Genomic DNA, 142,043 nt, shown 5'->3' on the forward strand with positions numbered 1-142,043 from the left:
CACCCAAACAGCAGAAAGGGCAAAGGGAGGTGATAATAGCTGATAATTTCCCGCAACCACATTCACAACAGCACATCTGATCATGGCAAAGAGTGATCCAAAGCCCAGCTTCAAACAGGATGGCACTTGAAACCCAGATCTGCAGTTCAAGGGAAGTTAAGTGTCTCTAAACAGAGCATCAATCTCAGCTGCCATTGCTGCTGGTGCTGAGCTCCATGAGCACTTAGCAAATTATAGCTCTCCATCCCAGTCTGGCAGGGCAGCAGCATCACTGCATCCCACTGATGGGACACATGCATCAAGACATGGGGTGCTTTCACCAGGGAATAGCATTTACCAGAGAGGCCATTAGTTTCAGCATCAAGTTTGTCATCCCTGAGACCTTCTGCAGCTCTGGCTGTGGGACCCCCTGAGAAGAGGAAGACACAGGGGTTGTCCTTATCCAGGTAAACCAGGAGGAGAAGGTGTTTCAGGCCTCACAACCTCAGCCTTAGATGCTGCAACAGAAGCCTGTCATTGAGGTTTTACAAGAACAAATTCAGGTTGGTGTCACTTTATCACAGACATAGTATGGTGGAGAGCTGCAGGACTTGTGCCCTAATGATTCATGCAGGAAACACTACATTTTCAGAGCAAGTTTCCACACTCTTCCCCTCTAGCTGAACCCCATGGCAGTGTAAAACATGACTGGAAATTCCCCCAGAGCGAGTTTTCTGCAAGCTGTCTGGGCCTGAACTTTCACGAGAGCATCTGCCCCAGCCAACAACAGCACATCAAGCATTTACATACCTACAGATGGTGCTTCTATCACCAAGCAGTATGTTTGTCTACACATCAGCCCTGGCCAAAAGCCCATTAGAGTCGTCGGATGCTTTCCATTAACTTCCTCAGGCTCTGGACCAGGTAGGTTTGGTCAGTGTCCATGGGCACAGATGGAGGCACTCGAGTGCATCCTGCAGGATGCTCAAGCACACGTGTGTTCAGATCAGCCACGGCAACACAAAACTGCCACCAGTGCACGTGGCCTGTTACTAATACACCTCTGGCTCTGACTTAGCTGATGATGTGAAACGCAGACACAATAACGAGCCATTCCCATCAAATGCCAATTCAACTGGATAATGGGCCATATTGATTGCTTCAAGGGCCAGACCAATTCCACTTGTCCTTTTAATGATTATTATGACATTATCTATATTATTTCTGCTCAGGAAAATTAATTCCTCTTTCCCCACCCCTGTCCCTCTGGGTGCAAGTTCATTCAAGTCTCCATTCCTGCTAAGACAGAAGCTAAGGAGACCTCTGCAAGGCCTGGACTTAATTCATTTCTAAAGTGTTGTCAGGCAATTGGATTTTTTTTTTCTCTCTCTAATACTTCTACTGGCATTAATGGAAAGAAAACAATAAATGTATCTGGTCACCTAAGTAGTCAGCCTCCCCTTTCATAGCTGTGCTGACATTTCTGTCTCCAGCATGGACAGTAATGCATTCCATTTTAATTTTAGCAAATGCTTTCTTTATGATCAGAGACATTTTTCATTTGTACTTGTTTGCATCTCCCTTAAAATTCAATATTTCATTTGGGGATGCAGGGTTATTGCCAGCTCCTCAAAATAAAGTGTATGTGGCACAAGGATATTTCAAATTATTGTCTTCGGTTTCCTCCACTCAAGAGCAGCAATTGCCTTTCCAGCCACTCCTGGGAGCAGTCCCCATACACAGCCATGGTGCATCCAGCCAGCAGGACCATGGGTGAGAAAGGGGATTTCTGGGGGCTGCCTTACATGGGATAACCATGGGGTGGGGGGGACAAGGAAAGAAAAAGAAAAAAGAAGGTTTTGAAGAAGCTTTGGTTACCCTGGGCCAAGTGCACCCATGGCTCCATCTATTCCTGTGAGCAGAAGTTGTATGTCCCTGCAGCTTCATCTGGACAAAACTCCCACAGAAGTCAGCGTGCAGACAAAGGCAGCTGCTGTTTGAGGGACAGCTCTGTCCCGACACACTGACCTCCTCCATCTGCCCAACTGCCAGAAGACCACGGACATCAAAGCCTGGGTGAGCTCAGGATCCCTGCTGCCTTTAGGCATCTGCAGTCCTCAGGTGCTCTGAATATAAAACAACAAAGAGATCCCCTTGCAGCAACCTGCTCCTCCCTTCCCTGCCAGCTTACCCCACAAGAGCTTTGGGCAGGAGCAGGAGGAACACCCATAGCACATGCATGAAGAAGGTGCTGTTGGGAGACTTCAGCCCCTCATTTTGGGTTCCAGGTCTGTGGCAGACCCCAAAAAGGCACTGGACAACACCTAAGCCTTTTGCCCCAGAGCCACTATCAGAAGTGGTTGTCTCAGAAATAAATGGTACCTTGATGCTCACACACTCTTAAAACAAGCACTCACCAGTTTTACAGCCTACCTGGAGAAAACAGACAGGCAGTTTGCAATGTGCAGCATCTCCTCTGGCTTGGGCAGCTGACACACATGAAGGTGGCACTGGCTCCTCTCTGTGCTTTGCCTTTCCTGAGTGCCAGCCCTGGCACTTGTGCAACAGCATTTGCACTCCTCGGTGCTCGTGCAAAAAGCAGCTCCTCCTCCTTTGGGCCCCAGATGTCTCAGAGGATAATTACCAGGTTCTCTTACCTGAATACCCCTCTGATCTCTGGCACTAAGTAAGAATTGACAAGAGAAGTGGGTTAGATATACACATAGCAATTTTCTAATTTTCTGAGCAAATTTGGTTAAAGCTGCTGAACAAGAAAGCCTGAAACCTCACTACAGAGCAACCAGACAGGGAGAGGAATGACAAGAGCTCTGAACTCAAACACAGTTCTGCCCTGACCTAGAAGGGCCATCTGAAAGGCTGAAGGAGATGTTTGTCCTCCCTTGGCTGGTACACCAAGGCTGCTGAGAAAGGCTTCCCTGCAAACAGCTCTTTACACTATATTTATATATCCAGTGGGGCCCAGCACAGGACTCTTCAAGTGATCCGAATCCATCCTTCAACTGCCTTGAGTCAACCAAACAGAGGGAAAGGTTTTGCATTCAGGCTGCTAAAGGTTTTGTGTGCTGGAGACTGTGCATATACACCTTGAATAATGATAAAACATCTGCGGGTAGGAGGAGCACCTTTGGCAACCTGTGTGCTTGCACAGGAGGATGGAAAGAGAATGTAGCTGGAAGTGTTTCTGCAAGATGAAAGCGGCCAGCACTGGAGTTATTCTGAGAGCAGGAAGCAGCGCAAGAGCTTGTCACCCAGCTTCTCTGATCTCCCCTAACAACGGCGCAGAACAAAAGGGTTTGTCTCTGCTCAAGAAAGGGAGGGGTGTCCTGGTTCCTTGGCAGCTGCTGTGCTGGGATATGGCCCCCCTACCCCCCCGCCCGGTCTCATCTCTCTGTCACGTCCTTTGCCTGCAATGGGTCTTTGGGAGCAGTAAGTGGATCTGCTCAAGGGAAGGTACTGGAAGGTCCTGACTGGGTGTTGTAGTTTTGTGTGGCTGGGTTCTGGTGAGGAGGGGGGCTGCAGGGGTGGATGCTGCAAGAAGCAGCCAAACACACTCTGCAGGCCCCAGAGACCAAACACCAGCCTGCTCAAGGCTGGAGTCGGTGCTGACCAAGGCCGAGTGACACTCTGGTGTCACTGGGGGTACAGGGCAGGGCCATAAATTAGAGAGTTTTCTTCCTTTTATTCCATGTTGAGTCTGTTCTGCCCATGTCACTAATTGGGGAATGATCTCTCCCTGTCCTTATCTTGACTCCTGAGCCTCTCAGTATCTATTTTCTCCCCTGTCCAGCTGAAAAGGGGAGCAATAGAGCGGCTTTGGTGGGTGTGTGGCCTCCAGCCAGAGCCAAACCACCACACTGGGGTATCAGATTCCCTGGTGCAGGCATTAGGAGCAGCCCGTGGAGCTGCAGGAGGCGTAAGGCACAGCTCTATGGCAGAACCTGCCCAGAAGCAACGTTGCCCTTATTATCCACATCCACAGATTCCTGCTTATGTGCAAGGCAGCAGCTCATCTCTTTCCCAGTAAGACTGGCTGCTGCTGAAGCAGCCACCAGAGCCCCCAGCCTGTGCAGCAGATGTCGGTGGGCCAGATCCACCCACGCCCCATGCAAATGGCTATAGTGCTGGCGGCTCTGCTGGATCCTGCTCTCAGCAGAGGAAAGATCTGGCGAATGTCCCTTGAAGCCATGTCTTCTTTCTGCTGTTCTTTTGCTTAACACAGAGCTGGTAGCTTTCCAGGACATCTTACCACCTTACTCGTGTGTTTAGAGTTCATCTAATACACTAGGATGTTACCTCCTCTCTCCTACTGTCATGCTTCCTCCCCAGCCTGATCCTCTCACACCCACAAATGTCTCTGTTTTGGTTTCCAAAACGAGGAATTTCATTTTAATCACTCACTATCTTCAGGCACAACAGAAGATGCAATGGAACTGTTTAGCAGTCGTAGATCCACTACCTCTGCTCCTTCACATGGTTATTAGGCAGTGCCAGAAAACTCTCCCCATTGTGAGCATCCCAGTTTCAGCACAGTGCAGTGCCCGCTGTGTCAGTCCCTCTGGAGCACACGTTGAAGGACATCCCATCAATGAGAAGAGCCCAGCAATAACAATCTATAAAACTAAACTGCATTAAGAAACCCCCTAGACTCATCTTCCCATATCTAATTAATTTAATGCTACTAACTAGCCCCATCGTCCATCCTTTTCAGGTTTTATTACAAGATTTTTAATAGAGTTGGAAGGAAAATTGACTCTCCCTTCGTGGGGGTAAGTGACATATTAAATATCAGACCCAAGGAAAAGTTAGACACTCAGTATTAAGAAATGAAAAGAAATTGGGGGGAAAAAAAGGAGAGGAGGAAAGGCTAAAAGACCAAATGAAGTCTCAAGATGATGGAGAACGCTTTCTGTGCCCACACTGCCAGATAAACCTGATTTGAGCTCCTGATTTGTTCAGAGCCTGCCAAGAGGCGGCTGAGGGATGAGATGCCTCTTAATCAAACCAGCTCCGTCTCTCCTACAAGCCTGATGACACCAACGCATGAAAACCATGGAGATAACAGAGGGTTCCCAAGGGCACAGAGCTGACAACAGAATTTCCTTGCTGTCTTGAAACCGCACTAATCAACAACCATTTCTTCAGAGAGGTTTGTGCCTCCTGGCTTTTGTCTCCACGTTTTTTTTCTTTCATCTGCATCATTTCCTACACACTGAGGTCCTTCAGTCTGAGGAGCAGGAGTCTGGCTGCAGTGATGTGGCTCCAGAACACCCTAAAAACCTAGAGATGAAGCTTTCTGCCTTGGGGATGCAGGTTGTGTCAGAACTGAGATGTTCTTGCTGAACAGACACCAGCAAACGTCCCAGCACCCACTTGCTCCATAACCTCACTCAAGCCAGACAAAGCCTTATTACTCACCCTGGTATAAGACACCACCTTTAAATGGCTAAAAATTTCAACTGTTCCTCCTAGCTCAAGTGCTCACAGCTTTCCCCTAAGAATATTGATGGGGTTTTTCCAATCCTAAGGCTAGGTATCTCTCTGGAAAGTTTGCTGACCTCATTTTTTTAACTGGGAAGCTCTCTCTCTCCTACCCAAATTGGCCTTGTGCTGGTTCTTTTGTTAATGCAACTTCCACCGTCACCTCTCTGAAGAGCACACTTACCTGCTTTATTAAACTCTGGATGTTGCATTCACCTTCCCTGGGCAGCTTGTTAAAAATGGATCTGTTGGTGCTTCTATCGATTTCAGGTGCTATTAACACTAATCGCCCTTCCTGTAAGTGGATTTCACACTGCTTCTGCTGAATCCGTGTGCCCACCCCCTGCGCTGGGCTTGGCGTGGGCTGGCAGGGGGTCTCTCCCATCAACGTGTGTGTGCCTGTAAGTTGAAGCAGGTTTGCATTCAGGATCAGTGCTGGAGGTGCAGTAGGACTGAGCAGGGGCTCAGCACTGGTGTAAACTGGGAGCAACGCCCTAACGTTTGCACAGATGGAGGTGCAGAAGAGGAGAGCGAGACCAGCACCCCAGTAAACACCCAGTGTTGGCTTCACTCTGAATTTTCTTGGATCTGGAAAGAGAGCAATCTTGCAAGGAGGGATGTGTGTGCAGTTTTGGACACCAAACTATTGGAGAGCGTCCAGAGGAGGGAAATGAGGATGGGGAAGGGTCTGTAGAGGAAGGGTTACAATGAGAGGCTGAAGTCCCTGGGGTTGTTAGGCTGGAGAATAGGAGGTTGAGGGGAGACCTCATGGGGTCTGTGGCTTCCTGATGAGGGGGAGTGAAGGGACAGGTGCCAATCTCCTCTCTTTGGGGACCAGGGATAGAACCTGAGGGAACAGCGTGAAGCTGCCCCAGGGGAGGTTTAGGCTGGGTGGCAGGAAGAGGTTCTGTACTGAGAGGGGGGTCAGGCACTGGCACAGGCTCCCCAGGGAAGGGGTCACAGCCCCGAGCTGGGCTGAGGGCAAGAAGCTTCTGGACGATGCACTCAGTGTCAGCTCTGACTTAGCTGGTCCTGTGTGGAGCCAGGAGCTGGACTGATTATCTTTATGGGTCCCTTCCGACTCAGGAGATTCTGTGATCTCTTCCTGCTTTCTCATCTTGAAGCATCCCAGCTCGATGGGTGCTGAATTCTGAGTTTCTTTGCTCTTCAACCATGCTACAGCAACAGCAGCACCAAGGAGACGTGTCTGGAGGAGAGAGGGAGAGCAATGAGATCAAAGGGCAGCTTCTTCCATGGCCTGGGCTATGGGCACTCCAAGGGCAGCTGTGGAGGGGCTCAGAGTGGCAGGATGAGCCTAGAGACCCTCATATCCATCCCTAGCCTGAGGATCAGAGCCAGGATTAAACTCTGCAGCTCTGCACAGATCCCTGTGTCTGGCTGCTTGGATGTCTTGGGAACCACCGTGGTATTTTTAGGTCCTGGAATCAAAATAACAGCAAGTCCCAGGTCATCCCCACTCCAGAGAGCAAACTCCTGAAATGGCAACACATGCTGATGTTTAAATATTAACGAGTCAATAGCCATTAAATCCTGACAAACACCCAGATGCAAAACACTAAATCTGGGAAACTAATAGGATTGTTAGTGTAGTAGGGGGCTTAACTGCAGCAAAACTTGCTGGCCTGCAGCTGTGTTTGGCTGGATCTGAACCAGACTCAACCCAGATAGAAAGAGGGGATGCAACCAGGGAGCATGCCAGTGGCACAAGCCCTTTTCTGCTGTGTGTGTGCACGTGTGTGTGAGCATCCTCGTCCTGATCTCCACCCTGCATCTGTAGCCCAAAGGAGAGGACTTCACCTTTCTGAAAAAAACACAGACACCTCTGTCCCTTGGAGGGTCCCTGCTGTCCACCTGCACTGTGCACCCAGACCCTCTCCCTGCACAGCACCCGCCTTCTCACTGGTGGCTGTCTCACAGCAGAGACAAGCAAGATGCTCCTTTACACACAAAATCATCCTCTGAGAAAATACCTGACCCTGCAAGTGGCCTGTTCATGGCCCTTTAGACATGAAAAACCTACAAGGTGTCGTGCCAGATGTCGACCTCCACCTTCAGCTCACAGGCACGGTCCATGGAGTCAAGTCTCCAGCCCAGAAATGGTTAGTCCAAAGCAGAGTCTGCCTGGCAGAAGCCACTTCTCTCTTGCATGTAATGGGCACAGAGCCACCCAACTGACATGAATAAGAGAAAAAAACACAGCAGAGCAACAGCACCAGGGTTAAGAGTAGCACATTGTGTCCACATACACACAGATATGAGTGTAGGTCTTTCTGACTGTATCTACAGAGTGCAGAGCAGTGTCCTAAGGAGATGTAGCTCCCTAGGCTCTGCAGAACATCTCACTAGCCTGCCTGCAACGCTCCTGACACTTCTGAAGACCTGGCTCCAAGATTCCTGCCATGAGGCACTGGGAGATGGGGGCATGCCAACGTGTTTCAGAGGAACACCCCAAGGAGAGGGACATCCGAGGAGATGCGGAGAACCAGCAGCCTCAGCTGGACAAGAGTCATTCAGCCACATACCACCATGTGCCTTCAAAAAGAAGGCAGCCTGCTGAGAAAGGAGAGTGAGGGCAGCAATGTTCAACACACTGGAGCGGCCCTAGCTCAGTTTCTGGGGGTCACACCATGCACCCCAGGCTAACACCCAACACTCAGCCTTCCCCACAGAGGGTCTGCATCCAGGTCAGCATCTCTGGTCACATCATGGGCACAGAATCCAGGAAAAGGACTCCAGGGGAAAAGCATGAGGGGGTGGGATGCACCCTGTGCCAGGATAATGCTCCTCCAGCCTCAGCTAAATCCACCTCTGCCATCCAAAGGACAGGCTCTGTCGGGAGCGATGCCAAAGCAGCCTTCGCGTGGCTCGAAGAGAGGAGAGGCTGTACATTATATCAGCAATAAATGTCAGCAACTAAAAACAGGCTTCAATTTCTAACTGTTGATTTTCAATAAAAATAAAGGCTGAATCCTACCCAGCCTGGTTAACTTGCAGGCGAGATGACAGCCCCAATCAGCTTGTTTTTCAATAAACACTGTGGCACATGAGCATCTAAGAACTCTGACCTCCTCGTTACAGAACACATCCTACTTAGAAGTGGATTTCCCTTACACCTCTGGGTAAACAAGAAGTCAAGGTCAGACATCTTCCAGGGCAAAAGCCCCCTTATCCCCCAGGTGCTCTCCTATTTCCAGCATTTCTCCCAGTATTTCTCTTTCCTATCATTTCTGTCCAGCCCAGATGTAAATGACTGAAGTAATAAAGCTCTCCTTATTTCCCCTGGAAGATTATTCCATGGTCTAAGAGACTTTGCCAATTTTTATTTTTTTCTTTTCCTTCCTGACAGCTGAAACTTGCTGCAGTTTAATTTCATCCTGTTATGTCAAGGTGTGGAATGAAATGAGAAAAACCACAAGAGTAGAGTGCCTGAGAGGGCAGAAAGACCTAGACCAAGGACCTGGAGGGGTCTGGGCAGGATGGGGCTGAGGAATAACAAATCCTGTTATAGCCCCAGTGCTGTCCCCAGCCTGGGGTAGCATGTCAGATAGTCCATCTCTATTTTCTCACCAGTCTCTGTTTTACCCATAAACTGGAATAACAACCACCAACCTGCTGAGGCTGTGACTGCACTGGAGAGATGCTCCCAGGAACCCCTGGCTGGGTAGGACAGGCAGAAACCCACATAATTTTGCATCAAAAGTGAATCTCTTCTGAACTCAGGGGAGAAAAGTTCAGGGTGTTGTGGCTGTAATGGAATACGCTCCTCCCTCCCTAATCAGGATGTGCTATTGGGGAACAATTAAAAATAAGTCAGGGGTAATTAAAGGTAATTAAATGCTCTCAGTGGGGAGTGAGATGCTTGTGGGATGCTGCGTAGCTGACAGGCAAAGAGCTGTCTGCCTGCGTAACACGTCTGCCCTCTGGGAAGGTTAGGGAGATGGGGTGCAGGAAATGCCCCCCCAGCTCTGCACTAGGGATCAGGGGTCCTACAAACCACATGGGAGCCAGCCCTCAAGATTAGACAGGGTCAGGCTCTGGGCTTTTCCCATACGGGATGTCTTTCCCACTGCAATGGGCAGGGAGTGCTTTGTGGGGGAGCTTGGCAAGAGCTGGGCTTGGAGAGAGCTAGTTCCAAGGGAGGAGCTCGTAGTGGGACTAAGAGCACTATCCCCTACCTGATGTGAGCAGCAGACAGACAGGATGCAGGAGAGGAATAAAATGACTGGTGGGACTGGAAAACAACTGGGTGCAAATCACACTTCAGCCCAATGAGCTAAAGCTTTCACAGGAAGTCAGCAGTCACCCTCTGGCAGCGTTCATCTTCCCTGGGTTAGCAGGAAAGGCCCATAACCACAGATTTATACAGCATTCCCAGTTAGACATGTGAGAAGCTTCATAAATATCTGCTTACAGTTTTATCTGAATTTCAGTGGCATCCAACTGTGTAACAATAGGTGGAGCTAGAAGTACTGTCAGCTCATGGGAGGGAAGCGAAGTGCTGAAGCTGGATCCTTAGCAGAGTTATGCCTGAGTAGGACGTGTCCTGCAGACAATGGTGACATCAAAACCTAACCTGTCATTAAATACATCTTACTACTTCCTGGGTTCAAATGTTTATAAGCCCTTGGAGGTAGCCTGAAACAGCATGAGAGCTGTGGATCACCCCACACAACTCTAAAACCTAAAGGCATCCTATGGAGGGATGGCTCAGAGCAAAGCAGAGGAGAGCAATGTCCTTAGGACCCACACTCATCCAGGCTCAGTGGGCACTGCAGCTGAGGTTGCCTATGGCTTCTGGTCCTTGGAGGCTTTCCCCTTTGGGTCATGCAATGAAATCAGTCTCTCTCCAACACTTCATTATAAAGTGGTCAGAATTGCAGCCAAAACTGGATCCTGCAGCTTGTTGACTGGTCACAGGGCAAGGCTCCAACATCCCAGCTTGTACACAGACAGGCCTGAGCAGTTGCTGTGAGGATGGTTCTCAATTGCACTGGGCCATGCAGAAGAAAAAGAGAAAGAAAAGAAAAAAAAAACCCAGATGGGGAAAAAAAGGGAGTTGCAAACTAACTGCTTTGATTAAAGGGACTGATGTTGGAGCTGTTTTGTTAAGGCACAAAACAACCCAATTTATGGCTAGAGGTCTTTGCAGGAGCCAGTGTTTGTTAAATTGTCTCCTCATCCTCTCTGAAAGCAGAGCAGCAGGGTGATAACTTGATCAGGACAGGAACAAGCCTGCCTGAACCCCCCATTCCAGGTCCCCCAGTCTCAGTAGGGACATTAGCCAAGGCCCCAGCTGGGACCAGGAATGGAGGTGCCCAGCAAGCCCAAAGGCACAAGCAGGATGGAGGCACCTGCACCCCCTACTGAGGATTTGGGTCTCATGGGAAGATTCTGCAAGGAAATAGATGAAATTTGAAATTACACAAAGGTTTGAGCTCCTTAACCAGGGCTGTGGCACCAACAAGACACTTCATCTACAGACAAGGCAACCTCTCCATCTGACTGGGCCTTCAAGCATCTCCTCTCATTCAAGGGGTTTGAAGGCAGCACTCTAAGTGAGAGCCTCTTGCCCACTACCTTAACAAAGGGCGCAAAACTCATTGACAAAGAACATTACAACTCCTTTAAAAGCATCAGAGGCAGAAGCCTTGTCCAGGCTGCAGAGCTGCTATTGAAGCTGGGCACCAATTGCCCTGGTTGGCCGGGCTGCTCCCAGGGACGGCTGCGGGCAGCAGCAGGGAGCTGGGGTCGTGCTGGTTTTAATGGAAACCCGTTCACCTCGGCCGTATTCAGCGCACGGTGTGTGAAGTGCCTCTCTTTGTGAGACTCACTAAGTAATCCCAGCTTCCCAGGAAGATAATTAAGTTCCACTCGACAGTGCGACTGCTCCGATTTAAAGCACACGGGCAGAATGAATAAAGGGTTGTGGGTTGTAGTGGGGGGGGGGGTTCCCCCTAATGAAAATAATTGGCTTTTACCAATTGAAGGTGTTTCTCCTCCCTTTTTCAACAGCATCTCCGCAGCGAGCTGAGCTTGCTCAATACTAGGGTCAGCCTTTCTGTGGCAGGACCCAACGCTCACACTAGGGTGATCCTTTCTATGGCAGGACCCCAGGGATGGGGTGCACCCTTTGCAGCACTGGCTGGATGCACACAGAGGAATTCTGCCAAGTTCACAGTCTAAATAGACAAGAAAACAACCACAGCAGAGAAACCTGCCTTCAGGAGCATTATTTGATGCGAAAATGGAGAATTGCTGGGATGACATCCTTATGTTGCCTCTATTTCTGGGAATAAACACCCCCGTGAGCTGGCCCTGCTGTCGCCCACATTGTATGGTAGTGACAGAGACACAACGGCAATGATGACACTGCCCCAGGGTTCCCTGGGCTGGGTAAAATGAATGTATCCTCAGGCCAGACTCCATGCATCCGTATAGCTCTGGGAAGGCCCATATGGCAGGGGCTGCTGGCACCCATGAGGTAGAAGGGCTGTCTTCAAATCCCATCTGCTGAGACCCTCCATGGCACAAGGAGGGCCTAATTCCACCCAGATGAATCCTGGAAAGCCTGAGCATCCCAAAGAGTGTGGGATCCAAACCCAGGAAGCCATGAAATATCTAAGCTTTTTGACAAGACGAATGTTAACTTAAATACCAACATTTTCACCTGCAGATCCCAAAGCACCTTGTAAAATACTGCTCCACCACAGCAGCAGCACATCCCTGACAGTCAGAGAAGCATCAGAGGATCTACCCAACAGCCACATTTGGGTTATTCCTGCCCAGTTGCTGAATCAGGCCCATCTCTACAGATCTGCTGCCACTTCTGTGGAAACCAAGCTAGCATCAAGAAAGGGTTAAATTCCTGAGTGCGCCGGTAATTACATTTTTACTGTAGTTTAAAAAGGCCGTTGGAGGCCCTATGGAGCAAACATTTTCCCTTTTAATGACACCATAATAGATTAAGAGGGACCTGTCTCCCAGCAAACATTAAACAAAGGAGATGGATTACCCCAGCGACCCGAGCGAGCTGATCTCCTGTGCACAACTCCTGAGCTGAGACACCGGGAAAACAGCTGCAACAGCTTCAGCACAGATGTGGCACAGGCAGGTCAGGATGGGTTTCCTTCACTGGTCCTTCTTGCCTCCAAACAGCCACGGTGGAAGGGGAGCTGTGCCAGAAATAAAGAAAACAGAAAGTGCTTTTGGGATGGGAGGAGGTGTTATTGCAGATGTTGTAGTTATTGCAAGATATTGCCCGGGAGGAGGAGTGAAAGGGAGAGACAGTGGGGGAAAGGAAATATTTATCAAGCTTCAAAAGAAGCAGATGGTTGCACTGGAAGGGAAAGTGCATGAAGGATGGCTCTGGAGGGAGCGGCATTGCTCTGAGCCCAGCACCCCACCATCAAAACCCTGGGGTGCTCCATACTGACCTGTGCCCTGTCCTGGGAGTTTGGGCCAATGCCCCATCAGCACCACCAGTGCTTTGCTCTGAGATGGGCATCCAGCCAGGACACACATCCCCGAGCTGGCCTTGGGCCACGTCACCATTGCAGGAGGCTCATCTGACACCTACGCTACCCCAGGACATGAGCCATCTCCAGCTGGGGCTGGGGGCTGGCAGGGGGGTTAATATCCCCTTCCACCCCCTGCAGTGGGACGCCAGCCTGGCCAGGGCTCACTGGTGCAGCCACGTCCAGGAGATGTGCCTGTGACTGGCAGGATGGAAATCTGCCTAATTAGCACCAGTAAAAGCAGCAGCAGCAGCAGGGTCCCGGGCAGCCCCTGCCAAGCAAACATGTTCAAATCAAACTGCAGCTTCTTTGCTCCAAAGTTTACAAGATGTTCCTTTCAAACCCTCATTAAGCCCTTCTGTCACCCCCCCTGCACTGCCTGGCCCCCTTGCTGAGGGTGAGATGCCATCGTGTGCAGCCGCTGCTCCAGCCCTGCTCCTGCTGCTGGTGGGAATGTCAATGCTGGTGCATTTGGCATGGGTGAAGGAGCCCAGGAAAACCAGAGGATTGGACTTTTGCTCTTTCTTGGTCATCCTCCAGACACAGCTGCCTCTGTGAAGGGACATAGGACAGCAGTTCTGAAGTGCTTTGGGAGCCCTGGGCAGCAGGGCAGCTTCTCTTGAAGCCATAGATGTGTGAATACATGTTTCAACCCAAGCTGGGCAGCCAAGACCCCAGAATGCATGCAGAGAAGCGGGTACCATCTCCAAGGTGCAATGCATCTCGGACTGGGGCAGGAGGCACTTCTGCCTGAGGGTCTGATGAAGGACTCAGCTTGCAGCAAAAGGCTGTGAAACTCCTTGACCTTAAATAGGGGCTGGCAAGGAGAGGAACAGGGACAGAAATTAAGACAAGTGATGGATGTGTCAGGTGCATCACCACAACACATCAGAGACAGGCAATAGAAAGGAAGGGTCTCTACAGGGAGAAGGACAGACCCTGAGGATGGATGCAGGTGGGTCTGTGGGAGTGGGATGGGAAGACAGCTAACTGGGACACAGTGGGGTCAGCAAGTCCCTCACCAGAGAGAACATTTTGGGCTTACCTTGCTTTTATTCTCTCCTCTTCACTTGATTTTCTGCTGTTGTTGGAGACCTACAATGATGAACTCAAAGCTCCTACACACCACAGGCATTTCCCAGGCAGTGCAGCATGGAGAAGCAGCAGGACGGAGCCTGAACCAGAGCTGAGCTCCCCACACACATGTCTGCAGGCAAAGCAGGCAGGGCACGCAGAGACATCCCTACCAAGCTGTTGCTTGGCAGAAGACTCTTAAATCAGAATGGCCCATGCCTTGAACACGATATTTTAAAAGAAGTTAATTTCCTCAGACTCTAATTAAATGCTCAACAGCAAGACCTAGCTCTGGGTGAGTGCCCAGGCACCTCCCAGCCTGCACACCCTGAAACTGCCCGTGTTCCCCAGGCAGAGCCCCAGGCATTGGGACACAGCACTGAGGACAGTGCCAAGCTGCAAAGCCACACACCCTGCAGACAGCTTATCCTCCCATGTTGCAAACCCATCCCTCAGCACAAGGACCTGGGTGCACCCAAAAAGGGCTGGAAGATCCCAAACTTAGCACCAGGGAACAACATCCCCCTTGGCATGACCACGCTGCGAGCTGGGTGCTGCCTCGTGGCTCTTTCAGTGCAGAGGGAGCACAGAGCAGCCCAGCCAGCACCGCTCAGGGGAATGGGATAGCAGGAGCCCTCTGTCTCAATATTTATTCAGCATTTTGAACAATTAGTCCTTTTCCTTTTGCTGTGCTCATGATTGCACTAATTGCAGTTTATAGGCAGCAGAGCCTGAGGAGGAAGGAGGCAAACATCAAGAGGGGAAACGAGGTGGAGCGACTCACCCCAAGCCACCAGCCACAAAGAAAAGCAGCCCTCCTGCTGCCCCACACACAAGCACTCAAGTCCTCCTCCTCTGGGACCACTGCCTGATTTTCACTCCATTGGCTGGATCAGAAAAGCACTTTCCTGCCCAGTGGGGCACCCCTGAAAGTACCACCTTGTGCCTGGACTTTGCAGAGGCTCCATGGCCAACCACCTCTACCAGCCTCACAAAATCTATTGAGGTTTTTGAGGAGCTTTTTGGGGCTGGGGGACAGCCAGGGGAGAAGCACAAGAAAATACCTGGTTTCACCACTCATAGTGTTGGGTTAGTGCCCCTTTGATGCTACTATTTATTTTGGTTGAAAAATATTCTGTGGTCAGACACAAACCTCACTCTTGCCTGAAGAGCCAATGTCAACATGAAGCTCTGTGAGCTCCTCAAAGGGAAACATTCACAATTAAAAACAGCAGCTTTCTCTTTCCCTAGCTTTTCCTCTTCCTTCCTGGGGATTTCCAGCACTTTTTGCCTCTCTTTTCCCAATGAAACAATCAACTTTTGGGGTCTCACAGAAAAAGGCAAGCCCAGCTCCCACATGGTACTACAGAGCCCAGACCTGCTCTGCTCTCCTGCTCCAGGGTGTCATTCCAAAGGAGAGCACCCTGGCAGGCTGTTCCATACAAAAATCATTCCTCCTGGAGCCAAGCCAAACACCTTCCCCCCTTGGCACAGCATGCAGAGGCCAGCCAGGCTGTCAATAGTTATTTAGTTAATGCTGGAAAAACCTTGGAGCAGGAGAAAAACATTTTCCCACAGAAAAATGCAGCCCCCAAGCCCTCCCTCTGGTCAGTTAAGGCAACGCTACTAATGAGGTTTCCATCTACCCATCTCACACCCCTTCCTTTGCCAGCTGTTTTTTGCTCACCCCTGTGTGGTCATTAGCCAGCCTTTCACTAAATGAAAAAGCCCACAAAAGCCATGAAATTGGGCAAGGGCTGGCTTGCAAATGACTCCAGCTTCTGGGTCTTGATAGTATATTTCATTTCAATCAGAGAAAGAAACTCAAACCAAGAGAGACCTCTGCCAGATGGTCCATAGGGCAGCTCATGCATCGGTTTAAAGAAGAAGGGGAATCAGCTTGTTAAAGGGCAGAGACTGGCAGGACAAGGGGGATGGAGTGAAGCTGAAGGAGGGAAGGGTTAGAGGAGATATTAGGGGGAAGTTCTTTCCAGAGAGAGTGGTGAGGGCTGGAAAAGGCTGCCCAGAGAGGGGGTGGATGCCCCATCCCTGGGGGTGTTCAAGGCCAGGTTGGATGGGGCCCTGGGCAACCTTGTGTAGCTCCAGGCCTGGAGGTTGGTGTCCCTGCCTGTGGCAGGGGGTTGGAGCTCTGTGATCCTTGGTGTCCCTTCCAACTCACAACATTCTATGATTCTATGATTTATGCCCCATCTTTGTGGTTTCTCTTGCTACAGCAACATGGAAGGGGAAAAACCTATAGGTGCACGTGTGTCTCTGTGCAACTGTGTCCATACAGGTTTGCTAGAGCATCTGGATGTGGTTCAGGCTTACTGGAGGGTGTGAGCGTGTTTATTTGTGTCTGTTTATGTCTCTGCATTCTGGCTGTTTGTTGGTATGGGCTGCATTTCCCTCTGCATATGTTTCTGTGGCTACATGCCTGATTGCGTAGGAGAGTTTCCCGTGGCTTTTTGGTGCCATTCCCAGGCAGCTCCGACAGCAAAAGGCACACTCTGCAGTGGGGAATTATTAGATAACAAGGGAAGATGAGGGGAGGTGCTGAAAAATGGTTAGTTTGCAAGGAAAACCAAGTGGGAGAAACTGGAGGGTGACTCTGATGGCTCCTCCCAGACACCTTAGCAGAGGTGATGTTTGGGAGGGGATGCTGAGGTTAGACAAGAGGCACCCAGGGCCAAGCAGGGTGAAAGGGAGAACTATGGGGAGGGAAGCCTGTTGCAGGTGCCCTGATGGATAGCTTTCAGCCTACGCCTCTTTCCATCAGGCTTTTAAGGGATGCTTCCCAACCACAATTTCCTGGGGTCTAAACCAAGAAACACCTGGAGCAGCAAACCTATCTGCCAGCATCCACGTGGCTCATGGGGACACCATGTCCATGACACTGGCATCCCACACCCCTGCACAGGTCTCATCCCAACAGATCGGTCTGCCAGTTCCTCCCACAGTGACTCCAAACCCAGCAGCCTCCAAGAAAACCCACTTGAGCAGCCAGCTCTGCAGTTCAGATGCTGAAACAAGACAAGGACACATCCTACACTGAGCTGTGATGGCCCCAGGAGGTAAGTCCTTGCTGTACCTGTACTTCAGGAGCCACTTTTCCCCAACAACAGACACAGCACTACCATCCTGCAGGCACCTCACACCATCTGGCAAGACCATTGCTCAGGCTCCTTGGGGTGACAGCCAGCGGGTTCCAACAGCCCAAAAGCTCCCTGCTTCCCAGGGGCTGTACATGAACCCTCCCCTGCTTCACCACTATCACCTGTGAAACATCTGAGATGTGCCTGCCCTTGCTAAGAAAGGTTAATCACTTAATGATTCATTCATTCTTCCGCCACCTAACGAGCTTCCCTCTCCCTGCACCAAACCTCTGGGCAGCTCTTCTCTCCTCTGAAGGACTTACAAGAGGATTTCTGGTTGCATTGGGCTCCTAATTCCAGTTTCATGTGGTCATTCCACTCTGTATTCTGAGCTTGTCCACCACTCTTGACCAAATTTCCCTTTCCTGCATGCCCTCCTACCTGTCTGTTCACCTCCAGAAAAGGCAGTAGGGGCCACCGGCACCCTGTGTGGGGCTCAGTCCAGAGCAGAGAGCAGACTCCCCTTTCACAAAGGGCTTTGACCCTTCTGATCCAAGAAGAACCTCAGTGGGCAGCCTTTTTCTTTCCAAATTCCTTATAATGCCAGTGAGGTAAGAGAGAACAGCCTGTGATGAAGCTGCCCATGGAGGACCAAGGGGTGCAGGTGGAAATAAGGTCCCTCTAGCAGTCTGCTCCCAGGTTCTTCCCCCAGCCAGACCCATGTTGTCAGCCCCATGGTGGGCCACCCCAGCTCTGCCCCATCCATCTGCACCTCTTGCATGGAGACCAGCCCATGGCACCGTGGGGATGCTGGGAAGGGGTTGCTCCATCCGCACAGACCCCTGCCAACACCAAGTCTTCATCCTCTCTATCTATAAGCAGATGTTTAAGTTCAAGCTTTCCTCACACCCCACAAGGTTTCACTCCCATCCACAGCACAGAGCAACCCATGCAGGGGGTGTAGAGGCATCGCTTGGGTTATCTCCATGCCAAAGGTCTCTGAGGGTCCCATCTATTATACTCCTATCAGCACCCCTCTTTGGCTCATCTCCTTAACAAATCTTCCCTGTGCATCCTGGTGGAAACAGCCCAGAGATAATAACAGCAGATATGCATTGACCTATGGGATTCCTGGAGTGATCAAACTGTCAGATAACGGAATAAATCTTTCTCGTGGGATGGGGATTAAATCAGAGAGTGTTAGCTGCTGCGGCTCCTTATTTATTTCTCTTCTCTTAAATTGCATTTCCCTTCCCCCCATGAAGAGCACTTGCTGCCTACAGCTGTAAATAACTGCAAACCTTTATGGTAAGTTTAGACACTGAGTCTCTTAACCTTGCAAACACCTCTTCTTTCTCTTAATGGTCTCTGAAAGCTCTTGGGAAAAAGAAAACAAAAAGGGGAATATGATTTGATAGCAAGCACATACCTCAGCGCTGCACACCAGCCTGACCCAGGCTGAAGATCACCTAAAACACACGAGCTCAACGTGTAACTCTTGGCTGCTTCACTCACCAGTTTCATGACCTTGGATGTGGCATTTTCATCCAGCTTTGCCCAACCTGCTGTCCACCTCTGTTCTCTGCAGCTTCTTGGGGCTGATGGTCTCATGTGAGGAGCCAAGGTTGCCACTCTCATACATAAATACACATCCTTCCCCCCAGAATGGAGCATTTCCCTGTTTCTTTTGGCAGGGGCTAAACCTGGATATCTGGGAAATGATTACTCTCCTGGAAAAGTTTCTGCATTCCAGTGCTTAAGCCCCCACTACAGAGGCGGCTCCTGCTCAACCCGCTGCTGTTCCTCCACCTCCTCCCCAGGCTGAGCTGCTCCGAGTCCCCATCGCCTGGCAAAGCAGCTGCCTCCAGCATGGTGGATGCCACTAAAGACACCAGTGGGATGTATGGCTGTTAAGATGCTGCTGTCCAGCACGATCTGGCCCCTCCTGCCCGCCTCCCTGCAGCCCATGCTGGTGTTACCCCCCCTCAATGCAGATCCCCAACCGAGGATGGGGCCAGGATCCCAGGATCACTGTTTGAGTCACACCAGACACCATAAACCCAACAAAACGAGTTTGATAGCTGGTGCTGTCCAGGTACAAAAAGATCAGCAGTAATATGTGCCATGTAAGGAAAAAAAAAACCCATTGGAGCTGCCATCACCCCAGCTTCACACCACACACCGTGCTGCAGCCGTACGCCTGGCCTGCGGCGGGGGGAATGACACCAGCACCAGGCTCCACAGGCCAAATCAGGCCGGTGGATGGGATGTCGGTGTTGAGGTTGGCAGACTGATATCAAGTCCAAATGTGGCACATTAGCTCACAAACACCTTTGCCTTAGGCTGGGGGAAAGCAATCAGAGAGGAGAGCAGCTTGCTGTGCCCTGCTGCCTGCTCCTGCCACGCCAGCTCTCCTCTCCCTCCCCTCAGCAATTTTCACCCAAGGAAAATCTGTGTGCATATAATGTGACATTTCTCCAGTCACCTCCAATCCTATTTGCACCGTCCAGCAGCATTGGGGGTCAGCTCTCCTTCCACCTTGTGCCAGACAAGCTCACAGCTGGACACGACTGCAGAAGGAAGAGGCAAGGAAGGGGATGGAGAGAGGCAGGGGCTGAGGCACGGAGAGATGATGGTACAGGTTTATGTCAACAAAAATCTCCTGTGACTTCCTAATCCTTCCTTGGAGCAACAGCTTTCTGAATCTCACCCCAAGAGCCCCCCATCCACGCTTTCAGGGGGACTTCCTGCAGAGTAACAAGCCGAGCTCAGGGAGAGCCATCCCCTTCCCACACTCCTGTCGCAACCACTTCCAGCCTCCCCACCATGATCTAACCATCTCTTGCTGCAAAACTAGTCCCAGCAAGAAAAAGAAAAAGAGAAAAAAAAAAAGGCAGGTGAGGAAACCAAGTTCCCAGCAGGACATTTCTAATGAAACAAAAATCCTGGTGATGTCGAGTCAGCCGATCCCTCTTCAAACCACATCAAGCGTCCCACAGAGCAGGGAGAGGAGAGCTCCTCCATATTCCCTTTTTTAATTTTATATTTTACTTAAACTCCATCCATTTAAGAATGGTGAAAGCTCAATCTATCATCGGTGACAGCGTGGGCTGCCCAAGATCCTCAGGTCCTGTTTCATTAGAGGATGATCGCCCCGTGACTGGTGGGGGACGAGCTCAAAGCCCTCTGAACCCACCTGCTGCTGCATCAGCACAGCTCCAGCCATGGCAGGAGACTGGTTCAAGGTCTGAGGAGCAAAGTACCCAGCCCATCAGGTCCTGGGGAGATGGTGCTTCTTTTCACATCCCAAATTAGAAAGCAAAACAGCTCAGGCAAGCTGGGGGAGCAGCAGGAAGCTTCCACTTGAACAGCACCGGAAAAGTTTCAGGGCTCAGCCAGAGGAAGAGAAAGACCCGTGGGAATGGCACGGTGGGGGGGCAGCAGTGGGGTGCTGGTGTGAAGATGGGGGATATGGGCTCAGCTGGCTGATGGACACAGTGGTTTTCCACACCTCCCACCCCACCACAGGGAAGAAACTTGCCTGAGCCACCCCGACACTCAGCCAAAAATCCCAGAGCTGCTGGAAGGACCTCCCGAAGGTCACCCAAATGTGCAATTGCCGTGGGCACTGCTTCTCCAGGCAGCACTGATTCTGCCTCTGTGATCCCAGCAGGCTGCTTTCCTGAGTCCCACACATGGTTCCACCCTGCTGCTGACCCGGCTGCAGCCCCTGTGCACGCCTGTGGGGATGCTCCAGGCTCTCATTTTCCAAAGTCCTTAGCAATTTTGGGTGCATTCACCTCTGACTGCCCTCCCAAGAGAGGCCCAAAGTTCAGACACAGCTGAGTGCTTCCTCTTCAGAAATCTGGCAACTTTACCAACCAGCTGAGCCCTTTTTAATGAGCAGCAGCAGCATCCTAGGCGCCCTGAGCAAGTCCTGCTTCACTAAATGCTGTGATGCCCTTGGCCAAGAGCTCTGTTGGAGCAGGGGAGGGCAGGGAGACAGCAGGATCCCGGCCCCCAGGGTGACAGTGAGTGATGGGAGATGATCTGCCTGGTACAGGGGGATGCCCTCAGCCCTTCCCAGGGATGCTGCCCACAGGGGAGCAGCCCACCAACTCCAGCTCAGGTGTCATCCCATTTTAGGAAGGGAGAAGTGAAATGCTGAGAGAACTTGTCCTGAAAGTCCCCCAAAGGGCCACTGATGAGCAGCTGACCCCCCCACCCCTGCTTTGCCCAAGGGATCACCCTTTGACATGCCGGCAAATGGGCAGATTTTCAATCAACTGGCGTCACCAACGTGGTCTCTTTGGGACTGAAAGTCCTCCCATGAACTTCTTCACCTCCTGGGACTGGATGAAAAAACGTCATTTGGCTGTTGGCCCCAAAGTGCAGAGGGTCTGACACATGGAGACGTGTAGCCAACACATGGAGATGTGGGTCCAGCACCACTAATGTGGAAGGGCAAATGAGCACCCATCGTTGGCCATCAGAGATTTCCCACTGACTCAAAGGTCTTCAGGCTGCTCAGGGAGGGGAGGATCAATTATCCACTGCTGTTAATCTACAGGGACATCCAAGACCACAGATAAATCAGAGACAAAAGCTGTTCTACCTCTTCCAGCGGGAACACCTTCCCTGTCCTGCAAACCTCAAAGACAGACACAGAGGAAAGTTAAATGATTAATTTGTTTTTCAAAACCACATCCTGAGAAAAAGAACAATTTTTCCAGCAGGAGGAAAAATTCTTTTGGCAAATCGATCCCCCATAAGCTGTTTGTGAGCTGATACCAGTTGCCTGCCTGTGCTAACACAACTGTGATTACACACTTACTGAACAAATTCTTTTTGTTACATGAAATTCACCCCAAACTTCCCAGGCAGGATTTTCTTGCCCAACCATTTGTATTTTATATCCACGCTGAAGTACCGCTTTATAAATAGCAAGGAGCTTTATCTTGACTCTAACCAGCAACCTCAACTTAAAGCTAAATGCATAATTTACTGCAAATTAAACTTAATGGGACTGGAATAATTATGTTGACTTTTGGAAGTACTTAAGGATAAATACATGATTAGATATTTTGCACACCGTGAGGAAATATTTATTTCGAAATACAAATTCTTCCCATTGAGCCTTTTGATGGAACATTTAGAGGTGACACTATCAGCATATAGATTACAGTACCATTAAGGCTACTTAAATAAATTACCCTGCTGCATTTGCAGCACTGGAGAGATGGAAAGTCTCTGGCAAAGCGTGGTGTCTATGCCACCGGTTTGCTGTGCAGGCGTGAGGAACTCGGCACAGCTCTGGATGGGGCTCTTCAGCCTCTGCTCCCTGTGCCCATCGCAGAGTTAAGTGCCATGGGCATCCCTGCAGAGCCTGATTGCACATGGGTACCAGATCATCCCACCCAGGGACCCTCATGCACTGCTTCCCAAAAGATGAAGCCAGTAACATCGGTTCTAACTCACATTTTTCTCCCCAAGGGATTTGTTTTATATAGAAATTGCTCCATTTCAGAGCTGGTTTTCTTTTCTCCTGCAAGGTGAAAATTTAGGGAAACTTCAAGCAGGAGGGGAATTTGCAAAACCCTTATCAGCTCCTGCTATAAAACCAATCGTGACTGCAAATCACTCCTGCTCATTACTTGTGTTTTAAGCTCTGGCAGCTCTGAGCTGCCCGAGCCGTGAGGGAAGCGTTCCTAGCAAAGCATTTTGCCAATGGGAAATGCCAGCTCGCTGCTGAGCGGGTGGAGACAGCCCCATGTTACCAACCAGAACATCAAGTGGGGGAAACATCAAGGCAAAGTGTGATCTCCTCCTCTTCCTTCTTCTCCTCCAGGCTCTGGCTCCCACAGCCGCTGTTGGTACAGACATAAATCCCAGCCTGGACCAGGCTGCTGCTGGCACTGCACCCTGATCCCCTGGGACATCAGGCACCACCCCAGGGCTTAAAACAGAAATCACAGCATCACTGGGTTGGAAAAGACCTTTAAGATCACTGAGTCCAACCGTCCCTGTCCTCTACTAACCCAAATACCTGAGCACCTCATCTACATGTCTGTTAAACACACCCGGGGCAGTGACTCACCCCCACTGGGCAGCCTGTTCTACATCCCCACAACTCTTCCAGTGAAAAGTAGGGACTGAGGGCTCTTTTTTCTTTCTTCTTCAGCAGGAGGAAGTTTTTATATTCCTTCTGGCTGGTTTGGGGCTCCCCTGGGTTTCTGGGTCTCTGGATGGATCCAGGAGCCCCCTGTTTCCCCACACACCCAAGGGCTGAAACATAAGGAAAAGCTGCTTGTACCTGCGTGGGATGGACTGAGTGATAGAGCTGAAACACAGTGCATGTTGGATGTGGGGTGGTGCAGCACCATGGCTCATCCATCCAGACCACTCCAGCTTCCCATTTCAGAGTTGAGCTCTGGTCCTGTTGCTGCTGGGTGCACAGAAGTAAGAAATAAACTGGGCTTAAAACATTTTATACTTGGGGCCAATGTCAGGACAAGGCAGGACAAGGTAGTGTGCAGCTTGAGGAGCATCCCAGTATGCAGGGGGCATCTCCCATCCGCTCACTTATCCCCAGGGCCACACTTTGGTGCCACTGAGAGGAACCACTCATGACCAATCCAGGCCACTGAGCCCATTTGCAAAGCAAGGACAGACAGCTGTCCCAGGGACAAGACTGTGACAAGATTGTCCCCATCCCAGTCCCCTGGATGAGCTTGGGAAGTGTAATTGCTTAGCAGCATCTCTGGGGATTGGAAGGGGGATGGAGACAATCTGCCCAGCCTGAGCCATGGACAGCACACTTGGCCTTGCAGATACACCACAGGCAATAAATGGGATGTTGTAACTAATTGAATTTGGGGTTTGCTTCAATGAATGAATTTACCAAGGTTAATCTGGAAGATTTTAACACATCTCCCCCAGCCCTGCTTTTGCCTTCACCTTTGACAGCTTCTCAAATGGCACAAAATCCCAACAAGCCAAAACCAGAGAGGGTGAATTGCTATGAGCTGCTGAGAGGACAGAGGGGGGAGCCCCAACCAGAAAGGGACCCGCTTCACCTGAAGCACTGGAAGAGAAGAGGGAAAAGGAAGCCCTTAATCTGTCCACAATGCCTTTGTTTAGCTTGGTCATGTCCCTTGATAACTCACACACTGAAATGGGTGGGTGAGATCCAGGCACCATCCTGACAACACTCCCCACATCCTAAGAACACACTTGGGTTGCAGAGTCTCCAGGGGCTCTGCCTGCAGACCCCTCATGATCCAAAGTCTCTTAAGTTCATTTCTCCTGCAGACCCCACCACCACCTTGAGCAGCCCCGAGGACAGGAGTGCAGATGCGAGGAACAACCTCCCTGCACATCACCTGCTGCCCCAGAGAGGAAGGAGGAGGGGAACGTGGGTTACTCCTGCCCTAGGAAGGATCAGCACCTTTCTCCATCCCACAACTTCATCAGATGTCATGCAGGGCAGGCAGGTCTTTGCACAGAAGTGGCTGCTGTGGGAACAGCTGTATCCAGGGATACAGCATGAGGAACACCAGTGGGGATTTCCACAGGGCAGGATGGCTGTGATGGGCATCCAGGGATACAGCATGAGGACCAGCGGGGGTTTCTACAGGGCTGGATCGGCTTGCTGAAGCCAGAGCAGAGCATCCATGGGGAAAACCAACCCCTCTGGGCAGGATGAGGGTGGATGGGGACAGAGGTCCCACCTGTCACGTCTGCAGCTACTGCTGGGTACTGGTCAGAGCTGGGCTCCCCTAGCATCTCCAGCTCTGTCTGTCAGCCCAGAATGAAACGAGGGCATCCAGACCACCTCCAACAATACCATGACATTGGCTCTACTGGGGCACGTGCACTGCAGAACCAGCACAGAGGAAGCGTCGAGTTGGCAAATGGTTCCCAAGGCCCAAACCTGGGCATGGGATGGCACATTTGGATGAGCTACTGAAATGTTGAGTGCTCCTTTTGAGCACCACTGATCTGTCCATGCCTGGCAGAGAGCGACAGCAGCCTGCAGCCCTGCCAGGGCACTCCGGGCTCTGCAGAGTGGGGAAAGACGAGCTTCACTCTGTCCTGTCCCCATCCTCGGGCTACCCCCCAGCATGTCACTCACCAGGGCACGGTGATGAACCAGAGCTGGCAAAGGAGGGACCTCTCTCCATGGGACACCGACCCAGCCTCCTGGTCCTGCCCCATCCCTGCAGAACACTGCCATTACCTGATGGTGCTCCTGGGCTCCCTGTGCCTCTTTGATATCTTGCAGGAGTGAAGCAAGGAAGGAAAGTGATGCCACCCACTTCACCAAGCTGCCAGGGCCTCAGAGAGCTACCAGACCTAGCCACCACCAGCTTGTCCCCATAGAAACAGCTCCTCTACTTACCTTTACAGGAGGACTGCAGAGAAGGGGTAATTCATCCTTCCCGGTGGCAGCAGGGCCCCAGGGAGCAGCTGCTGTTTCTCTCTTCATCCCGGGCCAGCTGATGGAATGATGGCTTTCATAAAGCCAGGAGGAAAGGTTTTTTCATCATTAGAGGCTGGTGACAGCGAGTGCCCAATGAGCTGTGGCTGAAATACAGCTTGGGAAGAGCCAGGCTCCAGCTCTGGCAAGGAGGGAAACCACAGGGAGGAGGGTGACTGGAGACATCAAAAGTGGCTCTGGATGGACAAGTCACCAAGCTGGTGGCCAGGCCAGCTGTCTGTCCTGCTGCTGGGAGCCAGGGAAGCTGGTTCCTTGGAGTCACACAGCAATAACCTTGCAGAAGGCTTTTTCTCTTCTTCTTTGGAGATGCAAGTTATGCAGATGCTTTCCAGTTTAGTTTGGTCTCTGGGTTGGCCTTTTGCAGTCACCACCAAGGACAGTGAGCAGGAAGGGAAAGGAACAGGCAGCAGTGGGACATTGCTGATGGCCTGGGGGCTGCTGAGAAGCTGCTCTGGGGTGGAGCCCCTTCCCAGGCAGGGACCTATGTCCCCAAACAGTGCCAACCCCCCCACACACCAGGAACCAGGAGGTTGGGGGCTGCAGGGGCCAGCCCAGCTCAGAGCCCATCACCCTGGCCGCTGTCACTGCTCAAGGCCACCTTGTCCCTCAGGGACAAGCAGCTCAGCCTCAGGGACACCCTTGCTGAGGGCTGACCCCGCAGCCCAGGGGGGATGTGCACACCCAGAGCCCTTCCCAAGTGCAGTTCTTGATTTTAATTTGCATTATCCCCCTTTTTATTATTTATTGGCAAGATGTAATTACTGCATCCTTCACAAACCTTAATTAAAGATGAAAAACAGTTCTGACAAGTCAATTAGATTTTTTTTTTCCCTTCCTTGGTCTCCATTAAATTAAGACTCAAGTGTTACTGGAAGTGTTTAATATCACAACACATTTAACTGAAGGCTGCTTTGTAATAAATAAATCACCAAAGACAATGCAGGAGCTTTCTTCTCCTGAAGGCTTTTCTTACAATAGGATTTCACTTTCCAGCTGGGAAATGAGCTTGAAAGAGCTTCTTCTTCCCCTCCAATACCTTTTCCAGCAATGGAAAACTTCCATTAGAAGTGTCTAGAGAACCTGTGGATAACCCAGCCTCCCAAGGTGGGTTGACAGGGCTCACCTGGTCTGAGATCTCACCGGACCGTTATCAGGAGGAGAAGCAGAGCAAAGCTCTGCAGCCCCATCCCCTCTGTGTGGTGAAGGGGGCACGTGGCTCCTCTGGGCCCATGAAGGTTTTGCCATCCCTGGCATTTTGCCCTGGAAATGTTATTTCCTCCCCCCCCACCCCAAAATACCTTTGAAAAGCAAGACCCAGCAGATAGAGCATCTTCTCACAAGCTGCCTGGTGGGTGGGTACCTACATCACAGCTCCCTGCCCAGCGAAAGAATTCCAGAGGCCATCACAAATTTGGAACATTTATTTATGCAACTGATTTTCTTAAAAGGAAAGAAAGCCAAAAAAAAAAAAGAAAAAGAATCATAATAAAAAGAAAACAAACAAAAAAAACCCAGTTAACAACAGCTGGATGTGCGTGGTACAATCCACATCAGACATGGCCCTCCTTTGGCATCCCTCCCTCCATCCCACCACACCATCCCCCTCTGTGGTGGAGCCACTTTGGGGTACCAGTCCCTTTGGCAGCAGCTCTCAGGTGCTGTCAGCTTTTGGGGGTCACTTTTTCTGCATCTAGACAAAAAATTGTTCCAATTTGGTGGTTTTTTCCTCAGGGGTTATTTTTCCTTTTTTTTTTTCCCTGTTTTGTTTTTATTAAAAAGCAAAAAAAAAAGCACCACTCCAATCTGTAATACCAATAAACATTCTCCATCTTAAGAACAGTATTTATATTTTTATATATATATTTCTATATATATATTTCTATGTACAGGATGTCCTTGCCTCATGTCATATGGGCATCTCAGTAGGAGTTGGAGATGGGGTGGTTTCTATAGCACTTTGATTTCAAAGTCTGCCCTTCACAGGAGATGCCCTAAAAACCCAGAGACATCCAGCAAGGAGATATCAAAAAAAGGAAAGGGGAAAAGAAAAAGGAAAGATCTTGCTATTAAATCATATATACAACTCCTCCAGTCTCTGTTCTCTCGTTAGGACTAAGTGGGGCTTCAATTTTTGGGGTTTTCTCTTTTTTTCTAGCAATGCTTTACCTGTAATTCACTGCAGGATACTCCATCCCTCTGGACCAGAGGGAGGATGCGGATGGTCCAGGTTCCTGGTGCAGGATGAAGGAGCAGCAGCATCCCTCCAGCCTCTGGGGCTGAAGGGTGTCACCCACATTTCAATCCCAGGAAGGGCAAAGGTTCAGCTCAACTGTTTTCATACAAAACCAAAAAAAACAACCCCTGTCTGCACCATGGAGACCTCTCTGCATCCACTGCCCTGGGGCAGACCAGGAGAGGGTACAGACAGCGGGGTGGGGATTAGGAGAAGGACACTGATTTATTCCAAGTCAAACCTTGTGATGTGAGTACTGGTATTACCAGGTACTGGTGTAACTGGACCATTTTCCAGGCTCCAGTGGGGTAAAAACATGATTTGGTGATGAGACAGCATGGGCACCTGGCAGGGACACAGACAAAGGGGAGTGGCATTCGTTAGCCCTTGGAATAATTACTGTCAGGCCATGTGAATTGTTTGGCAAGCACATGGGAAAGCCAAGAGTCTGGGCAAAACCCCCTGATGCTGCTGAAACCTCCACCACCACCTCCAGGTGCAAGACCACAGTGGGACATCCTCCAAGGCGGAGGAAGGACACTCTTCTTGCTCTCCTCCAGCTGTGGAAGGTGAATGGAATTATCTCCTGGGTTTGCTTACCCTGGGGTGCAGTTGTTTTGGCTCTGCAGTCTTTGTGCTGCAGATCGGTCCAACCAAAGCTCTGAGCTGTGGGATGGATCTGACTTCTGATGGAAGCTGCCCCTGCCCTGGGGAGATGGGGCTGAGGGATGGGAAAGCACCATGGAGGGAGCTGCCCACCTCTAACCTCCAGTGCACAGAGGACAGCTGCTCATCTGCTCTGCTTTGTTCCCCCCAAAACTGACTGCAAAGGGTTCTGCTGGGCTCTCAAGACAGAAGCAACCTCCCCTCAGTTCCTCAAGTCTCCAAGACTTGCAGACACCAGACCTGCATCCCTCCACTTGCAACTTCTTGAGGGCATCCACAGGGAGAGAAAACCTTGACCACAGCTTGATTGCAACCAGGCTCTCCCCTGTGAGCAGGCACTCCTGTCATTACTAGAGTATCAGACAGAAAAAGTGACATCTCACACCCAACCAGAGCAGGATGAAGCCAATAAAGTATCAGGTACCTTCAATCATCAACCCTCTATGCTTGTCCTGGGTGGCATCAGGGGCACAAGGACTTCCCTGTGCCCAGCCCCAGAGCACTGTCATGGCTCAGAGCATCAGCAGAGCTCACCCACACCAACACTGTCACCAAAACCAACCATCCCACTTCACCAACCCCCAGCAGAAGCCAAGTGATTCACAAGGGAAGGGTTAGAAATGGCCCCATGGGCTGGTGCCTTCGGGTCATCCAGGAGGAATTACTGGCTATGGATGGAGATGATGGTGCAGAGGCACAGGGGAACTGTCACTTGAAAAGCTTTGCCAAGATGCTAGGAGGGGTCTGGGTCAGTCCCTGCAGAGGGACATGGTGCACCCTCCACATCCCAGCACAGTCCCAGCTCTGTCCCACCTCCCCGCTCTGACCAGGGCCGGACACACCAGGGTCACAACTCACAAAACTGAAAAAAGTGAAGATCAAACTCATGGCACGAACGGGCAGGAACTCAAGAGCTCCTCTCAGGGTCTTTGCTCCAGCTCAGATCACGTCCCCACCACGGGCAAAACCTGCCAGCAGTCGGCTGGGCTCCTCAGCAGAGCAGCTTCAACTCCACACACAATTAGAAAAGCCACATCTCTTCTCCACACATCCATCCTTCCCTGCTGGGAAATGGCCTCAGCTCCTTCTGTCATCCTCCTCCCCTCCCTGGCCTCCGTTGCAGCTGCTTTAGAGATGCCCAGGCAGCAGCACAGGGCCGCATCCTGCACACACCAGCCCCACAACCATGACTCAAAGTGATGCAGGGACAGGACAGGGCGAGTCATGGCATCCAACCCATGGCCGCTCATATGTGCTCAGGGTGGGAAGATGGAGAGCAGAGGATGAAGATAGGGAGGAGCCAACACGTCCCCACGTCCTTCTGTTTTTCTTGATCTGATGGGTGTCCTGCTGGGGTCCTTTGCTGTCTCCCTCCTCACCTTCAGCACTAACACAACGTCCCAGCGCGAGACGCACGGTTGGCACGACCCCTGCGCAAGCCCTTGCCACCGCTCTCCTGGCAAGGTGCTATCTGGTCTCCAGGGACTCCAGATATTCCAGTGCTATGTCATAGCAGAAATGATACTGCTCCTGTTTGGAGAGAGAGAGAAAAAAAATAAAAAAGTGGTTTATGCTCCCCAAGAAACGGTTTCCCAAAGAAAGTTTCCCCCACCCACTGCTGGGGAAGGGGATGACCCGTCCCTCACATCCACACACGTTCACAGAATCACATTACAAGGTCAGAAAAGACCTTTAAGATCGAGTCCAACCATCCCTGTCCTCTACTAACCCACATCCCTGAGCTCCTCATCTACCTGTCTGTTAAACACACCCAGGGTCAGTGACTCAGCCCCTCCCTGGGCAGCCTGTGCCACAGCCCCACAACTCTGACAGGGAAGAGCTTTTCCCTCCCATCTGCCCTGGCACAGCATGAGCCCATTGTCCCTTGTCCCATCTCCTGTCCCCTGGCTGAAGAGACCAACCCCCACCTCTCTGCACCCTCCTGGCAGATCAGTGGAGGTGAGGAGAAGGTCTCCCCTCAGCCTCCTCTTCTCCAGGCTGAACACCCCCAGCTCCCTCAGCTGCTCCTCAGAGGGTTTGCCCTCCAGCCCCTTCCCCAGCCTGGTTGCCCTTCTCTGGACTCACTCCAGGACCTCAATGTTCTTCTTATGGTGGGAAGCCCAGAACTGGACCCAGCACTCAAGGTGCAGCCTCACCAGTGCCCAGTCCAGGGGCACAATCCCCTCCCCAGACCTACTGGCCACACTATTTCTGACACAAGCCAGGATGCCATTGGCTTTCCTGGCCCCCTGGGCACACTGCTGGCTCATATTCAGCCTGCAGTCACCCAACACCCCCAGGTCCTTCTCTGCCTGACAGCTCCCCAGCCAGTCTCCCCCAGGCCTGTATCACCACAAGGGTTGCTATTCCCTGCGCTCTGGGGCCATGCAGCACCTCTACCTCCCCTGAAGGATGGACAAGGACTGTGACATCCCCTTACCAAGGAAACAGAGTTTATTCACTACACCAGGTTTGTAGGGAGCAGCCCCAGTGCCAGGCTCAAGCCTCAGCCATGCCTGACTCCCACCACAGTGACTGACACATGTCAATCAGGTGGCAGCAGAGACATGGGAATGATGGGGTCTGGGGTCAGAGGTGCCTGAAATAAACCCCCAGGCATGAAACAGGGGAGAGGTTTTATTTTCAAGTTCAGCAGAGGCTGCAAATGGGGAGTGTGCCCAGGCAAGCATCCCAGTCTGGCTGTGGGATTACTGGAGACGCCCTGCTCCACTTGCCAGCCCGTTCTCCTCACAAATTCTCCTGCTTCAAATAAAAAAATACCATTTTCCATCCCTGGCAAAGATCTGGTCTGGATGTCTGTGTTTCACATAGTGAGGGAGAGGCGTAAAGGGAAGTTCTGGGAGCTTTCCCTTCCAAAAATCCACATTTTCCAAGGGAAATGCCAAACAAATGAGCATTTCAGTACTCAGGACAAATTCTGATCTGCCTGGGACAGCAGGGCCAGAGCCACGGGGTGCGGGTGGGAAAGGTCTCAGAGCCTAGAGCAGGACCAGGCTCACTCTCCCATCCTTTCCTGTCTGGCTATGGACAGCATCAGCATCCTCCACCTTTTGCTGCCCACCCCAACTGGTTCCCCAAGTGCAAAAGGGAAAGCCCAGCATGATGGCTCCTGGGTTTAGAGAAAAAAAATCATCAAAATTGGGCTTGAAGGCAGTCAGATCCCTCCTCCTGTCCTCATACAACTCACAGCCCAGAACACTGCAGGGGAGCCCTTGGAAGTGCCCATCTCCACAAGATGTTGCTCCTTCAAGCATCCAACAAGTAAAACCAGCTGGGGCAGAGGGTAAGGAAACCCCAAAAATCAGGTTTCTGATGCTGCCATGAGGAGCATCCTGGGTGTAACAGCAGGGAGGGAAAGGGGAGAGCTCATCTCCCAAAATCCTGCTCAGCAGCCTGAGCACCAGCAGGACAATCCTGTTATCCCCATGTGGGTGGGGGGCTGCTCGGGGACCCCAGGTGGGAGCGGGCAGCAGGGGCAGAGGGCTTCAAAGGGAGGAGGCTGCCACAGCTTAGATTAAACCCACATAATGCTTTTTGGATTAAGTGAAAGGATTGTTTCCATTTCTCATCACATAAAAATAAACCCCACAGGCAAACAGAGGGGGAAGAGGCAGGAGCAGCAGGAAACTGCTACACGCTGGGCTGAGGCTCTTTACACCAGGCAAGGATCCGGCCTCCCAGTGACTCCAATAGATTGGGATTCCCAGAATAGATGGTTCAGGTTCATTTGAGGCTGGAGGATGCTTGTGTCCTGATGTGAAATGTTGCCTCTTTTTTTTTTTTTAATACCTCTGCAATTTAGCCCAATGGGTCTGGTGGCTTCATGCTTGTCACATCATCTCTCCATTATCTGCATCCCCTCCCTCTGCTTCCTATCCCCACCCTCACCTCCTCCTCCACTTTAATTCCTCATGCAAATCACATCCCCTCCCTCAAAACCATTTCATTTTTCAACTCAGGGATTTTATAATCCAAACAGGGGAAACATTTCTGGCTGACTTGCTATTAAAACATCACTAGGCACCTGGATGCCTCCACCGTGGGGATGGACACACGTCTGCTCCCTCCCCTGTCCTGTTACTCAGGGCCTGAAATAGGGCACAGGCTTTTCACCTTGACCCACTGCCACCTCCAGCCTCCCCATCAGGAAACGTGGCTCCATCGCTGCCCCCAGCAGCTTGGCCACCAATTTCATTTCACTCAAAACACAGTTCCCTTTTATCTTTCCAACAGGAATTTGTCTGACTTCACCTCAGAGAAGCTCCTGGTACCACAAACCCTCCGAAGAGCTTCAATTACATCCTGTGAATTAATGTGAACCAGCTTTATTGCTCCTGGGAAGGATGTCAGACAAGTCCAATGCCAACGCCAAGGACATGTCAGCACAGCAAGATGAAGACAAGCCCAAGGCTCCTTTCAAGAGTCACCTCACCTCCCTGTCCATCCCCAGCTCATGCTGGCACACTCACCAAGACATGCACTGTGTGAGGATGCCCATAAAGCTAATCAGGATTTGGGGTTTGGGAGGTGAGCATCCCCCAGCACCTCCCCTCCCTGTCAGAGGGATGAGCAGGAATGAGCAGCCAGGGTGGAGGTTGGCAGTGTCTGGTGCTTACCAAGGTCTCCACCATATTTGGCTTGTAGTTGCGGAGGGTCTTTGCAGCATAGAAAACATCTGCCATGTTGTGACACTTGATCATCTCCAGGATCATGGTGGAGGCACAGAAGGTGCCGCTCCGGCCACCTCCGTTCCTGGTGGGAGAAACAGCCACGTCAGTGGTGAGAAGATGGCATTAGAGCATCTTCCTGCATCCTTTAGTTCCCCTACCCATCCATCCCTGCATCCCAGGAGATGTCCCAGAGCAGGGTCCCAAACTGGAGGACCAGACCTCCATGGCAGCAGGAGCTGTGGTCCTGCCCTTCAGTCCTCACAAGATCCACGATACAAGATGAAAACACCCTTTTGGACCAACAAGGTTGGATCTTGGACTGGGTTGAGTTTCCAGCCCTGCCACAGACAGATTCCTCATGTGACTTCAGGAAGCCCCTGTATTCCTCTACCACCCTCTTCCCCTCTGCAGCATGACCCTGTGCTGATCAACTTCTGGGCAGTGCTGGCTGGAGGAACCATCCCACATTTCACCCAGCAGCTCCCTGGGTTCCTCACTCCATCTCAGGCTGATCCCATCCCACCCCCCCCACAGGAAAGGGGACCAGGGAGAGGAAGAGAGAACATGATGCCAGTGTTTCATAAAGCATGTTCTCAAGTTATCCTTCAGCTAATGAAGATGGACAAGGCTGTAATTAATTTCTGATTACAGGTTTGTCTGCTGTCTCTACCAATCTACAGACGTGCGAGGTCCCATCCAAGGAGACACACACGGGTGTTTGTGTGAGCCAGACCCAGCTGGGGATGGAAAGCATGTCCACCTCAATGAGGAGCAGGCAGTGGGAGATGCACAGCTCCTGGTGCATCCCTGCACAGCCCCTTCCATGCACAGGGCTGAGACCTCTGCTGAGTGCTGCTGCAAGGCAGGGCACAGGCGTGAGCGCAGGGGTGCTGCTCGTGGGTGTCACTCCCACTGAGCAGCCATCTTATGGAGGAGCTTTGACACGGTGACCTGGCTCAAAAATCACACTGTGGGACAGAGAGCACCATCTTGGGGACAAAGTCACCCTGGTGATGGCTTTTTAGAGGATTTCCAGGCAGAACTGTGGGCAGGTGAGCTGGTAACATCTCCCCCCAGCAGCAGAGCCCGCTGCTCTCCAGCTGACACTCACAGGCAGTGCACCACAGTCCTGCCATCGCCGCTCTCCTTCTGCCACCTCTCCACCTGGGCCAGGAGGTGCAGGAAGGACTTCTTGGAGTCTGGGGTGTCTCTGTACGCCGACCACCGCAGGTACTGGAAGTGCCGGACCATCAGGTGTCCCTCCTGCAACTAGAAGAGCAAAACCTCATCAGCTTGAGCCCACAGGCTGAGAGGCCTTTTGCCTCTGCTGGAGGCTGGATGGAGAGCAGGAGGGGTTCACCACACATGAACAGTAGCAGGAAAGAGGAAAACCCTTTCCTGGTGCTTTAATGTGGATGGTTCAGCCCTCTCCTCTGCAGCTCATACCAGCTCCATCCCATCCAACCCAGGGGAAGCTCTGCTGACACGGATCATCCTCAATCAGAGTGTCCCAGACTGATGGTGTATCACAAGAACAGACCTCCAGCCTCCCCAAGACTTGTCCATCGCATCTTTGCCTTGCACACACAGATGGTCCCAGGGGAGGTGTTTTGCTGTGTCCTTTAAGCCAGGAGGCTGATGAGAAGCTGCCAGCCAGGGAGGCAGGGGGTGGTGGAAGCCCATCCTAGCACCCTGGCCATCTTATTGGGTTTACACCCATGAAGCTAGACAAGGCCAGGCTCTATCCAGGCAGATGTGGGGCTCCTGCTCAGAAGCACTTGGGGTATCAGGAGCACCTGATGGGATGAAACCAGGGTGCTCACACTCCAACTGCATCCTGACTGGGGAGCACACACTGGAGGAGAGAGGGGAACCAGATGCAGATGGAGGATTCCCAGCTGTGGAGGGCTTTGTCCACCCAATTTCAGATGCCTGATGTGGAGGGAGGGTGAGCACCAAACCCCTCCCCCCAACTGGGACCCCATTCCTGTGGCTCTGTAGGAACCCCCAGCCTGGGAGTGGATGCTGAGGGCAATCAGTGCCCACTGCAACCAGCACACTCCAAACATACCGGGGTGTTTCTGAACCTTGTTGGGAGCTCTGGTGTGGGTCAGTGGCATGGCTGGGATGGGCTGACCCTCCTGTGCTGCAGCTTTGGAAGGCAGACAGGGAAGATAAAACAAGTAAGTGGAGTTAAAACCAGGGGAAAAATCCTCTGGTAGCCTGGGGAGAAAAGCTCTGGGATCTGTTTTGGAGCTCAGGTGAAAGCTCTGGCTGGCTCTGGAGGATGTGTGACAGCCTCCAACACCCAGCAAGGCCTGGCAAGTAGCAGCACTCCTCCAGCTATCTGCTCCCTGGGGAAATCTCTTCTTATAGCCAGGTTTCCAATCTCACTGCATTTTAATTTTGCAGGGACGTGCTGCACCACCTGAGAGCGAAGCACTACTGCTGAAGGATTTTGTGCTGGCACCCAGGAAATGCCAGATGTTCCCACAGGGAACAGGAACCAAAACCCTCTTAGTGTTCAGAGTCCAGACAATCAGGTTTTATCTCCTCCAACCCTAGATCCCAGGCTGAAGCACCCTTCCCAGACAGCCCATCAGCCAAGCTGCTCGCCTTCCAAGCTCCCTAATTACCATTGACCTTCACCAGGGCACTGGCCTCAGCCTCTTGCCCACCCTTAGGAGATGCCACCTCTTCTCCACCAGCTTTTGTAGTGAAATCAAACAGCTCTGCACCCACACAGGCTGTTCATTGCAGATCCTGTTCCTTCCTTTTCAGGACACAGTTTACTAGACATGGTAATTTTGGGTTGACTGTTGGACTTGATTATCTCTGAGGTCTTTTCCAACCTTAAAGTCTCTATGATTCCCAATTTCACTGAGCTCCTCTTCATTTAAAGGCAAGGTGAACCAGCCAAGCATCAATGGGACAAGAACTACAGGTGAAAGCCTGGGCAGATCTTCTCACCCTCCAGGCAAAAAGGGCTCTGCTGGTCCCAGGGGAGCTGCTGTACCCATGCAGGGAGTCTCCATCTTGTGATACATGTGTGGCAGGGAAGAGATAGACCTCTGGGAAGGATGAGGAAGGTCTTTCTACAGAGTTATCTTAAGTCTTGCAAGGAGCTATAGACTCCAGAAAGGTTGGATGGAGTCAATGTCAGTTTTACAGCCTTCTCTCTGCCAGAAGGAGAGCTGGGGCTGGATCAGGATGGAGAAGACACCAGCATCTACAGCACCATTCAGTTAGCTTATGTGAAAAGTTGCCTGGCCAGGCAATACCAAGCTGTAGGACTATAAATTCTCATCTAGACACATCATCCTTCTGCTCTCCAAAGGAGATTCCATTCCTATAAAGAAGCTCTTGGTGATACCCCAGCCCCTCCCAAAAGCAGTGGCTAACAAAAGCAATCCACCCCTGTGCCCACCCAACCCAGACTTCTGACTGGGAGATACCTGGGGGGCACCTGGGCACCCACAGAGACACAGGTGAAGCACCCCATGATCACCCTTCACCAGCAAAGGGCCAGAGGAGAGACCCTCACCCGTGTGATGTTCTGGACTCGGAAGAGACGGGACACGATGTCCTCATCTGCTGCTCCGGAGACGTACTCCACCTCCATTGGGCCGTACTGCTGGAGCCCTGGCTCAGGCCAGTACTGCAAACAGGGCTGTGGAGAGAAGATGGACAGCTCAGCATGACGTGCACAGGGACACATGCATCACAGGCAGCATCCAGTGGGATGAAGTGGTGGCCCCGAGATGAGGTACTAGACCTGCGATGCCGTTACTCATGCGGGACCATGACACATGGCTGGATGGAGGGATCAAAGCTGTAAGGTCAGGTCCATCCCTGGCATCCATAAAGCACTCATCCCACAACAGAAACACAACAGCTGATGCTCCTGGTGATGGATTTTGCTGGTCCAGGACGATGCAGGATGGGCCCTGCCTTGGTAAGCATGGGCCTGATTCTGCGCTGTGATGGAGCAGAGTTTGGCTGTTCCACTTCTGCTGAAAACCCCACTGGCTTTATGTTTATGGCCTTAATGGCCTCAAGCTGCACCAGGGCAGGGTCAGATCAGATGTTAGGAAAAAATTCTTCACTGAAAGAGTTGTCAGGATGTGGAACAGGCTGCCCAAGGAGGAGGTTGAGTCACCAACCCTGGGTGTGTTTAAAAAAAAAAAAAGGCTAGATGAGGTACTTAGGGATATGGTTTAGCATAGGGCAGGAACAGTTGGACTCAATGATTTTCAAGGTCTTTTCCAACCTAGGGATTCAGTGGCCTCAGAAGCAGCTCTGTCACCAGCAGCAACATGGAACAACAGTCCCTCTCTCCCCATGGCCAGGACATCCCTCCAAGCCAAAGTGATCCCAGCCTGCAGCTTCTGCTCCCCAACACATGTCCAGCACGACAGTGACCACAGAGTCAGAGAATCACAGAATGGTGTGGGTTGGAAGGGACCCCAAGGATCAGAGAGTTCCAACCCCCCTGCCACAGGCAGGGCCACCAACCTCCAGGCCTGGAGCTACACAAGGTTCCCCAGGGCCTCAAGTGAGGGATATACCTGGCTTTGAACACCCCCAGGGATGGGGCAGCCACCACCTCTCAGGGCAGCCCATTCCAGCCCCTCTCTGGAAAGAACTTCCCCCTAATATCTCATCTAAACCTTCCCTCCTTCAGCTCAAATCCATCCCCCTTGTGCTGCCCTTTAACAAGCCCATTCCCTTCCTGTGACGGCTGGCTCAGTCCAAGGGTCACAGCTGTGACCGTCTGCACACTGTGACAGCTGGGAAACCAGCATCCACACAAAATATATGATGTTTGTCATGGTGCTCTAACAGGGCATTTAGCATCTCGGGCCGTCTAACAGCCGGGGCCTAACTGCACGGCCAACGTGTTTGAGAAATAATTGGTTATTAATAGGGGCTATAAATCTCCCAGATCTCCAAGCCTTCCAGGCTCAGAGCTATAATTTGGATATTAAAACTTCCTCCAGCAAGACATAGTTCAAGTGAGGGATATACCCTCTAAGTCACCTTTCAGAGCTGCCTGCTGTAAAGGTTGATTTATTACCTGTTGGGCCTAAACTGGTAAACATTTAAGATCCAGCTAAATAACACGGCCACCCCAGCAAAGCAGCGTCCAGAGAGAGCGACCAGGGCTGAGTAATGAAGAAAAATTGCAGAGTCCCCAATTAGATGGTGTCAGGGGACAGTGGCCAGTGGTGGAGGCTTGGGGGAGGATGGTACAGGAGCAGGCAGCTCCTACGAGGCTGAATGGTGTTTCTGGGCCATGGAATGAAAGAAGAGGTTGAGAGAGAGAAATATAATTGGGTTTGTTGCCTCCTTCCCTGCTGTGGTCCACTGGGGCTGGGTTCAGCCGACAGCTGGTGCTGGGGCTGTCGATGGGAGGTGCTGGATGGTCGCAGTGGCACGGTGCAGGGCTGGGTTTTTTAAGGTTCCTGGTAGGTTTCTCAGTGCACTTGAGGACAAATGTGAATCACGGTGACAAACGCACGTGGGAGCATCACTCACCCTCCCCTCGCTGGACCAGCCTGCTGCTTGGGCAGCACAGCTGCTCTGCTCCACAGCCACGCTTGTGGGCAAAGCCCTTCTGTCCCTCAGAAGGGGGGGACACAGAGGGAAGCCAGGCAGGTCCATCTCAGTGGGAGCAAAGCCTGCTGCCAGCCAGGCCTTGATGCAGCAATGTGCCAAGCCCCATCCTCACCCTGGGACCAGAGGTCTGCTCATCCATACCGAGCCACCTTGGGTGCTGACTCTGCACCAACATCCTCTGCTCTGGACTCAGAGACACAAGAAACACCATGAGAACTCGCTCCTGTTGCATTTACTTAGTCTTCCTTTAGAGAAGAGGTTTCCCTGGAGCATTTAAACAAGATGCTACTTCATAATCCCTTTTCCTTTCCACAGAAGAGGGCATTCCATGGTTTGGGGAGAGCAGCCCTCTCACACCTGCTGAAGAGGATGCTCCACACTTGAAAAAAAAAAATATCCCAGCACTCATGAGAAATTAGATGATGAGTTCATGGGTTCACAGTCAACATCCAGCACAGTCCAGTTGTGGAAAGCTTCCCTAAATTAGATCCCAGGGTAAGTATGCGACTCCACCTCCCAAGTTAAGCATCCAAACGCCAGATGAAGAGGACAACAGCCAATTCAACTGGCACCAGGAAGCAGCAGATGAAGGTGTATCATCTCATGCCTTGTCCTGATGACTTTATAATAGGCATTGCTGAATCGGTGGCTTGGGTTATGGAGAAGGGAGATCTTCAATCCCATCTTCCAGCTCTGCACTAAGTCCTTGAAAAGCTGATTAATGTCGGAACATTAGTTCAAGCAAGGTTCATGGATGGAAATGCAGCTGATGAAGTCATAGGCGTTATAAACACTAATCCAGAGAGGGGGATGCTACTTGTACCAAACCAGGTTGAAGGCTTGTAACACCATCTCCAGCAGAAGACATCCAAGACTTCGAAAACCTAAGCCCGTGGTCTCCAAAGTGGGGCATGCTAGGCAATCCATCACGATGTAGGAAGGAAGTATTTGAGCTTCTCTCTGTTTTCACTTTATATAATCTCACACAGAGATTGTCTATTCTCAATGGTAAATAACTTCTTCAGTTCTGCTGACCCCCCTCCTTACACCTTCAAGAATCAAAGTCTCTCTCATTTCACAATCACTATGCTCAAGACTGTCTCCAACCATCACGTGATGAGTAAGTCCTCCTCCATTCACAAACCAGTGGGCAGCTTCCTGAGTTGGTCCAGAATTTATCTTCCATACACTCCCTCCTTTCAGCACATCCCTGGGCTGACTGCTTCGTTAAACACGAACCTCATCTAAGAGCAATTCCTCTGAGCAAGCACATGAGCTGGGAAACTCTTTGGGACCAGCCCTGCCTCCCCTCCTGGCAAACCTCTGCAAGGCGAGACCCTCCCCCAGGGACACCCCTCGATGCTCAGGGTCTGCTTCATGTCACCCCTTGGATAGGTCCTTCAGAGCACGCTGCATTACCTCAGCACAGAGGGACACGTGGGTGTGCTCCACAGCTCTGCATGTGTCCAGCATACTTTTATATATATATATATATATATATATATATATAAATAAACACCAGCATATTTACCCAGCACTCTGTCCTGGTGCCGCATCCATCTGCATCCTTGCGACAAACGGCACAACTGCCGTTTTGGATCATTTACACTGAGTGTCTGGATCTCAACTCGTAAAATAAGCCAGCTAATGAAGTCTTCTCCAGACATCCATTAAGAGTCTATAATGTTAATTTTATGTAAAAATCCAGTAAGTTTCCTCATTGAATTAACATTACAGACCTGTAGCAGACTTTTACATCCGCTCTGGTAATGGTAGGAGTGCTCCAGGGAATTCTGGGGGAGAGGTGCACTGGGAAACCAAAGCAAGGTGAGGCTGAGCAGGGCCCCCAGGTGAGAGGGGACACCTCCCCTCCAGTTTGGCAGATCTGCACATGCCATCACACCATAAAGCCCATGGGAGAGGCACTTTGCAACTGGCTGATCTGCAAAGCAGCATTCAGAAGCCACCAGTGTCCCTGGAAGATGAATGTGGGAAATCCTATGTGCCTCAGTTTCCCCTTTGTGAAAGGAGGATAAAAATCAATTCATTATAATGATCAGGTTACACTGGTCAGTAACCTTCTATATCCCTTGAGTATTCACAAAGATTACAGCAGAGTAACACAACACTAACACCAACACAACACCAGCAGGCTAGTTTGTTTCTTCCACATGTCTCAGGCTCCCACTGGCTATCCCTGTGCTTCCAGGAGATAGATCCCAGGGGGCAGCAGCCATTCCTGGACCCCCTTGCAGAGCAGGAGGTGATCCAAGCAAGTTAAGGGCTGCCAAGACAGCAGGGACAAAGCAGGACAAGGGCACCTGCGGGGCCAGGAGGACTCACCCAGGCAGAGTTGGACTGGTTGAGCTGGTTGAGCATGACGATGGAGGTGCAGCCATAGTCATACACCAACCGCCAGAAGTCGGTGGTGGTGTTCTGCAGCGGGTGCAGGGTGACGATGAAGGCAGCACTCTTGGTGTAGCTCTGTGGAGAGGGAAGACAAGCACTGTTAAGGACATGTCAGCAGCACCAAAGCCACCGCTGTCACACCCCAAAAAAAGACAGTGCCAACCAAACGATTAGTGCCACCAAAGCTATCTTCTCCATGGATGAGTGGAGTTGGCCCCCAGCATGGCCTCAGTTACCCCCAAGCTGTGAGCTAGAAACAGGTCTTGGTGGGGATGAAAGGACCCACTTCCTGCTCTCAGTCCTTGCAAGGAAGGGTGTTTTGCACAAACAGCTACTGGAAAGGTGTCACATCTGAGCCAAGAACAAGCAGAAGCCACGGTGGATGGGTGGCCCCAGCCCTCAACTCTGCACCCTGGCCCCAAGTGAAAGCATCATCCACATCATCCTGTGACTGGGCACCAAGAGCAGCCAAGAGGCAATGGGGTCAATGGTCTTTTTGGGGAGGAAAGGAAACCAGAGGGAAAGGTCCCTAGAGACTGCAAGAAGGAAGTGGGGGGGGAAGACTACTTCTCATTCCTGTTTGGAATGAGATCTGACCCCTCAATCACCCCAGCACCAGCTTGGCAGTGGATGGGGAGCTCATGCTTCAGCTAAAGCCTCCTCAGATATAGGAACAGAGCAGAGAACGCTCTTGCTAAGTGTCCTCTGCCACTGCAAAACCCCCTCAATCAGCTTATTCCCTTACCAAACCTTCCACCCACCCCATCCCTGGGACAGCCAGCAAGACCCTCACTTTCTGCCCCCATGGAGAGTGATGAGAGCCACGGAGTGAGGGGGGTTTCAGAGGGGGCTGGACTGGCTTTGCCTTGGCACTGGTGTAAAAGGATGGCAGCCAGCACAGAGCAGAACATGGCTCAGCCATCCTGCTGCCAGCACCACGCTCAGCACCAGCAATGGGCAGCACAGACCAACCCCATCTGACAGACAGACAGACTGCGGGCTCAAACAAAATGAGCTGTCTTGGGTTTTTTTCCTCCCTCCAAAGAGGGAAATGAGGTTTATTCCTTCAGCAGGAATTTCATCCTAAGAGTTTTTCCTGTCTGTAGAGACATTTCTACTCGCTGACCCTGGAGCAGAGATTAAGGGCAGCTCAGCGGTGTATAAAAATAAAACGACTATGCAAACACCAAAACCAGCTGAAAACAAAGCTCCTGTCCCAAAGCCAGCAGCCTCCTCTGCTTTACAAGCTGCTTTTTGCTGCACGAGCAGGTAACTGGGAGATAAATCACCGGAGGGGTAAGGAAATGCAGGGCTCAGCTGGATGCCAGCACTCAGCCGTGACCAGGGAGGTTTGGGGAAGGTACCCTGGGTGCTGCAGGGCTCAGCACTGCCCATGGGGCTCAGCACCACCTGTGCAAAGCACCCCAGCTTCTTTCCAAAGGAAATTGGTTTGGGTGGTAAGTGCCCCATTGATGGGTGAGGGCTCAGAGCCAGCAGCATCCTCCTGGATGGTGGGTGGGAAGAGCTTTGTCATCTCGGGTGTCGTTTCTGACAGCACCACGGGGTGCACAGCAGCTCTGGGAGCAGCTCAGAGTCCCCTGAATTGCACCAGGGTCAGGGCAAGGTGCACAGCGGGGTGCTGGCAGCACAACAGGGTCTCAGTGCTACCAACCCCTCCCAGAGCTCCTTCCCCTTCCCATGTAGGAAATACAGGAAGATTCATTGTGTGCAGCTTCCCAGAGCTGCTGAGAAGTTCTTTGTAAGAGAGACAAGATGCTGCTACACAAAAGAAGTGCTGGAGGACCCCACAACACCAGCCCCAGCCCTTCCCTACCCCATGTGCCTTCATGCCCTCGCACATAACAGGGCTGCAAATTCAAACCAAGCAAGGTTTCACCCTGAAAAGCTGCCTGAGACACCCCAAACCATCCCCTTCCCTCCCTGCAGCACACTCACATCAGTTAAGGCCGCGTTGATGTAGTTGTTGCTGTCTCCATCCACGGAGATGAGGAAGGGAAGGCATCGGTCGGGCGGCAGGACGTCCATGCTGCGGTTCCTCTCCCGATTGCGGGGCAGGAGGGCGATGCTGCACTCCTCCACATCCAGGTGGGGAGTCACCGAGTTCAGGGTCTGTGGGTACATGTGCTCCCCTCAGCTCCCTTCCTACCTGCGCCGGGGCCAAACCCCCTGCCCAGAAGCCTGATGCTGGTCAGCCAGGGTGAGGAGCAAGGGGGATTGCAGGGGGTTGTAGCCACTCACCTGAAATTCTTCCCGCAGCTGCGAGGAGTTGCTCTGCGGCTCTATCCTCACCATCTCCTTGTAGGTAGGCTTGAACTCGCTGGCAGGGATGCTGGTTTCCCCACACAGGCAGGCTTCCAGGATGGCATCGTGAATGAAGACGTACTGCTCCTTTATTGGGGGCAGGGGTGGGAAAAAAGGAGAGTACAGGGGGCTGAACCTCTGCAACCCGCCTGTGACAGCAGCCCCACGTGTCCCTGGCTGTTCCCAACACCTGCTCACCTCTGTCTGTATCATGTTGATCCTCCGTGAGCAGAGGGTCTTCACACAGTTGTAGATGTCCACAACACCCTCACACTCAGCCATGTCCAACATGACATCCAGGACGATGTAGCAGCCAGTCCTCCCCGTGCCGGCGCTGGGGGCAGAGAGGGGGAAACACCACAAACGTGTTCTGAGTCTGCACAGCATCTGAGGTGTCGGTGGGCACAGAGCAGGGTCTGCGTGGGTGCTCCACATACAGCCCCTGCCCATGGATGTGGGGGCAGCCAGGGTCCAAGCAGGGCTGCCACATCTCCCTAACCACAGCCTGGCTCTACCTTAAAGCACTGTGCCCAGCCTGGGGGCAGCACGATGTTCTGGCAGCAGGTGGGAGGGTGGGTACCACCTCCTAGGTTCATTTTTGCTTCATGGCAGCACAGCACATGCTCTTACACAATGAACCCAGCAGCTAAACCCTCCAGGTGCTGACAGTCCTCCAGGATCCCACCCCAAATGGTCAAGGATGCTCAGCACCAAGCCCCCAGAGCACAGGGAAGTACTCCAGCCACCAAAGGGCTCTGAATTCCCTCCACTGAGGGAACTGGGTCAAGACTGAGCCCAGCACAATGCCTGGGGCCAGACGACCCTCAGCAGCAGATAGATCCAAAATCCTGGCATGGTTGGACTCACAGCCAAAAACCAGCTGCCACCCATCCCACGATGCCTCAGGAACAGAACCACTCCTCCCCCTCCTCCCGCTCCTCTCCTCAAAAGTCTTTTCCAGTGAAATACTAATTTCTGGGGCTGATGAATCACTCATCGTGATTATCAGTGATTACAGGCTATGGGCACTAATCACACTGGCTGCTGCTGGTGAATGAATACTGATGAGGCAATTGACAGGGAGAAATCAAATAAAAAGAAAAAATCCCTCCTGCTCATCAGCTCCTCCTTGTTTGCCCAGGGGAGGAAGAGCCATTAACCCATCGCGTGGGGATGCCTGCTCAGGGGATGGAAAGCCACTGCTCCAGCTCAGACATGCCACCACTGGTGGTGTCCCAGCTCAGCGTGAGCCCCATGGGGACTGCCCTGGGGGTAATGCTAGGAACGGGACTGTCAGTCTGTCCCTGCTGTCCCTCCCCACCTCTCTTCTTCACCCATCCTGACCATCAGCATTGGTCGAGTTGCCAGTCTCACCCACCCTCAACCACGAGGACGGAGCTGGGTGCTGGGGCAGCCCCCAAAGAAGTGCTGGTCCCTGCTTGTCCCTTGGCCCCAGACCAGACACAGACCCCATCCCTGCTGCCACTAGCCCACTGGTGACACTCTGCAGCTGGATGCCATCACAGAGGGACATCCTACCCCACAGTGCCAGCCCGGATGCCTTCCCTGCCCCAACCTTTCCTTGCTGTGAACCCAATTTATACATTTTACATCCCCCTGCTGAATATTTTAGCATCATTCAGAGCCAGAGCACCCACTTAAGACACTGTCCCCAACCCAGGGACCATCCACACCCCCATACCCCATCCCAAAAGGGGATGCTCCCTCCCAGCTGGCTCTGCCCCACAGCCAAGGAGGTACCTGCAGTGGATAACGATGGGGCCGGCGTCGGGCGGCGTGGATGCTTTCACCCTGCGGATGAAGGCCAGCAGCCCCGTGGCGTGGTAGGGGACACCATGCTCGGGCCACGACGTGAAGTGGAACTGCTTCACCTCATGCCGGGCCGAGTAACCCCGCTGCAAGGGAAGGATGAGATGGAGAGAGGGGACGTGGCAGGAAAAATCCTGCCCAAACCACACAAATGCCCGATTTTTCTTGGAAATCCATGATTTCGCCAGCTCAGCATCCAGCCCAATGTACCACACGGCAGTTGGCTGCTTCAACAGCCCTGCAGCCCCCTCCTCCCCACTGCGAGAGGGTTAAAAAACCATCTGAGGAGGAGGAGGAGGTGACGGCAGCAGCTACGGGTCTCATTTCAGGAGCATCTTTGCTACCTGCCCTGTACTAGATGGTAATTTCACATTCCTGTAAATTAAGGGGTAAATCACACCAGCTCCATCCCCAGGTAACGCGCTGAAGAGTAATGGCCACGTAACCTGCGCTCCACTCCAGAGGAGAAAGAGCATCCTTCCCACCCCCACAACTACACGCTGCTCACAGGGAAATGAAACACTCACTCGCTGCTCAAACGGCAGCAGCGCTGAGCTGCTCAGCACAGAGCCAGGGAAAAGGCAAAGGAAGCAGCTACCAGCATCCCCAGGGGTTCAGAAGCTGCACCTCAGCTGGGGGTGGAAGTGGGACCGTACCCTCTCGAGAGCGAAGGTGCGGACAGCGTACTCGGCCAACGTCTCCGACTTCACCAGGGTGATCTTGATATCCCCGTACATCTCAGAGTCATCTGGCCAGTATTTGGAGCATTTCACCTGCAAGGAGATGATGGGATGGGGTTTTGGCACTGTGGGGGAAGCTGCTGGTAGAACTGGAGCCAGGAGGGAGAGGAATGGGATGGGATGGGGTCCTCACCCGTCCAACCTCCACCAGCTTGGTTATCATCACGATGCTGGAACAGTGCTCCTGCCACACCATGCGCCAGAAGTCATACACCATCTCCTGCTTGGGCCCTGTGGGATGGAGGAAAGGCCACTGGGAATGAATGGGCACCTCAATGCCACCATGTTTTCCCTCTGTGGCACTAACAACCCCCAGCATTTTAAGCCAACCGCCCCCCCACCCCCATACCCTTCATGCTGGCTGAAACCACCCCTTCCCCCCAGGGATACATGGTGCTGTGGGGTGGCAGGGAGCTGCTCCCACATTGCTACCACTCAGTTTGGCCCTGAACTGGCCCACTCCCTCCCCTTCCTGGCCACACAAGGTTAAATCCCACCAGGGAGGATATCTGGTGGAGAAGGGAGGGAGAAGAGGGAAGGGGCAACTCACCTTGTGTGGCTATGAAGTGGTTGGACCTGTGGTAGCCCTGCAAGGGAAGGAGAGACATCAGCCTCAAGCTGGGGGGACACTGGGACACTCAGGGGCTTTGGCACAGCCTAGTAAAACATTTCCCAGTCACCCAAGTGGTGATGGGTCCTCACATCTGCTGGGCCAAGTCCCAGGTACTGGTGCAGCACTATCCACCACCGCAGGAGGAAGAGGAGGCTCAGCAGCCACACTGCACCCGCTACACCCTGTCCTGGGAGGGTGCACGTCCTACATTCCATGAAGGGTCATGTAATGCCCAACCCTCATCCCTGTTATTTCACCCAAAATCCCCAGCAGCACCCCAGGGATATCCTGGGGTCTGCCAGCTCGATCCCAGCTCCCATGCCATTGGTACAGCTGCCAAGCACAGCAACATCATCACGTCCCATCCCACAGCAGCCACGTGGTACTGACAGTCCAGCGCTCCTCCTTTACCCCAGCAACTTACTGGACTATTCCCAATTCTCAAGAATCATAGACTGGTCTGGGTTGGAAGGGACCCCAAGGGTCACAGAGCTCCAACCCCCTGCCACAGGCAGGGACACCAACCTCCAGGCCTGGAGCTACACAAGGTTGCCCAGGGCCCCATCCAACCTGGCCTTGAACACCCCCAGGGATGGGGCATCCACCCCCTCTCTGGGCAGCCCTCACCCCTCTCTGAGGGATGTGCCAGCCCCAAGAGCACATTCCAGCAAGATCAGTGCCAAAGGGACCTGTGACCTGGTGTCCCACACCTTGACCATGGGTCCAGCTGAGTTCAACCACACTACATGCATGGAGGTGATGGCAGCTTCTCCATCCACCACAGGTCCTTTCACAGGGGGGTTTCATGGGTTGAATTCAGCCTCACTTTCCCCTTCCCCAGAGTTTATTCCCACGTTTTCCCAGCCTGCCTCTCCCAGATGCTATTAAACACCACACTGCCCAGCACAACAACTGGGAAGAGATGGAGCAGAGAGAAGGAAGGAGAGAGGAACCATCTACTTACTTCTCGGTTAATCCGAATCTTAACGATCCCGTTGGGACACAGGTTTGAGAGAAAGAGATCAGAGACAGAGACATTAGTGAGGCACAGCTCAAGAGACAGGTTAGAGCCCAGACCAGGTCACAGAGAGCCAGGGAAGAGGAGACACATGAGGACAGGGGACAGGCACAGGGACGCTGCTCAGGCACAGGGCAAGGCCACCACTGCCAGAAGATATCCTCTGGAAAGGAAGGAAGAGTGGGATGTGCTGCTGCTTCAGGAGATGCTTGAGCCCGGGGCCCAAAAGAGCCTTCCTGCACCTCTCCTGGTCTCAGCATCACTGGAGGTGACAGGGGGGACATCGCTCTCAGAGGACCCCAGGGCCAAGCTCTGCCCAGACTCACAGACACAGAACCAAGGGGGTGTGCCAGGGTGAGCTGGTCCCTCAGCACACTCAACCTCTGCATCCTCCACCCAGGGAGGAAGGATGGCCACAAGAGCAAGTGAGGAGAAGAGAGAGGGTGGAAAAGGGGACAAGAGAGAGAATGAGAGAGGAGGGATAGACCAGAGCAGAGGAGGAGGAGGAGAGGCAGCAAGCAGAACTTGCTGATGGACATAAATAAACCAGGCAGGCTCTTCATGGCGTGTCTCAGGGATGCACAGATCCACCTGACCTGGGCTGTCTAAGCTGGACGGACCCTGATAGTCCACAGGGTCCATGGGAAACTCCTATCCCAGTCAGACACCCCCAGAGACAGACACTGTCCCCACTTACATCGATGTAGTTGGCATTGATGTAGTCTGAGTTGGGATCGCCCAGCAGCGGGTGCAGCTTCACTCGGTGACGGTCATCTGGAGGGAATGGGAGAAGGGACCATCAGCAGCCAGGGTGGGAGGGTAAGCATGGGGACAGCTTGTCACCCTGACGGGCCCCAGGACAGCCTTTATAAACTTCTACCCTAAAACCTCACCCTTTCACCCCATTGGCTCATCCTGCACACCCACACCAGAAGCTCCCTGAGGCAAGGCCACAGTTTCTCCAGAGTTCATACAATAAAACTACCAGAGACCCTCCAGCACCACCAGGAAGAGTACCATGGTGATGTTATCACCACCCAAAGATGTCCCATCCTCTAGAGCTGTCCAATTCCAACCCTCCAATTCACTCCAGTGGCCAATGCCCAAACAGGAGCTCTCAGCCTGGGAACGCTCACTGAGCAAGGACCTTTCTCAGGCCTTTCACTGACCAAACCCCACCAGTTCATTCCTTGCTGTGGACCACACATCTCCCAAAAAGAAGCCCCCAAAGCCCTCCAGAAGGTTGTTCAAGCCGTTCAGGGTGTCTAAAGGCCTTTCTTAAAGCCACTCACATGTCGATACATGATCCTGTCTCCCTTTGGTCTTGTCTTTCTTCTTTGAAGCATCCCAGCCTTCAAAGAAGCTCTGAAAGGAAGGGATGGCTGTCACAACCTAAGGGCAGGACCATGGGTTTTCCCCTCACCAGCCCCACAAACTCCCCAGGAAGCAAGGCAGACAGGGTGGTCATCCCACCCCATCAGACACATCTCACAGCCCCCTCCCCATCTCCACAGCCCTCTGCCAGGCTACACGCGCCTGCTGCATCCCCAAAACATCTCATTTTCCAGCGAATTATTTACCACCTACTTTGGAGGGGTGGGGGGGGATTCTGGGTTGGGTTTGGGTTTTTTTTCCTAAATTCCATCCCCCTTCCTCTCCCCAGCACAGAACAGGTTTGTGTGTAATAACAGCAACATTCAGAGATTGGCGTAAGAGGAGGAAAGTGGAAGGAAATTACATGTTTGCTCCCCTCCCATAATATCTGAGTGCTTTCAAATGACTAGTTCCAAGAACATACAGCAGCTTTTCAAGGAGCACTAATGATTATGGCAAGCCTGGGTTTGTCCAATACGTGGAAAGGGGGAGAAGGAGGGGGGGAAAAAACCCCTCCTGCACTTGAAACAACTGAGCATTAAACAGTAATTTCACTGGGATATTTCAATTGCCAGACCTGTGGGACACTGAGGAGCTGGGAAATCAACCCCACCAGACACGCTGGGGCAGAGGCGTGCGGAGTAACACGCTCTGTTACAGACCCTCTGGCTCAAGGAGGTGGGATGGACATGATGCAGCTAAGGACCTTTGTGGGGGACTCCCTGCTTCCCTGGGATCACTCTGTCTCCATCCTCTCCCTGGGGTCTCCACAGGCTTGGGAGCTGCCAGGCTGCAGAGGGTTTAGGTTGTGTCTGTGCTTATGGCAGGGCAAGCAGGTTGGAGAGAGAAGACAACATCACAGTGCCCAGGAGGACCTGAGGAAGGGAGAAGCATCCCCAGTCCCTGTGGGAGAGGTGGGATGATGCACTGCAGGCAGGGGAGGTGCAGCTGGCTGGCAGAGCTGGCTTGGCTCACCTCAGGGGCCTGTTCACCATGATGATTAAATCCTGAGCTTCCAGGACCAGAGATGTGATCCAGACCCAGGGAACACCCCACATGCTGACGGGGTCTGCATGGAGAGCTGCAAGCTCCAGCTCCTGCCGTCCTCAGCGCTGCAGCTCCAGGTCTGGAGCAGATTCTCCAGGTCCCACCCACGTCACCTTGTCCATCCCACCTCCCACCCTCCCCGAGACACCAGCACAAGGTGCTCTCACCTCATACTCCTGCTTGAAGCCGTAGCCTTCTGCTGTCTTCATCTGGTTGATATGCTGGAGGAGATCCGCCACCCGCACGGCGGGATGGAGCTGCCCAGTGTGATATGGGGACCCTTTGCGGCCGCACTGGCGGCGGGGGGAGCCCCCCAGCAAGCTGCTGGACTCATTAACCACGCTGCTGCGCTGGTCGCCTGCAGGAGGGAAGGGGAGAGCCAGGGCTGTCAGGGGTGCAAAGCCCTGGACCACATCCCCATCGCTTCCTTGCACCCATGGAGGGATGAGAGGGCACCTGGGAACATCCCCAGGAGATGCTGGTGCTGCAGACAGTCTCTCTGGGGACTGCAAGTGGCCCAGGCCCTCCTTGTGCTCTCTGCAGCTTCTCCTACACCACAAAGCCAGAAGCACCCATTACATCTTAAGGGGGTTAATAAGCTCATTTCCCATCGATTGGAGCAATTAACTCCCATCCAGACAAGCAAGAGCTACGTGCCCAAATATTCACATGACTTGAAAAATCGCCTTGGCCAAGCCTCCAGCCCAGCTTCACGTTGAATCTTCCTCACTGCTAGAAACCAGCACCTTACTACACAGACGGAGCTCGCTGCTGTTTAACGGGGAGTTTATGGAGTACTTATCCAGTTTATGCCTTTGCCATGTAATTACCAGCAGAGCCAGACTAAGGCCTCACCTCCATTTATCAAGGGCAAAGTCCCACCCCAGGGTCCTGAAATCTGGGTTTGCACAAAAACCAACACTCTCCGCTGCTGCCCAGAGATGTGTCAGGCTGGGATCCTGCAGCACCCAGCTGGGAGCACCGGCCACACGCTGCTGGGAAGCAGCTTTGCAAGACAGTGCATCCTGTACATGGTCTCCCTTAACAACACTTCTCAAAACCACCCCTCCTCACCCACAGAGCTCCCAGCCTTGGTTTTTTTTCAGGTCTGCTCAAAGGACCAGCCTGCTGCAAGGAGCAGCCCCTCACCTCCTGCCCGCACCTCCCACCCACTGGTACAAGGTGGGAGTGGTGTGAGTGCAGTACATGCGCCAGGCAGAGTCTCCATGGGGCACTGCAGCACCCAAGGAGATGCTGCCCCAACCTTTCCAACCAGAAACATCTCCCTTCCAAGATGCCAATGCACAGCTGGACCAATGGGACAGCACAGGAGGGCCACACTGTGCCCCACAGCACAGCTGATGGGCTCCAGGAGAAATCCAGTGTAGGCATTTGCAAGGTGCTGACAGCTCCGTGCAGCCACATGCTGAGCACCCACCTGGGTTTCTGTGAGAAGCATTAGTGACTTTGGGAAACTGAGGCATGGTTGAATGTCTCCTCCTCTGGAGACATTCACACACCTGGACATGTTCTGGTGTGCCCTAATCGAGGTGGATCCTGCTCTAGCAGGGGGCTGGACTAATTGATCTTTCGAGGTCCCTTCCAACCCTCATCATTCTGTGGGGGAACAGCCTGCAGCTGGTAACACAGCAGCCTGTTCATTTACCCGATTAACTAACAATGATTACAGGTGGGGAGTGCTGTCCTTGCTGCAGCAGAGCCCCTGAGCTCCCCACATCTCCCCCTCCACCCTCTACCAACCAGAGGGACGGGGACCAGCCAGCAGCAGAGCCAGCAAGCGGGCAGGAGCAGGATGCGGCCCCAAAGCCCCCTTCCTTGAGGAAGCCCAGGACCAGCGACCTCAGCTCAGCCCACTCACAAGCCCCAGCAGCCTACGAGCCTTTCAAGGACAGCAACTGAAAAATAATACACCTAGCTAGATGTACTAAGAGGAGGAAAAGTTTGCCCTCTGGGCTTCTATTATCCACGAGACAATGCCGGGAAGCGTATTAATCCCACAGCCGGTGGAGAAGAGCTGTGGGTAAGCGGCATCTTGAAGTTACTGTAACAGATGTTATTAGCATATGGTTGAAACTGGGGCATCCAACGAGTTATTTTACAACTAAATCAGCACGGAGATGCATACTCCAGTGGGTGTTAAATTATCAGTCTCCCTCTGATGTGAACGCGGTGGCTCTTTAACCCTTCGAAGCCCAGGGCTGTGCAGAACACCGTGGAGCAAAGCTACACCGAGTGTGCTGGCTGAAGGCTGGAGCAAAGCTTGTGACCTCAGCCTAAGCTGAAATAGGGGGTTCACTCAGCTCTGGGGGGCTGCAGCCAGAGCTTATGTCCAAGCTGCATGTGGCCTCAACCCTCCCAACACAAGCCCAGACCTCGACTTCACGAGGTGGAGATGCAGAGACCCAACTCAAACCACCCACGAGTGGTTTCTCCTGCAGCAAAACCAGGACAATAATCAAAGCTACTACAGACAAGAGATTTGAGTGATGCCCTTGGAGGTTTCCTTCCAGCATGTCACACACATCAGGCTAAAACAGATGCAATACCCACTACCCAGCCTTGGCTAAGTATTTCAGATGATTTCTGAGATATTTAGGGGACCCTTGCTGCACTGGAGGGGAGCAGGGGGGCTGCTGCAGTTCCCTGTCCTTACCACGGTTGCTGTAGTTGTGGGTGTCCATGAAGGACAGCCCCAGGCGCTCGTCCTCCTGCAGCGTGCTCTGGTCGGTGAAGCTCCTGTCGATGGCACTCATCATGTGTGTCTTCTCGTGGCGGTAGTTAATGGTGGCTTTGGTCATGTTGACAGGTTTTCTGCAGGGGGATGTGAGAGGAAGGAGGGAACAAGCATGTGTAAGCAGGGCTGAGCCGGCAGTGCTGTAAGAACTCCCCCAAAGCTCCCGGGTTCAGACTATTTCAGGGAGCAGGATGGATTATTACCCCCCAGCAGTTGCCACACTTTGGTTTTCCCGTGCTCTGAGCCAGTTGAAAGCCCCACGTGGATCATCCCTCACCAGCTGCAGCACCTCCTGCTGCTCATACTCATTGTCCCCCTCCCCAAAATGCTCCTCAGGGAAGCAAAGGCTCTGCTTGGCCAGCTGGCATTGCACAGGGCTGTCCCAGCAATCCCCCACCCATCGTCCCATGCCACACAGACCGTCCAACACACCATGCACATCGCTGTGCACTGCATGAGCACAGGAGGTACCAGATGGACATGGACTTGGTGGAGAGAGACCACAGAAATGACCCAAGGGAGAAAAGGCTGAGAGATTTGGGGTGGTTCAGCCTAGAGAAGAGAAGGCTCCAGGGACAGGCTGGACCCTCTGACTGCCCACGTGCTCAGCATCCACCAGGAAGCCTTTTCACGCCCCTGTGCAAGGTCCCCATAGGCACTAATCAAAGATGCTGGGGAAGCCCAGGACCAGAATCTCACATCCCAACCCAGACTGAGGGTTTTTGAGGGGCAGCATCAGCCCCCAAGAAGCCAGAGCAGGGATTAAACCAAGGGAAGGAGGAACAGGACATCTGAGCCCATGTCGGCATCTTGGTGCGTGATCCAGAACCCAACCCGGAGCGGCTGCCCACTCCCCCCATCACTCCCAGTCCCTAACGAGCTCAGCAGCACGATTTTCCCCCAAGCCAAAAAGGCCCTTAAATTGTACTCAGCAGAGAAAAGGACTTGTTGGAGCAGCAAGGCGAGGGGGGCGGCCGGGAGGAAGGGTGAAGGAGAGAGAGAATGACAATTACTTACGGGTAATAGGAATAAGAATAGTAGTTCCTCCTGGCCAGCGTGCAAACAAAGGGAACAGCAGAAATTGCATAAGCGGCTTTTCTCCAGCACAGCAGCAGAGGGAAAGGGGAGGGGGGGGGTTATGTGGCAACTCAGTTGCTGGAGAATTAAATGTGCCGTGAAGAAACGTGCCTCTCCTTTTGCATCTGGAGGTTATATGCTCTGGTGTCCCAGCTCTCAAGGTCACTGCACTCCCCGGGTTGGCAGTGGGGTGTCCACAGTACCCCTGTCCAAGGGGTTATGTAGGGCATCCTCTCCCAGGGGCCGGTTAGGGGCCAGGCAAACCCAGCAGGGAAAAGGGGGTCAGGACCATTTAGTACATTTGAGCATATTCTGGGGGTGCATTTCCACTCCACCGTGTCAGCGTTTTGCCAACAGCAAAATTTACAGGCTCGTCCCAGCTTCTCACGAGCCCAGAATTCAGGGCCCTCTGCACTGGGTCTGATTTGTGGCTCTGGTTTCTCCTCCTCCTGCCCCACAGCACAGGCAACAGGTCAGAGCCACACTCACAGCTTTCCACCCACAGCATCACTCCCAAACCCACACCAGCACCGCTGGCATTCGCTCCATCACAGATCAGCCCCAATGCTGTACACACGGGCATCACCCCAGAGCAACGGTGGGCAGGGAGCTGCCAGCCTGTCCCATACCCCTAGCAGTGAGAAGAGCTGCCACAGCCTTGCTTTGCTACCTGGTGTAAAGCAGCAAGAACCCCTTGCCAGCAAACGAAGCCACAGAGATGGGCAGGATTACACAGGCTGAGGATGTGCCCTGCTCTTTTTCTCTCCCCTCTGGCTGCTAACATACTTTCCTCCCATCACCCTGAGCCCTGCGTGGGGAAGGCGGGTAATTGCTGCCCTTTCTCCCTTGCTCTGTGAGCTCCCCCAGCCCCGTGCTGCCTCCAGCACGGTAAGAAGCTGTTTTCCAGGGCACTGCACCCAAATGAAGAGCAGTGGCCGCATCCCCAGCGCTCCCGGGGACGAGTGTCCCAAAAAGCTCTTGTCTTCCTCCCTCCCTCCCTTCCACCCCACTGAGCTTCCTGAGTGAAAACCTGCTGCAATGGCCATGGCCGCATCCATGACGGACATATTGGGAGCCTCAGCCAGAGCTGGGGAGGATGGGGATCCCCCATGGGGGTGGGAGAGCAGTCTGGGGGTCCCCAAGGAGCATCAGCCCTGGAAAAGCCTCCCCTCCAGTGTGTACTCGAATTGCAATGACTCGTTTGGAGCCAGCGTGAGGCTCTCAGCCAGGGATTGCTCACAGTACCCTGGCAGCAGAGTGGTTCCCCACTAAAACAATCCCAGGAGGATGCAGGACAGTCCCAGCACCAGCACCCCAAGGCAGGCAGCCACGGGCAGCCCCTTGTCCAGCCCTGGAGGAAGGGGTGGTGCTGCTTCCCCCCAGCGCTCTCAAGGAACCGGAGCTCAGGACAAGACACAGCATCTGCCCAGGTAGTTCAGCAGGACACCCCATGCTGCTTTCCAGGCAAAAGCTGTGTGCAGATGGAGGTGGTTTTATCTGGCCATCACCCCAAAACCGAGCACCCCCAGAGCTGGGGGGGGGGCACTGGGTGCTCCCCCACCATCTCAGGGGCACGGCAGAGGGGTGATAGCAGAAAGGTGCAATGCCAGAGGGGATGCACAAACACATGGAGGCACAGCTCGAGAGAGGGTCTGCCCAGCATGGCAGTATCACCACCAGTAACTCCCAGTTAGCGCTGGGGTGGGAGGAGGGGATGGATGGAGGCCCCAGCCACATGACACCGTGTCTCCTTACCCTTTCCGAATGACAACAATGATGGCTCCCAGGAGGATAATCAGGACAATAAGCCCTCCGGCACAAATCCCCAGGATCAGGCCCATCTCCTCCGAGTGCTGTGACACCTCCAGAGGACGTTTGCTCTCTTTGCAGGCAGCTGCCAGGGGACAGGGACAGGTTTGGGGTGGGTAGGGAGGTCAACACTCTGCTCCAGCCAGGGTCAGCAACATCAGACAGGAAAACACTGGGACTGTCCCGTGGGACACACATATTTCCTTGAACATGTGTCATGCCATGGAGATGTTCCAGGGCTCTGCAGTGCCACAGTGAGACTGTGAGAGTCCCCATCTCAGACAGTTCCTTTGTGCCACCTTTCATCACACCCAACACAAGCTTCTCCATCCCCGGGTTCAGCATCTGACACCACCGACTCCAACCCCCCACCATGGTGACTGAATTAGGAGGGAAAACTCAACCGAGGGCAAAACCCAGACACCAAAGGAAATGGGAAACACCAGTGAGGGATGGGGCTGTGATAAACCATCCTGTGCACCCCCGACACTGGCAACAACACCCGGTCCTGACTGCCTGAACAGCTTTAAGTCTGCAGCCTCAGTGGCATCACGGGGGCTGGGGAAGGAAGGGCTCTCACCTTTGCGGGCGATCCGGACGCAGTTCAGCCGGGTTTCCTATGGAGGAAAGAAAAGGGGGAAGTCAGGGTCGGATAAGCATCCCAGTGGCTCCACTCCCTGCTCCAAGCGAAGCTGGTCCGTTGGTGCTGGGACCCCCAAATTGAGCCAGTTTGAAGGTGGTTTGTGCTGCAGGACCTGCTACTGAGCTGAAGGGACACACAGCCCCTAAGAGATGATGCTGAATGACCTGTCCCCAATGTCCCCTATACCAGCGTCCTTCCCTTTAGCCGAGGCCATCGCTCCTGGCACAGCAAAGCTCAGGAGCATTAAAGGAGAAACCAAATAGACCCAGGTCATCAGCGTGTCCACCAGCTACAGCTATAAACACTCCCAGGTCATCATTCAGGGCTTTGTCATCCTTCAGAGCTTCACAGGGGTGTTTTTCCATCAATCAAAGTTTTCAAGCCCCATCCCTGGTGCACTGTGTGTGCTGCCAAGGTCACTGTGAGGGCTTCCAGCTCAGGTCTCCAAGAGCTTTGTGCATTTTTAGGGATGGGTTCAGCTATGATATTTCATCCTTCCTTGTATCCAACTTCTGATGCACAATAAAAAACACCATTTCAGCAGGACTGCCTTTTTCCCAGAGCATCCTACAGCCCCTCAGGACCAGGGCTGACAACGCTGCTCCATCCACCCTCAGACCAAGACCTGCCCACGCAGCATGCCCAGGACAGGGCTGGCTCTGGCACAGTTCTCCCTGAGGTCTCCAGCTCTTGCTTCTGCTTCGTGCTCCATCTGGCATGAAAACCACAAAAAAAAAATCCAAGCTGGGATCCAGGTTTTTCACGTCTGACGGCAGCCGGGACAAATCCATTGCCTCCCAGCAGGAAGGCTATAAAACAGCATCAGCCACCAGTTATTATCCAGCAGTGCCCAAGCGAGCCAGAGCTGAGATCCTTCCTGTCCGTCTCAGCTCTAATTACAACCCACCGAGGTGTGAAGGATCCTGGAGCAGAGGAATGGATTCACAAACCAGCATCGTGCCGGCAAGACAGAGTCATGTGGGATGAGGATGCTGCCACAGTTCTGCTGCTTCGCTTTCACAGCTCATCATTCCCTGGGGTGGGATGGGAGCTGCTGGAGCAGGTGAAGCTGAGATGGGTCTCCGGGGAGTCCCGGTTCATCCCGATGGTGATGGAGCGGGGTGTTGCAGCTTCGCTGAGAGAACAGGCAGCAGCAGGCAAGGAGAAGGCAGCCAGGAATTTGGCAGCCTCCCAGGAACTCTCTGCAGCAGCCGCTGTGTCAGCAGCGGGTCCCTCTCGCTGCCCAAATAGTCCCTTTTCACCCCAGGATGAGCCCTGGGAATGCTGTTGCCCCCACATTGCCAATGGTTGGGGTCCCAGCGGGTGGCAGAGGTTGGGCTCCATCACCCTGAGCATCAGCACTGGAAGGAGGAAGGGCACAGCCCCGGGGGCCACCCAAGCATGTCCCCAATGTGCCTTAAGGGTGGCCCAGAGCACCGTCTTCCCATGGGCAGGACACTTAGGGTGAGCCCAGAGAGGGGTCCACGGGAGGGGGATCCAAATCATATCCCATTTTTCTGATCTCCCCCAAGACCCCAGGTGGGCTCCTACCTGGTCCAACAGGGACCCCAGACACCCCACCAGATGCTACTCACCCCTTTAAGGTTGCTCATGGCTTGGAAGTAGATGAGATAGGCCTTCTTGGGCTCCAGCGGTGGGTTCCAGTAGCCACTGTAGGTCTGGTTGTCCCCCACAGTGAAGGGTTTGGCTTCAGTGAGGCTGCTGGCGGGCAGCTCAGCCCCAAAGTAGTGCACAGAGCCACGGGACACGGCGTCATCGAAGGTCAGTGGCACTGGGAAGCACTCCTGCCCACCCAGCTCCCGCTTCAGCTTCTTGGGCCGGTCTTCCTCTACAATGACCTGGTAGGTGCTGGTGAGGACCAGGCGTAGGTTAGCTTTGTTAAAAGGATAGTCCTGTCCTTCCCTCCAGGCTGTGCCACCCCGCTCAGGGCGGGGGGTGTCACCCTTGCCTAGCCCCAGCTTACCTGATGGGAGCCCCTCTGCCCTGCGCCGGCCGCAGCAGCACCGTGATGGTGCTCTCTGACTCGCTCAGCGGCGACGGCATGTCCCCGTAGTCAAAGGTGGGAGCTGCAAAGGGAAGGGAGAGGGCAGGAAGGGTGAGTCCTGGTCCCCATGGACGCGCTCGGGGTCGCCTCCTGCTCCAGGGGAAACTGAGGCACAAGCAGCCTTGCTCATAGCAGAGCATCACCAAATGGTGTGACGAGCATTATTACTAGTAAAGAAAACCCCTCCAGGCCTTGAGCAGGTGGGAGAGGATACACAGGTGTGCAGCATGGGGGGTCCTCAGCACCAGTGTGGCAGAGGGGAAGAGACAGGAGCAGGATCTGACCTTGGCAGATGCACCCCACGTGCCTGGGGCAGCACGGCTCCAAGCCACCAGCACAGTGTGAGCTCACCAGCACAGCATGAGCATCCCACACAGGGCAGAAGCACCCCCAAACCAGCCCAGCAGCAAGACCAAGGCAGGGGACCCCATCATGCCCAGTCCCGCAGTCCCCAAGCCAAGAGCAGCTGGAGTCTGGCTCAAGCTGCTTTGCAGTTTCGGTGACCCCGTTAGGGCTCATCTCAGCCATTTGCTATAGTTAATAGCGAGGCTGCAGACATGAACAAACAGCCCTAAGTATTATGAGGCTAATTAACGAAGCCAAATTAATCCCTCGCTTGTACAGTGATAGCTCAGACAGCACCGATGTGCGCCAGGCTGGCAGCCAGAGACCCACACACAGCCCAGCTGATGGGTTCAGGGGGCTGCCTCAGGGAGGGGGGTTCATAGCACTGAGAGCATCCTTCAAAAGCAGCAGCCAGTCACCAAAATCCATGGGAGTGCTGTCCCATACCCGTGGGGAGGAGAAGCCCCAGCACCAGGCACGGAGCCCAGGGGAACGTACCGGAGATGTTGGTGGTGATCTCAGTGAGCGCCGTCTGGCCAAAGCCTTTGCCGGTGCGGGCCCGGACTGAGAAGAGGTAGGTGGTGCCGGGGTGGAGGTTGGAGAAGACATGGTAGGTCTCGTTGCGCAGTTTGGAGACTGTGCGTCGCGGGCCGGGCACGTTGACCGCGGGGTCGGAGGACTCGATGCTCTGGTAGCTGATCTGCAGGGACAGGGCAGAGTGTCACCAGCAGCAGAGGGGGAGGATCTTGGGTGGAGAAGGGGGTAAAGGGATGGACCCAGAGGAAGGGAAGGGACAGCAGTGAGGGCAGGCACTTTTTGGGGTAAATCAAAAGCAGAGGTTCAAGGGACAGAGCTCTGGCTGGGTAATACCGGTGACCCCCAAAGTAGGACCCCCCTCCCAGAACAGACCCTGCTAGCAGGAAGGTGATAGATACAGCCTGGATCCACGCTCAGCCAAAGGGCTTGGGGGCACCAATAACCTTAATCCCCATGGCCAAAAGCAGTGGTTGCCCCAGATCCACCCCACTCCTCCCCCCTCCATATGACCCTCCTGTGTCCCCAGGGGTCCCACAGCCAGCCAGGACGTACCTCGTACTGCGTGATGAGGCCATTGGGCTCCACAGGTTCCTCCCACTTCAGAAATATCATGTCCTCCAGCGGGGTGAAGGTGAGGGACTCCGAGGCGATGCCACCAGGCACTGGGGAAGGAAAGGGAATGTGCTTGGATGCAGCAGGAAAAAGGGCTGGAAGGAGAAACCCTCCAGGCAGCTGCTGCAGCTCTCCCCCACAACCAAGCCACCACATCGCCTCTGCCATGTCACCCAGCCACATCACACCCGATGCGACAGGGCTAACGGCTGCCCCGACAGGGCTAACGGCTGCCCAAGGTGATGCTCAGGATGATGTTCCCCAGAGACACGATGCTCCCGGACCCACTGGTGACACTTAGCCATGGGGAGGTCCCCGCCCCACAACACGAACCCACAGGTGCCATTCCCGGTGTGGCACCCGGTTTCCAATGGCACAGCAACAAGCCTCTGGTGCCGTCACCAGTGGAGCCCAGCTGAGCTCATCAGTGTGAGGAAAGGGGGAAAAAAGTAAATCTCCTTTTCCCATAAAAGCCAAAACCCCCTGGAGCATCCTCAGGCAGACGGTGCTGGCGCTTCCCCCGGCGAGCAATAACACCCTCATCTGCAGACAGGCTTGACATGCCCCAGCCTTCCCCTCTAATTAACACCACTAACAACAATAACCACAAACAATAACAGCGATCGACAGCACCCGGATCGATAGTCACTTCTTTACCATGGATTTCTTGACCCGAGGGGGTCAGCGAGGAGGAGAGGAGAGGCAACATCTCAGCAAAGCCCATGATTCACCAGCAGCATCCTCCACAAGCAGCCCCGAGTACCCAAACCACGCACCCTCTTGTTGCAGAGGGACGTCAGCTCTTCCCCTCTATTTTTATTTGCAGCTTTTGTTCAGATCTAATTACGGGGCCGAGAGAGAGGGATCGCCTTCCCCGGGCTTCCCACCGTGCAAATACACAATTTCCACTTGATTTACAAGTTAATTTAATCAGAGGCACCGTGTCCTACACGTGTACACAAGGCACTTATTAAATTCACAGAGAATTACGGAAACCTTTAGGGCAAGGATGCGTGTACCTCTATAGGTATTTGTAAATGCTATCTAGATTTACCTATTTAAAGATATATAGAGAGAGGTACAGGCAGCACACGCTGCAGCTCCCGGGTGTGTGCAAATCCCCACCCCCTCGCCCCATCCATATACACACACAGCTATTTCTTGCCCTATTTATATAATTTTTATATATTTATATATATTTATTGCAGCTGCCACCACACACTTGGAAGGGGGGGGGGAACTGGCTCCCCACACCTTCCCCCAGTGCAGCTATTTCCACACTGGGATCGAGTCTCCTGGTTTCATGCCTGGACCAAAATCTCCAGCTACAGGTTTCCAACCTTCCCACCCTGCCCTGGATCTATATGGATCACTTAGCTTGGCAATGGATGGGTCACGCTCCTCTCAGCACCCAGCCCAGGTACCCAGAGCCAGTGGGATTTTAACTGGGGGATGCTGCGAACAACTCACTTGGTTTGGCCCGGTTATTAATGCCCCCCAAAATGGTGTTTCCAGTCCCAAAAGAAGGTTTACCACTTGAGGCACGCATCTCACAGCCTACACCAGGTCCCCCCAGACAAGCCCCAGCGTTGCACCAGCAGATGCTGCAGCCAGAGCTGGTCTCGTGCCAAAACAAACCACAATCAGGGGTCCTGTCCAACGGCTGCTCATCACCCTGTTGCAGGAGCTCGAATCCTCATCACCCTACCAAGGAGGGAGACGTGAGGCTGAGCCCACGTGTGGTATCTGCAATACATCCACAGGCAGATACCTGTCCATCGATCCCTCGCCAGGCCAAGCACGTACGTGGCTCCGAGGGGGAAGCGAGGCAGAGGGGAAAGCAGCTGGAGTGATTACAGTACAGCCCAAAAAAAAAACCCCAAAACCCCAAACATCTGGAGCTCCTGTATTAATATTCCATAAGAAAACAGCTGGAGTGGTCACAGCACAGCGAGAACAGCTGAAGTAATGATAGCTGGAAAATGAACTGTGGGGAGCACGAGGCTCAGTGCCTCAGTCAACAGGCTCTGGGTTGGGGATACTGAAAGTGCTGATGTGCAGAGAAAGGTGCTGAATTTAGGCTTTTAGAGATGAAAACAGGTCCCAGAGACACCCTCCCCCAGCTCCGCTCCAGCTCTGTGGGCTTTGTTATCCCGCCTGGGAAACAGGAATGATGAGCAAGGCACACACAAAAGCTGCACGTTTTGGTGAGTCCCGAATAGAGGCGAGTCCTGTGTTGAGGGATTTCAGGGCAAGTGTCTCCCCAGGGGTGATCCAGGGGGTCTGAGCCAGCCAGACCCGTTGGAATCAGCGATTCTTCTACCTTAATTCCTGGTTCTTGATGCTAAAACATGCTTCAGAGATCCAGTACCTGCTTGCTTAACAAGCGGCTCTTAGAGAGCTGGGGATACTCCAGCCACACTCAGCACCCATCCCAGGGTGCAGCAGCTCTTTGCACCTCACGTAAGCCCTGATTGCTGTTGCCCTCCATGGACCAGGACCCCCTCACCCCACCAGCTGCAGGAGCAGCTGTCAAAGTGGCAGCATTCTGGGGGCTGCCCAGGGGTCCTTGAGGGCAGCTGAGTTGTTATGGCACAGGGAGGTGATGCTGATGGGGCAGCAAAGAGGATGTAACAAGCTGAAGCTGTCATTAGCAGGAGCTGCCAGCTCTGGATGTGGCCCATCACTGACAGGTGGCACCGGAGACACGGAGCCAGCACTGTCACATTCCAGAGCCAGAAATGATCCCAGGACTCCACTGATGGAAAGCCACAGCCAGGGACTGCAGTGCAGGGTAAAGTCAGACCTGGGAGAACTCTCTGGTGGCCCCAGCTCCAGCACAGCCACAGAGAAGGGCTGGGTGGGAGTAAGAGCTGCCCAACCCATGGAATCCCAGACTGGTTTGGGTTGGAAGGGACCTCAAGGATTATCCAGTCCCAACCCCTGCCATGGGCAGGGACACCTCTCACCAGACCAGGCTGCTCAAAGCCCCATCCAACTTTGAACACTTCCAGGGAGGGGGGCAGCCACCACTTCCCCGGGCACCCTGTGCCAGGGCCTCACCACCCTGTGCCAGGGCTCTTGGCCAGGAGCACGATGGGAGTATCCCCACGGTGAACCCCAGCAGCTCACAGAACCATTTCTGGGGACGATGCACCTTCAAAGAATCATAGAATGGTCTGGGTTGGAAGGGACCCCAAGGATCATAGAGCTCCAACCCCCCTGCCACAGGCAGGGACACCAACCTCCAGACCTGGAGCTACACAAGGTTGCCCAGGGCCCCATCCAACCTGGCCTTGAACACCTCCAGGGACGGGGAATCCACTACCTCTCTGGGCAGCCTGTTCCAGCCCCTCACCACTCTTTCTGTAAAAAACTTCCCCCTAATACCTAATCTAAACCTTCCCTCCTTTAGCTTTAGTCCATTCCCCCTTGTCCTGCCATTATCTGCTCTTTTTAAAAGTCGAATCCCCTCCTGCCTATAAGCTCCCTTCAGGTACTGGATGGCTGCAATGAGGTCCCCCCACAGCCTTCTCTTCTCCAGGCTGAACAAGCCCAGTTCCCTCAGCCTCTCTTTGTAGGGCAGGTGCTCCAGCCCTCTAATCATCCTTGTGGCCTCCTCTGAACCCTCTCCAACAGTTCCACATCCTTCTTGTATTGAGGGCCCCAGATCTGGACACAGTACTCCCCCTTCCCAAGCAGACTCACCATCCTCATCCGTCTGGAAAATCACCTCCTTGCCCTCCTTGCGGCCCTCGGGGTTGGAGAGGATGAGCCTGACGTGGATGTTCTTGTAGGGCAGCAGGTTCTTGACGGTGTAGCGGTTGGCGTTACGCTCCATCTTCACGCACTCCCGGAACGTTTGGTTGTGGCCGGTGCCCACGAAATAGCGGTAGCAGAGCGAGACGGTGTAGGTGTGACAGCGGGTCAGGTTGTAGCCCACCGGTTCCCACTGTAAGGTCAGCTGTCTGGACTGGATTTCGGAGAAAGCCAGGCCCTTGGGGGCCCGCATGGGCTCTGGGAGGGTGGGGAAGAGATGGGGAGAGATGAGTGATGAAGTAAAACACCTTATGGGTTTGTGTGTACCATCAGGGGAAGTCCTCTGACAACACAGCAATGAGATGGGCAAGTGCACAGAGTGATCCCAGGATGCTGCAGGCAGGGCTGGGGGCATCAGGGGCTCCATCACCACAGGGACAGCAGCTCCATCGGCTCATCTTCCCCTGCAGAGGATGAACGGCCCCAACCAGCCAACCAGACACAGCTGTGCAAGGGGAGAACTCTGGATTTCAGTGAGCCCACATCAGGCTCTCAAAAGGACAGAGACCCAATGCTATCACTGGGAAGGAGTTTAATTAGTTCTATTGGCATGAACAGGAGAAGTCAGGTTTAATGAGGTGCCAAGCTCTTCTGCTTGCAGAACAGACATGCACGCAGAGGCGGTTTGGATTAGGGACAGTAAACCCCCCTCCAGAGCTGGGGGGTGGGCAGGACCCTGGGAGGGAAGGAGGGTCGCTGTCTACCCTGTCCCAGGGCTGATCTCCACCTCATTCCCCTGGGATTTGCACCACAGAGGAGCTGGGGGGGCTCAGTGTTGCAAGAGGCTTTTACAATCTCAGCAGATGCTCTGCAGGTCCTGATGCCCTTGTGGGACCAAAGGGGTTGGGGAGAGAGGGACCACAGCAATAGGGACAGAGCCCCACGCTGTGGAGACCCCAGCCTTGAACCCACTGCCATGTCTGTCTGCGCCAAGCCTCACCAAACCTCAGCCCTGATGCCCACCACCATCACTCCCATCCGGCAGCCAAGGGCATGGGGACCCCTCCTCCTCCTGCCAAAGCCTTTCCAGAGCTGCATGTCATCCCCCCACCTCCCCAGGAAGCACTGTGTGGTGCCAAACTTCAACCTTCCTCTCTCCTTTTATTCCAGTGTATTTAAATGCTTGGAGGGGGGCAAGAGGGACCCAGCAGTACAGCACCAGCCCGTGGCCGTGGGGGGAGTCTCCCCCCTACCCTGGGGTGTAGGATGCATCCATCCAGTGACACTCTTCCCCTCCCAGGCCAGATAGAATCATATAGATCTATGATTCTATGATCCTGCAAAGCACGGGAGGTGCAGTGCTGTGCTGGCAAGGCTCAGAGGATGCTGAGGATCTAACCAACAGCTGCCTTTTGGGTGGAGGAAGGGCGGCTCTGCCACCACCTGCAAACCCGCCGTGACCCGGGGGGAAGCCGGGAAGAAACACACATTGTTATACAACATGGGAAGAGCTGAATGTGATAACCACAGGGTATTAAATACAGGGCATGGAGTGTCAAACAGCTCCTGGCATCAGCTTCAAGGTGATACAGAGACCTGGGTTTTCCCACAGCACCTCTGACTATGATCTGGGATGAGAAGCTGCCACCAGCTCCTCACCACCATGCCTGGGTCAGGGTTTGCATCTCGCCCTCTGCCCCATGCCAGCACTGGCTGCTCGCCCCTCCTCACCCCTGAGCACAGCCCTCTCTGCCCTCTCTGAAGCTGACCCCACACGTGGGCTCGCCACAGCCAAAAGGCACCAGGGACACCCCACAGCCCTGGGGATGCAGCCACATCCTGCTCCTCTCCTGCTGTGGGTAAGGAGGATGCAGCCACTGGTCCCCACCTGTGGAGAGATGCTCCCAGTGACAGTGCAGATCTCCACTTTTGCTGGGCTGGAGGATTAATCAATGCAGGGTCCCAGCCCAGCACCACAGGAAACTCAGGGTGAACCCTGTGCCTTCACAGCACCATCCTGCTGCCTTCAATTTTGCTCAATTACCAGCAGTTAAAGGCAAGGCGGTTGCCATGGAGTGTCTGAAACACCATCACCAGCCCCCAATCACATCACAGCCAGGGACGAGGACATCCCCCAAACAGGGTTACACCCCCTGCACAGGGATGCAGGGTCAGGCTCCCCTGCAGCCCCACAGCACCAGAGAAGTCTTTCCCCCATCACAACCCAGCACAACATCTCTGTGGGCTCTGTTGGGGCATTTTGGCAGAGAGAAACCCCAGCTCCCACCTTCCCTGGGGATACCCCAAAGGGGTTTCAGCAGGGATGGGGCTGCTCCAAATCACCTCCATGTCACTGCCATGTGTGGGAAGGCAGCCAACCCTGCCCCCCCAGCCAAAGCTACCACCCCTCCAGAGAGGCACAGGGTTAACAGATTTAATAGAAAGAGTTTTACAGGCACCAACTGCTCAAAATCAGGCACCAGCGAATAATCTACAGCTCCATCCAAGTAGGGGACGAGATGGGAAACTCACCAGGACAGCCAGGGGCTCATCCTCAGGGAGAGACAAAGGGCTCATCCTCCAGGACAGCGGTCCTGAGGTCTGGGGATGTCCTGAGCTGGGACAGGCCCTGAGCCGGCAGCCCCAGCCGAGGGGGAGCAGCCACCTCCTGCCAGCATTTGCAGCTCCAGGGATGGAAACCAGACACACGGCACCTGCCAACTCCATCGCTGTGCTGTCCTGCACCAAGGTCATGACCAGCCACTGATGAGTCTGATCAGCAATCCCACCCCATCCATCAGGGCATTTTCAGCCCCTCTGCACAGGCTGAGTACCCTGCTTCAGGATGTGACTGTGCCCATACACCCTGCTACCCTCCAGCCACCACACACTGTGGGTTTAAGTAGCAGCCCCTCCTGAGATGCTGTGTGCAGCCACTAAATAGCCAATTAAAGGTGGATCCGACGGAGAAGAGATGCTTTGATTTCCTACACTGTGCCGACAAACACCCTCAGCATCCATCCAGCCCCAAGTTGTGCTCCCTGTCCAGAGCTCCAGGCGGCTGGGGACCTTGCCCAAGGCCACCCAGGGCAGCCAGTGACCTGGCCAGGATGCAGCATGAGACCCACCTGCGCATTTGGTGCGGCTGATAAGGGGCGGCCCCGGTTTGCCGGTGCCCCCCTCGCCAGGCCGGGTGAGCAGGACGCTGATCTCGTACTCCGTGTCGGGATCCAGGTGCCAGAGCTTGTAGGTCTGCATGTTGACCGCGTGGACCTCCGACCAGGGCCCCGAGGTCATGCGGTACTCGATCTCCTTGCGCACGATGGGGCCGTCTCCGATGATGGAGTTGGTGTTGAGCTGGATGATGAGGTAGGTGGAACCGGCCCGCAGCAGCTGGGGAGGGGCGATGGGTGTGGGGGGCTCTGGAAGAGAGCGGAGAAGGGGCAGGTGGAGCATCTCCCTCCAGAAGCAACTCCACAGCATCTCCAGCCCCGGAGCCAGCTCAGTACCACCACAGGTACCACAATATTACAGTCGAGACATTCACAACATGTCTTCCCAAACCCATCACTACAGAGCATAGGACAAACTCGGATCCCTCACCCAGAGGACATGGGGATCAACACCAAAGTTTGGGAGGACATCATCCAGTCTTTAAACTTGAGCCCACATATATGCCCTGCATCTCTCTTAGGGAGGCTTGAACAGCTGCAATGGAGTTTCATCTGATCAAGCCTTAATTATCTCCATAAGATACACTGCCCAGCGTGGTACTACACAGTTTCCCCATAATTAATTAATTCCCACCTACTGCAATCAAAAATAAATGATCTAAAGCCACCAGGACAGGCAGTTTTCTGGTTTTATGCTGAACCATCCGTGTGCAGCAACTCACTCCCAGGGAGAAACTGTGATCCCACCACCGAGCATCCCACCGCCCCGAGCATCCCACCCTGCAAACAGTCAAGCAGAAACAGCCCATCCAAGACCCAGAGACCCAGCAGGCAAGAGCAAGTCCCCCACCTTTCACGATGAGCTCGGCGAAGTTGGAGACACCCGAGCCACGGCTGGACTGGGTGACACAGCGGTACAGGTCCTGCTCCTCCTTGGACACCTCATCCAGCTGGAAGGTGGCCAGGAAGCGCCGGTGGCTGATGTGCTTCACGGAGGCGGCAGGGACCACCTCACCGCTCTGCCTCTGCCCCACGGAGAGAGACAAGACGTCACCGGGAGGCTCGGTGTGACATCCAGAGCCACCGACCGTGTCCCCAAATGCCATCTGCTTTAAGATGGGGCACAGGGGCTCGCCCTCCCCTCCTGCCCAGAGGTGTCTTCTCCCAAAAGGAAGGCACAGGGGGGGGTTGCAGGAGGGATGCAGGGGGTTAACAGCACAGATACTCACCTGCATGAGGAAGCGCTCGGCCTCAGCAGCCTTGCCAGCAGCCACGCACTGGAAGGTGGCGTTCTGCCCCGCGTTGACCTCCACGTCGCCCAGGCGGGAGAAGTGAGGTGCTTTGGCTGCCGAGGGATGCAAGTGTTGGTACTGCTGCAAAAATCCTCCCCCCCCAGCCCAAAAACCCAGCTGGGATGCTGGGGTTGGAGCCGAGCTCTGGATGGGCTCGTCTCCACCCTCGCAGTCCAGCTGGGATCCCTCCCCAGCAACCCCAGTGAAGAACCAGCACGGGATGCTGAACCCAGAGTCTGGGATTTGTCCCAGTACAACCAGCAGTGTCCGGGAATCCCACAGTGCTGTTGCTAGATGCAGGCTGTGGGGTTGATAGAGGGGCAGATCTCTAACCCCCTCCCTGACCCTGGAAGAAGTAGGGGGTGAAGCCCAACAGCTGATGTGTTGGGACACCTTGGGATTTCAGGTTCCCCCCTCCACAGCCCAGGTATAACCCCTCTCAATGGGGGTGCTCAGTCCCCACTTCTGCAAGGTTTTATAAACACTCAGTGGTGGAGATGGAGAACAGAACCCCAGCAGTACCTGGGGGATGGAGCTCCACTGCTCCAGGTGATGGGACACTCAGGTGCTTCCAGGCTGCACCACAGTGTGAGTCCATCAGCTCCCCTGGGACCATCCCATCAGGTACCAGCTCCAAATTCCAGCTCAGCAGCACCCACCACCCCCCTTTTCCCCTTCAGCTCTCAGGCCCCATCCCCAATACTCACAGCACGGATAATTCAAGAGCAAAATGTCATCCAAGCCAAGATAACCCCTGCGCTCGTTGGACACCACCGCCTCGAAGAGGACCTGCAGCACCAAACAGAGGGGTCACCCACCGCCGGGGGCAGGGGGGATCCAGCTCATGTGAGGAGGGGTGGGGGGGTGTCTGTGGGACTCACCTGGTACTCATTGGGCCAGAACAAGCTGACAGCCAGCTCTGCCTGGTGCCATTGGCGGCCGTGGGAGCCGGAGGCATTCCAGACAGCGCTGCCCACTGGGCCCCCCGTCACCCGGACGTAGGCGCTGAGGGTGCCGGGGCTGTGGCCATCCCGGCTGTACATGAAATAGCTGAACTGGAGGCAGTGGGTGTCATTCTCACTCAGCGCCTGGAAAAGCAGGTGAGCTTTCTGGCCCGGGGCGTGCTGCGAGGAGTTCACCATCAAGTAGGAGCCTGTGGTGGGATGGAGAAAGAGGGGGACGGCATGGAATAACCCCTCTGTTCTGCATCTCCTGAGCTTCGCTAGCAGGGATGGAGCAGGGGGAGGATGAGGGATTGCAAAGGTGTGCACGGCCCAGGAATGATGCTGGGGTCCTGCTGGGTACTGATATGGGGGGGAACATGTGGGACAGGGGCCAGGGATGGAGTCAGCATTGGACAGACACCTATTTGGACAGCAGCAGGACACCAACACAGGACTGGGCCACTGGACAAGGAGGGAAGGATCAGACCCACTGCATCCAAGGGTAAGCTGCTCCCCCAGGACACTGGGGTCAGTGGTGGCTTTGATGCCCCTGGAAACCCTCCCCCTGGTTTCCTTTCAGCTTTGGCTGAGTCAATACTGCCCTCCCCAGCCGGGCCCCAGCCGCTTCATCTCCATTCCCATCACCTCCTATCATTTACTGTGCAGTTGTTGCAGAGTTTAAACTGTGCTCAGCAGGCGCTCACAGGGGGGAAAAGCTCTCGTCAGCTTAATGAGCAGCGGCCCTGGATGCCAGGATAGCAGCTCCCCACCTGGCCCCACCACCAGCAGCTGCCAGACCCCACCTCCCATCACCCAAAATCCCCACCAAGGAACCCAGAGGCCCGATGCTCACCCCAGTGCAACCCCAAAGCCATACTTAGGGGGCAGACAGAACAAACATCCCACAGGGATCCCAACACCAACATCCTTCCCTGCCCTGCATGCTCTACCCCAGGCAGACCAGTGGTGGGAGGGGGGATACAGCAGCTCCCAAAGCCATCCAGCACCGCTGTGGTGCTGGGACACCACTCCTGTGGTGATGGGAGGCTGCCCCACCAAACCCTCCTGGTCACCAGAGGAGAGGGGATTATTAATGTCCCTTCCATTTAACAGGAGCAGAAGCTGTAAGTAACAAAGCCAGGCCATTTACTCAAGTCTACCATTGTTTTCCCGACAGTAGGTGCTTAATTATTAACAGCTTTCACTGCCAGTTAATTTAAACAAATTCACATGTTTTCCTCCCATTGGCTCCCAGCAGGTGGGCACCAAGAAAAGCCTAATGAAGGGGGATGGTGGGGGCCATCTATCTGCCCCCCTCCCCCCCAGATATTGGGAGCTGTGCCTGGGGTGACCCCAAAATGTAAAGGGGGACTCCAACCCCCACCAGGGGGGTCCCAGCATCAGCTGGGGGATGCAGCACTGGGTACCACGCCACAGTTCAGCCTCCAGCACATCCTTCAGAGACAGGAGATGGGGCAGCAGAAAGAAACCACAAAACAACAACATTTTCAGCACATCAGACCCGGGTGGCTGCCCGCTGCTCCTGGCCCCACAGGCAGGTAATTCAGGGGGAAATAAAGTGCCAGCAATTTATTTCCTCAAACCCAGGCACAGGCACATGTCGCAGACAGAGGGGAAGGTGCCCTGGCTTTATTCCTCCTCCTCTTGTTCTAATTTTCCTCTTTTATTTCCCCCAGCAAAATTATTCCTGTACTAACGAGATTGGCTCCATTTGGGCCAGATGACTCTGAGAGCCAACAGCACCCAGGCTGTGCCAGGGGACATCTCTCAAAAGCCACCTCTGCCCCATCAATCCACCAGGCTCTAGTAAACACCGACCCTTCTTCCTGCTCTCCCTTCGCAAACAAAATACCACAGGACCAAAATAAAGGGACCAAGATCAAAACCAAGCCACTGCCAAGTTATTTTAAAGGACAAAGGATGTGGATTAAGGTCATCTGAGACCAGGGACACGAATGGGTGGCAATCCACCCGAGCATCCCTCATCTGGCAGGGCTTCCCCCGTGTGCCATCTTCCCACCTTAATTTTCTTCCCAATATTACTGCATCAGAAAAAGCAGGTTAATTATATCTTCCTCCCCCATAACTGACTGGTCCCAGCTTCAAGCCCAGGGGAGGGGGGGTTCAATGCAGATGAAGTACTTGTCCCTGTGTTGGGGTGCTCTACCCTGCACTGGAGCATCCCCCAGGACAGACAAGAGGTGGCTAGGGGTTACAAACTCCCTCGACAGCCCCTGACACAGGGGTTTTTTTTGCAGAGCATACTTTTCTTTTTCACTTTTTTAGGGGTTTTTCAAATGCACCCCAACAAAACGGCAGCACATCTCTGTCTGGGTGCTCCCCCTGCCACACTTGCACCCAGGGAGCTGCAGGGCAGCCAGCTGGTAACAAAGGGGGACAACATGGTGACAACAACCCACACACTGCTACCACCCACCCCCCATGGGACACTGTTCCACCACCAACCTGCTCTTCCCTTCTTGCAATCCAGCTGGGATGCTGTCAGACAGCTTGGGGGGATGCTTCTTGGGGGAAATGCACAGCCCCCACTCCCCCCACCCACAGTGACACAGCAAGGCGTTGGGGGTTCACCCAACCCCTTCCACTTGTTCTCCACCACTCTGCCAAAGACCCCCCTTCCCTGACCCCCTATACCACTGGGTGCTCAGTTTCCACCAGGACCCAGCAGCTTTCCCAGCCCTGGGCAGAGCAGAGCTGCAGCAAGAGCGATGCACACAGCCCCAGGCCAGGTTTGAAAGCTTGGCTTAATTCCTGCCAGCAAAGCCAGAGGTGAGGATAGGAGGAAGGGATGTCCCAGTCCTGCTACATCCCAGCACTGGAGCTGACACACACAGACAGGCAGGACCACTGCCAGCAGCACATCAGCACAATGAGGGTTATTTTGGAGCCCTGTCCATATCTTGGTGTTACTCAGCAAAAATCTGTTCCTAAAGTAATAGCAGGGGAAAAAAAGAATCATTTCCAAACCTCCCATGAAGTGGGAGCAACAGAAACAGCCCTGGAGCATCCCCTGGTCCAGACTTCAAACCCAAGGAGGTGATTCAGGTGTGCATGGGTACCATGCCCTGCTTGTTACATCCTCCCTCTGATCCTCAATTTAAGGGCAGTTTCAACTGAGATCTGGTGCAGGTGAGCTGTCCCTCCTGACTTCACCACCATGACTAACGAGTCAGCCCCTCCATGTGTCACCCCCCTCCCCAACCCCACCAGCTTGGCCCCAGGAATAGAATTTCATCCCATTTTTAGGGAAGTTGTTGGGGATGAGGCCAAACACTCAGCAGAGAAAGGGAAGAGACTCAAAAAGCACCAGATAATATTTCAGTCAAACAAATGAAAAGAGAAACAACTTCCCAGCAATTTTCCCTAAGGAAAAGCCATCAATTTGTTACGTGAAAGTTGAGGATGAGGTTTGAGCTATAAAATAAACCTGGAGGGCCTATGCACAGAAAAAAGCCTCGTGTCCATCCCAGCAGAGTCCTCACACAGGGTTCTCCAGCTGGATTTTCCCATTTGTGGGATCATTGAATCATAGAACGGTCTGGGTTGGAAGGGACCCCAAGGATCACAGAGCTCCAACCCCCTGCCACAGGCAGGGACACCAACCTCCAGGCCTGGAGCTACACCAGGTTGCCCAGGGCCCCATCCAACCTGGCCTTGAACACCCCCAGGGATGGGGCACCCACCCCCTCTCTGGGCAGCCTGTTCCAGCCCCTCACCACTCTCTCTGGAAAGAACTTCCCCCTAATATCTCATCTCACCCTTCCCTGCTTCAGCTTCACTCCATTCCCTTGTCCTGCCATTATCCACCCTTTAACAAGCTGATTCCCCTCCTGTTTCTCTGCTCCCTTCAGGGACTGGAAGGCTGCAATGAGGTGCCCCCAGCTCTGGCCACAGGACTCCAGATGGGGCCTCAGGAGGGCAAAGCAGAGAGGGACAATCCCCTCCTTGTCCCCGCTGGCCACCTCTGTTCCTTGGGATTCAATCAGGTCTCGGATGACAACTCAGCACCCCCCATTCCCAATAACCTTGGCTGTGAATAAGAGCAACAAGCTCTCAAGAATTTTCTCCTTGGCTTTATGTTGGAGCCCTGCTCCCCCACAGCTCTCCCCAAGATCCTGCCCTACCCAAGGATCCTGCAGGATGCTGCCTGCATCCCTTTAGGAAAAACCCCAAACAGCCCAGAAAGGAGGGGGAAGAACCCTTCCCCACCCCCCCTTCTCACTGAGGTTTTTCCTCCTACAAAACCACCAAGGGATAAAAATAAATAAAAAAATAAATAAAAATAAATGCAGGAGGTATTAAAAGGCAGCAAAAGGCAGGCAGGATGACAGGCAGAGGGCGGCACTGCCAGCAGAGAGGTGCCAGGGGACCAGGTCTGAGCTGCAAGGAAATCACTTCAGAAGATGAAGCCCGACAGTTCCTCCTCCTACACTGGATCTTCCCAACACATCAGAGCTCACCCAGGAATCGGGTACCCACTCCCCATTTCTCTACCAAGCATCTCCTGGGGAAGATGAGCCCACCACAGGATCCTCAGGGGAATTACTCAGCTCTGCCCAAGAGTCAAAAATCAAGCCTCATTTCTCAAGGGGATTTTATGGATGCGCAGCTGGAGCTGGTTGGGAAGCGGTGCTGGAGCTGTCAGCTGGAGGAGCAAGTCCTCAGAGGGGATGGAGGGACATGGAGCTCACTGGGGTGGGACAAGGGCTCTGTCACCCCCCCAACACAGTCAGATGAGGAGCATGATGGCAGCTCCATGCACTGAGGGAAGAGCCAAGAGGAGAAGAGAAACTCCTATTCATGAAGGGTTTGTCATTGAGTTTGTAAGGAAAACCTAGGGGGAAAAGCCATTCAAGAGAAAACACCCACAAAATGATGTGTCAGCAGTTTTGAGTGCAGAGTTGGGGAGCCCAGGTTCCCCAGCCCCCAGGACAGGAGGGTGCATAGCCTCCCAGGGGAGGTTTTGCCACCATTTCCCCCCAACCCACTTCATCCCATTTGAACTTCCACACATGAATTCAGCCAGTGACAGAAGAGGTGCCTGCACATCTCCCAGGGACATCCAGAGCTCCACAGAGCATCCTTGTCATAGAGCCCTAGGATCTCTTGAGTTGGAAGGGACCCATAAGGATCATTGAGTGCAACTCCTGGCTCCACACAGGGCCAGCCAAGGGCATCCAGTCCTTGGTATCTTCCTCTAATCATCAACCCACATCTCTGGGGGGGGTGAGGACAGGGACCTGACCCATGCTCTACCCAGTGCTCCATCCTGGACCTGCCCCAAATTCATACAGGACTTAATGCAAACACCACACTTCATTTTTATGTTCATTAATTAACCTCAAGTTGTGTTCTGCCCCACGAGCTCAAGAGACCAGCCTGATGTCACTCCCCAGTCCCCTCCCTGCCTGTTGGGCCACCTTCTCCTCTAAGGGCTCTGGGATCCAGCCAAATCCCACACGCCCCAGGTCTGCCCAGCAACACCACAGCACACACTATCCCTCCTCTCCCCAGCTCCAAAACCACAGGGCTGCTTGGAAGAAGAGATATCAGAGAGCCTGAAGGTAGGTATGGACCAGCCTGGCACGCAGAGGCGATGCTCAGGGGAGAGCAGGAGGAAAACACACCCAAAACATCCAGGGAAGAGTTATTTTGGTGCAGACACAGTGACAGTGCAGCCTCAAGCCTGGCTTACTCCCTGCAACCACTCCTCTGAAGAGCTAAAACCAAAGCACCCCCATTGCAATGTGCCACCCATCCCCAGGAGAGACACGGCCACCGTCTGTAGGTGAGAAGGAGAGAAGTTGAGATGGGGAGAGAGGGAAAACAACCCCGAACCAGACACAGAAAGCAAGAAGAAAGAAGGATGCGAAGGCAGGAGGCGGGTGGCCAGCAGCCAGCATCCGCTCCAATAAATCCTACGCTCCTTGAAACTGGCCCATCTCCAATAAAAATTCATTTTAATCTGAGACCACGAGGCTCCTTTGGAAAGTGCTCCCTGGAGGAGCCCCAGCACGGTGAAATACTCAGCATGCACCGAGCTGTGGGCGGGGGGACCAAGAGCCACAGTGATACAGGCAGAGGAGCCTCATGCACAGCTCCCCATGCACGCTGGGGGGGGAACTACACAAAAGTGGGGTCCCTGTATCCGTAGGGACCACAAGCAAACAGTGTCTACCTGCATGCCAGTGAAGAAAACAGGAGGGTATTAGGGGAACCCCTGGCTATTGGGACACCGTTGGGTGTCACCGCCAATCGGCATCGAATGCCCTCCCCAGCGGCTGGCCCCTGAGATGCTCCATGCTGACAACTCAGCCTCAGAGCATCCCACCTGGGGCAGCAGCATCCACTTCCCCATCAACTCTGGGGTTTTATTTCTTAAACTTCACATTCATTTTACTTCCTAGAACTCTGAGCCCCCACCTCACTCAGCCACGAGCGGAGAAAAGCCCCAATCCACCCTCCCCCCTCAGCCCCCTGGCTTTAAACTCGGGCAGTTCACTGCAGATTTTAAATGGACAGCTGAAAACCGAGCAGAAAACTCAACTAATTACAGGTTGAAGACCCTCCATCACAAGCCACCTCGATCTCCAGCTCCGCTTCCCTCCTCATTGCCCCAGGAAACCACCCCACACACCCCCCTGCAGCCCAGGCAAGACACAAATTAGGGTAGTTCAGTTGAAAACAATTATCTAGAAAATCATCAAAGGAGAGCAGGGACCTGTCAGCAGTCCTAGAGCCAGGCTAAGGATTGTCTTGCCCTCACCATGCCCGGGATGCGGCAGCGGGGCCGGGAAAGGAAGGAAAAGGCGGTGAGAAGGTAGAGGAGGAGGAGGATTAGCAGAGGGGGAAAGCTAAATTAAGCCTCAGCACGAAGACAGCGTGAGATAAACAGCTGGAGGCAGACTGGTGGAGCAGTAAAGAGTTTTCTATAGAACAGTTAATGTTTTAATAAAAAAAGTCATTTTTATTATCAAACTCCAAACCAGCTATCTCCTCCCTCTGCCCATGTCCAGCACAGGACCTGATCTCCAGGTTGGGCAGGACATGATGGACATCCAGCAGTCCAGGAAAACAAGGAGCATCTCAAGCCCAGCGCTGTTCTTGGAGATAAGGGGTACAGGGATAAATCAAAGTAGGGCACAGCCCAAAGCTGGGAGCAAGCAGAGCCCCTGAGCATCACCCAGGCACAGTGCCCACACCATCCCTGTGGGAGGGGGGGGAAGCTCCCCAGCTGGCTGCACTCCCCTCCAGCCCAGAAATCAGAGCAAGGACTTGGACCCAGAAATGAAAGAACAACTTAAAAACAATGAGGTTCTTAAAAAAAAAGAATAGAATCTATTTGTATTTTCTTCCTTGCAGCCCCTGAGGCTTCAGATACGCCTCCGACTTCGAGCCGCACGTCTCTCCCTGCACTCACAAGAGCCAGAAATACCCTTTTCCCCCCCCCTTTTCTACACGTCCCAGAGATGGAAATTTCTCCCAAGACCCAGATCTGCAAAAGCAGCACGAGCTGACGTGCCAGGGAGGAAGAAGCAGGCGGCAGCTGCAGAGCCCGGGCAGGGAAAGCAGCTCCAAAAGGTGCCCCTTTCCGAGGGGATCCGGGTGCATCCTGGCTGGCGGCGGCTGCAGATGTCGCGCTGGGTGGCAGATGGAGAATTTGGCATCGCTGGAGATGCTGCCAAGACCCGCAGGAAGCATGGAAATCCGCCCGAGCTGCTGCGGGCAGGGACATGCCAGGGCAGAGGGGACATCCCCCCCACCCCACAACCCAGCCAGCCCAGGGACAGGACTGAGGGCAGTGGATGCTGTGATGGTAGGGGTCACACGCAGAAAAAAAAAGCTGGAAATCTTGGCTTTCTGCCCCAAAAATGCACCCTTGGAGTGTTCGCTGGTTCCTCCTGCCACAGGGTGGGTTGGGGTTCCATGGGGTTAGCCCCCTCCCAAGGCAGTGACACCAGGCTCAGCAGCACCCAGAGCCCTTGATGTCCCTCACACAGCAGTGGGGTCCAGGATCCCCCATCTCCAAGCAACACCTTCCCCAGGGCCACACAGCATCCAGCTGTGCTGAGAACCGACGCAGCTCATCACACCTTGCCGGCAGGCACAGGAGCACCCTCCTCACACAACCAAGAACAAATCAAACCTAAAACACTGAGGGGATTAAACCAGAATGAGTCACACAGCCCAGCTCTGGGGTAGGAGGAGGGGTGGAGGTGCCAGGGGATACAGGCAAGGGGGGGATGACAAGCGGGATCCCGCTGGGGGCTGGGACTCACCGTGAGGCAGGTCGGCTGTCAGATGTGGCATCATATAGCTGCGGATGAGCTCCCACCCGAAGTCATCGTCCTCACCCTGGCTGTACTCACACTGGTTCGGGTCACTGTCCTCCTCAAAGGTGCAGCCAGCTGCAAAGAGAGAGAGAGAGAAAGAGAGACTGTCAGCCCCCACTGAGAGCCCACAGAGCAGCTGGGCCCTACCCCAAAAACCCTGTGGTGGGTCTGCTGCACCCCACAAACCATGGAGGGACCCCAGATCCCCCCACACGCACTCACAAGCAAGGGTCTGTTGCTCATCCCCCATCAGTTCCCCCACAAGTGAAATGAGCTGGCGGGTCTCAGCTCCCAGGGAGGTGGTCAGCCACAGGAGCAGGATGCAGCCCCCAGCCTTGCTTTGGGTTTCCCCCAATAAACAGGCACTTGACCACAGAATCACATAAGGATTCACAATCCCCAGGGGCTCCTGGCAAAATCCCTGCTCTGAGCTCAGCCCCATCCCACACAGGATGTGTCCCTGAGCTCTTGGGGGTCTGTCCATCACCCACCCCAACAGCAGCAGGGCTCAGCCAGGACCACCAACAACCTGCAGCAGTCACACCCCTACAAATGCATCACTGACCCCCCCACAAGCTGCGGGCTGCCACTTCTGTGCCCTTTTATTTCTCTTTGGAGGGCGGAAAGGGGGGTTGTGAGGGGTCTTTATTTTTCATCCTTTGCAAAGAGCAAAGCCAAAAGCCCCACAGCCCCCCTCCCTGGTACACAAGGTGCTCAGCTGAGGATGGAGAACTGAACTAAACACCAAGAGGCCATTTGTCCCCAGCACCCAGACACCAGCCAGCTCCCCCACCCCACATCCAGCCACCCCCACCCCCCATTCAGCCCAACAGAGAGCTCAAGGGCTGCCTCCTTTTGCCCATGGGGCTGCTCGGTTTTGTTAACACTGACCTATTGTTCCATTAAACCCCCGGATTCCAGCGGGACCAGGGCACCAGCGCTAATTAACAGGAGCCCCTGGGCTGACGAGGGCCAGCACATTAAGAAAGCCCTGAGCAAGCAGAGCGAATGGCGGTGAATATCCCCTGATGGACCCACACAAGAGTGGAGCTGGGCCAGGGGATTATTTCTTCTGGGTTGGGGGTGGGTTTTGGGTTTCCCCCCCCTATTTTATCCCCAAATTACATCAGCAATTCCCACTGTTGCCCAGGAATTTGACAGCTCCCGGCCTCGCTGCTGCCGGCGTGGGTTGTGCTTCCCTGTGCCAGGGGATGCTCAGCTGCATTGCCCATACAAACACAAGTCCAAACACTGGGGGAAAAAAAAAGCCTGGAAGATACCCAGAAAATTACAATTCCCAACTCTTTTGGCATATCTAGAGCTTTTCCCCTCCACGTTACACCCACTTTTTCAAAGCACAAGGGCAGGCTCCAGCTCCATCAGCAAGATGGGGTGTCCCCCCCAGCCCAGAACCACAAGAAACTTCTTTGTTTTTAAATAAAAAGCAAATTCTCTCCTATTCACACACCCAGAGGCACAGAGACCTCACAGCTTCCTTAAAATCCTTCCCAAAATGGAGCGTCTGCCCAGCCCAAGTGCAGATGTGCCCCCACACCACAGACCCCCCTATCCCTGGCTCTCTTGCCACAAGACATGTCGGATTTTTAAAGAGGCTGAAACTTTGCTGCTCTTCCTAATGGGAGAGAGAGAGAGAGAGAGAGAGAGAAAGCACCAATCTGGCAAAATTTTCCAGGAAGGAAAGGAAAAGAAAAAAATATATATATACTTTTTTTTTTTTTCCCCCAAAAATAAAACAGTGTCAGAAACTAAGTGCCAAGTGACTTAAAAAAATAAAAAAACCCACAAAAGCCCAAGTGTTTCTTTCCAAGATCTGCTGCAATGGGATATTCTGGGAGGGAGAAATTGGTTCTTCGCACTGGGGTTTGGGCTGGGTGTTTTATGTCTGAGAAATGAGAGCGGAGGTAACAGCAGTGCAGGCTGGCAGAGCCCTGTTTCCCAGGGAAATGTGATTCCTGCTCCCCCCAATAAACTATTCCCTGCTGCTAAGGTAACCTGCTCCCTGGCTGCATCTACAGCTACATCCCCAGCACCACCAGGTCCCCCGTGCCTCAGTTTCCCCACTGCTCCATCACCCCTAAGCTGGCTCCTCGGCCACCTGCGAGACGATGCCCAGACTCCAGAAGCTTAAAATGCAATTAGGTGAAGTGGATATTTTGCTGGCAGAGGCACAGCTGGCCGAGCCCATCCATCTCCCTCCTCAGACAGGTTTATTGTTATGGCTTTTCCCCAGGCGAGTCTTTCCTCCCATCCGTTTCCCCCCCACACTTCTTCCTCCCCGCCATCCACAGCCCAAAATGAAGGTGGCCCGACCCACCGCTCCATCTCACCAGCAAATTTGTCTGTGATTTGTATACAGGAGGTTAAAAACAAGAAGGGGTTTGCAGAGCCTTGGTTTCCATCAGCTACAGGATGCTTTTGGCATCCAAGGGTAAGGCTGGAGAGAAGCTCAACAACCTCCGGCTCCTTCTCCATCCCCATCACAAGATAAATAGGAGCATAAAAATTAATATCTGAGCAATTAAAGAGCAATATCCCAGCTCTGGGGAGGGGGGTGGCTGGGGGGTGTCCCAGCAGCCATGGAAATTCACTGGGGGAAACTCAGCTGCTTCCCAAAAAAAGCTCAAGGTTTCACAGGGTTTGGAAGGAGGGCAGGGAGACTGCACCCCAAAACAGCCACCCACAGCCACAGGGATGGGGATACCGTGCCAAGGGCTCACGGCAGAGGGATAAGGACTGTGGGAGCTGGCTGGATCACCCCAGGTCTGGATGCTCCCTAAAAAAAGAATCATGGGTGGGAAATAAGGAGCCCCCAGCCCCTGTGCTGGCTCCAGCCCAGGGTAACAGCAGCTCCAGGCAGCGAGTGCGGGAGGAGGTGAGATTCCAACTGCAAGAGTAGCTAAAAATACTGCCGGGGGCGTGACAGTCTGGTCCTGGGGGAGAACACACGATGCCTTCCAGACGATGCTTCAACACCCCAAAGTCACCAAACCCCCCACACAGAGCCTGCCCCAACACACTCATGCCAAGGAGGAGACAGTCCCCGTGAGACACCCGGGGCAGTGCAGTGTGAAGCCCCCTCCCCTCCCCAGTACACCCAGACCAAGGGGAGAATTGAGGGGGGGAAGCACTGACATGGGGGTTAAACACCAGGCAGACCAACGTTCCCAATATTTTTTTAAAAAAGGAAAGAGAAAGATGGCATGAGGAATTTGCATGGGGACTGGTACCAGTGCTCATCACCCCTGGGTACTGGTGCCAGCATTGGGGCATGGCCGGGCAGGGGGTGAAAGCTAATATTGGGGTTCAAGCAGATTGACTTTCTTTTTTTAAAGTAAAGAGAAAGTTGGCTTATTGGATTCATGGAGCAGACTGGTACTGCTGCTGCTCAGCATCCCTCCGGGATACCCAGGGATGAAGAGGAAGAAAGGCAGGGAGAGGAGAAGAGGAAGAACGAAGGGCTCAGGAAGAAGAGGGAAGAAAAGAAAGACCAAACCAAGTACAATGGATGGTGCCTAATTAAATCTCCATGGCCACGGAGGACCGTGGCTGCCTGCCCACCAGCCCACCCCGTGCTCTTTCATCCGCCCAGCCTGCACTCCTCTGGCTTCAAAGTTAATTACACACTTAAACCTTTGCTGTTTAACCTCCTGCACCGTGGGACACGCTCCACAGGCTCCTCTTTCTTTTACTGGGCAGCCTTGGAAAGAGTCCCATGTTAAAGGGCAGCTCAGCACCATCCCTGATGGGACTGCACAGTCCTGCATCCCAAGAGAAGACACAACCCTGTGCAGACCCCACATCCAATGGGGGTGCTAGATGAAAGCACACCTAAAAGTGGCAAAGCTTTAGGAAGAAGTGGGGTTGTATCCCAAATTTAGCAAGGATAGGCTGCCCAGCACTATGAAACCCAGGGTGGGTGAGCAGGACTCCCAGTCTCAGATGAAGCAAAGCCAACTGATGGTACCAGTATAGGTTGGGGACTGGCCTGTTGGAGAGCAGCACAGGGAAATGGGAGCTGGGGGTCCTGGGGGACAGCAGGGTGACCATGAGCCAGCACTGTGCCCTCATGGCTAAGAAGGGCAATGGCATCCTGGGGGGGTATTAGAAGGGAGGTGGTCAAGAAAGGTCCTTCTCCCCCTCCGCTCTGCTCTGGAATATTGTGTACAGTTCTGGGCTGAGGAGCTCAAGAAGGACACAGAACTCCTTGAAAGAGCCCAAGCACAGGGCACCAAGGTGATGGAGTGGAACACCTTCCTTGTGAGGACAGGCTGAGGGAGCTGGGCCTCTTTAGGCTGGAAGAGACTGAGGAGTGGCCTCATCAATGTCTATAGACATGTAAAGAGTGAGAGTCAGGAGGAAGGAGCCAGGCTCTGCTCAGGGGTGGCAGGAATAGGGACCAAGCTGGAAGCTACACAGAGTCTCCCAGCCCATCACCCAACACCTCCCTTCAGCACATTGACCCTTTTACTACACTGAAGGATAAAGTTCTTGACACAGGGTAAGTGGTCAGCGCCTCTGCTGCCAACAGGGAAACTGAGGCACACAAGTGATTCAACACAGTCCCATAGCCCCAGCAGCAACCAGCATCACCCTCCAGGAGAAAGCCTATGGACAAAGGGTTTTCTGGGATTGTCCTGGCCCTACTCCATCAGATGCCAGCGAGATGCCACCCTTCCCAGCACCCTCCCCGGAGCTGAGCCACCCTCCCACCTCCCAGATCCCAGCTGCTATTTCAAGGCAGTTTCCTCTGCAGGCTCCTACGGGAACGTGCCCTGGGAAGGAAATGCTGGGAGGTGTTTTCCTCCAGGCACCAGCAGACACAGGGGAGCGGGAACACACACTGCAATTCATCTAAAATTAGATACACTTATTAACCAGCAAGATCTCGTACGTACCACACCGCAGGCTCCCGGTTGAGGCTATTAATGGATAAAGGATCGGAAACTCCAGTTCTATCTGCAAGGGGTTGGGATTCCTTGGGGGAGGTAATGCTATACAGAGGTCTGGGGGGTATTTTTTGGGGGGTGGAGCACCCAGGGATACAGCTCAGGAAGAAAACCAAGACACAAAGTGAGTCCCAGGCTGGAGCATCCCAGCATCTGATGCTAATGGAGACCCAACCATCATGTGAGTGGCTCTGCTGCCAACACCCAGCCAAGCACAAACACCCCAGTGTGTGGGTCTCAGCAGTGGGATCATCTCTCCTGGGAAGCAAGGGGGAGTTAATTCTAACACCCCCCTCCAAAGCTGCACTTCACACACTCAAACGAAGATGATGAAGGGCCTGGAGCATCTCCCCTGGGAGGAAAGGCTGAGTGAGCTGGGGCTGTTCAGCCTGGAGACAAGAAGACTAAGGGAGGATCTGATCAATGGTTATCAATAGCTGAAGGGTGGGACAGAGGGGGACATGGGCAGCCTCTTCTCAGTGTCTGTGGGGACAGGACAAGGGGCCATGGCCTCAAGTTGGAACACAGGGAGTTCCACACTAATCTGGGGAAGAACTTCTTCCTGGTGAGGGAGCCCTGGGACAGGCTGCCCAGGGGATGTGGAGTCTCCTTCTCTGGAGAGATTCCAGCCCCATCTGGACACCGACCTGTGTGCCCTGTCCTAGGGACCCTGCTTGGGCAATGGGTTGGACCCCATGGGCTCTGGAGGTCCCTTCCAACCCCTGTGATTCTGTGAAAGGGCCCAGGGCACAAGTGCACCAGGCACCTGGGAATGGCTACCTGTGTTACACCCAGAGATGACAGTAACACCTTCCCTGCTCCTCACTGTTCCCCACTTCTGAGAAATAGAAACACTTACAAAAACTTCACCGATTTCCTGGCCCTGATAAAAGCTGATTAGAAGAATATGGAAAGCAGCTCCATTAAAATTCTTGCCAGTAGTTTGTTTTGCTTCTCCAAATCATTTTAAATATTGCATTTAATAGAAAAATAATTTGCTCAGCTGTAAGAAACATCAATTTGCAACTTGAAGCCTTGTATATTAGCCAAAAGAGCTAATGTGTAAACATTAGCAGCTCCAATAACGCATGGGGTTTAGCCAATGCAATTCCAGGGAGAGAGCAGCCAGATATTAAGACAGAGGATTTGCATAATAAGTCACTTATGCCTGATAACCTCAGTGTTTGGAAAGTGCAGGACTAGGAGAACAATATCCATCTACCAGCAACTACAGAAGACATAAAATATGATTTTCTCTCCCCCCTCCCATTACACACTTGTGGGTTTACTGCAGGTGTTAAACCTCCTGCAGCACATGGGGGGAACTGGGAGGTGTGGATTCATTCTGGATATCCCCAGCCTGGGGGGGGAACAAGTACCAGTGAGGATAAATGAAGTCTGAAGGGTTTGTAATGCCTCAGGGCTGGCTCATGCTTGTGCAAGGACCATATGTGCTGAGCATCACCCACCTTATGAAGGTACATTTAAAACCAAAGAGTAATTAATTGATCTTGCCAGAGTCCTTGCCTGGTGTGTATCCAGCTGTGAAACACAGCTGTCCTTCTCTGCCACGCTCCAAAGCAGCTCCCAGGGACAGGGGATGAGCCCCCTTGGGTGCCACATCAGCCTGATGCAGATGCAGCTGGGCACTGCAACACCCCAGCGATGCTGTGGGGCACAAGCCATGAGGTTTCAGCCCCACAGATGGGTGTATCTAACACCCCACATGGGTGCTGTCCATGCACAGCACCCAGATCCAGCCAGCACCACTCCCAGGGGAAGGACCAGCATCATTCCTCCGTTATTTATACCCACGTTAGGAGAGGTCCTGCAGCACAGGAACTCCCTCCAGCTCCCCAGCCAGGAGGCCACTAACCTGCAATGCAAGTGCTTTAATAATTAACCATCACTTAATTAACATAGTCAGGGCTGACTCCATAGGAAGAAAAACAAGGCAGGCGTTTGGAAACCTCTGTCCTGCCATCATCGATTGCTTGCTGTGCAATTACAGCTCCCAGGCCACCAAGCCACTTGGAACCTTCTGGGGGGGAATAAAAAGGTAAAAAAAAGGGGAGAAAATGAAAATAAAATGAAAAAAAAAAAAGACAGAAAAGGTTGTTTCCTTCACACACACACACACACCCCCAGCTCATTTGTTACCATCAGGGCCCCATGGCTCTGCTGAAGGCAACATGTCCCATGGACCCTAAGAAAATGGGACTCAGAGACCCAAGGGTGAAACTCTGCTTTCAGGGAACCTCCCAGGACACCAAGATGCTCCTTTGGCACAAGCTCAGGCAGGGAAAGCAGCTGCCCCAGGATGCAGCAGCATTGCCACAGCTCTGGTGGGCTCAGAGACCAACCATGGCTACAGAAATCACAGGGAAGACCAACTTCTCCAAAGCAACCCCAAGCTGCAGATATAAAGATGGAGAGAAACCCTCAGACTCCCTCAGCAGCCTCGCACCCTCTGGGTACCACCTCTCCACAGCGATGGACACAGAGGTGGGTTATCCCTCCCAAGATGGAACAGGAGCCAGCACAGGCAGGGTGCTGGGGAGGCAGCTCAGACACGTTATTTATGGCCTTTCCAGGCAGAGAACAGAGCCACTTGCATCACCAAACAGCCCTTGTACAGCAAAACCAGCCAGCGATGGGGCTGCACAGTCCCAGTGTACCCAGCATCCACTCCCCAGCCCCTGTGACAAATAAGAGTGAGAGGAAGAGGAGGAGGGAGGAAGGTCAGGGCAGAGCAGGAACACATCTCAGCACAATGTGAAACCCAGGTCGACGCTGCACTTAGAGCTGGGAAAAGCAACATGGGAAGATTGACACTGAGGTTTAAAGGTGGAGATGCAGCTGACGTGGGTACATCAATCACTGCAGAGCCAGCTCCCAGCACCGGGGAGGAGTGGGCTCAGCTAAACCCTCTGCTACCAACTGGGGGACAGATGGGATCTGCTGGGGGGTACAGCCACTGGCAGGAGCCCCCATGGGGGGATAAAACAGCACTCCATGCCCAGGGAGCCTGTGCCATAGCTCCAAGGGGCATGCTGGACCAAGCCAGCCACACTTCAGCCAGGAGAAGAGGTGGGATGCATCTGACTGAGCCCCAAAACCCACCACCTACCAGTCCCTGAGGTGGGGCCAGCCATCCCCAGCCAGTGCTGGCTCAGGTATCCATCTACTCCCCCAGCTGGGCTAACAACCAGCAGCACCAGCAAACTCACCTGGGGGGGGTCTCCACCAGCATCCCAGCCCCATCCAGTCAAAAAACCTCTTTTAACCAGGCAGGTGACTTCCCAGGGTCCCCAGGCACCAGGTACCAACAGATGGTGCTCAGGGTCAGCACACTGAGAATGCAGCATCCCAGGAGCCCATGGGTGCCTCTGCTCAACAGTTCATTTACTGCTTTTCATACCTCCCTCCAGCAGCAGCAGCACAGGCTGCAAAGCCAAGTTAATTTCCCTTTTTTTTTCCTGGCAAGATGCTTGAAGCTCTGCTTTGTTTTCATAGGCCCTACAAAAACTCAGCTGAAACACGTGCAGGTGCCCACCCCCACCCCACCATGGTGCTGCCACGCTGCTGAGACCCATCAGACTCAGTGCATAGATGGGTTTGAAGCCACATCCCTGGCAGCAAAACCCTGAGTCCAGTGGCACAAGACGAACTCAGGGCTGACAGCCAGGGCACAGGATGGATTCAGAGGCAGCACCAGCAGCCACGGTCGTGCATCCCAATTCCTTCGTCACTCCCACGCAGGGACCTGCTCCCCAAACCTGTGGCTGTACCCCAAGCCCCTGCACTCCTTCTGACCAACTCCACTGGGGATTCCCCTGCCTCCACCCCTGCCTCACCCTTCCCACAAGCCCAGAGACACCACCCCCACCCCTCCCCCATCCCAAAACCAGGGCTGGATTTTCAGCAAGCCCCTGGGCCACAGCACCCCCCCACACCACATGCCCCACGGGGGGGGAAGCTCAGGACCCTCCATCCAGCTCCAGGGAAAGGAAGACACTTGCAGCCCCCCAAAAACATCACCCACACCACAGCAGCTCTCACCATAGCAGACCCCAGTCCCCCAACAACCCCCTCACTCCCCTGTTTGACACCCAAAGCCTCTTTCTCCTGCTATTTCCTTCCTAATTTTCCTACTCCTGCAGACCAGGATGCAATCACCACCTTGCCCCCACCCCACCACAAGCACCCCACACCCCTCTCCACCACAGCCACCCACGATGGGGCATCCCACAACCCCCCCCTTAGCTCCAGGCAAACAGTTTGACCCAGGCAGGGTGCTCCCACCCTGCTCCCCATCCCCTCCCTAGGCTGTCTCACAGCATCCCTCAGCCCACGCCAGGGCTGGGCTCTCCACTGACACTAAAAACTCTGGAATTCTATTAATTACCCAGCAACATCCACAAAAATTGCTGGAGCACAGGGGTGGGCAGAGCCCTTGCAGCAGCTCTGACAGCACAACCTGCTGACCACACTCCCCATCCCTGCACACATCCTGCTCCAGCCACATCCCTCCTCCCACAGGACCCTCAGGAGATGGCCCCTCACAAGGAAAAGCAGCGTTCAGAGCTGGGCACGGTGAGCAGAGGCAGGTCCCTGGATGGAAGCCTGGGTCATTTACTAAATTAAAAGTTCAACTAATAAAAGGAGCAGCAGCCCAGCCCGGAGATGCACTGCTTTAGTTTGATATCGTTATAATCAAAGGGAAGAGGCTGCAGAAAAATCGATGGGGCATTATCACTCAGCAGACAGCTGGGGGAAATAACAGGGAAAAATAAGCAGAAAAACAGTAACAAAATAAACAACAAGGGCAGAGTCCTCTGGAAAAGACCCAGCGAGGCATCAGTCAACCCCCCCCCCCATCGCATCCTGGTCCCTGTGGGGAGAGGCCAGAGTCTGCACAGGCACTGGGGGGCTTCAAAAGTCACCCCCAAGCTGGGTCCTTTCCCCAAACTGTGCTGGAAAGCTCCAGCATCCACCTCTGTGGCTTGCTCCACCTCAAGCAGAGAGAGCAAAGCATCCCAGCCAGGACTGGGAGGTACTGGGGGTGACCAGGGGTCACCCACCTCGGCTGATACTCCATGGCAGCACCTAGTGATGGCACATGAAAAGCACTCATCCTGCTAATGACACAGGGTATTCACATGCCCCTGCCCTGCCACAGGGTTTGGGGGGTTGCAAGACCCATAACTGGGTGGGGGGGGGGTCCCTGTCCCCATAGGTGGGTTGCAAGTGGCAGGGAAAGGGCTTCAGAGGAGAACACCATCCTTGGGCAGATCCACCTGGAGATGCTGTTGAACCTCCCACCATGTTGGCTTCACTGGGGAAACTGAGGCACCATGGCTGTGCAGCATGGGACAGGAGGGGCTGCACCCCGAGGAGCCCTGCAGAGCATCCCCAGAATCACAGCAGCTCCACAGACACCTCCAAATCCATCCAGCAAGGACATGCAGTTGGTCCACAGTCCATCCCTCCCCCTGCCTTCACCTCCACAAGCAGGTGGCTGCGATGCTCCATCCCCTCCAGCCCATGGGAGGAAGAGTCATTTCCACCATCTCCTGCCAGACCCTGGGGCAGCACCCCAAAGACAAGGTTCCCCCCACCCCCAGAGAGGGGGAGCAGCTGGGCTGCCACAGGCATGTCACCTCCTCTTCCAGACTGGCCACCACTTGCCTTGGTGACATCCTCCTCCCCGTGGCCTATCAGGCAGCTGATGGTCCAGTTGTGGGTGAAGCACACTGGACTCCTCGGCTGGGCTAACTGGGCTAATTAGGCTGAAGATGTCCAGCACGAAGCAGCAAACCAGCTCAAACCAACACCCGGGGCTGCCACAGCTCATCCCTGGAGTCATCTGCAGGCACCAAGAGCAGCCATGGGGACAGCAGCCTCGTTAAGACACATCAGGTCACCCACGTCCTTGTCCCCTCGTCCTGTCCTGGGAAAGCTCAGAGCATCTCACTGCATCCCAGCCACAGCCCTGATTGGCTTCACGATGTCAAGAAGGGTCTGATCCACATGAGGAGTCCAGGAATTCAAAGTTGTTTACTGGTTTATTAGGGCTTCCAGGGGGCAGGGAGGTGGGGGGGAGGCTTCCCAGCACCCAGTGGGTGCCAAACTGGGGCAAAACCCAGCACAGCCCCAGCACAGGTTGTGACAGACCCTCTGCCAGCCCCACAGAGCCAAGGAGGACTGCAGCCTCAGGGAGGTCTGCACCAGCACAACCATCCTGTTCCGGGCAGCCCTCCAATATTTTTCAAGCCAAACCAAGAAAAAAAGCCCCAACAAACCCCCAAAAACAACCCAGCAAAAATAGTGGATGACAGGAAACACTCGGAGATGCTCTGGCTGCAACACATTCACACCCCCCAGCTGCAGCAAGGGTGCGGTGCTTCGCTTCCTGCTGCATCCCTGCCAGTGATGGGGGGCTTCCCACAGCCCCTACCCCAGTCAGAACCCACCTCTGGGGGAACAGAGGGGGCTGCAGGCAGTGGGGTGCACCAGAGCATGGCATCCCTGCTCCCCCATCAGGGACAGGGCTGCCCAAAAGCACACACATCTTCCCCCCCACCCTGCCCAGCACTGGACAGGAGGGGCACAAAGACCCACCCTCACTCATCTCCCCAACATCTGGGACACTTCAGGGGCAGGAAATAACGGATTTACGGCCAGAGGCAGCCAGGAGGCTCCTGCCAGCTGTGAGTCTGCCAGGAACAAGGAGGGGGGGATGCACAGGGCCCCACTGAATCCCAAACCACAGGAGCATCACCCCTCCCTGCACTCCTACTGCTGCCCTGCCCCTGCTTCAGAGCAAGCAGCCACTCTGGTAGCCCAATGGCTGGCTGACCTCAGGAACAGCCCCTCTACCCCCCCATGCAGCCCATAGCAAGGGGGGAGTGGGGGGAGCTCTGCTGCCCTGCAGCAAGCAAAGCATCAGCCCCTAGGCTGGGGGTCTGGCAGGGGATGGAGGATGGGGACGGCCCCATCCTGGCCCACAGAGCATCCAGCCATCACAGTCCACGTTGGGATTTGCTTTCCAACTTGGAAAAAGAGTGGGGTGCAAAGCCTGACCCCTTAAGCCTGCAGGAAACCCATGGGGCACCCCGGGACCCCTGTCCCCCCACCAGCAGCGGGTGCTGTGACAGCCCAGGCAGGACCCAGAGGAACACAAAAGCAGCCAGGGATGAGCTGGAGCAAGAGCAGGAACAGCACCGACTTAACCTCCCAGCACCAAAAAGCAGCTCACAAGGGCACCCAACACAGGACCCCCACCTCCAGTGCCTGCAGAAGGTGAGGGGGACAGGGCTGTGACCCCAGGAAGGAGCTCTGCCTTTGCTCCCCAGCACCTGGAACAGGGCTGGACTTTGGACTTTGATCCAGGCAGAGGGTGTAGAAGCTGCTGCTCCCAGCACCTGGAAAGGAAACAGCTTGGGAAACACCCAGGGAAGTCCCCCCAGCTCCACAGCCCTGCTCCTCCCCAGAGGTGACCTTCGCCCAGCAAGGAAGGGCAGGTCCCATGTCCCCAGGACACCCACCCCATCACCCACCCACATCCATCCCAGCACAGGGCAAGTGAGCCACAGCTTCTGCCAGGCCACCTGCAGCAGAAAGAAAAACCTCCACCTCCAGGACTTGTGTATTTTAAGGCTGCCAACGAGGAGACAATTAGCTCTAGGGGACTAATTGCTTGGAATCCTCCTCATCCAGAGGGCAAAGCCTCAGTTTTCCCAAGAACAGAGGAAGGGTCCCCAGCCTGGAACAGGAGAGCAGGATCCAAGGAACGGTACAAAACAAATCCCAAGGCACCATCCGAGGGAAGAGGAGGTTTGGGAGTCCTGACATTTAATCACACAGCAACTAAAGGTTCCCAGACATGTCTAATAAGACAATTATAGTGCATGTTAATAATAGATTATGAAAAAGCTTATTTATGGAGGTTTAAGCAGGCAGATGGCAGGACTGCATCGTCGATAAGGCTCTCTGCCACCTCCCAGCAGGGATTTACCTGCCTCTGCCTCGCCAGCCCCTCGTGCTTAACCCTTGCACAACTGCTGAAAGCCAAGTAGCAGACCCCAGGGAGGGGATCACAGCCAGGAGATGATTTTTATCCGGTGCTTCGGGGTGCTCAGGGCTCTCAGCAGGCCAAGGAACACGTTGTGAGGGATGGAAAAGCTCCATCCTGGGTGCAGTCAGCAGAAACCCAACACCAACGGGCAGCAGGGAGGTTGTCACTGCCAAAGCAGGGGTCAAAGCCACCAGCAAGCATCTGCCTTTGTCTTCCAGGAGGCATCTTGGCTCCCCTGGGGACCAGGATCCTGCTGGGTTTGCTGTGGGAAGGCTCCCAGCGACGCTGGAATGGGGCTGGTTTGTCTTCGTTTGGATAACAAAGGGAAAAAATGTGAGGCTCTGGCCAGGAGGTGACTCACCAGGATCTCTGGTCCCAAGACCAGGGCAGGTCCAAGCACCCGGAGGAAAAACATTCAACAGGAGTTTGGGAACAAGGAGAGGAGGGCAAAAATCATGCAGGCACCCCTGCACAGCTTGGGGACACACACAGGGGCATCATCACTCTCCTCTGCGGAGGATACGGAGCCAGAGGGACACGTCCATCCAGGAGTGCACACACAGCCCTTGGAAACATCCCTAAATCCTGCTTCACCCCCCCGGACAGTGAGAGACACTGTGCTCCAGGAGCAGGAAACCTCCACCCCGGGACATCAGCCAAGGGGGATTTTCCAGAGCATCCCAGCACAGGAGCCTGGGGCGGGGGGCGGGGGGGGGGGGAGGTGTTGCAGTGTTTGGGAGCAGGAGGGGTGTCTGAGAAAGGCCATGGTGCTCCCAGGGCATTAAAAACACACACATAGGAACAAGCATGAGAAACTCTTCCCGGCAGAGCAGAGCAGACGGGGGTGGGGGGGAAATCCAAGCCCTGAAAGAAGCCGACAAGGGAGATGTAACACCCTCACACGTTGTATGTGCTTGGCCAAGGTGGGGTGGGAGGAGGGGAGAGGGGGGGGAATGCCCTGGGCAGGTAGGCAGAGGAAATAAATACTGGGCAGAGCACTGGGAAGAGCAGGATCAGGCACTCGAGCACCCAGAGAGCACAAACCACTGATCCCACCCCCAGCACCGGCAGAAGGGGCTCCCTGCAGCACCCAGGGACTGCCCTCTGCTCCTAACCCCCACCTCGGGATGCGAACAGCATCCCTCTGCCCCCTCTCCGAGCATCCCCCCTCCCTCCCCCCGTGCCCCCACTGATGAAGCCGCAGCGGTTAACGGCTGGGGGACGCCAGGCAGATTTGTTCCGCTCCCCGACCCCAATCCCAGCCCCGGGGACAGCGTCTGCTCAGCAGTTCCCATTCACTCAGCCACAACAACACAGCCACCAGCGGGGTCAGGGTCACCCGTGCCACCTCCTGCCAGCCTGCACAGGGGTGACAGGACCCTCCCGTGGCCCCAGCCCCCTCCCATGGCCCCAGCCCTCTAGCAAAGGGGGTCATCCAACCCAACCAGCAACCACCACCCCAAACCAGTCCCAATGGAGATGCCACCAGCCCCAGCCCGGGGCTCCCCAGCTGCACTCAGCGGAGGCTCCAAAGGCAAATATTTGATTTCCTTGATTGGCACTAACAGGCAGCCAGACCCAAACACCAACAGCTTCCGCGTAGTTACGGCAGGAGTGCCACGCAGCACCGGCAGCTGCAGGAGCGTGTCCCCAACCCCTGTTCCCAGTCCATGTCCCCCCTGCTGGGAAACAGTCTGGAAGCTCAGAGCAGGGACACACACGAAAGATCTGGAGAGCAACTTACGGGTGAAGTGTCAAGGTGCAGGGGTGCAGCACCGAGGAGCAGAGCTGCACCCTGCCCTAGCAAGGGAAGGTAAAAATGGGGTTGGGGGAGGATTGCTGAGCCTGCAGAGCCCAGCACGCCAGCCTGCTCCCAGCCGGAGGCTTTCACAAAGGGAAAGGCTTCTGGTTTATTGCCAAAAAGTCCAGAGAGGAAAGGTAGGGCTGGCAAATCACACTGGTGACAGCTCATGCGTCCCCATCACAGCCAGCCAACACTGCAAGAGACAGCTGGGTTCGGAGGGTCAGCAAGCGCCTTTGAAGAACCATTCCCCCCCCACCCCAGCTCCCTCTGCAGCGAAGACACACCGACAGCTCAGCCACTGTGAAACCACAGCCAACTGCAAAAGTTTGGGAGCTCCGGGAAGGAGCAGAGAGCACCCCGAGCCAGCAGGGAGGCTGCAGCTGGGGCACCCAGCTCCCCTCCCAGCTCAGCCACCTGCTCAGAGAGGGCAGCGGGCCACGGGCACGCCGTGCCTCCGTGTCCCTGCTCCCAGAAGGGCTTGTGCTACCCCCCCCGGCTCTGCAACAGAGCAGAAATTCCTTTCCCATCTTCCAAATACCCAGGCACGAGCAGCTGGTCCTCCCCACGGCTGTTTTTGGGGGTCTCAGGTGACCCCGCAGCACATGCGGGCAGCTCAGATGTGTTTTCACCGGCCTCGCCTGCCGCACAGCCCCGCAGGGATGAGCCAGGCAGGGTCCCCGCAGCCGGCCGAGCCGCATCGAGGGACACAAACACCAGGAATCATGGAAAAAAGCAGCTGGAAGAGCCAGAGACCCAAGAGGAGGAAACAGACCCCTCGTCTCTGCCCAAACCCAGCCCCTCCGGCTGCACCGCGGAGCTGAGGCTGCTCCACACCTCCAGAAGGGAAACACCGGAGTAAACACACTCCTGATTTACACCCAAGCAGAACCCACCCTGCTCCTGACAAATGCCATCTTGCAGGGAAGGAAGCCCACGGCAGGGAAAGGGTTTGCTTCGGAAGGAGAGCCTCTCCCCAAAGCCCCCAGCCCCGCTCCACCACCAGCCGCACCAAGTCCCCACTACCGTTCCTCAAGCCCCTCACAGGCTGCTGCTGCAGCTCAGCTGTGGCAGCCATCAGAGAAAGGCACCCAGCCCAGGACCGGGGGGAACAGCAGAGCCCAAGACCCCCCTCTTTGACCTGAGGGTAGGGTGTGCGGAAACCCCTTCCTCCGGCAGAAGACTGAGCCCCTCACCAGCTGCGTGCCTCAGTTTCCCTACCCCCTCTTCTCTCCCCGCTAAAGCAGGGGCTGCTCTGTGCACAGATCAGCAGCTCCCCCCACCCCAGCACACAGCTTCCCCCCACCCCCCTGCCCCATCCTCCAGCCCATTCCACCGTCCCCCTTCAATCTCCTCTACCTCACATGAGCTGTAGAAACCATCAGCTGCTTTGTATGTCTCCCACCCACAGTACCCCCCCACCCACCCACCCCGCAGGGGTCAACCTTATTTTGCCTACCGCTGCTGGACGTCCTATTTTTTGGAAGGAGGCCACTACTCCCCCCCCGTCCCCCCAAAAAAAAACATTAAAACAAAAATCAGTGCACCAACAGAAGGGCTGTGTGCGGGTGAGCCGCTCCATTTTAAAGGCAAAAAACTGAAGAACCAGGCAAAAACACACCTCACTGCACCGAGCAGCACCCAAGGGCTGCCGCACTGGAGTCCCCTCAGAGCAAAGCATCAGCTCCCTCCTCTTTCCCCCGTGCCTCAGTTTCCCCCGCAGAAACAAGCGCTCCCAGCCCCATGTAGCACCACGGGAGCCCCAAATTCACCCTCTTCGCAGCACCTAAACCCCACTCCTGCCTCCCAGAAGGGTTGGGAGCAAGCGGTCCCCCTGCACCCCGGTCCTTTTGGGGAAGGAGGGAGGGGGGGAGAGGGAGGAGCAGGTTTTAACCCTAAAGCGTTGAGGGGAAAAGCGGAAAAAATTTAAAAACCCATTAAAATAAGTTGAAATGAGATAAATCGCGAAGCCGCCGGCGCTCCGGTGAAACTCCGGTTACCGGCGGGGAAGATGCAACCCGAGAGCGGCCTCGGCCGCCACCTGTTCCCGCTGAAGGGTCCCCAGACCCCCGGCAGCCCCCGGGCCGAGCGGCGCCGGCACGTAACTAACCGGGGTCCCGTCTCCCCCGCCCAGTTCAGCCCCGGTTCGGGCTCCCGACGGCGGCGGGCGATGCCCGGTGCGTCCTCGCCGCTCGAGGAGCGAAACCCAGGCCGGGCTCCCCCCACGGATGCCGCCCCGGGGTGAAGTTTTCCCTTCCCGGGAGGGGAGGACGGAGCTGGCCCCGGCACCGGGGAGGGAGGGGAAGCGGCCGGGCTCAGCCCCGGTAGCGCAGACACGGGGTCCGAGGGCGCAGCCGAGCCCCTCCGCCCGCCAGCGGGCTGGGAGCGCCCCGGGAAGCTCCGGCCAGCGGAGTCCCGAACTCGACGGCCGCTCTCGCTTCGCCCCGCGGAAGCCCCGGCGAGCGGGACGGGGCGGGACCAGCCGTACCCGGGGAGCGACGGAGCCCGCCTTGCCCCACCGCCGGGGGTCCCGAGCCCGCAAACCCCCCACCTCCCCAAAACCCGAGCACTCCACCCCCTCCCCCGGTGCGCCCCCCCCCACCCCCCTCCCCGGCTCTCACCGGCGGGTGTCTCGGTGTCCAGCGCGCAGACCCGCAGGGCGAGGGCGAGCAGCAGCGCCCGGGCGCTTCGCATGGTGCGGCCGGGGAGGGGGGGGAAAAGGGGGAGGGGGGGGGAGGGAGGCGGCGGGGCCGGGGCCGCCGCCGCCGCCGCCGCCTGCGGGCCCGCGGTTCCGGCGCGGCGGCGCAGCGGGGCACGCGCGCCCGCCCCGCGCCTCAAATAGCGGCGGCCGCGCGGCGGCGGCTCGCTCCGCCCTGACGTCAGCGCCGCGAGAGCCCCACTGCCGCCGCCGCCGTTACCGCCGCCGCTGCCGCTACCGCGGGCAGACCGGCGGCGCCCCCTGCCGGCCGCCGCGCGTACACGCAGACCCAGCCCCGCCCCCCTCCTCCCGCCCCGCGGTGGGGTTCGGGGAGGGGGCGGGGGGGAGTCCCGGTGGCTACGGGAGGCGGGGGGGGGGGGGGGAAGGGGAGGGGGTAAACGGCTACGGAGGGGCTCCCGGTACCGGGGGAAGGGGAAGGGGGGCGGGGCTGCTCCGGGGGTACGGCTGCGGAGTTGGCGCGGGGCGAACGGGGGGTGGGTTGCGGGGAACAACGCGGCTGCGGGAGGGTGGGACGGGCGGGAGGGGGGGGGTGTCACTGCGAGGGGACGTCCCCCGGTGCCGGAGAGCGGGCGGTGCCGGGGAAGCCCGGTTTCAGGGGGGTCCCCGCCCGCGGGGGCGATGAGGGGGGGTCTCTGCGGGCAGGGAGGACTCCCGGCTTTGGGGGGGGGGGGGCGCTGGGTGCAGGTGCGTGGCTGGAGGAGGGACCCCAGCTGCGGAGGGGGGTCCCCAGGGCTCATGGCGGGGGGTCTCCACGTAGCTGCGGTGGATCCTGGGGGTCCCCAGCTGCTGGGAGGCGGCTGGGCAGGGGGCTTGGGGCGGGGGGTGGCAGGAGCTGGGCAAAGCGGGGTGAGAGCCACCCCGGGTCAGGTCGGTGGGTGCCCCCGGCCCCTCGGGGCATGGAGGGGGGGGAGTCTCCAGCCCCAGCACCAGGGGTGCGTGGGGCAGCACCGGGGCTGGGCTGGGCGCTGGGGACAAAGGTCCTGCCCCTCCTTGGGGACAGAGGCTCCAGCCCACCCTGGGGGGTCCTGTGAGCCCAGATCCCTGGCTGCAGGAGCTGGATGGTCCCGAGGGACACGGGCACGCTGCTTTCTCCTACGGGACAGTGACATGGAAACATGGGCAAGGCTGTGTGGGGAGCAGCAGTGTCACCAGGGACCCTGGTGACACCCGCTGAAGCCACCTGTCCCCTGGGATGGGAATGGGATGATGGAGAGGCAGGATGTAACCAGGAGCAAGGTGAAAGGGAGAAAAAACCCAAAAAGGGTGGAAAAGAGGGAAAACCTCAGACCCTTTCAGCGGGAGTGGCGGGGCGCAGGCGCAGGAGGAGGCAGGGAGAGCTGGCAGCCCCTGGGTGTCCCCACCGGCGGTGCCAGCGGGGATGAAAGGCGCCTTGTTCACCAACATCCTCTGCAGCGTTTTCTGGAGGAAAATGTTTTTCCAAAGGTTTGGCCCGAGGAGGGAGGGAGGGAGGGAAGAAGGGAGCTTTGCATCAGCTTTCCAGCGTGATCCAGGCTTGGGTCACCCAGCCACAGCCAGGAAACTGGTTGTTCAGGTGAAAAATGGGAACAATACCACAAAATGTTGGGGTTCTATACCCCAAATCACGCTGGGAGAAGCACCCTGCGGCGATGCAGCCCTATCCCATGAGACCAGGCAGCACCCAGCAGCAGCACCCGGAGAGGTGAGGTGGGGAACGGGTGTTACTGAGCCCTGTGAACACACCAGGAAGCTCCCAGGCCTGGAAATGGGTCCAACACCACCCCAAAAGCTTCATCCAGGTTCAGCTCATCCCCAGGATGCTGCTACACCACTTCTCCACGTTGGGCTGACTTACTTATTTGGGGGGAAATCCATCCCTGGAGAAACACTTGCCTGGAAAACTGGGATGGACAAGCCATTCCCAGAGTGGGTTCTTGGGGTACAGGTGAAGGACTGGACACCCCAACAGTGCTGGTGCCAATGAAGAAAGTCATCCCTGCCGCAGTTTTAATCCCAGCTCCAGCTGCATCATTGCAATTTCATTTCCAAGATGAATTTTTCCTGGGAGCTGAAGAGGTTTTTGCCCAGTAAATCACGGCAGGTGCTCCCCAGGATGAGAGGATGGTGTCATGTACCACACGTGGAAAACACGGGGTGCACTGGCTAAATCAGGGCTGGAAGTAACAGCTTGTTCCCAGGGCCTTCAGGTAGGGGGAGGAGGGGAGGGCTGCAGGCGTGTTGGGTCTGTTCGGGCCAGTTGTGAGCATGGTCCTGCTCTGGGGATGGTCCTGTCCCTGCAGTGTCATCATGTCCCCTGCCCAGAGCCCCCCACTGGGGCAAGGGGTTCTGCTGGCAACAGGTGGGTCTGCGGACAGGCTCAGGGACACCACACAGCCCTGGGGACAATACACAGCCCAGGGGACACCGCACTGACCCAGGGACACCGCACTGACCTGGGGACACTGCACTGAGCTGGGGGCACCACACTGACTGAGGGACACTGGGCTGCCCTGGGGACACTGCACCAGTCTCCCTGCGCTCAGCAGGGCTTATGTCACCCAGAGCTGCCACCCCCAACATCCCTGCTGTCACCCCTCCCTGTGCCTCAGGGCTGTGCAAAAGCATTCCCTGCATTCCCAGTTGCCCCAGTTGCTCCCAGCTGGCCTCCAGCCAGCGCAGCAGCAGCACAGTGGAGGTATTTACTCACAGGGATGTGTCTGTCCCCAGGGCTCTGGGCACAAAGCAGATATGTCACACCTCATCGCTGTCAGCACCACAGGGTGTCCCCAGCAGGGACAGCACATTTTGGGGTGCAGGTGGAGGGTGACGGACCCCTCTTTCCAAACCACACCAGGTGCAGATGTGGCCCCATCCCCAGGTAGCACCGGCAGCCCGTCGCCCCACACCGAGCACAGAGCTCTCCTGGTAAATCCTCTCCCAGCGACGGGAAAAGCCTGTTAAAATAACGCCCGATCAAGGAATTAAGCTGCTTAGATGCAGCAGAGGCAGGAGAGGGCTGGCACGGTGCTGGCTCTGCACCACATCCCCAAGTCCTTCAGGAAAGGAACCCCCACACCCAACATCCTGCTTGGAAGAGCAGCAGCAGGTTATTTCCAGGATTTTTTTGGGGGGAACCCATCTGGAAATACAAAGCTCTTAAGCTCTTAAGCACTGCACTTTCTACATCCCTGTTATACCCCAAACTCGGGTCTCCAAACCGACCTCTCCACAGACCGAAACGGGAAGGGTTTGTTTGCACCAGAGACTGTTGCAACAAAACTGTCCCTGGTTTCCTGGTGGGTCACATCCTGCTCTGCCACCCCACAGCCCAACCCAGGGGGAGAAAAATCCCAACCGCACCCTCCTCGGGTGAGCTCTGGGATTAATTTGGTCATAAATCTGTGCTGCTTAACGAGGATCATTAACACACCCTGGACCTGCCTCCTAATGGTGGGGATGCAGCCTGAATTTTGCATGAGAGGAGCTGGAGGGAGATGTGGGCTCCACAAAGGTGCCTTGTTCCCCACGCAGGGCTGGCGCTGGCCCTGGGTTGGGTGGTGAGGGCAGCTGTCAGCTCCTGGGGGGGGTCCTTCCCAATGGGAAGGGGTTTGGAGGAGTCCCCCCCCGGGGTGGCAGTGCTGCTGGCTGCATGGAGGGGGGCAATGCGCTTGTGAAGAGGATGCACGGAGGGGATGCACGAAGGGAGTGAGTGCATGGAGGGGATGTGTGCATGGAGGGGATGTGTGCATGGAGGGGATGCACAAAGAGGGTGAGTGCATGCGTGGAGAGGGTGCATTTATATTTGGGGACAAGCAGGAGCTGTGCCCAGGTGTCGCAGTTTTGCGTGGGGAAGCAGGGAGGGAGGACAGACAGACAGCACCACTCCATGCATCAGGAGCAGACCATCGGGACCAGACAACCCATCAGGACCAAGCTCCATCCCATCCCCAAGGTGCAAATCCCACCTCTGATCCCTCCCCAAGCATCTCCTTCCACCCAGAGCAAGAGCTGAGGGGTCAGTGGGCAGTGAGCGCTCAGCACCACGCAGGACAAACCCACGATCCCCCCCAGCCCTTCCCCTGCCCCGTCTCCCCACCTGCCACCAGCTCCTGAGCGCTTTGTGGGAGCAATTGAGTTAAAACAAAGTAATCACTCTTCAAGTATAGTCATTTGCAGGGAAAATATAGGCCTGGCTGTGATTGCAAATGGTCTGACTGAAACCGTCCCTCCCATCCCCAGGATAAATGTTTTCAGCCTGGGGGATGTTCGGTGACTGAAACGCAGCCGTTGCTGCCCCACAGCATCTCTAAGGAGACAACAGGACTTTGGGGAGGGTAATTTTTTTTTTGCTTTCAATTATGTCTGCAAAAGAGAGGAAGGAAGATGTCCTGAGCTCTTCCCCCAGCACCTGCGGAATGGAGCTGCAGCACCCAGTCCAGCTGGATGAGCATCTCCCCCCCTGACCAGGCCTTTCCACGCCAAAACCCTTTACTTTTTAATTTATCTTCAGAACATCACATTTTGCTGCACAGTAATTCTCCACTTTTCCCCATCAAAGCCACAGGGCACGTGGCCGGTCATCACCTCCCCGGGCATCACATTGCTCCCAGCACTGCTGTACCCGCAGGGACACGAACCCCAGCAGCCCAGACTGAAATTTAAGCAATTTCACCCCTTAAATTTTTACCTTCTGCTCTTTTTCTCCCCCTTTTTCCTTTTACACCAGCCTCCCTCCCTCTTCCCCCCCCCATCTCCCTCTTCCTTTTTCTATACCTACACCTATTACACCCCCATCCAGTTCTTTATCTCTAATAAGTCCCTGCTATTTTCTCAAATCACCTGCCTTTTGCTAATGCCAAAAAGATCTTTTTTTTTCTTTTTTTTTTCCCTTCTTCTTTCTTAACAGACAAAATAGATTATCTCATCCCACCGCTCTCCTCCCCGTCCGTCCAGCCCCGAGCGGTCAGACGCCCGACGCGGTGCCGTGGCCGGATGTAATGGGGCTATTAGATGAGTTATCACAGCCTGAAAGGATGAAATAACTTCTGTGTCTTCGTCCAAATAAACCTCCCTATTCCTGTTCAATGCAACGAATGAACAAGAGCTCCCAGAGGAAATAGCCAGGAGAATGTTCAAAGAGGTTCCAAGATGTTATTTAAGCCCTGACCTCTCGCCAACCTGCCTCCTGGTTTGTGCTCAGAGGGCACTGGGGTGTCTCTGCAGGGAATTGGGAAGCCCAGGGATCAGTGCCCAACAGCCAGAGCTAAATCCTTGCCCTGGGGTGCTGCTCTGACAGTGGGGTTTTTGAGTGCTCGGTGGCACAGCCTTAGAGCTGCCCGACACAGGACTGCACGCACCTGGAAAGCTGCTGGGTTTCACCGTAGGCACTGCCTGTGGCATGGAGTGCTGCTCTCCGTCTCAGAAGGAGCTTTCTCAAGCTTCATTTCCCAGGAGCTGCCTGTAACCTCCTTGCATTTACCAGTGCAGCCAGCGCAGCCCAAGGCAGCATCCCAGCACACGAGAGTTGCTCCTGAGGTAGCCCCAGTAGCCCCCAGGCTGGCCCCATAGGGCAGCACTTCCCCAGCCAGCTCAGACTGACCTCCCCGTGCCCACCAATTCCCCCAGTAGGATTTTAAAGGGATTTCATCAGGGTGATGCAAAACCCCCCAGGTCCTCCCTCCTGGGGAGGCCAGGAACGGTCCCAAGTAGCAGCTCCACTTCAAAATGTAAAATCCCAGCAGTTATTAGGACTATGCTTGTTCCCTCTCTCTGCCATCCCACCCCAACATCCCATTTCTGCCCATCGTGGAGTGTGATGGACACAGGGACCATTGGTGTCACCTCCAGGCACTTCCCAATGAGAAGAGCTTGTCAGGCATTTGAGCAGGACAGGAAGGAACAAACCCAAACAGGTTTTGAACCAGTGAAACCCAGAGATCAATCCCATTCTTGCAGTGTTGGGAACATTTCAGGTCTGCAGTTGCCAGGAGCAGAATGGGAAGGGACTGGGACCTAGAGCTGGAGGGGAAAGGAAAAAAAAGAAAGCTAAAATGGGGGTTGAAAAAAGGATAGAAGCTGCTGATTTGATGCCTTTCTTCACCCGGGCATCTTCTCAAGGTATTTCAGGAGGTCTCTCCTGCCCTCTGCACTGTCTGAAGCAGGGACGGTACTGATAGTGTGGCTGCTCCTGCACTTTATTTCCCATGGAGATAAATACACACAAAACCTGCTGCTCATCCCACTGCCAGGTGTGTGAGCACGGGGCACGCTGCAGCAGGTATGGGGAGAGGAAAACAGGGGTGACGCTCAGGTGAGCCAGGAAGAGGGGTGCTTGTGCACTGTGACCCTCTTGGGTGCCGTCACGATGACGCAGGTCCCAAAAGCAGCATCACGCTCCCCTGGCCGCCATCCTCCTCTATCCTGAGGACATTGCACTTTGATTTGGTGTCAACCCCCTAAAATCAACCCCAGGGGACTAGCTCCTGCTCTGTCCCACATCAGGAAGATGCCTAATCAGGATGATTTTTGCACTAATCACTACTGAGAGCCCAGGGATGGACCAGCTCTGCTGCACAGCCCGTATCCATCCAGCATGGGACAAAGCAACAGCGAAGACCAAGCAAGGACGATGCCCCGAGGTAACGATGCTGAGAGGTGGCACAGCCCCATCCTCTCAGCATCTCCCCCTCCTTCCTTATTTACAGCCCAGGATGAAGCCTCCTTGCTCATCACACTGGCAGAGCAGCAGGACTCATCGATTCTCCGTTAGCTGTCGAACGTTGCTTTTCTTTCTATATATATTGTTTATTATTATTATCTGACAATGAAACAGTTTAAAGGGGAATTTAAAAATTGCAAGGGAAGAAGCTGCTGTTGGGATGAGCAAAAAAAAAAAAATACAGTCACTTTGGGCATCGGGTCACATCTACCCCAAACTGGGAGCACCGGGCACGAGTTTTAGGTGAGGGATTCAATAGAGGTTATGGGATTGTCCAGCACCTTCAGAGGTGTTTAAAGAGGGATTCAGGGATAAGCTGAGGATTATGTAAAGTGGGTTTTTAAGCACAATGTGGTTTTCATTGGAAGATTCTGGTTCATCTAAGAAAAAAATGGGTTGATGTTATGGGGCTGTGCCAGTACTTCAGGGTTTGGGGTGAATGGGGCTTGGAATGGGTAAAGAACTGTCAAACTGCTCCTAAACCTGATAAAAACGAGGTGGGGGGGATGGGACTAGCACCAGGACCCTGCAAAGGGGACGAGAGGAGGAAGGGACCATGGCTTCAGTGACCAGGTGACTGCAAGAGACAGGAGCTCTGTGCTGGGTGGGAGGGTGCAGCCCCCCACCCCATGCGTTGTGTCACAGCATCCCTTTCTCTGCCAGGAAAAGGGAATTATTTTAAGAAGCCTCATCCTGTTGGTGCATCCCAGCCCTGGGATCCCAGTCCAGTATCCCCACCCAAAATACCTCCAAGGGTTTCAGGTGCTTGGGGGGGTCCAGGAGAGCTCAGTCCACATCTGGCTGCCGTGGGAAGGCCACCAAGATGTGCCAATGAGCACCCCTGCAAAGAAAACCCTCTTGGAGGCAATCTCTCCAGCCTCAGCTTGATTAATTATTCCTAAGAGAAGCAGACACACCTTCAATTTCTCCGCCAAAAAGGGAAAAGGCAATAGATTATTATTCTTCTTAATTAAAAAGTGTGTCGATCATGTAAGCAGTTAATTAATAATTCCACATTAACTTGATTAAGGGCTAGGGCAGCTGGAGGCACAGCAGTGTGCACGAGGCTCCCGGGTTGGGATGAACCCACTGGGCTCAGCTCAGCCATGTAGATCAGAGGATAAATTCTCTGTCCTCAACAGGTCTTGAGGTTTTCAGGGATAAAATCCTTATGGATGTCACCCTGGTGTCACCCAGCTCTCGTGGGTGCTCGCTCCTACCCATCCCTGCATCCCAGGCTTCCAGCCAGGCACTCCTTGTGTTTGCAAGAATAAACACACCTCATCGACAGCACTTTGGCTTTTCCAGCCATGAACAAGTAAGAATAACTCATATTAATCAATGTCTGTGATAAATCATCACTCATTAACAATAACAGGGTTATAAAGAGGAGCATCACAGAGAGCATCCATCGCTCCTTCCCCTGGCCGGAGCACCCACATCGGCGCCGGGTGCTGAGGAACCATCTCCTCTTCCTCCTCCTCTCCCCACCCACTCCTCAACCCTCATCTGCAAAGTGGATTTTCATGCATGTGTCCTAAAAAAAAAACCCCAAAACACCCATAAAAAGCAATTCCAAGATATGAAGTAGTCATTAATCACCAGGAAATTGTGCTTGTTACAGGAGAAACATTAACAAAATAATCATAAATTGTCTGCCAGCCCCGATTTGCAAACGCATACGTTTCTAAGGGTGTGGAAAGGCATCTCATTTTTACCAGTGCAATTAGTGATTAACCCTTTGCCACATGGAGCAGGGCCTGGGCACCGCCTCTCCCAGCACTCACTGGCATCCTGAGCACCCTCTGTGTGCCTGAAGCTGCTCTTGCAGCCACCCCACCATAAGAAAATCTTAAGAAGCGTTCTTGGTGTCCTCAGAAACCTGTGGGTTTGGAGGCTATTAAATTCCTATTACTCTATTGGCATGATTAGATTAAAATGCTGTTTTAAAGCAGGCAGCCACGCTGGAGATGGCTGCACACCCCACTCAGTGTCTGCAAGTCCCTTCCTCCCCAGCGGTAAGGATGCTGCCAGGACATGGATGTGTTCAGCATCCCACCACTAGGACGATGTGGGAAATAACCTATTTCTCCCTCCTTGAACTGCCACAAGCAGGGCCACCAACCTGCAGGCCTGGATCTACACAAGGTTGCCCCATCCAACCTGGCCCCGAACACCACCCGCTGCAAAGCGGATGGATTTCTGGGTGATGCTGATGGCCATGGATACCTGAAGGAAGCCTGAGCCCCGAACCTGCAGACAGTGAAGTCTCCAGGAGGTGCAGGATCTGGCCACAGGATCCCAGCAGGGCTCCCAAGCAGAACCACCAGCCCTGCCATGCCATTCCCACCCTCGCTGCATCCCCTGGGTGCTGCATCCCCTTGGATCTTCAGGTCCACGAGTGGGTTCCATGGACAGACCAGCAAAGCTGGTGAGTGGGGAGGGATGGCGTTAACGAAGGAATCTGCTAATTGCACCTCGAAGCAGACTGTGGTGAGCAGAGTGGGATTTACCAAGCTGCTCCCACCCCCCAGTCAGAGAAGCCCACTCTCTACATGAAAGAAGAGCCCATGTTTAAAGCCTGCTGTGTGTTCTGCTGCAACAGGGCGATGGGTAAGGCAGCATCTTCGCTTCCCTCGTTTCCCCTCCGATCTAATCAGTTTTAATTGGAAGAATAAATGAGACCTTTCCTTCAAGATAATTATACAAAACATTGAATTAAATTACGATTAGGGATTTTTTTTTTTCCCTTTTTCGCTCGTGTCAGGCATCTGTTGTTTTAAATAACCATCAGGTGAACGTTCAAGGCACAGCTTTCCCTGCCTATAGAGAGCACTCACACCCCTCCTGGGGCAGCTGAAGGCCACCGGTTAATAAATCAAAGAAAAGGGGCTGTTCTCCCCCAAATCATCATGTGCACCGAGACCCCAAGCAGGACGCCACGGCCAAGGTCCACAGCATGGCTGTGTGCCCATCACCTCAGCCTCTGGGCTGGTCTGGCTCAGCAGGGGGAACTCGCACATTTATTATTTCTACGAGCCTTTCGGGATAAACCAGCCCCCGAAGGAGGATGCCGAAGCCCCCGTAATCCCGGGTGAATCCCGGGACCGCCCCGCAGAGACCCCGCCGACTCATCGCATGTGTGGCCGTGCCGCCTTAAGGCGGGCGGGGGGGTGGGGCCGACCCGGAGGGGGCGGGGCTATATTAGTGACGTAACTGGCGGCCGCGCCGGGCTCAACTGAGCCCTGCTGAAAGGAGCCGAAGGGAACCGAGCCGGGCCGGGCTGAAAGGAGCCGAACCGGGATGCAGCGGGCGGCAGCGCGGATGCTGCGCGGGGCGCGGAGCCCCTTGGTGCGGGCGCTCTCGGCCTCGGCGCGGCTCCCCCCGCGGGGGCTGCTCTACGAGCGGCACGGGGAGCCCCCGGCCGTCGTGCAGTAAGGGGGGGGGGCATGGCGGGGGGTGCCCCGGGAGGTGTTGTAGGGGTGGGTGTGCGCTGCGGGAGAGCGGGTGCAGCGAGGCCGTGGGAACAGGGGGTGAGGGGTAGCAGAGGGGGTTGGGGGGTGCGTTGCAGGGGGGTGCCCGCCCCGGGGGGTTGGGGATGAGATGCAGCTCCTGCGGGACCCCTGGGGCGTTGCCATGGGTGCTCCGAGGCTCCCGAGCACACGGAGCGGGGGGGTACCGGTGGTGCCCCCACGTCCTGCATCCCGCCAGGGTCTCACAGATGGGTGCTGGTGGGGGGGTTGCCTCCTTGTCCCCCACCTGCTCGTTGCCACTCCGTCAGCTTGCCTTAAAACCATGCTGTTTTCCCAGGAAGCATGTTCTTGCTTAATTTGGGGTACAGGGGGGACATCCAAGCCCCCTGCCACAGCTGCTCCCCGGCTTCATCACCGGTCACATCACACTGATGGGGTTTCTCTTTGAGGTCCCAATGCCAGCATCAGGAGGGATTTTGTAGGGACAGGAGTTTCCTTCTGAAATGGCCAAAACACTTTGCAAGGAGAAAAGTCACAGTTTTATTTCACACTGTTATGAGGATTTTCCCCCCCGCACCCAAGGAGGAAACCTCCAGGACTTGCTGCCCAGCTTGAACCAGCTCAGGCCACCCCAAGAGACACAGGAGATGCCAGTACGGTGTCTGGGTGACACTGAACCCCCTGAGTTTTTTTTTGGGGGGGTGGATGATTGCTTTTTCTTATGACCACTTAATTGTGCAAGGGTGCTTATCACTGCAGATGACTCCTGAGTTTTGCTGCCCATCGCCCCATCACTTGTGCAAGACCAGCCTGAGTTTCACGACTTCTCTTTTTGGGGGATTTCTGAAAATATCCAAGTTCCTATAACACTCAAACAGGGCAGGACGAGCTGTAAACCCCCCCAGCCAGCTGAAACAGCAGCTTTTCTTTATGCAACCTGCTGAGTTTCCTAAGATTGATGAGCATTGCTTCGCTGGGTGACGTGGGATTTTGTCGGGCAGTTGGCTTTTAGCAGCCTCCATCAAAAATCCATCAGTCTGCCTAATATAAATCTGATTTTTTGGGGGGATGGGATGGAAATCTGAGTGGTTTAGGTGTGGCCCTACTGGTGTAGGGCCAATGCTGTGCAGAGGTGCTGCATGGTATTAACTTTAACCTCAATATTTAACCTCGTTTAAGAACAAGGAAGGCATTTCAGTCAGTTGGATGTGCAGAAACCCAAAATGATTTAATTTGCAATTAACAAGGCAGGTGGATACATACGGCATGGAGATGTCATTGCTGGGAGCCAGGGAGCCAGAGGCACGGGTGCCTATCAGCAGCAATGCCTCTATGTGGGTCCCTGTGCCTTGTGATGTTGGGGTTTATTTAATTTCTTAATTTTTAAGCTTTAAACAGGCTGCAGTCACCATGTCCCCCTTGCAGTTCGGTTTGCAAGGCGCTCACTTCATCCCATCAACTTGTGCATGTCCTTTGCACAGCAGCAGCTGCTGCCTCCTGCTCAGATGCTGGACACACACCTGACTTCTTCATTCATAACCCGGCCAAAAAACCTCAGGGTTTTGAGTAAAATCCACTGAAGTCAGGACTCTCGGTCATACCTGACGTCTGCACAGCTGTATCCTGTACCTTGCCTGTGCCAAATTCTCCAAGGGAGGCTTTCTGATCCTCCTTAGAGCCTCCCTCACATCTCCTCCTCCTAATTAGCAATTAGGAAAACCCTTGCCAAGGCCAGAGACCTCCTGAGAGGGGTGTGCGGGGATGGGACAGCTGGAATGATGGCAGAGGGGGGGTTGCATGATGCAGACAGGGACTTTCTGTGCTTGGGGCTGCTCCCAGGGACCACAGAATCACAGAACCGTAGGGGTTGGAAGGGACCTCCAGAGCTCATCGGGTCCAACCCCCTGCCAAAGCAGGGTCCCTAGGACAGGGCACAAAGGTCAATGTCCAGATGGGGCTGGAATATCTCCAGAGAAGGAGACTCCACACCCCCTGGGCAGCCTGTCCCAGGGCTCCCTCACCAGGAAGAAGCTCTGCAGATGCTCAGCCCAGCCTGTCCTAATGTGCTTCTCCTTTGTGTCTTTGCATTCAGACTGAAGGACCTTGAGGTGGCCAAGCTGGAGGACTCCGATGTCCATGTCCAGATGCTGGCAGCCCCCATCAATCCTGCAGACATCAATATGGTCCAAGGTAATGCCCAAAGTGACTGTATTTGATTGGATGATCTTTAAGGTCCCTTCCAGCCCAAACCACTCTGTGATTCTGTGACTCCCCAGGGACCTATGCCATCCTCTCCTCACTGCCAGCTGTGGGAGGGAATGAAGGTGTTGGGGAAGTGCTGGAGGTTGGGAAGCACGTGACAGCTCTGAAACCCGGGGACTGGGTCATCCCAGCAGTCACTGGACTCGGTGAGTGTGTGTCCCAGCATTCTTGCTCAGCCTCTGCATCCTCCTGCCTGCACAGCATCTTCTCAGGGGATTTTTGGGATGCTCGAGCCTGCTGGGAGCTGCCCAAGGCTGCTTGAAGAGCAAACCCATACTCATGTTCTCATGCAAATAGATGTTTCAGGAGCTGGTGTGGGGATTTGGGGGGTCCCAGAGCAAAATCCGCTCCTCTCTGAAGCACCATCATGTGTTCCCCCCTCCCTCCCAGCACACATTCCCAGTGCCAGGGAGCTCCAGTCCTGAACCCCCCTCTGGGAAACGCTGGGTACTTTGCTGGGTAATAGATGGTGGTGGGCAGTGGGGGAATCCATCCCTGCCTCTCGTGGTGTTTTGATGGGAAGATGTTTCCCAAGGCAGGGTTTAGGTGGTGCATGGCACAGTGGCAGTGCTGCCAGGACCAGTGGTAAGGCCATGGTGTCAGTTGAGGCATCGTAACGTTTTCCTTTCATCCCCCACGATGCTGCCGGTACCGCAGGGACGTGGCGGACACGGGGGGTGTTCCCTGAGGAGACGCTGCTGAAGGTGCCCAGCGACATCCCGGTGCTGTGCGCTGCCACCCTGAGTGTCAACCCCTGCACAGCGTACCGCATGCTGGCCGACTTCGAGACCCTGGCACCAGGTACGGCTTTTCCAGGCAGGAAAGGACCCATCCAGGTGGAACTGGCAGTTGCTTCTGCAATGAACAGCTGGGCTTGTTTATATCCAGGCGACTCCATCATCCAGAACGCTGCCAACAGCGGCGTGGGCCAGGCTGTTATCCAGATTGCCAAAGCCTCTGGCATCAAGACCATCAACGTGGTGAGGGACAGGTAGGTCCCTAGGAGAGGAGAAGGTCTTCTGCAGATCAGGAGCTGGATCTGTTCATCCTGCCCATCCAACCCAGGATTTTCTTCTATTTGCTCCTCTCTCAGCCTGTGCCCAGTTGTCCCCAAGCTACATCTGAGCAGGAGGGAGGAGAAGGTGACACTTGTCTGGCTCATTGAGTCCTTGTTTGGTCTTTTGTTTTTTCCCCCCCTTCTCCAGACCCGAGCTCCCAAAGCTGGTGGAGAGGCTGATGGCCCTGGGTGCAGACCATGTCGTCACGGAGGAGATGCTGAGAAAGCCAGAGATGAAAGATATATTTAAGGTACTTCAACACTGATCCCACTGGAGACATCGTCCAGGGCTGTCCCTGCAGTTCAGCGCTGTGGGGGATGGAGTGGGGATGGTGGGAAGGATGAATCTCTCTCTCTAGATTAGGATTTAACCGTAGATTTAGCTCTGTGACTCTGCTGCCCCAGGTAAATGTTGAGGTTAAAGATGTTGCTCCCTCAAGATCTGCAGGCCTGTCCTCAAAAGGAGCCCTGAAATTTGGGAACCTTCTTACTTAATTCTTGCAGAGCACCCCGAAGCCCCGGCTCGCCCTGAACTGCGTTGGAGGCAAAAGCACTACGGAGATGCTGCGGCATCTGCAGTGAGTTTGGCTGGGTGGTGGCTTGGGTGTGGGGACAGTGGCTGGTATCACAGCAGGGGTGTCCTTCTCAGGGCCCCCCTGAGCAGAAGAGGTGGCTGGAGGTTTTGGTAGCTGCTGTTGGCCACCCTCAGTGAGGTTTTGGAGAGGGGAGGTGAGTGGAGAAGAAGAGGTTTTGGAAAACAGCGGTGACTCAAAGTCAACCCATTGTCACTGTGTGTTTCAAATGCGGCTGGAGGTGCTGAGGTCCAGTTGTGAAGGTCCACCAGGTCCTGGCCAGGTGTAACGTGTGTTCAGCTGCAGATTCCCTAAGGGCACATGGGAAGAGAGATCTGTGGGATAAGTGGGGGGCTTTAGTGTGGGAACAGCCCTGTCAGTGTGGCAGGGGGGTGGGTATGGCAGAGGGTCAAAAGCTGCATGTTGGGTACCAATAACCAACCAGCCCTTCCCCTTCCAGGCCCAAAGGGACCATGGTCACCTACGGGGGGATGGCAAAGCAGCCCGTGATGGTGCCTGTGGTAAGTTCTGTAGATGCTCCTCATTCCCCTCGGGGCACATCCCCTGTGCCCACCGCTGATGTTCCATCCCCAGGGCATGGCAGGAGCTTGGCTCTCATCTCCCTGCAGCAAGAGGGTTCATCTTCAGCCACCAACAGCTGCCTGGATGTCACATTCAGAGTCCACAGCTTCCTCTTTCTTCATCCAATGGGGATGAGCTGCTGTGCACCCCAGTGGGGGTCTCTTGGCTCTATGTGCGGAGGATTTGGGCTGCAGGGAAATGTCCTTGCGGACACAGAGCATCCAGCCCACCCTCACTCCATGAAGGAGTGAGGGGCCTTGAGTCTTGTCACGCTGGGAGGGGACACACAGGTCTCACCTGGGTGTGGTGCTGCCTCTCTCTGCAGAGCGCATTCATCTTCCGGGACGTGCGGCTCCGCGGCTTCTGGATGACGCAGTGGAGGAAGGACCACGCACAGGGTGAGCTGGGTTGGTGCTGAGGGATGGCACCGGTGGGTCGGCACAGGAAAGGGTGCCTGCCAAACCTCCAGTTGTGACATAAGTGCTGACAGGCCTCAGGGTGGCTGAAAGGCAAGTGCTGGCCGGTGCAGCTCCGCACTGGGGGCTCTGGCTCTGTCCCACATGCCCAAGCTGGGAGCACACCGCACCCCAGCATCCCAGGACCCCTGTGTTCTTTGGGTGGGTGTTCACCCAGGGATGGGCGATGGGTCTGGTGTGGTGTGAGCGCAGGATGCACAGTGATGAGAGCTGCCTCCTTCCCTTGCAGACCAGCAGAGCCTGACCAGCATGATGGATGCCTTGTGCCAGCTCATCCGGAGAGGGCAGCTCACGGCACCTGCCTGCACCGAGGTCCCGCTCCAGGACTACAAGGCAGCACTGGAGGCTGCCATGAAGCCCTTCACATCCTCCAAGCAGATCCTCCTCTTTCTCTGACCTGCAGCCCCGTGCTGCTCTGCTGCAGCTCAGCTTTCCCCCTCTGCCTTGTCTGCAGACGGGAGACACTTAGTGGGGGAAAACCCCTCCAATTCCATTGATTTTTATTTAAAGTTTCAGAAGCCTGAACAGCTTTGCAAGGACAGCAGTGAGCATAATTGCTTTTGGAGGGAGGCTGCGGTCTCACTTTGTCTGGGTGATTTTGGGGGCAAGGGCACACTCAGGGAGCCTGGGGATGGTGGCTCATGCTGCTCAGGGCAGCAGAAGAGCCACAGTTCCCCCTCATGAATGTTTTTTGCAGCTGCACCATCGCCTCCTGCCCCAGCCTAGCAGCCATCAGCTTTATTCTGCTCTTTACACTGTTCCTCCTGGTGATGTTTTGGTGACTTTCAGCTGCTTTGGGGTGACTGTGGAGGGTAGCAGGGGACTGGTTGCTCCTCAGCTCCCAGCCACCACCCCCCCTTTCCCATGCTGCTGCAGCCTCTGACCCACCTCCTTGTCCCTCCTCCCAGTTCAGCAGCCAAGTGTCCCTGGGCTGGGAGTGCTCCCTGCACTGAATGGCAAAGAAACCCCAAATTTGTACAATTGGGTTTTCTTTTTAAATTGCTTTTTTAGCTTTCTTCTGCCCAGCCTATGTGATGCTGGCAGGACGGGGGTGGGGGGGCACCCATATGGGATGGTGGACAAGGGCACAATGAGCTTTTCCAGCCCTTGGCATCACTTCATCTCAAAAACGACCTCAAATGGGGTGGGGGGGGAGTTAGAAATGCCAAGTACAAAGAATGACATGGTCTGTCGGGAGCTGTGATGTGTCACCATCCCTTGGGGACAGCCCTGGGGACAGGATGCAAGCATCAGGTCACAGCTGGACACATGTGGGATGTTTGCTGTACCTGGACTTGAGATATGAGTTTTGCTGCTGTTTCTGCTGCTGCTACTGATCACAACGAGAACCTCTCAGAACCTGATGTCTAATACACAGCTGTTTTTTTTAGGATGCTGCCAATATTTCTGTTCACACTCGGGCGTGGGAGGGTGGGAGCTGTGCTGCATCGAGGATGGCTACACCCCACATCCCTCTCCCTCCCTGCCTGGCTCTTTCCCTTTCTTAAATCCCAAGGATTTGCCGTCCTATAAAGCTTTAATTACATTTACATGTGAGCAGTGAGCTAAAAGTGGCTGTAGGATGGATGTATTCATGCAGCTGCAGCAGGCAGGCACCAAAACCAGTGTTTCTCAGCCCCATGATGGACGAAAGACATGTTTTTCCCCCCATTACTGCAGTGGGAATGATGAGGCTCATCCTCAGGACACCAGGGCAGGGAGCAAGAGCCACAAGTCCCCACAAAAGCCATTTCAAGGCAACACACTGTTCATTTTAATTTAAATATTTGGTCTTAATTAGGCCATCCAGCTGTAGGGGAGAAAGGGCTGGTCATGTCTGATGTGTCTCAGCTCCAAATCAGCAAAGCCCTGGGGTGATGGGTTGGTGTCCACATGGAGACACGCCTGCCTGGTCTCCTGAGATCCATGCCAAACAGTGGAGAAACCTCAGGTTATTTATTCCCCCCCACAAAGCAACAGCAGCCACTGAAACTCCTCCCTGCACCCCTGGATTTGGGGTTGGAAGAGGATGGTTCAGCCCTGAGCTGCAAGATGCTGTGAGGGCGATGCACACCTTTACCCCTCCTTCCCCAGCAAAGGCAGAGCCACCTCCACTCATCCACACTCCCCAGAAGAGTGAAAATCCCAGAGATGTGCTCTAAACCTTCACAAAACCCACCGATGCTTGGAGTGAGGTTCAGCGCTGCTCAACCCTATTAGACAGCAGAGAATCCACACAGCAATGGTTGTGAAACACCCAGAGGAGGGATGGGGTGGGAGGTCAGCAACCTGGTTGCTCAGGGCTCAGATGGGATGAACGGGTTGTGGTGAACAGAGCTTAAACCAGTTGGTAGCTGGTCATGGGAGGGAATGGATTTAAATTGGAAGGAGGGAGATCTAGACTGGATATTAGGAAGAAATTCTTCACTCTGAGGGTGGTGAGGCCCTGGCACAGGGTGCCCAGGGGGGTGGTGGCTGCCCCCTCCCTGGAGGTGTTCAAGGCCGGGTTGGATGGGGCATTGAGCAGCCTGGTCTGGTGAGAGGTGTCCCTGCCCATGCTATGGGGATGGGACTGGATGATCTTTTTGAGGTCCCTTCCAACACAAACCAGTCTGGGATTCTGGGATTCTATGAAAGAAACTGGTGCACCAGCTCAGAACAAAGGTTTGGGTTATTCCTTGGGTAGCTGCAGTGCAGCACCAGCCGTGCCTTGGGTAACAGTATCCTCCAGCCAAGCAGCCCAGTTTTGGAGTCAGTGCAGTATCTTTTTCCTTCCCATAGGGACATTATGAGTATCACCACTGGAGAGCTGAACCAGCTGGAAGTGGGACATTTACCTCCCCGGAGGGTGACGTGTGATGGAAAACACCAGTATGTGAAATTACTGTTGCAAGAGGGAATCTTGCTCCAAAAAACATCAGCTTTTGGGTGTGAAAAGGGGGAGTTAAGCATCGTAGCCCCATTTCTATGTGTTCTCTGGGTTGGGGATGGAGAGGGTGGTGGGGTAGGGATGTTGCTCAAGGTCGGAGGCAGCTGCTTTGCTTTCATTAGAGCAAACCCCTTTGAAATCCAAACCCACAGCCCATGTTAGCAGTAGAGTTTGCCAGGCCACATCAAAAGTGTTTTACCCCCTTGCACCAAGACCTTTCAGACAGGAGCGAACCAGCCTACGAGCTGTACCCCCTGTCAAACTCCTCGCCAACCTCTCCCCAGCCCTCTCCAACTCCATTACCTCCCCTCTCCAAAAAGAAACCCATCCTTTTCCTTATCCCTGCAGCAAAGCCGATGGCATTGGAGGCACAGCAGCACCGCGAGCCCCGGCGCTTCCCTGATCGACAAGTAAAGTGGAGGGGGAAAAAACCCAAGAGAAGGACTTGGAGATCGTTAAGAGCACTATTAAGCATGACATAAACCAGGAAAATTAACGCAAAGCTTTTATTCCCCCTGTTTATTTGACTCGGCAATAAAACCTAACAAGCTTTAGAGAAACCTCTTACTTCCACAAAATGTTCCCGAGCGTTTACTCCTACACCAGGGCACGAAGGAATAAATAATTAAATTTAAATCTGCTTGTCAAACAAGTGGGATCATGGTTGGAAATCCAGCTGCTGGTGTGGCAGATACAGGGTATTAATTATTTTTATAGGGGGGTGGGTGATGGGGGGGTGGTGTTTTTTAGGGGCTACTAAAGCTGAAATGTTCCCAAGAGCCTCTGCTGGGGTTTGGTGTGATTTAGTCATCTCCTGTGTCGAAATGATAAAAATAAGTCCCCAAAAATGGCATTTAGGGATGTGGAAGAGGGACGTCACTGCTCATGGGTGGGGAATGGAGTGCGGGCTGGAGTGGGGGGTGACCCCAGGGAGGGGGATGCTATGGAGGGACCCCTGCACACCCCAGGGTGTGGGGATGGGGGAATTCACAGAACTGTAGGGGTTGGAAGGGACCTCCAGAGCTCATCGGGTCCAACCCCCTGCCAAAGCAGGGTCCCTAGGACAGGGCACACAGGTCGGTGTCCAGACGGGGCTGGAATCTCTCCAGAGAAGGAGACTCCACACCCCCTGGGCAGCCTGTCCCAGGGCTCCCTCACCAGGAAGAAGTTCTCCTGCATGTTGGTGTGGAACTCCCTGTGCTCCAACTTGAGCCCATCGCCCCTTGTCCTGTCCCCACCGACACTGAGCAGAGGCTGCCCATGTCCCCGTGTCCCACCCTTCAGCTATTGATAAACATTGATCAGATCCCCTCTCAGCCCCTTTCTGCAGGGGGGAACCCCCCGCCCCATACGTGGCAGGTTGGGGCCCGCCCGCCCCCAGTACCCACGGCGGGGCCATAAGGCGCCGCGGCCCCTTTAAGAGCCGAGAGGCGGGCGGGGGGGGGGGGGGGGGCGCGGCCTTCCGTGACGTTATCCCCCTCCTCGCCCCCCCCCCTTCCCCGCCCAGGGCAGCGTCGTGACGTTGCGGCGTCGCTTCGCCCCGCGCGCTCCGCCGCCGGTGCAGCCCCGCCCCCGCGCACCGCCCCTTTCCCCCCCACCCCTTTCCCCCCCCACTCACCCCCCCCCCCCACCCCGGCCCTGCCGGGCGCGATGCCGCGGGTCTACATCGGCCGCCTCAGCTACCAGGCGCGGGAGCGGGACGTGGAGCGGTTCTTCAAGGGCTACGGCAAGATCCTGGAGGTGGATCTCAAGAACGGGTGAGCGCGGCTCGGCCCGGCCCCTCCTGCCGCCCGCCGGCCGAACGCGGCCCGGCCCGGCCCCGGGTGGCGGCGGCGGCGGCGGCCTTGAGGGGCGGGCGGGAGGCCCGAGGCCTCCGGAGGGTGGGAGGTAGGCGGGACGCTGAGGTCCCCGCCGGGCCGCTGAGTCCCCTTGGGGAAGGGCGGGGCGCCGGCGGGTGGGTGGTGATGGCGGGGGGACGCGTTTGGGCTCCCCGGGGGAAGGGGGGCAGGACGCCTGGGTTGCCGTGGCGACGGGGGCGGGGGGGGGGGGAGCAGGCCGCTTGGACCTCTGCTTGGGGGACGGGAGGCCTGGGCCCTGGGGGGAAGAGAGGACGCCTGGGTTGCCGTGGCAACGGGGTGCAGGCCGCGGGGTTTCCTGCTTCGGTTACTGGGGGGTGGGGGCGGGTCAGCTGTGTCCTGCACCCCTCTGTGGAGAGGGGGTGTCCCCTGAGGGCTTCCCCTGTGCCCCCGGGCCCCTCCGCACCCTCGGGTGAGCCCTCCAGGCGTGAGCCTGGCAGTACCCCGGGGCAACACCCCCTCCCCCCAAAAAATCCCTACTTGGGGGGGGGGGCAGAGACACCTCCTCCCCCCTTCCCCCTTTGCAGGCACGGTGGCAGCAGCAGAGGTCTGTTCTCAGAGCCCCCGGGCTGCTCCCACCCCAGGCTGCCATCAGCCCCCCAGCCCTGCCCTGCTCCCAGGGTTTGGATCCTGCTCCACCGGCCCAGGACTTTGAAGTGGGGATTCTCCCAGACGAATCGCTGTTTTTGGTGGGTTTTAACGCTCTCAAGACCGCTGCTGTCTTTGCTTCTTACAAGAATCCCAAAACTCGGAGCCTGGCTTAGGGAAGCTGAGCAGAGTATGGGTTTTACTGTGGTTAGCCAGGAGAGTCAATCATCGTTTCTGCTTTAGAGGTTGAGGTGAGGAACCTCCAGTAAAAGTTAGTCCTTAAGCATTAAAAACACAAAGCTCATTGTGGTTAAACACTGGAGGTACTGGTAGGTGGGCATACAGCAGGTCTGTAAGATGAATAAAAGCCATTAACAAAGCAAACAAGCATGCACGTGTTGGTGCGTTCCCCCACTAGCTTTGGGCAGAACTGGAGATTGCCCATAATTGAAATGTTTGAGCGCTGTGTTTTCTTCCAGTCCCACTGTGTATCCTTGGAAGTGGGTTTGGGGAGGGATCTGTTTTCCTGTTGCTGTTTAAAGAATCCAAACTAAACATTTTTGTTTTAGAGACAAGATGTTGGGGGCGGGGAGGGGGGAACCAAACCCCAGAACTTGGTTGGCCAATGTAGAACTCCCCAGTTAGACCACTAATGGACTTCTTGCTTTATTGAAGACTATCTACCAAGGACCAGCCCTATGATACCAGCTCAGCATTTAGAAACCATCTGCAGGGCAGTGGTGCAGGTGCAGGAGTCCACTTATGGGTTGCCTGAGCGACCCAAACCTGTGGCATCTTAATTAGGAACAGTAACAGGTACAGAGGGGAAGGGATGCAGCCTGTCTGTGTGTGAAACTCAGGCGCTCTGTACTCGATGCACTTTGTTCCAGAGCTGATGTGAGTTTTGCAACTTCACTTGGGGGAGACAGAGTTCAAAAGTTGCAGATACCAGATGGACTCCGGGAAACTCTATGTGATTGAGTTGTCTTGGCTTTGCTGTCTGCCGTGGCTGAAGCGGGGCTGTGGGTTAGCTAGAGCTTCGTTTGTATCTCGGGGATGAACTCAACAGTTTAATTCATTTCTCAGTTGTGTATTCTGAAGTTCTTTCACCAGGCTACTCTTGGTTTATATTTAAATTCCCCTTTGACAAAAAACTTGACTTAAGCAATCAGATTTTGTGTGCATCTACTTGGGGGGGAGGCTCGCCCTGCGCTTTTGCTGGGGTGCTCTGCTTTTGTTCACTCTCTGATCCCTTCTCTGCGACTTATTTTTAGTAGTGCTTAGCAAACGATTAAAAATTACAGCGTGGGGGGTTTAACTTGAGAGATTCTTTCAGTTTCTTCTGGAAATTTGCAGGCTATCTGCGGTGCTCAGCTGGCAGGAGATTAGCCCTTCGGTATTTTAGCAGTTAAGCTGAAATGCTTGAGCAAGAGAATGAAGCTGCAATGTGATACAGCAGAGTCCTAAAAGCTCAGCTGGGTCTTGCTTGCTGCTAATTGTAATTTAAGCTTGCAATTCACAGACTTAAAGCAGTGCTTACCTGAGAGAAGGATGGGAAAAGAAAAGCCGGCTCCTGACGGATTCGCTGTTCCCAATTGTGGTTTCTAGTTGCACCCTCATAGTTTTCATCTTCTTTTCTCCTACTCAGAACTGCACTGACACCTGGAGCTGTGCTATACTGAGTATGTGCTGTGTATGTACTAAATGACCAGAAAATCGGACTTTTCAGCCTGCTTTTTTATCTTCTAAAGCTCCACTAAAAGCTGGCTGTAATAACCCGAAGAGCTGCAAGGCTTTCATTGATGGGAAAACCATCCTGCGATCTCACTAGGTTAAAAATTAGTTCTACCTGTGTGCTTACCCTCCCTGCACCACCCTCACCAGCTCCTGGGAATTCACAGGTTCATCCTCCTGAAGTCTCTGCAAGACAGAGGGATGTCACTTCTCCTACGGATTTCATCTAGCTAGGTTCAAAGCCTGAGGTGGTTGCCCAAAGAGAAGTGATTTGGTTTCCTTGTACCGCCCCCAGGAAAATGTTCAATGGTCATTAACTTCAACTGGAGTGATTGGTATTCCATTAAAAAAATAAATCAAATTGGTGTCACAGCATACCCAGTACACCTAGGTGATGATAAAGTGATCTCCTGACAAACTGGGTTTTAATTCCAGTGGATTTGTGGATAATTTTTTTTCATTAATTAATATTAAGGTCAATAAGGTGAGATTTTAATTTCTTTTTGCTTGAAGGTGTTAACTTGTGCTCAAAGACCAGGGATTCTCAGCGATGTTTGTCATTAGTACAGAAACTTCCAGGAATCACCACCCAATCCTAGATTTAAGTTTAATTAAACTTAGATTTAAGTTGAAATTCAAGTATTTTTTGAGGCTGTAACTCCAGTGACTCATTTAATGGTTTTGTTTCAAGCCTCAAGATGTTTTTCCCTGAAAACGCCCTGCTCCTGCCTGCAGCCTCATTGGAGCAGGACTGGCAGGCAGAGCATGACCTGCGGCTCTGCTGTTCCCGTCCCTGGCTATGGTGCTGGTGAGCGTATGGATGGAGTGAGCAGCCTGAGTGCATCACAAGCAACGTACAAGTTAATTTTCAGGACTGTTTTTTAGGGTTGGACACATTCCATTCTTTATTCCAAACAAAGCTGAAGCCAGGAATCCGTTTTCCCTCTGTGGAGATGCATGTGTTGATGTCTGCTTGTCCCACCTTGCTCATTCCAGAGATGCAGGAGGAACGGCACAGATGTTTGCACTCAGCTGGAGCACATCTGTCCAGATGAAGTGATTGTGTAATACAACATCCAAACACTGATAAACTGTTGATTTCATTAGTTTAGAGTGGGGCGAGAGCTGAGCTGGTCTCTCTTTGTTGGGAACCTGCAAAGCAGCTGCAGAATGGATCACAGAATCACAGACTGGTCTGGGCTGGAAGGAACCCCAAGGATCACAGAGCTGGAACCCCAAGGATCACAGAGCTCCAACCCCCTGCCACAGGCAGGGACACCAACCTCCAGGCCTGGATCCATACAAGGTTGTGCAGAGCCCCATCCAACCTGGCCTTGAATCCACAGGTTGAGCTCAGATGGATTCCCACTCATCTAGACTTCAGGGATTTCTAGTCTGTAATGGGACACCAGCTTCCCCTACTCTGCATGGGGAGTTCATGCTTTGGGGCTCCAGCGCACCTCCAGTACCAGCCTTTGATGAGTAGTGGGGGAAAAAATTGGCATGCAGGGACCAGCTTTGTGCTGGGGTGACCCAGTGATGCAGGTGGGGGAGCAGCTGAAAGGAGGAGGAAGATGAGAGTCTGCCTCTTCAGGTGTTAAAGCATTTTTTTTCTTAAAACAGCTGTTTTTTTCCCCTCCTCTTTCACTTGGGAATTAAAAAAAACAACCCCCAGCACTTTTTAGGAGGCTCAGTCTATCAGAATTGCCTGGGACAAGGACACACTCCTGCAGCTTCTTCCCTTTTTGGTACATGAACAGAAAATGGGGTAACTTCCCCTTAGCTGAAGTAAATTGCGCTGACGTTTCCAGTAAGCAGTTTTATACCACACATGAAGTAGCAACAGTAGATATTCAAAAGAAGATTTACTCGCAGTGCTGTCATACCACAGCAGGTTCAGATTGCTGTAGTTAAGGCTGTGTCAGCAGTTGCAGCTTTTCTGTGGTGTAAAACGGTGCTTCTGAAGGCTTTTAATCCATGTTTGCGGATGACACGGTGCAATATTACACATACCTGACAGGTGGGTCGGTATTACCTTCCTTTATGAGCGATAGGGGGAAGGATTTTTAGTATTCCTTAAATGCAAGTCATCTCAAGGTTGGTGTGAGCTTACTCCTTGGACTTTCAGAAGAGAAAAGAGAAGTTTCTGCTTGGAACTCTTCCCCACCCCCATCAGAGTAGTACCTCCCTCTAGGGCTGAGTATCATACTCACAGTACAGCCAGACCAAGTTGTCTCAATGTAGGACCTTCTCAGGAGTGCTTTGAGGCAAACTCTTGTGGAAGGCCAACTGGGGAAACTGGTGTCAGCCAGTGCTGGGCAGTGAAGCGCTGCTGGAGGTGCTGTGTTGTGTCTCATGTACCATACGGGTGACCGAGTTTTTCCCCCCCAGGCAACTTCAAGGAAAAAACAAGTTCAATATGCTGCTCTGATTAAATTCAGATATTCCTCCCTTATTCCAGCTTCAAATGTCTGTGCATTTATTGTCTTGAAAGTGCTGGTGGTAGCAGGCACTTCACCTTGTAAGTAATTGCTTTTAGGGTGAGATCTCCTTTAAACGCTTGGCTTGCTCTATTTTTGGAATTGAAGGGAAGAAAGTTCCAATTTGAATGGTTTTGAAATGACTGTGATTGTTTCAATTGTTATAAATCAGTCACGCTTGTTTCTTCCATGAAACTACAGCACTCGCATGAGAAAGCAGCTCCCTTAGTTGTGGTTTGGAGTCACTCTGAAGTGTTTTGTTAATACCACAGGCAGGGAAGGCAGTGAGAAAGGTTGAAAATGAAGTGACCCAAAGAGGAGGCCAGTGTTTTTCTATAGGGGGTTTGTTCTTCTGGAGGATTATTTAAAACACCAGCACACACAAAAACTCACCACCACCTTGGCTTGCTAAGGCACAACTTCAGGATTATGTGTTTGGCTACAGCAGCCAAAAAAGAGGGTCTGGCTGTGCGTGGGGCTGCAGCATCCTCAGCTGAGAGACCCTGGGGCCTGGATCTGCTCTTGGGAAGTTGCTGAAGGAGAAGTAATTCTAACTGCAGGTCGACTCTGAACCCTGATAAACAGCACTCAGATGCTTCTTGTCATCTTCCTCTGACCCTTCGGGATAATGGGCATTTACACAATGTGGGTTTTTAAACAGATGTTTCATTCTTGCCAGGTTAGGAATTGGCAGCTTGAGTTTTGCTTCAGTGCTGCTGTGAATTTGCTCTGCAACCATAAGTCAGTCATCAGCTTGTCCCTGAGCACCAGCTGTAAGAAATTATTTAGAAGCCCTACGGTCGGTCTTTGGGATCTCTGGCCAACAAGGATTTGGCGCTTGCAGCAGCCTGACGTTGGTGCTGATGCCTGTGGCACCTCTGAGGATTTAAACCAAAAACCCTGGCTTTAACTTCTCAGGCAAGCGGTGGTCTGCAAGCTTTGGTCTCTGTCTTGTGTTCTGCTTTGGTGACAGGAAACCAATGCCACAATGTTCATTTGAATGGTGAAAGTAAGGGGTTTTTTTATGTTTTTTGGGGTTTTTTCAATTTGTATCCACCCACTGTGCTGGATCTGCTTGTGATTTCCAAGTCTTGAGCAAGACTAGTGTAATGGATGTCTTCAAACACAAAACTTCTCCAGACATGGATACAGTGCTGCCCTTGAAGGCCTCTTGGCTGCAAGTAAACTCTTTGTTTGCACAGGGAATTCATTCCTGGTTGCTGCTGTTGCATTTTCTTAAGTCCTTTAACAAGGTTTGAACTCACCATGCTCTCCTAAATGCTAGGATCTTGGAAATGCAGTGGGCATCAACCACTTCTTCTGTGGTATGTGGGAAGCCACAGGTATCTGGGCAGGCCTGAGGTCTGTCCTCAGCTTTTCTTACCCAAACCACCAGTACTGCCCGCAGTCAGGAGTAAAATGAGTCTAATCAAAACAAAATATGTATCTCTTGTTGGACCTTTGCGCTGGGTGTACAGACAACTTGTGTTTGGAGAGATGAATGAATAGTTCACAGAACCATAGGGGTTGGAAGGGACCTCCAGAGCTCATCGGGTCCAACCCCCCTTCCAAATCAGGGTCCTTAGGACAGGTCACAGAGGTTGGCATCCAGTTGGGTCTGGAATATCTCCAGAGATGGATACTTCACACACCCCTGGACATTCTGTCTCAGTGCTATTTCTATTTGAAATTGGAATTAAATTAGCTTCCTAATAGGACCAGGAATAAACCCAAGGCACTTTAAATCCTAAATCCTAATCCCCAGAACATACATACTTCAATATCTGTCTGGTGCCATTTCAACCCGAGAGCTGTTGAGCAAACAGATTGAGCACAGCATGTCCCATGCTTTGGGTTTGTGGGGTGGTCCTCATGGCCTTGAACCCTCACCTGGCCTTCAGGAGGCTGCAGGCAGCGCTCATCTGAGGGACAGCACGTGGAGAGGCACGTTCCTCAGGCTGGTTTTTAGCACAGATCCATCAGGTTCGCTTCCTTCAGAGTGATTCATTCATGCTTTTTCTCTCCCTCTCTCTAGATACGGCTTTGTTGAGTTTGATGATCTGCGCGATGCAGATGATGCTGTTTATGAGCTAAATGGTAAAGATCTTTGTGGGGAGAGAGTGATCGTTGAGCATGCCAGAGGCCCTCGTCGTGACAGCAGTTACGGTTCTGGACGCAGTAAGCACTACCATGCATTTGTATCCCTGACTTATTTTAAATAAAACATATTTTTTGCTCATTTAAAAAAAGAAAAAAAAAGTAATTTTAAAAGAAAATGATTTGAAGTTGTGAATAGTGTTCTGTAACTGTAAATGTAACTGTTGATCTGAATATTTTTTAACTTGTTTGTTGTATTAAACTATTTTAATTGATAAATTAATAAACACAATTTCTTGTACCATTTTTTACTATTATCATTTCGTTTTAACTCTTTGAATGGTTTTTATTTGCGATGTGCTGTTTAACATAGATTTAACAAAGACCTCAATGTTTTAATTAAAAGAGTCCTTTGAGGCTAAGATGACTGCCCGTTCCATTTGCTGACCTTGGGTTCCCTTTCCATGAGTGGCTTCTTTGACCTTTGTGGCCCTTGGCTGACCAAAAAGGAAGCCATGTGACGACCGCAACCTTTTCCCATTAGACCTGGGTGGTGAGGATCCCAAGGGTTAGAGAGAGATGAGATTAATCTCAAATAGGTACCTGAAAAGCTTTATTCAGGTCAGATATTCAGAAAACTTTTGAGCAATGTAAGTAACATTAGTAAACTGGCTTTAATTCGGTTTCTTCTTTCAAACTGTTTTAAGACTAATTTTAAATGTAACTGCATGTTTACTTATAATTACCATTACGTGCATTGTTTTAATCATGTGCTCGTAGTAAAATTTTTCTGTTTCTTTTTATTTTTGAACGCTTTGGAACTTTCTAGTGTTCTATAAAAGGGGTGGGATGGGGTGGGGGGTTGAGTTTAGACTAGTGGGTGGGTGAATGTATTTTTAATGTATTTGCGAACGTACGGGGCAGAACAGTGTTTGTCCGGGATGCTGAGCGAGCGCTCCATTGCCCTAGTTGAAGTACTGCTGTCTGCTTGTCACCTCCTAAAGGTGGATATGGTTATAGAAGAAGCGGAAGAGATAAGTACGGTCCTCCTACCCGTACAGAATACAGATTGATTGTGGAAAATTTGTCAAGCCGCTGCAGTTGGCAAGACCTTAAGGTATGGGGCCCCTTTCTTTACCCTCTCTCTATTAAAGAGCTGAAAGGGTAAAACAGTTAGCTTTGGTTTCAACAAGGAGAACTGGTATATGTACACCTGTGTTCTTGACTCCAACCTGGTGGTAAGTCTGCGTGCTCCTATGGGAGGTTTTGGGAAGTAAGAGGCACGTTAGGACAGTATGGAAGAGGATTCACATATATAAACTCGCTAATGTGACACTGGGAATTGCACCTGCAGACTTTGTGTCACTGCAAGAGTAACCTTTGTTTTTCCTTAGCACACTCCAGCATTGTGTGCAGATGTGGTTTATCTTATCCTTAAGCACTGTCAAAGCAGGCTTTAATCAGGCCAGTGGTAGGATTCACTGGAGATGGAGGAGTTCTCCATTGTCACTTTGGGTTTTACTCATCAACTTGGTGTTAGAGCTATTGTGGAAACAATAGCATTGTCCTTACAGGGTCTCTGTTAAGAATTTCCACGTCATGTTAAGCTGTTTTTTTAAAGAGAGCTTCAGGGAAAGGATGCTTCCAGACTGAGCAATCATGCAAAGCCTCTGCCAAAATCTAGTATCTTCTTAAGTTCGAGCGAGTACAAGGTGATTCTCAGCAGTGGAAGCATTGGGTAACACTGTGTAGCCCCTAGTACCTGTGGCTTCACTGGAGGTGAAGCATTGACTCCTGATTATCTGCATCATGGATGGGGGGGGCAGGACAGGGAACAGAAATTCAACAGCAGGTGCAAAAAAAGTATTTCCTTCCCCAATTTAGCAACAATGGTTAAAACCCCTTGTTCTTACAGGAACACTTTCTTTTATGGTTCTCTTTTAAGGATGTGTAAAATATGTTCTAAACAAACTTTGACGTAGTAGAAACTGCTCTGTAATTGAATATGTAACACTAGTTCAGGTACGTACTGAGATTCTTCAAATGTCTTTTGTTGTTAATGCTTCACACTGTCAATAGCTTGTCTTTTGCTTCTGGTATTAAAAATTGTAAGTAGAGCATGGCATGATTAATCCTCTACTGGACGCATTGCTTTCTTTGAATAGCTGTCCTTTCAGTGTACTTAGGATGGGAGTAGCTGGGTTGAAAACAGACTGAAACTGGAGTTTTGTGCCGTTTCCATTGCAGCCAACGTCTGCAGTGGCTGAAAGATGCCCTTGTGTGGTGGCTTGCTCAAAGCCAGGCCAGAATGGCCTTCTCTGATAAACAGAGGCAGTTTGTGATTGAAACAGCGAAGCCAGGAAGCATGAAGTGGGAAAACAGATTGAGCTTTTAGTGGTGGGGGGCTTTCTTCCAGCAGAATACGTTACCTAGGTGGATAACAAAGGGAAGTCTGCTTGCCTGTAGTCTTCTTGCCTCTTCGTATTCAACTTTGAAGTTTATCGCCTTTCCCAAGTTGAAAACATGACTTAAAGAGCAAGCTTTTTCTTTCTTTAATAGCTTTTGAACCTTATCATAGTCCAGAGCACATTTGATATTAGACTCTGGGTGACCTTAAATTTATCATTTGGCTCAAAACTCTCCACCACCGCCTTGGTTCTAATCACACAAACTCCGTGAGATGGCAGTGGGTTGTTTGGCTTGCTCAGGAACCTTGGCGTTAGCACTGCAACTGCTGTTTGGTGACAAACCCTTGCTGACATCCGTGTGAATACAAGAGGCTGAGCGTGCATCGTTGCGGAAGCGAACGGGGTCAGCCTGGGAGCCTGACTCTGGATTCGAGGCAATGGTTATTCTGTCCTCTTCCTCTAGGATTATATGCGTCAGGCAGGGGAAGTGACATATGCAGATGCACACAAAGGAAGGAAAAATGAAGGTGTGATTGAGTTCAAATCCTATTCTGACATGAAAAGAGCCCTTGAAAAGCTGGACGGGACAGAAGTAAATGGCAGAAAGATTAGATTAGTGGAAGACAGACCTGGATCGAGACGGCGCCGCTCTTACTCCAGAAGCCGAAGCCATTCAAGGTACGTCTTTTCGTCATGTAGCTCAGGATGAATCTAGCTGCACTTACATGAATATACAGCAGGTTCCAAAACACCTTGGTGGTGGTCAGAGTTCTCAGTAAATCTTGTTTGTGAGAATGTATTAGTTACCTGCAAGTAAGCAAGGGAAATGAGGCCTCTGTTCTGAGGGGTCTCACACAGTGGGCGTGTGTACCTGCTACCAAACACCCCACGGCGTGCTGCTGTTCTTCCCCAACTCCATCAAGTCCGCAGTGCTTACTGTCTTGCAGGTGCAGGCTGTGTGGCAGGTGGAGCTGTGCATCGGAGTGAAACAGAAGGTGCTTCTAATACTTTGGCTCTGAACATTGTGTTCTGCTGTAAGCACCAGGACTAACAGTTCTTTCTCAGCTTGGAAACCCCCACTCCTTCCCTGTTTCTTAGAGATCTGCTGCTTTCGTTGTGTGATCGAGAGAACTGCTGCAGCATGAACACCCAAGTATTGTTCCCTTTCTGTTCTGGGGTAGAACTTGTCATGAGAAAACTCAGGCAAACTTCTACTGATGGTAGAGCAGGTTGCTTTTGAAACCAAAGCCTGAAGTCTTTATCCCGGTGTCTTGCTGAACTTGCTTGGGAAAGTGAGTCTCGCTTCCTTGTCTTAAATATAAGGTTGTATATTTTCTTCCAGGTTAGTAGCCTGGTTAGCTCACTTCCAGACACAGGAGCAGAGGATGAGCAGTGGGGAGAAGGGTACTCTGTAATGTTCTTGTGTAACGGTCTTGCCATTCAGCTGCTTAAAAGGTGCCTTAATGCTATGGGGCTGTACCCAGAGGGGACCAGGGGATCACAGCTCTCCCTGGGCATGTGCTAATGTTTGCTGATTGATTTTGTTCCAGGTCACGCTCTCGAAGCAGACATTCACATAAGAGCAGGAGCCGCAGTGCCAGTAGTAGTCGCTCCAAGAGTAGATCAAGATCCAGGTATGTGTCTGTGTTGGAAGAAATGGGGGCTACCCGCTTAAATGAGAAGCATCATCCTAAATTTGTAGTAGGAACACTGTTTTTCTTTATTGTGCTGTATTATGCACACTACTTAAGTGCCAGTCAAATCCAAGCCGTGCTAAAGTGGCACTGTCTGTTGCTTTTGTGCTTTCAGGTCTGTGTCCCGTTCCAGAAGCAAGAGCCGTAGTCGAAGCAAGAGCCGTAGCAGAGGCCAAAAAGAGAAAAGCAGGACTCCAAGTAAAGAGGATAAAAGTAGGAGCCGCAGCAGGAGTGCAGAGAAATCCCGAAACAAAAGTAAAGATAAATCTGAAGGTGCTCTTCATAACAGTGATGAGAAAGCAAAGAGCAGGAGCTGCAGCAAGGAGAAGAGTAGGAGCAGGAGTGGGAGTAAGGACAGGGGAGAGATGAGGGAGAGCATGAGGAGTAGGAGCAAGGAGAAGAGTAGAAGCAAAGACAGGGAAAAGAGCATTAGCAAGGCCAGAAGCAGGAGCAAGAGCAGGGATGAGAGTAGGAGCAGGAGCCACAGTAAGGACAAAAGGAAAAGTAGGAAGAGGAGCAGGGATGACAGCAGAAGTAGAAGCAGGAGCCGCAGCAAGAGTGAGAAAAGTAAGAAGCGCAGCAAGCGAGACAGCAAGCCAAGTAGCAAGAAGAAAAGGAAGGATAGCCGTGAGCGGTCCAGGTCAGGCTCCAAAGAAAAGGAGCATCTCAAATTGGATTCTGAGAAAAAGGAGGCAAAAGGTGAGGGTGAGGATGCAGCTGCACGTCGGGCATCTCGCTCCAGGTCTAGGTCAGTTTCTAAGTCAAAACCAAATGTCAAATCAGATTCTCGTTCCAGGTCTAAATCTGTTTCAAAGCCTAGGTCCCGGTCCAAGTCCAGATCTAGGTCTGCCTCTAGGTCACACTCCCGATCACGGTCAAGGTCTCGCTCCAGATCCTAACCTTGCTGCAACCACACTCGGAACGGTCAGAAAAGTCTTTTGTACATGTTTAGTAGTCGTAGCCCAAGTGAGTGAAGTAGAAAACATGTCGATGCTGTATATTTTTAACAACTCTGATGGTATGTCTGTCATTGTTAACTGCAGTGCTCCCTCCCTGCAATGCTCCCCGGTACAAGGCTCTTCAGCTCATTTTCTATCCCATAGAAAGGTTCTCTTTAAATATAACTCTTCCTAGAGCACCTAAATTGCCCTGTTTTCCGGGAAGAGCCTTGCAGAGAACGAGCACTGCACCTTGGTGGGTTTATGAGATTGCAGTGATGACTGATAGGTAGGTATGACGGCTTCAACAGTCTTTGCCCTTGAATCGATGCCCTTTGATGTATGCCATTTAGTGGAAGTGCTAAGTCTTAAGTTTCATACTACTTTTGTTTCATATTTTTTGGACTTACAAAGTTGTGAATAGCACAGTCAAAAGGAAAAAAAAAATAGGTACTTGCAGTAATCCATAGGGAGAAGTATAGTTCCATATTCTGGTATTGTGACAATATCCTTGTTTTATATTAAATTTTTTTATTTTATTTTTTTCCCTGTCTTGCAAAGTACAGTGACTCCTGTTTCCATGAAATTTGAATAAAGACTATTTTTGCTTGATGACATTTGGTGGTGGTTACATGAAGTTGTGTTGTGATTGTTGCCAGTTTATATTCAACTGGGCTGAGCCTGAATTTGCAGAAGAGTTACTGGCAGAGAAATGGGTTCTTGGTTTAGAAAGCCACTTAATCTGAAATGTAGTCACGACACTCCCATACAAACCAGGTAAAATAACTCATTTCTCTAGAAACACTGTGTTGTTTGGAGCTTTCACATTGCAGCAAGGAGAAGAAAACAGGAAAACGAACCAGGAGCAATGATGAAGGTGACCAGCCTGTTCTCACTGTATCAGTGACACTGCTGAGCTTCACCTGTGACACAAGGTAGAAAATTCTTCACTGACTTAACTCGCTCGACTCAAAGTCAACTGAAGTCCTTGTTTGACCCACAACAAAGTGTTGCACAGCTGATGCTGGAGGTGAGCATGGCTGACACTTCCTGCTCCTCATTTTACTCTGCAGATCATCAGTTCAATTGTTTCCTCCTTCATGCTGTTGGCCTTGCTTATGGTACCCTTGGGAGAAAGGAGGGGAAAGATGCACAATGCCTCCATGGGGCTTTTCACTGTGCACGCTCAGTGGGAGGGCACGAAGCTGTCCCAGCTGCTGGCTGCTCATTTTTCCTTGATTTCATGATCCCTGATTGTGAGTTTGGGATTGCAGTCGTGAACCACATCTAAACAGGAACGTGTCAGTACAGGGAATGAGGATGTCACAGGCTCTGACAGCATGAACCAGCCTTTGCTCTGGGCACTGCGCAGTAGCCAGGGTTTATTTTAATGCCTCTCCACCCCAAAACATGGAGGGAATTGTAGCTGAGGGATTTCCAATCGTGGATGGAAGGAGCAGATCATGTGTGGCCCTTTCCTGGGAGGGAGCTGCTGCACAGAAACCCTGTCTGCTCTGACTTTGCCGTGTCCAGACGGGCTCTGCCATCAAACTGAAATTCTCTCGCCCTGGCTTTCCCAGCCCATCTTCTCTAGGTACACCCAGAGCAATTTGGAGTTGAGGTTGGAGCATCAGCTTGCCTTTTCTCAGCATATTTTCCAGGATTTTTCCTCCCAATAAAACATCTGTGCTTGGGGGAACCTTTGTAAAAGTAAAAAACATACAGGACATGCTTCTGAGGAGCTCTAGGCTTGGACACACCAAGAGTGGTGGGGGCTGCGCTGCCCACATGTTTCCAGCATCCCTGTGGACATGGGGAGGAAAGTGGGCAGCTTCTGGCAGCAGTTTGTGAAGAATATCCTGGTTTGAGACTTGGGCCTTAGGAAATTACTCGAACTTCCCACAAGTTCTTCCTTTGCACGGGTGGCTTGGAATGCAGAACTGACATCCTCCTCCCAGCAGTGTTCCCATAAATAAAAGGCAAAATGTGGTCGGTGAGTTCTTGCTTATTTGGCAGAAAAAAAAATAATATATGGCTTTATCAAAACCTTTCCTTCAGCAAATTTCAAACTGCTAACAGTACTTATTAACTGCAGTTCTTGCAGCTAGATGTTAACTTCATAGGTGCAAGTAATTCCATTTAATTTGATCATTTGAAACTTGCATTGCCATATTAAAAAGATGAAAGGGCGATAGATCAGAAGAGTTGCTTTCAACGCACAGTATTTCCATAGAGTTTAAGAGGGGTCAGGGCTCGGCGAGTGGCTCAGACTTTATCAAATGTCATATTACTGCAGCGGCATGAGAAAGCTCTGCAGAAGTGATATTCAATTTCTTTAGAAGGAAAAGCCTCTTTCAGCCATAGATATTTAGGTCTTGAACATCTTAGGCTGCCATCGTAACATTTCTAAACCCTTTTGCTGCTTAATCTTAGAACAGAAGCAAATCAGGCTAGGCAAGATGTTTGCTAATAGGGGATAATTAGTTAAAAAATACCTTTAAGGAAATCTGCAAAGACTTAGACTAGATAAAGTCTGGGCTAAGTCTTTAAAAAGTGCCTTTGGCTTTTGCTGTCTGACTGGAAGCCTGCTCGTTTCTTCCCTAAAATACCTTAAGACAGGACTTTGGAGATGGAGCTACATGGAAAACTCTTGGCTGAGATGGTAAATGTTCATCGTGGGCAGGAAGGGAAGTTTCCTGCAACAAAAATCCTTTGAGGATGTGTGCCAGAGCACCTCGGGTGACGATGAAAGCCTGGAGCCAGCACCAGCTTTGGGGGAGATTTGTGTGTGTGAATAGGGTGATAGTGCGGGGGTTTGATATGATTGTGAGTTCCCTGCTTTTATTCCTGCCGTTTTCAAAGCAGGTGATTGATTGTTGTAAGCAAGTGAGCAAAGAGGTAGAAAAAACCCCAAGTTTTGATTAAAAAAAACCCCAAACAACAAAACCTTTGAGGGCCAAACAGCCTGAGATCAGTCCCTGTTTGCCCAGATCTTTGCTGCTGTATTAGAGGCTTGTCAGTATGGGGGCAGCTGCTAAGAAAATCACTGAAGGGTTTAAAAATGCACCTCAAGCACCTGTGTGGCAGCACTAGAATTTCAGTAAGAATTTTAATTTCTGGATTTCGATAAGAATTTTGTCATCTATCAGACAGGGTCTTCTGCAAAGCCCAGGACTGCTAAACTGCACCTCAGGCTCCCACCACAAACCTCGCACTGAGGCAGCGATCCAGTAGGTTTGTCCTGAAGAAGAGTGAACACCAGGGACTCCTCTCCTGCTTGACATGGAGCCCGTGCTTAAGCATTCACCATGATTCAGCTCTGCGCCCTCCCATGCTTGGGTTTACCCTTACATGCTCCCAGATCACAGCGGGGGCTGCAGTGATGGAGCGACCCCAGCAGCAGCATTACCCCATCCCCAGAACAAGCTGCTTTCTCAGGCTGCAGAGTGCGGTTGCTTTGACTGGCCTGAGGTTGCCACATCTCTGGCTGCTCACATGAAGTTACAAACAAAACTAGGAACCCGGCTGTGCTATACACACGTGATGCAGCTACAGCTCAGGCTGGGTACCCGCTCAGAAAGGATGTGGTAGGAGCAACAGAGGGGAGAGTGACTTCCTGAAGAGATTTCATAAGCTGCAACCATCGGGAAGGTGAAAAATTAAAGCCATGCCCTAGCTCTGGGCTCTGGCTCTTCCTTAGGCACTGAATACCACAGTACCTTCCTGCAGGAAGGTCCCAGTGCTGGCAGCAGGACCAGAAAGGGGCTTGTTTGGGGCTGTGTCCCCACATGTCCTGCTCAGAGGCAGTTTTCCTGTGGTGGGGAGGTGATAGCTGTTCTGAAATGCACCAAGCTGCTGAGCTAAGCAAGCTCCACCGCCCTCACCCCGCTGCTCGGCTGGGCTTTCTTCCTCTGCCGTAAGGCTGGCGGGGAAGGCAGCCGTTAGCAAGGCTTTAGAGCAGTGATTTGTGCACAGAGGGAATTGCTGTCACTGCTTACAGAAGGCTGTATTAAAAAGAATAAAAGGCGTCATTTCTCCACCTCCTGCCTCTGCGGGGTGGGCAGCTCCAGCCGTCGCTGGGTCCCTGTGGGTTCCTGCAGCCTCAGCTGCGGTCCACAATGCAGCCCACATCACACAGCCCAGGGTCCCCAGCATGACGATGAGATGATGATGGTTGGTCCTTCAGCCTCTGCCTGTGGATGGTGGTGGTCTCTGTGGGCTGGCCTGGGGTTCCTCACACCTCTCCTGGTCCCTGTGTCTGTGTCTTGGGTGTGATCCCAGCATCTCTGCTTCTTTTCCTGGACTGAGACACTCATACCACTCCCCAAATATCCCTAGATATCCCTGCAGGCTGCTGACAGCTGAGATGCTTCAGTGCCCAGCATGTTCCAGGTCTTACCCTAATGTTCCAATGCCCAGGATACTCCAGGTCTCATCCAGAGAGTGCAGCCTTGCACCCACCACCTCTCCATCACCAACCTACTGTTTTCCCCTGCCCTGCCCTGGGAGAGGTGCTTCAGGCTGTAAAGCCCTTTAGCACCTTGAGGGGTGGCACATCCACCGTTGTCCCCAAATCCCCAGCAATCAGCATTTTAAAAAGGCAAAACAGCAGCCCTGGAAAATCAAAAGCTTTCCTTGCCCCCACACCAGGCCAGGGGATGCCAGGGTTCCTGCAGAGCTGGCTCCCACAGGAGAAAGCTGCCTGCTGTAACGCAGGGGAGAGGAGCCACTTTCCCAAGGGTTTTGGGTATGGTATGCTAAATTCAGGGGGTGGCAACTGGCAGGATAGTGCTGGATGGGAGCCTCTTTCTTTTTTTCTTTCCTAATTCCACCCTCGTTCAATGTTTTGTCCAAGAGAAAAGGGAAACTATTTGAGGCATGTCTGGAAAGCAGTAAAAATAGGAACGCAGACATCTCCATGGCACCTTCTCCTTTTGCTGCATAATCCCAAGTGCCTCAGAGGGACAAGGATGATGGGAAGCCTCAGCCTGCTGCCTGCACAAAGCGTGCCTCAGTTTCTCTATCTGTAGGATGGAAATATTGACTCAGATCTGTCTGCTTTTCAGGTGACGGTTACCACCCCTTCCCCACTGACCCTCTGCAGAAGCCCTGCAATGCTTTACTCCCCTACATAGGGAAAGGCAACTGCCCTGTGAGTTTGTTCATCCTCCCCAGTGCAGACCATGATTTTCAGCCCAGGTACCTTTTTGCACTAGATTATTGGCCTGGAGTGTCCGAGCAGGAATTTCCAGAGTAAGAACATTTTGTGGCATCATCTTCCTGATAATTAGGCTGAGGCATCATTAAGTACCCCTCATCTGACCAGGTCTCTGCAGCGGCGTGTGTCACCATGCCCAGCACACTGCTGCCACTCAGCCAGATCCCTGCTGTATAATATATTGTTCATTTCTGTCCCAGGGGTGTCTGAACATCACTGAGTGTGTCTGCTCTCCTAATTTTGCCTTAAAGTGTAGGTTTTGCATCAAAACCTTCAGTTCATGTGGCTACCGATGCTGCACTTAGTGTTTCCCAGCCTGGAGCTGCTACAAGTCATGGTGCTGTACCACAGGCTCGTGAAACTGCAGGGACTTCACTAGCAGCAGTTGTGAAGCCAGTGTAGTGGTAGTAATAATAGTAAGTAATAATAAGAACAACAATGCTAATAATATTGTGTGGCGGGAGAGGAAGAATCAGTGGAATAGTTCATGCCCAGGCAGTGGGCTCTGTCCTGAAACAGCCAAAGCAGAGAGACAAAAGGGTGAGAAACCCCATAATAGGGTTCTCCCAACAAAACGTATAGTCCTGCACTGGCAACCAAAATGTGAGTCTAAATAAACATGGTTGGGTTAGTTATTTATAATTCCTTGGGGTCCTCACCCGTTTAACCCCTGGCCAGGAGCATCTGCGGAATTTGGGTTGTAACTGGAACTTGCTGGCAGAGATGAAGTGAGGAATGTATTTGTTTTCTGACTAATATTAAAGCCGGGTGTTTTATGTGGCTCACTCGAGGGGTGAAGAATATTATGATGTGTATTTCAAATGAGCCATTTCCAACCTCATGTATTATTTTCCTGCAATCCCATTCCATTGAAGTTGTCACAGCTTGGGGCCCGCTCCTGCTCCTTCCTTGCAAATAAAATTAAAAAAAAAAACAACAAACCAACCCTAAAGCATCGTTAAAAAAAACCCCAACCTACCAGTGGTTCTTTTTATTGTTTCAAAATTCAAATACAAAGGCAAATAGCATTCTCAGATGAGAAGAAAAACAAGTTTAAGAAACGCAGAGAGGAGGGGGGTTACATTCATCAGCGGCGAGGGAGGCAACGCGATAGAGCGCTCTGTCGCAGTCACGATCCACTGGTAATAGCGATTTTCATCTCCATTTCCCAAATCTCCCTGAATATGCCTTAAATACCCCACAGGCGTAACTAGGCTTCATCCCACCGGAAAGCGGCACCGGCTGTGGGGCTGTGCCCCCAAAGAATCCCCGCCTGCCTTGCTCCTCGTGTCCCTTACGGACTCAGCACCCCGGTCCCAGTTCATCCCAGTTGCTAGTCCCAGATCTTCCCAGTTCGTCCCTGTCCCGCCCTGCCCTCAGCACCGCCTCAGCCGCGACCGGGACCGGCGGGGAACGGGACGGGCGCGCATGCGCTCTACTCTCCCGTGGGACCGCCGGGACACTAATTGTTGCCGGAGTTAAAGAGAAAAAGAACCGGTACGCGAAAGAAGCACCGGGTGACCGGGCTAGGGTGAGTGAGGGTGGTTGCGGGGGGAGGAGGGAACGGTGGGAGTGCGGGAAGCCGCCGGCCGCCATCTTGTGGCGGGGGGCGGCGGGGCCGAGACGGGCCGGGCTGGGCTCCGCCAGGGCGAAGCGGTACGGCCCGTCTCGGCCCCGGGGTCTGTGAGGGGAAATGGCGCCTCCGGGGTGAGGAGTTGCTTTGCCTCCCGTCACAACTGGACCCCCGGCGAGGACGAGCCCTTCTCTGGGGGTCTCCTCCCGGCTGGGTGCCGAGGAAGCCCCCCCTGGAGCTTTCTTCAGTTTAAAGCTCCCAGTTGGGTATAACGTTAAACCAGTGTAAAGGGGAAAGTCCGCTCCAAAGGGCACGCTCGGAAGATGAGTTTTAAGTTGTTCGCAGGCTAACGAACAGAATTACTAAAGTATTTACGGTTTCTGGGTAGTTTTACCCGTTTTTAATGGATGCACAAGAGGTGGTTGAGAAAACAAGGGTTCATCAAGCACTTTTCTGCTCCAGCAGAAACTTCTCAAAAGTGTGAAAACTCAAAAATAGTAAAAAAAAAAATACATAAACGTAGTGCAAAAGGAGATCTTGGAGACTTATCAGAGACCAGAAAGATTTACGTTTGAAAATAGAGATTTATTACTTAAGTGGGAGGAGAAAAACATCATCAAACTTTCTGACAGCAAAGTCAAGGACCAGACCTAATGATAGCAAGAGTTTACCAACAGAGGGAAGGCCAGTGCCAGATAAATATGGGGATAAAATTAATACTTTAAAAGTATCAATCAGTGCTCTGGATAAATGTTGGTATGGGACAATCTTAATGATGTTTGGTGTTAAGAAGAAAGGGATTAGGACAGTGTTACTGACGCTTGGTACCATGAGGAATTGGATTAGATATTTAATATGAAAACATTTACTCTAATTTATTCAAATAACACCCAGATAAGTTGAAAAAGAAACAGATCCATACCCGTGTTGGTCTGTAATTGGGATTAAGGGATAAAGAGGTCTGATCTTTTGTGCCAAGTTGCATAAAACCTTTCTGGTTCATGTCATTTTGTATAATAAGACAGAAGTAAAAGGAGAGAAAACAGGTACTTGATGCTGCAAACTCTTCTTACTGTGAGGCAATTAACAGCAGCTCAACAGGGTCTCGTTAGTGCCTGTGTTTTGCTTCCCCACACTTCCTTGTCCCATCTATTTAGATTATATATTTTTTGAGGATGGTCTTTTCCTCAGTATTTCAACTCAGCAGTGTAAGATATGTAATCATAATTAGCAAGAGTCCCCAGGGGAATGTGCTGGATTGTAGTTTTATAAAGTAATTACAGATGCAATTAAAACGGAGGACATTTTTGGCCTCTGTGCTCTAGTTTTAGCCTAAAATTGATTGCATCTTACATCGAAAATAATCCCATTAAGGCTGAACGCCTGTGAAATAATTTGTAATTCATCGTGAGTGCGGAGGTGGAAACAGAGCCCGAATTCGAGCTGCAGCATACAAGTGGGTACAGCTACTGGGCAAATTGTGCAGGGCCAATTCCATTTTTCTTGGCCAGAATTAATTTACCTTGCCTGTGTGGTTTTTATTGCCATAAGAAGTGAGTTGCAGTAGGGTGAGTGGTAGCAAACAGATGTACTCTGCAGACGATTCCTGACCAACTGACTTCTCATAGCCCAAGGCTGTGTTTGCTTAGCCCCAGCCATGCTGTTTGTGTGTACGTTTCACCACCAATTCTTTATTTACTGGAATTCTAAGGCAGTGGCAGGAATGTTGGTCTTTAGAGGAATTACATACAGTAGCATCTAGAATGCATTTAAAACATCATCTGCTATTTTACGTTATAATGCTTGGTTTAAAATTGTGGTGTTTTATCTGCAGAAGGCCTGTCTCTCCCTTACCTCTCCTTTAATCTTCACGCAAAGCTTTTAAACACTTCAGAATATAATGATCAATTCCATTGGCTTGGCCAGGGGAGAATATGAATTTGAGGTTAAAGCCTTGATTGTCATTTTCTGTAAGAATGTTGGCTGGTTTTTGAGAGGCAAGAAGTGCAGCAAGCCTGACATGGGGAGATAGGTAATGAGATCCAGTTCCCCCAGGGTGGTGATGGAGATGTGGATGAAGGTGTGGGGTGTTGTCTGTTCAACCTGCCGGTGCCAGTCCATACCTCACCTCTGCACAGGAAAGGGCCTAAATTCCATTATCAGAATGGCACAATTTGAAAATCAGGAAAACATAGTTAAACTGGTTCGAAAGGAGACTAGACCACAGCAGCAGTTACTCAGGACCTTTATAGTCCTTCTGTGGAATAACAAGGTGGCTCCTGAGTTGCAGTGTCAGTTCTTCCCCAGACAAACACCCTTCCTTCACTCCCATAGTTTATAGTTTTTCATCTATTTCAGCCGTTTCTCAAGGCCTCCGGCATTTTGTTGTCTTGAGGGAGAAGAGAGACATGAAGGTGCTGCAGTGGGTTGAAAAACTACATCAGAAACTGAGTGGAAAAATGAACAAATGTTTACTGGTTAATGAAGGCTGGCAGCTGAATGCTCCAACACGTGGAATCAATTAGCAGTCAAAGCAAACAGAGATCTGACCAAACCCCCTCCTTCCTAATTAGTAACCCTAACTGTGCTCCACAGGTGAGGTACATAAACAGATGTGCTTTGCTTTTAGTTCCTGCTGCTCAGTGTCTTTGTGTGACTGGTTTTTTTCTCTTTGTACACAGTTCGTTGAGTTGTTGTTTGGGATTTTGTGACTGCTTCCTTGTATTTGGTCTCCACGATGCTACTTTATGATGTCCTTAGAAACTGGAATGTGAATGGTGGGGATGCTGGAGCTGGGAGAAAACAGCTGCAGTGAATTTACAGGGTGAGCTCAAATAATTTCAGCCTTCACCTCTTGTGAATGCTAAGCTGCCATGCCCTTGTAGCTCTGAGGAGCTGCTTTCTACCCTGTGTTGTGTTTGAGGATATTTTTATGGCTGGAGAGGGATGGCAGTGTGGCATGGGATGCAGGAGCCTGAGCTCCATCCTGTGTGCCCTAGCCTGGGCTCTGGTTTCCCTGTGGGTGCTGGAGCTATGTCTGCTTCAGAGGAGGAATGTATGTAAGTTTGGCACAATGCAGCTTTTCGAATGAGATAGTGTAAGACTGGATCACTGTAAAAATAAGTATGTAGGAAAAAGGTTGGTCCTGTAAAGATGTATCTTTAAAAAGTTATTTATTTCCAACAGCACAAGGCCTTTCCCTGCTCAGCAGTCCTCCCTGTTCTCCTTCAGTTGCACAGAAGCCAGAGGCAAACTTCTGTCCTTGCAGCAGGTCACCCTTAGCTGTAGAAGGGGTGTTGAGAAGGAACTGCCACTGAAATGCCCAGAGAAGGTCTACAGGTGTCCTTGCTTCCCTCTGTTGAGAGAGTAGGCATGGCAAGGTAGGGGACAGTGCTGGGTTGTTGGAGTAAAAGAGCATCTCAGCTCTGGTTTGTAACTCCTGCTGAACAGGGATACCAGAGCTGAAAGTATCATTTGTTTATCTGGTTTCACAAATCACAAGATGTGTGTAAATCACACGTAGAAGATGTTGGTACTTTGGTGTGAATTGTGGGTGAGGCTTTTTTTATCTTATTTTGGTTTTTTTTTAAAGAGTTAGCTGGAAAATTGGGTTATAACTTTTCAAGGGGAGAAGTTGAGTGGTGTAGCTGAGTGGTTCTGGGTACTTGCATAGATGCTCTCAGTGAAGTCCCAAAGCACAGACAAAACTCTTGAGGAAATCAAATGGGACTAAGCATAGATGTTCATGAAACTGCATGTTTCCTTTTCCCAGTCACCTTTCACAACTGCCATACTGATCCATCTGTACTTGCTGTGGCAGCTGATGGGAAAGCAGGGATGGAGCGTGGCTTCTGTATGTGTGCAGGCTGTGCTTTTTCATGTTATCTGAAACAGTGCTTCTCTAGGTTTTTGCTTAATTAGTTCCTTGACTAAACATCTCACTTTTCAGACTCAGATGATTTTCTAAGAAGATTAATTTTTGACCTAACCCTTTCTGTGGCAGGGACAGCAGTACTTTTGCAATTTCTCATTGTATTTAACACAAAGAAGGCATGTGATGCTTAATTGAAAGAAGTTTGGATGTTTTTATATGGCCATCTGTGCCAGATTTTACTTTAATTCCTTCATTCTGTAGTAATGCTAAATCTGCAGATAACAATTTGACTGCATACTCTACCAAGCTATTTAGAAAACAAATACCAGAAGAAAAATCTGTTTTGCAATCTTTGTTACACAATTATGTACACAGAATATGGGCACTCTGGCTCATTCTGCCTCTTGACTTCAGCATCAGACGGAGCTGAAAGACAAGCCTACACTTACTGGAGTTTTTTTAAGCTTGCTTTGTCAATTCTGTGCCTTGGTTTTGGTTTTTTGTCTTTTGAAATACTTGACATGCACAGTTTGGTGTGGAACAACTGGTGTCAGTATGCCACAGGAGAAACTTGTGCAGTAGGTTCTGGTACTTTTCGAGCCCGAGACCAGTCCCCTTAACACCGGTCACTTGGAGTTTAGATAACCAACCTTCCTTATTCCCCAGGAGATCATGAGTATTCAGAAAAGTGCAACTTCATAAAGTGGCTTCAGGACTGAAGCAAACACAGAAACTATTACAGAGATGTGACATCCCTTTAACGTGTCTGCCTGGGAGCTGACACCCAACACGCAGCCGTTCCAATATACCAAAAATGTCAGAGGACAACAGAATATTGGGCTAATGCTAATTAACTACCTCTACTTTAAGAGTATGGTTTATTGCAAAATTAATTTGTTGTGTCTCAGTTAAACATGTAAGTGGCTTGACTGAAGTTTTAGCTTTTCCATTAGAAGAATCACTTTCCCCCCCCAGCACTGCAGTTTTTATGTTGTCACAAAATTGACTTTATCCTGAAACACAAATTTTACAGGTCATTAAGTTTTGAGTGAAAATAGTTTTGCTTACGAGTGATGGAAAGTATTTATATCTTGTGTCTGTAGTTGCAGAAGTTGGATCAGATTTAGAAATCGAAGTTGCAGCATCTTGCCAGGGAGTGCTTTGGGTCGCTCTTGCAGAGCTGCTGCTTGAAGGTGACAGTTTTGATGGGGTATGATTTCTGTGTGGCCCCAGGTGATGTTCACTAGTGTGTGCAAGTGGTTCCCAGAGACTGGGATTAGCAGTGTCACAGTCCCTGGCCTTGCGGAGACATCCCTGGGCATCCTGGCTGAGCCCGTTGAGGGCTTTGCTGGGTGCCTTCTGCAGAGCCACTGTTATTTGTGAGCAGGAGAAGATGAAGAGCTGGGGAAAAGAGCTCAGCACCAAACACTTTTAATGAGAATTACAGAAATGAAGGTAAGATGTGCTGCTGTTCTTGCTTTCAGTAACTGAAAGCGTTAACTCTGTGGATGTGGAAATAGGTTTTCTACCTTCTTTTGCATCCCTTCCCTTCTATTAGGAATAGGTGGTAATGCTCTCCAGCGTAGAACTGAGCTCAGCTCCTGCAGCAGAGCACAGGAGAAAGGCTGCTTCCTTGCTGGCTTCACGATGTAACTAAAGCAACAGGTAGATGAGGACAGTTAGACTGGCAGTGAGGCAGTGCCACCCCAGCCTTGCAACCAGCTGCGCTGCCGATGACTTGCCCAGCACTGGCTCTTCTGTGTGCTGGCTGGGGAGAGCTGGCTGATGTGGCAGCAGGGCAGGGAACAGGTTTGTGCCTGAAACGGGTGCTCTGCAGAAAGTCCATGTTCCTGTAGCAAGCAGCCACTGCCTGCTTTTGTTTGGGCAGCTCATGTGTGTGTCTGTGTATTTTTGACACAACCATGTTGAGAAACCAAGAGATGGCAGCTTATGAACTACAGTGCTGGTTTGGGCTTAATATTAGGATCAGCTCACAATATTGCTGTCTGATCTTATAAATTGATTTAAGTCGCATTGCCATGGTGCCTGTTTATTTGTCTGCCAGCACAGCAACACCTAAGCATAAGCTGTACATTAATGTGTATTAGGGTAACCTTGGAAGGGCTGTGTTGTACAAATGATCATGGCAAACTCCCCAAAACCAAAGTAGTTTATTTCAGCAGCCTTGTAGCAAAACTGAGACAAAAAGTGTTTGCTACTCCTGCATTCTAGCCTGTGCTGCAAGCCCAAGGCTTCCCTCTCCTCTCCTAGGCTATTTCTTGCCTCGAATCTTTCAGAGCAGTATTTTCCTTGTTTTGTAATTACAGCTTTTCTTTCTTTTCATCAGGAACAAAAATTAGTAGGAAGTGGGTGGAGCCTGGGATTCCTTAATTCTGAAATATATCTTTTCTCCTCCCCTTCACTGACATGGTGAAAGCACTTAAGTCTTCTTCACACCGTTAAATACATGCCAGTGGCTACTGACACTTTCTCTGGAGGCATTGGTACCGTTCCATTGCAGACTGAAAGTTCATTTCAGTCCCTGACTGATGAGGTTCCTGGAGGTGAGGCTGGGTTTTTTTGGTAATGGTATTAGCTCAGCCTTGCAAAATATTACTTGCTCGAGGTGAGTAATAGGTTTTGAGGGTAAGTAAAGTATCATCAGTCATCATCATGGCAAAGGACAGGCAAATGATTTTTGTGTCTGAACTGGTAAGTGTTCAGGCAGCTCCTGAGACCAGATTAGCTGTGCCCTACAAGAAGTCATGATTATTTTGTTTTATTTCTTTTTAAATTGCAGTCCAGTTTTCTGCTAATGTTTGAGTGACTGGCAGATATAACATGTTGGGTGTGCACTGCTGCTGAATCTTACAGGAAACTGGGGATGCACAGAGCCAACATGCTCTGGGTGCATATATATTACATTGAATGAAATGGCCAGCTTTCCTAGGTTTTCCATTCTGTTTCGGGGAAGAAAGGTGATTTGTAAGTCAGTTATTCCCAGAACAGCACAGTATCAGATGGGTTTTCTCGATGCCAGCTGCTTTTCAAATGGAATTTTGCCTCCTGGTACACAGAAGCTTAGCCAGAAGGGCTGCAAACTTCAGTGTTGTTACTTGATTTACAGCCTTTGGGTTTATTGCGCCGTTGTGTTTCTCACATTTACCCTCATATAAAGACAGCGAAATCCTCATGTCACTGGAAATCAACCTGGCAGCATCTCAAATGGGATTTCTGTTGAAATGTTTCTCTTCCCATTAGATCTGATGGTGTGTAGAGAAATACTGTGAACCCCCATCCACCCATTTAGCCTTCACACTTTTATTTGTTTGTATGAACTTGTGCTGTCTTTATTTTGGGGGGTTTTGTCTCCTAAGTAAAGCAAGATGGATGTTAAAACCTTGTTTTCTACAGTAATGATGAAGCAGTTTCCCAAGGCTGTGCTGTTGTTCAGTGGCAGAAATAAGATCAAAACCTGAATATTTGTGGCTTACTCTGCCTGTGGATTCCCTATCTAAAGATAAAGTGCAGAGGTCTTGGTGGTAGCATATTAATTATGAACCATTGTCTCTGCCAGCTTGGTAGTTATTTATCATTTCATAAATCTGAATCTGTGACTTGGGATGGAATGACTCATCTTACTTTTGCTGTATCTTCTTTGGCGTTAATGTTTCTGAGCCTTAAAATGTTAAAGATGAAAAGCAATCACAAACAGGGACAAATGGGGAACATTTGTGCTTGACTACGGCTTTTCAAAGTGTTTCAAGCTAGTTTCTGCTGTCTTTTTAATTGCACAGTTTGCTTCCTTTTATTGGGCTATCTTGGTTTTACTGTAGATTTTACTGATAGGGAGCATTATAACAAAACTAATTTCTTCATTATATTTTTCTAGGGGTTTTACTGGATTTATAAAATATAGAGATGAAAAAGGCTCATTATTGTATCAGGTCTTCTCTGGTTAGTACAAGATTATTTTCTACATTGTGATTTTTGACAGTTTTCCTGGCTCAGTTTTAAATAAATTCTACAACTTAATGACTTCTGCCCGAGTATCTTCCAAACTCCTTATCCCAGAGGGAGCTCAGTAAACAGTCTTGGTGTTTGAGCTTCTTTATTTTTAAAGCCTGAATGCCAAGAGTAACATCTAAAAAGAGATGGTTTTGCCCTTGCTGAAATTGGCATCAAAATGTTGGCTACAAACAAGTGTTTGTAGATGTACAAGGCTACATCAAATATTAATGTATGGCCAACATCAGCTACAGCCATGCAATACCACTGCACACAAGGCTTATTTAGTTTGATTCATAAATCTCCTTCCAACCACAGCACGTGGTGCTG

The 142,043-nt window shown here is 52.9% G+C and overlaps 3 protein-coding genes across 3 annotated transcripts; 2 read left to right on the forward strand and 1 right to left on the reverse strand.

Moving 5' to 3' along the window:
* Positions 1 to 30,048: 30,048 nt before the first annotated feature.
* Positions 30,049 to 95,172, reverse strand: PTPRU (protein tyrosine phosphatase receptor type U; the record flags this gene model as incomplete). The annotated part of the gene is made up of 30 exons (XM_084274223.1): positions 30,049 to 30,111; positions 33,219 to 33,354; positions 34,384 to 34,541; positions 36,817 to 36,942; positions 41,235 to 41,375; positions 43,257 to 43,430; positions 43,560 to 43,709; positions 43,821 to 43,956; positions 45,384 to 45,538; positions 46,109 to 46,225; positions 46,326 to 46,423; positions 46,743 to 46,779; positions 48,521 to 48,597; positions 49,116 to 49,188; positions 50,412 to 50,602; positions 52,919 to 53,076; positions 55,832 to 55,970; positions 56,466 to 56,502; positions 58,124 to 58,397; positions 58,513 to 58,615; positions 59,437 to 59,638; positions 60,028 to 60,137; positions 63,796 to 64,104; positions 66,975 to 67,268; positions 67,870 to 68,044; positions 68,249 to 68,364; positions 69,019 to 69,100; positions 69,193 to 69,464; positions 77,577 to 77,705; positions 95,100 to 95,172. 30 exons carry the CDS (start codon positions 95,170 to 95,172, stop codon positions 30,049 to 30,051), a joined length of 4,305 nt encoding a protein of 1,434 aa, XP_084130349.1.
* Positions 95,173 to 105,197: 10,025 nt separating this feature from the next.
* Positions 105,198 to 111,326, forward strand: MECR (mitochondrial trans-2-enoyl-CoA reductase; the record flags this gene model as incomplete). Its single annotated transcript, XM_084274369.1, has 10 exons — positions 105,198 to 105,328; positions 107,460 to 107,557; positions 107,644 to 107,775; positions 108,287 to 108,430; positions 108,518 to 108,620; positions 108,835 to 108,937; positions 109,191 to 109,264; positions 109,719 to 109,779; positions 110,166 to 110,238; positions 110,546 to 111,326. The coding sequence occupies 10 exons, from the start codon at positions 105,198 to 105,200 to the stop codon at positions 110,710 to 110,712; spliced, it is 1,086 nt and encodes a 361-aa protein (XP_084130495.1). The 3' UTR covers positions 110,713 to 111,326.
* A 3,563-nt stretch (positions 111,327 to 114,889) lies between these two features.
* On the forward strand, positions 114,890 to 127,657 carry SRSF4 (serine and arginine rich splicing factor 4). Its single transcript, XM_084274345.1, has 6 exons — positions 114,890 to 115,002; positions 121,939 to 122,081; positions 123,005 to 123,117; positions 124,872 to 125,086; positions 125,959 to 126,042; positions 126,218 to 127,657. Exons 1-6 carry the CDS (start codon positions 114,896 to 114,898, stop codon positions 126,999 to 127,001), a joined length of 1,446 nt encoding a protein of 481 aa, XP_084130471.1. The 5' UTR covers positions 114,890 to 114,895; the 3' UTR covers positions 127,002 to 127,657.
* The last annotated feature ends 14,386 nt before the right edge of the window (positions 127,658 to 142,043 follow it).

The sequence above is a fragment of the Gallinula chloropus genome (genome assembly GCF_964237585.1).
Source record: "Gallinula chloropus genome assembly, chromosome: 22".
Classification (NCBI taxonomy): domain Eukaryota; kingdom Metazoa; phylum Chordata; class Aves; order Gruiformes; family Rallidae; genus Gallinula; species Gallinula chloropus.

Coding starts and splice junctions, on each gene's coding strand:
- SRSF4 (XM_084274345.1), top strand. CDS start 114,896: ATGCCGCGGGTCTACATCGGCCGCCTCAGCTACCAGGCGCGGGAGCGG. Junction 115,003..121,938: donor GAGGTGGATCTCAAGAACGG/GTGAGCGCGGCT, acceptor CCCTCTCTCTAG/ATACGGCTTTGTTGAGTTTG. Junction 122,082..123,004: donor CAGTTACGGTTCTGGACGCA/GTAAGCACTACC, acceptor CACCTCCTAAAG/GTGGATATGGTTATAGAAGA.